The sequence below is a fragment of the Procambarus clarkii genome, chromosome 28 (assembly GCF_040958095.1).
Source record: "Procambarus clarkii isolate CNS0578487 chromosome 28, FALCON_Pclarkii_2.0, whole genome shotgun sequence".
In the NCBI taxonomy this organism is placed as follows: domain Eukaryota; kingdom Metazoa; phylum Arthropoda; class Malacostraca; order Decapoda; family Cambaridae; genus Procambarus; species Procambarus clarkii.
Window position 1 is genome coordinate 6,760,132 of NC_091177.1, and position 142,894 is coordinate 6,903,025.

At 40.2% G+C, this 142,894-nt stretch overlaps 15 protein-coding genes, 1 non-coding gene and 2 pseudogenes across 16 annotated transcripts; 10 read left to right on the plus strand and 8 right to left on the minus strand.

Moving 5' to 3' along the window:
* Nucleotides 1-33,817: 33,817 nt before the first annotated feature.
* On the minus strand, nucleotides 33,818-35,600 carry LOC138369368 (cuticle protein CP14.6-like; annotated as a pseudogene).
* A 7,278-nt stretch (nucleotides 35,601-42,878) lies between these two features.
* On the plus strand, nucleotides 42,879-43,875 carry LOC123755177 (cuticle protein AMP1A-like). The gene is made up of 3 exons (XM_045737655.2): nucleotides 42,879-42,903; nucleotides 43,184-43,416; nucleotides 43,535-43,875. The coding sequence occupies exons 1-3, from the start codon at nucleotides 42,895-42,897 to the stop codon at nucleotides 43,749-43,751; spliced, it is 459 nt and encodes a 152-aa protein (XP_045593611.1). The 5' UTR covers nucleotides 42,879-42,894; the 3' UTR covers nucleotides 43,752-43,875.
* A 4,934-nt stretch (nucleotides 43,876-48,809) lies between these two features.
* On the plus strand, nucleotides 48,810-49,859 carry LOC123755176 (cuticle protein CP14.6-like). The gene is made up of 3 exons (XM_045737654.1): nucleotides 48,810-48,828; nucleotides 49,174-49,406; nucleotides 49,525-49,859. Exons 1-3 carry the CDS (start codon nucleotides 48,820-48,822, stop codon nucleotides 49,739-49,741), a joined length of 459 nt encoding a protein of 152 aa, XP_045593610.1. The 5' UTR covers nucleotides 48,810-48,819; the 3' UTR covers nucleotides 49,742-49,859.
* Nucleotides 49,860-53,299: 3,440 nt separating this feature from the next.
* On the plus strand, nucleotides 53,300-54,352 carry LOC123754945 (cuticle protein CP14.6-like; annotated as a pseudogene).
* Nucleotides 54,353-54,363: 11 nt separating this feature from the next.
* On the minus strand, nucleotides 54,364-56,763 carry LOC138369521 (cuticle protein CP14.6-like). Its single transcript, XM_069332849.1, has 3 exons — nucleotides 56,731-56,763; nucleotides 56,295-56,530; nucleotides 54,364-56,191 (listed from the first exon to the last, which is right to left on the minus strand). The coding sequence occupies exons 1-3, from the start codon at nucleotides 56,737-56,739 to the stop codon at nucleotides 55,975-55,977; spliced, it is 462 nt and encodes a 153-aa protein (XP_069188950.1). The 5' UTR covers nucleotides 56,740-56,763; the 3' UTR covers nucleotides 54,364-55,974.
* Nucleotides 56,764-58,494: 1,731 nt separating this feature from the next.
* LOC138369369 (cuticle protein CP14.6-like) lies at nucleotides 58,495-61,105 on the plus strand. Its single transcript, XM_069332608.1, has 3 exons — nucleotides 58,495-58,515; nucleotides 60,424-60,659; nucleotides 60,764-61,105. Exons 1-3 carry the CDS (start codon nucleotides 58,507-58,509, stop codon nucleotides 60,975-60,977), a joined length of 459 nt encoding a protein of 152 aa, XP_069188709.1. The 5' UTR covers nucleotides 58,495-58,506; the 3' UTR covers nucleotides 60,978-61,105.
* A 3,227-nt stretch (nucleotides 61,106-64,332) lies between these two features.
* LOC123754944 (cuticle protein CP14.6-like) lies at nucleotides 64,333-65,342 on the minus strand. The gene is made up of 3 exons (XM_045737287.2): nucleotides 65,313-65,342; nucleotides 64,835-65,070; nucleotides 64,333-64,678 (listed from the first exon to the last, which is right to left on the minus strand). Exons 1-3 carry the CDS (start codon nucleotides 65,319-65,321, stop codon nucleotides 64,474-64,476), a joined length of 450 nt encoding a protein of 149 aa, XP_045593243.1. The 5' UTR covers nucleotides 65,322-65,342; the 3' UTR covers nucleotides 64,333-64,473.
* Nucleotides 65,343-70,240: 4,898 nt separating this feature from the next.
* LOC138369370 (cuticle protein CP14.6-like) lies at nucleotides 70,241-71,248 on the minus strand. Its single transcript, XM_069332609.1, has 3 exons — nucleotides 71,219-71,248; nucleotides 70,743-70,978; nucleotides 70,241-70,586 (listed from the first exon to the last, which is right to left on the minus strand). The coding sequence occupies exons 1-3, from the start codon at nucleotides 71,225-71,227 to the stop codon at nucleotides 70,382-70,384; spliced, it is 450 nt and encodes a 149-aa protein (XP_069188710.1). The 5' UTR covers nucleotides 71,228-71,248; the 3' UTR covers nucleotides 70,241-70,381.
* A 2,903-nt stretch (nucleotides 71,249-74,151) lies between these two features.
* On the minus strand, nucleotides 74,152-75,272 carry LOC123755174 (cuticle protein CP14.6-like). The gene is made up of 3 exons (XM_045737652.2): nucleotides 75,177-75,272; nucleotides 74,688-74,923; nucleotides 74,152-74,497 (listed from the first exon to the last, which is right to left on the minus strand). The coding sequence occupies exons 1-3, from the start codon at nucleotides 75,183-75,185 to the stop codon at nucleotides 74,293-74,295; spliced, it is 450 nt and encodes a 149-aa protein (XP_045593608.2). The 5' UTR covers nucleotides 75,186-75,272; the 3' UTR covers nucleotides 74,152-74,292.
* Nucleotides 75,273-79,071: 3,799 nt separating this feature from the next.
* On the minus strand, nucleotides 79,072-79,887 carry LOC123754933 (cuticle protein CP14.6-like). Its single transcript, XM_045737277.2, has 3 exons — nucleotides 79,859-79,887; nucleotides 79,527-79,762; nucleotides 79,072-79,420 (listed from the first exon to the last, which is right to left on the minus strand). Exons 1-3 carry the CDS (start codon nucleotides 79,865-79,867, stop codon nucleotides 79,204-79,206), a joined length of 462 nt encoding a protein of 153 aa, XP_045593233.2. The 5' UTR covers nucleotides 79,868-79,887; the 3' UTR covers nucleotides 79,072-79,203.
* A 4,386-nt stretch (nucleotides 79,888-84,273) lies between these two features.
* On the plus strand, nucleotides 84,274-85,702 carry LOC138369371 (cuticle protein CP14.6-like). The gene is made up of 3 exons (XM_069332611.1): nucleotides 84,274-84,294; nucleotides 85,011-85,246; nucleotides 85,370-85,702. The coding sequence occupies exons 1-3, from the start codon at nucleotides 84,286-84,288 to the stop codon at nucleotides 85,581-85,583; spliced, it is 459 nt and encodes a 152-aa protein (XP_069188712.1). The 5' UTR covers nucleotides 84,274-84,285; the 3' UTR covers nucleotides 85,584-85,702.
* A 6,931-nt stretch (nucleotides 85,703-92,633) lies between these two features.
* On the plus strand, nucleotides 92,634-93,840 carry LOC123754935 (cuticle protein CP14.6-like). Its single transcript, XM_045737278.2, has 3 exons — nucleotides 92,634-92,688; nucleotides 93,057-93,292; nucleotides 93,380-93,840. The coding sequence occupies exons 1-3, from the start codon at nucleotides 92,680-92,682 to the stop codon at nucleotides 93,594-93,596; spliced, it is 462 nt and encodes a 153-aa protein (XP_045593234.1). The 5' UTR covers nucleotides 92,634-92,679; the 3' UTR covers nucleotides 93,597-93,840.
* Nucleotides 93,841-94,099: 259 nt separating this feature from the next.
* On the minus strand, nucleotides 94,100-96,743 carry LOC138369355 (suprabasin-like). Its single transcript, XM_069332594.1, has 3 exons — nucleotides 96,720-96,743; nucleotides 95,964-96,251; nucleotides 94,100-94,219 (listed from the first exon to the last, which is right to left on the minus strand). Exons 1-3 carry the CDS (start codon nucleotides 96,741-96,743, stop codon nucleotides 94,100-94,102), a joined length of 432 nt encoding a protein of 143 aa, XP_069188695.1.
* A 9,492-nt stretch (nucleotides 96,744-106,235) lies between these two features.
* On the plus strand, nucleotides 106,236-108,435 carry LOC138369356 (cuticle protein AMP1A-like). Its single transcript, XM_069332595.1, has 3 exons — nucleotides 106,236-106,244; nucleotides 107,752-107,981; nucleotides 108,096-108,435. The coding sequence occupies exons 1-3, from the start codon at nucleotides 106,236-106,238 to the stop codon at nucleotides 108,307-108,309; spliced, it is 453 nt and encodes a 150-aa protein (XP_069188696.1). The 3' UTR covers nucleotides 108,310-108,435.
* Nucleotides 108,436-111,020: 2,585 nt separating this feature from the next.
* Nucleotides 111,021-111,139, plus strand: LOC123755193 (5S ribosomal RNA). Its single transcript, XR_006772488.2, has one exon. It is a non-coding gene; the product is annotated as a 5S ribosomal RNA (ribosomal RNA).
* A 5,971-nt stretch (nucleotides 111,140-117,110) lies between these two features.
* LOC138369357 (uncharacterized) lies at nucleotides 117,111-117,848 on the minus strand. The gene has a single exon (XM_069332596.1). It carries the CDS (start codon nucleotides 117,846-117,848, stop codon nucleotides 117,111-117,113), a length of 738 nt encoding a protein of 245 aa, XP_069188697.1.
* Nucleotides 117,849-118,607: 759 nt separating this feature from the next.
* Nucleotides 118,608-120,224, plus strand: LOC138369517 (cuticle protein AMP1A-like). The gene is made up of 3 exons (XM_069332843.1): nucleotides 118,608-118,643; nucleotides 119,513-119,754; nucleotides 119,865-120,224. Exons 1-3 carry the CDS (start codon nucleotides 118,635-118,637, stop codon nucleotides 120,070-120,072), a joined length of 459 nt encoding a protein of 152 aa, XP_069188944.1. The 5' UTR covers nucleotides 118,608-118,634; the 3' UTR covers nucleotides 120,073-120,224.
* Nucleotides 120,225-131,301: 11,077 nt separating this feature from the next.
* On the plus strand, nucleotides 131,302-132,431 carry LOC138369516 (cuticle protein AMP1A-like). Its single transcript, XM_069332842.1, has 3 exons — nucleotides 131,302-131,330; nucleotides 131,857-132,098; nucleotides 132,209-132,431. Exons 1-3 carry the CDS (start codon nucleotides 131,322-131,324, stop codon nucleotides 132,414-132,416), a joined length of 459 nt encoding a protein of 152 aa, XP_069188943.1. The 5' UTR covers nucleotides 131,302-131,321; the 3' UTR covers nucleotides 132,417-132,431.
* Nucleotides 132,432-142,894: the final 10,463 nt, after the last annotated feature.

Genomic DNA, 142,894 nt, shown 5'->3' on the forward strand with positions numbered 1-142,894 from the left:
GCCTGTAAGGGAAGATTTACCCTCACTGAACCCATGTTGGTGGTGAGTCACGAAGTCACTTCTCTTCAGATGTGGTACTAGGTTCTTTCTCACGATCTTCTCCATCACCTTGCATGGTATACACATTAAAGATCTGTAGTTCAGTGCCTCTTACCTGTCACCCCTTTTGTATATCAGGAATTACATTAGCCATCTTCCATATTTCTGGTAGATCTCCCGTCTCCAGTGACCTACTATACACCATGGAGAGTGGCAAGCAAAGTATCTCTGTGCACTCTTTCAATACCCATTGTGAGATTCCGTCCGGACCAACAGCCTTTCTCACGTCCTGATCCAACAGACGCCTCTTTGCCTCATCTCTGGTAATTTCGAACCCTTCAAAGGCCACCTGGTCCACTGCCACCTCTCTTAACTCAAGGACTTCATCTCGTTCTGTTGTGAAGACCTCATGGAATCTCTTGTTGAGTTCTTCACATACCTCTGTCATTCTCTGTGTATCCTGTCCTCACCCGTTTTAAGTTTCATCATCTGATCTTTCACTGTTGTTTTCTTCATGATACTGGCTGAGGAGCAGTTTTGGTTCGGTTTTGTCTTATTTGCTATATCATTTTCATACTGTCTCAGCTTCTTTTCTCACACTGACATACTCATTCCTGGCTCTCTGGTATCTCTCTCTTTGCTTTCTGCTGCTCTTTTATTTCGGAAGTTCCTCCACGCCCTTTTGTTCCGTCCCTGTGCTTCCATACATGCCCATTAAACCACGGGTTCTTCAATTGGTTCTCAGTTTTTCTTTTGGGCCTGAATAAACCTGTTTACTGCCTAATGACACGTGTGGATGACTGTAGTCCATCATATCTTGTACGGTCTTAGTTCCGAGTTCTGTGTCCCTCGGTATCTCTCTTAGGAATTCTTTCATCTCCTCATAATATCCCTTTCGATACCCCAACTTCTTGCTTTCTAGTTCTTTTTTTTGGAAGAATACTCTTAGCTCTACCAGGTACTCGAATATTCGTACATTGTGATTACTCATTCCAAAGGGGACTTCCAGCTTAACTTCCCTTATATCCGACTCATTCATGGTGAATATCAAAGCAAGCATTGCTGGAAGCATTAGCTTCTCTCTCATTCTTGCCGGTCCCATGATGTGTTGGCCTAGAAAGTTTCTTGTTGCCACGTCCAGCAGCTTAGCTCTCCATGTGTCTGGTCCTCTATAATGGTCTCTGTTTTTCCAATCTATCTTACCGTGTTTGAAGTCTTCCATAATTAGCATTCTGGATCTATTCCTGCTAGTAATAGAAACTGCCCTCTCTATTATATCAACTGTAGTAATGTTGATTCTGTCATATTCCTGTCTGGGTCTTCTGACATTTGGAGATGAGTTATATATGACTATTACTATAAGTTTTTGTCCCTAATTGCTATGGTACCTGTTATGCAGTCAATGAAACTTTCACGGCCCTGGATAACCATCTCTTCAAAACTCCATTCTCTTTTTATCAGCAGAACTATTCCATCCTCCACTTCTTCTTTCCCTCTCTTTCTTAACTACATAGTATTCCTGCGGAAACATTGCATTTGTTACGGTTTTCGTTAACTTTGTTTCTGCGAGTGCTATTATGTCTGGTTTTCATCTCGTGCTCATTCTCCAATTTCACTGGATTTATTTGTAATCCCATCTATATTTGTATACATTGCCTTGAAGCTCACTTTCTTCTGTCCATTCTTGTTTCCTCTGCTTGGTGGCCTTTCTGTTGATGGAGGCAGTCGTTCCATAGGTGTGGGGATTTGTAATTTGGCTGTGTACTGCCATCTATGCCATCCTGACCAATAGTGGAGACCCATGTCGCTGTGTACTGCCATCTGTGCCATCACAGGACGATATACATTTGCGAATGTATCTAAGTTCAAAACTCACTTAGAGCAGGTCTAAGGTATTTGAACACGAAACATCTCATATTAACTAGTCTTAGATTATTTTTGAGGTTCGCAATAATTCTTTAATACTGTAAATTTTCACAAATTAATTTCAAATATGATTTTGGACTGCTGTATTAAGTTCAACATTAAGCAAAGAAAATACACACAGACATATATAAGATTATGATGTCACATTGGTTTAGAATTTTGGTTTAATTTTCATATATTAATATAAAAACACTGTAACTAATGAGTTTGATTTGTAAAGGCAATTAAGGATGCATAAGTGGCAATAGCATGACCATTTAAATGATCTTAGTATCGCCACATAAATTGACACGGAAAGGCAGAATGAATTAAATTAATTCTAACAAAAACTTGCATTATCAGTGATTAGTCTAATGACTTTAATACTGACAGTGGTCACGGGCCGCTGCCGGGTGTCTGAAAGTTGACAAATAGACACAGTGCAATGGTGCAAGTAACACAACACTGCAGTGGTGAAGTAAAAAGCACTGCAGTGGTTCAAAAAACACTGCAATGCTGCAAGTATTAAGATCTACAACTATGTAGGTATTAAGATCTACAACTGTGTAAGTATTAAGATTTACAACTGTGTAAGTATTAAGATCTACAACTGTGTAAGTATTAAGATCTACAACTGTGTAAGTATTAAGATTTACAACTGTGTAAGTATTAAGATCTACAACTGTGTAAGTATTAAGATCTACAACTGTGTAAGTATAAAGCACTAAAATGTTGCTCATATTATACAGTTCTGCAATGGTTGAAGAAACAGGCACTACAATCTTGCTCGTCAAAAAACTATATAATTGTGCCAGTCAATAGAAACATTGTAATATTTCACGTAAAAAAAAACCAATGCAATGGTGCAAGTAACAACACTGCAATGGTAAAAATATGAAAAATGCAATGTTGCAGGAAAAGTGCATAGCAATAATGCAAATCCTTAACCCTTTATATTCAATGATGCAAATAAAACGCGTGCCAATTGCGCAGGTAAAAAGTATTGCACCGGTACAGGCAAAAGCATTGAACAGCGAGAATTTAGTCTGTCATAAAGTTCTGAACGGCCCATTAAACTTCCTGTACGTAAACAAACGTGGCGAAGGAGCCCAAACGCCTGTAATTAAACTTTCCGGACGTTACAAACGCGACGATGGAGTCTAAACGTCGGTAGTTAATATTACAGCTGGTGCTCCGGCCTCACATAAGCAACAGATAAGAGATAACATCGAAAAAACGCACTCTGAAAATTTTAAAGACAAAATAAAATCGTGATTTCAAGCTGCAATAATGGTTTATGTGTTGCATTCTTGCCCAGTTTGGGATTCCTGTGTTCAACGAAGGAACATAACTCCCTCTGATATATTTGCTCCTTCAACTATAGGTAAACCGCGTTAACGATGAGAAAGCTGTCACACTGTTTATGTAAACTAACACAACCATTAAATAAACCGTTCTAACAATTAAGTATACCGTCCCAACAATTAAATAAACCGTCCCAACAATTAAATAAACCGTCCTAACAATTAAATAAACCGTCCCAACAATTAAGTATTAAGTAAATCATCTCAACAATCAGGTAAACTGTCCCAACTATCAAGTAAATTGTCTAAAAGATTAACTAAACTCCGTCAGTGATCAAGTATCCCGCCTCAGCACTAATATACTTCATCAAATTGAAAAAATCAACTGCCTCAGCGAATAAGATTACTATATAGATCGCGTAAACTGCTTCAGTGATCAGGTTCACTTCCCTCAGCAAAGAAGTAAACTGTATGGCAGATGAAGTAGATGGCCTCACAGACGAAGCAAACTGCATTAGCCATGGTGAAAATTGCCTTGGCGAAGAAGTTTACATCCTCGTTTTATGGACCAAACATGCCAATCCCCCTAAAAAAAATGGCATTGCCAATTCGCTACATTTTTTTTATTATCAGGGGAAAGCGCCAAGTCATTACTAATTTTATAACTACAAACAGAAAATAATTTGTGGGTATCGCCATTCTACTACACACAGAAAACGGTGTGTGTGGGCTATTGCCATTACACAGAACGTAGAAAGCAATTTGTATATAATCTACAGCACACACACACACACACGCTAGATATTTCTGGCACTGAACACGTGCATGACAGGGTTTTTTTTCGCATTCCAGTGTACGTTCCTACAAATGATGAAACTGGCCGCATGGAAATAAAAATACAGTGGGGCTTCAGTTTGATGCCAATTCGTGAATGAATGGAGATCAAAGGTGCAGGGAAACGAAAGGTGGCTGGCTGTCCACGCCAAAATATGGCTGTGGAATAGTGAAAAACTTAAATTAAAATGTCACCTTTACAATAAATTCTTGGACTAGCTATAACGAAGAGAGATATCAGGAGAAAGCGCCAAGTCATTAAGGCTATAGAGCACTGGGAAGGGGTCAGGATAATGACTTGGGATGGGACGGGGGGGGGGGGGGGGGGAAGCAATGGTGCCCAATCACTTGGACGGTCGGGGATTGAACGCCGACCTACATGAAGCGAGACCGTCGCACAACCGTCCAGCCCAAGAGGACGGTAGAGCCCAAGTGAATTCAATTCATGAATTCAGATTTCCTTCGATTTTATCAAGAATTTTAGGCGGCAGGAGACCAGCATTCCAGTCTGTTGTGAAATAGACTTCTGTAAACACGAAGTATTAAAGTAAATATATATTTTTTTAATTTGAGGATAATACCTAGCTTCAGGGAGCACATTTGACGATAGTCGAGATATGAGGTTTCCAGACCAGGTCAAATGTGGTAGTAACGACAATGGAATTAATGAAGAACTGAAGTTGAAATTAAAGACCAGTCTTTGAAATAGAGCTGACAATCAACCGGAATTTGTTAATGTAATTAGTTAAAAAAAGATCCTTTAATGAATTTTGAGAGAGAGAGAGAGAGAGAGAGAGAGAGAGAGAGAGAGAGAGAGAGAGAGAGAGAGAGAGGAGAGAGAGAGAGAGAGAGAGAGAGAGGGGGGGGGTGATGGGGCATGAAAATAACCTCACAGACAGTTTTGGACAGGGTTGTGAGTTGACGTTAGAAGGGTGGGAGAGAAGAAGAGTTGACGTATTAAGAGAAATTGATGTTAGAGAGGTGGAAGAGTAGTTAGGATTAGGAGAGGGAAGGATGATCACTAGAGAGGTGGGATGATGCTATTGGGGAATGGAGCAAGGGGGCGGGGCCGGGCCTTGAAGGATAGGAGGAATGTTGATGGAGAGAAGCGAGTTTATTATTATGGGGACGGGAGGGGACTGGCATTGAGTATGTGTGCGTGTGTGTGTGTGTGTGTGTGTGTGTGTGTGTGTGTGTGTGTGTGTGTGTGTGTGTGTGTGTGTGTGTGTGTGTGTGTGTGTCTGTGTGTGCGTGTGTGTGTGCGTGTGTGTGTGTGTGTGTGTGTACTCACCTAGTTGTGCTTGTGGGAGTTGATCTCTGGCTCTTTGGTCCCACCTCTTAACCGTCAATCAACTGATGTACAGATTCTGGAGACTTGAGCGTTATCATATCTACATTTAAAACTGTGTATTGAGTCAGCCTCCACCACATCACTGCCTAATGCATTCCACTTGTTAACTACTCAGACACTGAAACAATTCTTTGTAATGTCTCTGTGGCTCATTTGGGTACTAGGTTTCCAACTGTGTCCCCTTGTTCGTGTTCCACCCGTGTTAAATAGAATGTCTGTGTCCACCCTGTCATTTCTCCTGAAAATTGTTTAGGTGGTGATCATGTCTCCCCTTACTCCTCTGTCTTTCATGGACGTGAGGTTTAGTTCCCGTAGCCTTTCCTCGTAGCTCAAACCTTTTAGTTCTTGGACTCATCTGGTGGTATATCTCTGACTCTTCTCTAACTTTATTTTCTGTTTAACTTGGTCTGGACTCCAGGCTGCAGCTGCATATTCCAGGATTGGTCTGACATAAATGGTATACAGGGTCCTGAACGATTCCTTAGACAAGTTTCTAAATGCAGTTCTTATGTTGGCCAGTCTAGCATATGCCGCTGATGATATCCTTTTAACGTGGGCTTCTGGGGACAGGTTTGGTGTGATATCAACCCTCAGATCTTTCTCTATTTGACTCTGCAGGTTTTCACCTCCCAGATGGTACCTTGTATTCACTCTCCTGGTTCCTTCGTCTAATTTCATTACTGTACACTTTCACAGGTATACTTTAGTAGCCATTTTCTAGATCATTCCTCCAGTTTGTCCTGTAGTTTCTGTCTATCTTTATCTGCTTTGATTCTTCTCATAATTTTTGTATCGTCAGTAAACATTGAGAGGAATGAGTTCATACCTTCAGGAAGATCACATATATCAGTTTACATATATCAGAAACAGGATGAGTCCAAGAACAGAGCCCTGTGGGACTCCGCTGGTGACATCTCGCCACTCTGATGTTTACCCCCCTCACAGTTACTCGCTGTTGTTGTTGTTGTTTTATATTTAATTACTCGGAACAAACGTTCCAAGTAGCACGGGCTATGGTGAGCCCGTAGTGGGCTTACAGCTCCGCTCCTGTGCCAGGTAACTATTAGGACAGTGTAGTTACTCGCTGTTTTCTGTTGCTTAGATACTCCCTTATCCACTGGAGTACCTTACCTCTTACTCCTTCCTGTTTCTCCTACGTTTGTAACAGCCTTTTATTGGGTACTGTCAAAGGCCTTCTGACAATCTAGGAAAATGCAGTCTGACCACCCTTCTCTTTCTTGCCTAATTTTTGTCGCCTGGTCATTGAATTTTTTTTAAGTGAGAGAATTTTTTTAAGCCAGTGAGGCACGGATTTACCATCCCTGAACCCATGCTGGTGGGGTGTTACAAATCTATTTCCCTCCAGATGTTTTACGAGCCTTTTCCTCGCGATCTTATCACCTTGCATGGTATACAAGTTAGGGAAACTGGCCTGTAATTCAGTGCCTCTTGCCCTTCATCCTTTTTGTATACTGGGACTACATTAGCTGTCCTCCACCTTTCCGGTAGGTCTTCTGTTTCCAGTGACCTGTTATACCCCATAGAAAGCGGCACACTTAGTGTTCCTGCACCCTCTTTTAGTATCCATCGTGAGATTCTGTCAGGCCCAACAGTCTTTGTCACATTCAGCTCCAACAGATTCCTTTTCACCTCATCACTGGTGAGTTCAAATTTCTCCAAGGATGGTTAGTTTGTCGCCTCCTCTCTCAGTACATGGGCCTCTCCTTGCTCTATCGTGAAGACCTCCTGGAATATCTTGTCGAGTTCTTCACACACCTCCTGTATGTATGTGTGTGTGTGTGTGTGTGTGTGTGTGTGTGTGTGTGTGTGTGTGTGTGTGTGTGTGTGTGTGTGTACTCACCTAGTTGTGCTTGCGGGGGTTGAGCTCTAGCTCTTTGGTCCCGCCTCTCAACCATCAATCAACAGGTGTACAGGTTCCTGAGCCTATTGGGCTCTATCATATCTACACTTGAAACTGTGTATGGAGTCAGCCTCCACCACATCACTTCCTAATGCATTCCATTTGTCAACCACTCTGACAACCACTCTATGTGTGCGCGCGTAGCTTCTAGATCCTAGATAGAGTGGTTTATAATCCAGCCTCCTAGTACTTCTCCTGTGGTGGAAACACCTGGAAGAGGAGGGCATCTGGATGAGGAACCTATTCACCTATTCCTCCTCAACACACACAAACACACACTGACACTGACAGGGTAGATAAAGACAGACTATTTAACTCGAGGGGCACACGCACTAGGGGACTCAGGTGGAAACTTGGTACCCAAATGAGTCACAGAGACGTTAGAAAGAACTTTTTCTGTGTCAGAGTAGTTAATTAACAATGGAATGCATTAGACAGTGATGTGGTGGAGGCTGACTCCATACTCAGTTTCAAATATAGATATGATAGAGGCAAGTAGGCTCAGGAATCTGTACACCAGTCTACAGTTGAGAGGCGGGACTAAAGAGCCAGAGCTCAACCCCCTCAAGCACAACTAGGTGAGTACACTACCCCCTTATCCTCACCCCCCCCCCTTCCACACCTCCTTTAACCAGTTTGCTCCACCCAGTTCACTCCTCTGCCACTGTTGTTCAGTCCGCTGTTACCCGTTGGCCTGCCCTGCGCGCCCCGTCTCCACCTCCTGCCTTCCACTTCGGTTCTCAGTTTTTCTTTCTTAGTTAATTTTTCATCCTTGACCCGTTTTATGTGCCATTTAACTGCCTTTCAGCTATTTTTTGTATTTATTTGTGTCTCCATTCAAGTTTCATCTCATTCATAAATAATTATCCTTTCATTTTAAAATGTCAAGATATTATTGCACCTGTGTTATTCCGTTCTCTTAGACGCATGCTTTAGCTAAACTCATTATGCATTAACGTGACCAATCATCCTAACTATCAATTTATGGCCATCACTTCTGCTTTTACAAGAAGAGTTTTGAACGTATTGCCTCGTACTGCTCTTTCAGGATGTTTTCTTTATCTTGTATAGCTTGCTGTTGCAATTTCAAATGTTTTTAGTAAAAGTTTTTTTTAAGAGCCTCTTACACGCTGTAATCTTCTTTCTGGTTACCAGCACGGGTTGAAAGACGGTCGTTCTGCACATACAGTCCCGTGCTTGTCCGGCCTCGCTTCATTTGCCCCGACACCGGTTATTTCCTAGGCTCGAGACGTGGCATTGCACAATTCTTTATGCTGCTGGCTACCATCCTTGGGTTTTCCCACTTTCTGTAAGCTCAATTCTAGCTTCCTCAGCGAGTGATTCATCTCAGCTGTTCTAGATGGTTCGTCATTTGCCTCTTCCTCAGTCAGCTGCGGCGCTGAGCAAGGCTGTGTACTCCCTCCCAAACTGTTTCCTTGTTTATTAACATCCCCGTCCTGCTCTAAAGTTTTGCTCATATAATAGTATCCTGTACTGTATTGATAATTCTATCTCGCGCTGTTCTTCATGCTTCAGATATAACCCTTCTGCATCTTTTACTGAATCTGGAAACTCTGCATTGCAATCTTATTAAGGAATCGCTCTTTAAAATTGCAATTAATACTTTCTCATTTTGTCCGGGAACAGGCAGCCTGTATACATGTTAGGCTGATGTCGAGGTCACTCCGCCACCTCCTGCTCCAACTACTGACCCTTCACACGATGCAACTCCACAACAGTTGAACAACTCCCGGATGCCTATTTACTGCTATACAAACAGAGGCATCAGATGAAAGGAAGCGTGCACAACGACTTATGCCCCTCCCGGGATTCGAATCCGGGATTCCCGATTGTGAGACGAGAACGAAGGCATCTGTAATATCTAGAACCATTATATTAAAACGAGACTTCAGATTTACATTTCCTTATATTTATATGTTCTAGCATAAATCTGGCGACTAGAAATATCACAAAAACAAACAAAACCTAAATACCAATATTTATATTTTTTATATTTGTTTAACCTGACTTGATACCAGTATTTTTGGATTAATATGTTATCGAAACATTATTTGTTTGGTATCATTGGGAAGAACAGACAAATTCCTATAAATGAGATGGATTTAAATCATTTTTTTCTTAATAACAAAAGCAAAATTCATGAATTTTGAGTTTAAATTTTGGGGGTAAAATTTTAAAATCTATACAAATTTTTGTTTAATGTTTTATTACGTTGTGTTAAAAATGAATGAAAATCGGTTCAAACTGCGGGAGGTAAGGAAGCAGAAGGTTAAAACTGGAGTCTGGAGATATATAAAAGTTTTCCCAACAAAAAAGGACAGCGTCATATATCTCGAACAATATTCCTTACATTTATATTACTTACTTTCCCATGACTCGTATTTGCTTCACCTGATTATGCTTATGTGTTTTATGTTTTCGATGTCAGGAAAATCGAACCAAAACAAGGAATACTAGTTGGCAACTGTCCTAGTAATACCCGCGTTTTTTGTCTTGTTGTCGGTATTTTGTAATGGAAAACAAAGTACTTATGGTTGTCTGATTTTTATAAAAAAAAAATATAAGCTCGAAATGTGTCTTGAGAAACGGGCTTTCTAATGGTTAAAAATCAAAGTAGGAAAAATCAATAAAGTTCGGTAGCTTCTAATGCCATATTTCTGGAATCGTCTTTGCAAATTACTCACATTTAATTCAAATAAACACATTATTGTTCTATTGCAGTAAAAATAATCCTACTCTTTATAATTATCAACATTACTCCTCTTTCAACGTCGTCGGGTTTGCAATAATTTCTGAATTGTCTTGAAAATATTGTATTCAACAATTATCAAGAATGCCTCATAAGCAAAAAATCGTTGGTTTTGTGAGGAATTTAGAAAATATGCAGAAACAATTATATTTCTCATTTGCAACAGACCAACAAAAGTATGTTGACGTTGCATCGTTGCCTGCAGCACCACTTTCACACCTGAGGAAGCATCCCACAACCAAATTATTGACGTAATTCAGATAGCTACTTTGTGTCTTTGCACTTCACCTGACCTTATAAGAGTCAGTAGCCTCTTATTGCCACACAGTTGCATATATTTCTTCTAACGTTTCTTGCAACTCCATTAGATTCAGTGATGTTAAGTTAGGCCAGGTTTGGTTATGTTTACTTACGTTCGGATAGGTATGGTTAGGTTTGCCAGCGTGTAGGCAGCTGATTTTTCGCAGTTTGTTGTTCTTTATATAGTCAAAATAAATAGTAACTGGGAACAAAAATTATGATGGCAATTTAGTTGGGAATTGAAGCCGGAGTGAAGGAACGATGCTCAAATATTGGACCACCTGGGATCGAACGACGACCCTTCAATATGCATGCCGTCGCAATACGACCAGGTCAAGTCGATGGCTCTCCATTATACGATAAACAATTCGAATTTCTGTGCCCAAGTATCACATCAGTTATATAATCGTCGGACGAAGATTCTCTCCATAACATGATCACTCATGTGATCATAATTTATGTGGTCATAAAATCAGTTATATCGTTTATCCAATTCTATAACATGTTCTCCGCCACCTTAAACCTCTCGTTTCTCAGGTATTGTTATTGTCCATGATCCCTTGATCCATACACACACTCACATCACACCTGCCTTCACGGAAAGTTTTCTTTAGTTATTTTCATGTTTTATTCCACATGCCTTCTTTTTTTTAATACATATATTACCGCACCTCCAGCCGAAGCACCTCCATCTATATATGCAAGAGAGAATATGTCTTTTTTTTGAGGAAAGCGGCCCGACGCTTGAAGGCCTCACACAACTTTGTAAGATGAATGATCTGGGGTAGAGAACGATCATAGGTTAGTTGGAGTCTGTCCTATAGGTTTTATTATGAGACAGTCGGGCCCTATAGTGACTGACCATCCCACCTCGTAATCGGCGAAAGGTGGCTGGTTAAGTTCGTAGAGTTCCTCGCTCGAAAACGATGAACTTTAATTCAATATTACATTTTCTGAGACAGATACAGCGGAGAGGAGAACGGAGGAGGGGGGAGAGGGGGAGAGAAGGAAGAGGAGGGAGAGGGGGGTAAATTTAAACAGAGAGAAGGAGAAGTGGGGAGAGGGGGGGGGGGATGTTTGACAATAGGAAAGGAGAGAGGGGGGGGGTGAAAGGGAGGAGAGGTGTGAGAGGGGAGTGGGAGTAAATGTAGAGAAAGGGTAGGACGAGGAGGAGGAGAGGTGTGAGAGGAGAGATGCTGGGAGAGATTAGGGCGTAAGAAAGGTGGATAGGGTGGGAGGTTGTGAAAGAGGGTAGAGATTGAAGAAAAGTGAGAGAGAGAGGGAGAGGAGATGTGGGATCATTGAGAGAAAGTTGGAGAGGGAAAAAAAGATGCGAGACGGAAAGAGAATGGGGAGGAACAGGGAAAAATAAATGCGGGGGAGTGTGGGAGAGAGAGTGAGGGGGGTAAGAGGGGAGACCCGGGCGCAACCGGCTACCCTCCTACTATTATTATTATATATTTATTGCCAATGTAATTACCTCTCTTATTACTCGTCATTCAACGTTGAATATAAGACTCCTGTTTACCAAAATCCCCGCTAATGTACGAGTTAGTCAGCCATTCATCTCTTCACCAAAATTGCCTTGCCACATGCATACAATATCTTCAGCATATCCTGTTCTGCTATCTTCCCGCTGACAGCTTCCATTACCATAATAAACAAGAGTGGGTTCAGTGCACTGTGGGAGATATCTACCACAACTACCACAACCCGTCCTCCTAATAGAACAGTCGTATTTTGACGTATACTCTACTTAAGGAAAAAAAATCGTCGTACTAGAAAATGGTAACGGCTCGCGAAATTGATATACTGTCCCGTTTTCTGTTTTGGATTATCTGGTAGGTTAGGATAAAGATACTCTAGTACGACAGTTTCTCGACGTTAGGAAAGTCTTATTGCCGCTGGCTCCACCACCTTCCATGCAAATGCACCACTTGAATGTATCCTTCATATGTTACATTTCTTCTCCAAATTCAGAGATTTAAAGACAATTTTTGTTCTATTATGTCAACCCGTTCTCGCACTTTCTTACAGTCAATATTGACTTATTAAATACGTGCATATGTGACATACTAAACATACTAGTTTACCTTGAAAAGCTTCATAGAAAACACCGACCTTACCTAACCTTCTTAGTATGTTAAGATAAGCATCTTATTGCTTCGTAACTACAATTATTACTTAACCTATTATAGGTATAGGTTAAGTAATAATTATTACTTAACCTATTATAGGTATAGGTTAAGTAATAATTGTAATTACGAAGCAATAAGATGTTTATCTTAACATACTAAGAAGGTTAGGTAAGGTCGGTGTTTTCTATGAAGCTTTTCAAGGTAAACTAGTATGTTTAGTATGTCACATATGCACGTATTTAATAAGTCAATATTGACTATACGAAAGTGCGAGAACGGGTTGATTATGTACATCGTCAGCCTACAATCTGCTTTACTACAAAACAGCCATTTGCCTTTTTTTTATCTTATTTCTAAATCTCTGTTGGTCTCTGATGGTCCCTGTTGGTCTCTGTTGGTCCCTGTTGGTCCCTGTTGCTGGTTCTCTAGAGTGATCTTAACGATATTATCTGTATAATTTATCAGTGATACACCGCTTGTCTACCTTTTCTCATGATAACATCCACGAGTTCCGTGCCTGCCTCTTGCACATGGCCGGCCCCAGGCCTGGCAGGCACAGGTCAGGCTCGTCACGGTGAGGCCATCACGGTGCGGCCATCACGGTGAGGCCATCACGGTGAGGCCATCACGGTGAGGCCATCACGGTGCGGCCATCACGGTGAGGCCATCACGGTGCGATCACGGTGGGGCCACACGGCGGGGCCATGACGGTGGGGCCACACGGTGCGGCCACACGGTGGGGCCACACGGTGGGGCCACACAGTGGGGCCACACAGTGGGGCCACACGGTGAGGCCACACGGTGCGACCATCACGGTGGGGCCACACGGTGGGGCCACACGGTGGGGCCACACGGTGGGGCCACATAGTGGGGCCATCACCGCTCGCGGAGGGACAAAAACTATTGCAGCGTCACCCTTGCTGGCAGGGAAGGTTGTCAGGTGGGAGCCACACTCTGACACTCCAAAACATCTCACCCCCAATAAAAACAATATTAGAACTTGTATGCCGCCACACCAATTACCACGAGGCGTATTATGAAGCCGCTAACATTGGCAGTGGAAAGGGAGGTACCGCCTCCTGGTCCTCCCTGAGTCAGGCCAGGGGCGTAGGACACACACACACACACACACACACACACACACACACACACACACATTTTTTTCCCTCCCTAATTTTCAGACCCATTATGGCCTTCCTTCCCCCCCCCCTCCCCTCCGAATGCCCAGACCCCATTCGCTCCCCAGGAACCTCCCCAGCCCCCATTCGTCCCCCAGACACCACCCAGACCCCCCAGACCCCCCAGACCCCCAGAGAAAAAGTGAACTCTGGAACCAGAATTTCCAAGAAGAGTCTCAAGGTGTGGTACACCAAAGCTGATGGGGTATCCGATAAAGCTGTAGAGGTAAAATAAAAAGTGAGACAGATCCAGACATAGTTGCAATAGTGGAAACTACAATAATTGGTATGAGCTCGGATGCTATTTTTCCAAAGGAGTACCAAGTGATAAGAAAAGAAAGGACACAGACACCAGGGAGCGGGCGTGACACTCATAATAAAGTGGAAATGGAAGTTAGAAAACCTAGAAAATCGGGGGACCAATGAAAGCACAAGCTCCATACATGGAACTTTGACAGCAGATGGGAAGAAGATTGTGCTCTTGATAATCTACAATCCCCCACCGAACAGTAGAAGGCCCAGGCAGGAATATGATAACAAAAACAAGGCATATATAGATGAAATGTAGAGGGCAGCAACAGTAGGTCATAGAATGAGAGCGAAACTGCTGGTCATGGGGGACCTAAATCTCGGAGAAATCAATTGGGAAGAAAGGAATCCCCATGGTGAGGAGGAAACGTGGGGAGCAAAGTTAGTAGATGGTATAGACAGGAATTTCCATACACAACATGTGAACGAAGACACAGGGGAAAAAGGAGGGGATACACCGAGCCTATTAGACATGATTTTCATCCAGAATGTAGAAGACATCGAGAATTTGGAAAATGAAATACCACTAGGAGCCAGTGACCAATATGTCCTAGTCTTTGACTACATGATGGAAATTAAAATTGTGACCAAAGGATAAGAGGTCTGGGAAAGGAGAGTTACATCATGTAGTAATGATGACTACAGGAAAAGGGACTACAGAAGGATAAGGGACTATCTGGGAGAAGTGTAGTGGGAGGAAGAAATTAGAGAAAAACAGTGCAAGATATGATGAGCCTAGTCATATGGAAATGCAAGGAGGCCGAAGAGAGATTTATACCAACAGTAAAGGATAAAAGTAAGAGGGAATATAATAAACCATGGTTTAATAGGCAGTGACAGAAAGCAAAAATGAGAAGTAGGATGGAATGGAGGAAGTACAGAAGACAACAGGATTAGATGTAACAGAGCTAGGAACGATTAAGGTGAGGTCACTGCGCTAGGAGAGGGGGCAGTAAACCAGGCGGCCTTGGAAGGGTTCGAAATTACGAGAGATGAGGTCAAGAGACACCTGTTGGATCTGGACGTGAGAAAGGCTGTTGGTCCAGACGGGATCTCACCATGGGTATTGAAAGAGTGTGCAGAGGCACTTTGCTTGCCACTCTCTATAATGTATAGTATGTCACTGGAAACGGGAGACCTACCAGAAATATGGAAGACGGCTTATGTGGTCCCAATATACAAAAAGGGTGACAGACAAGAGGCACTGAACAACAGGCCAGTGTCCTTGACTTGTATATGATGGTGAGAAGACCGATGGATATGCAAGGTGATGGAGAAGACCGTGAGAAAAAACCTAGTAACACATCTGGAGAGAAGGGGCTTCGTGACAAATCGCCAACATGGGTTCAGGGAGGGTAAATCTTGCCTTACAGGCTTAATAGAGTTCTACGACCAGGTGACAAAGATTAAGCAAGAAAGAGAAGGCTGGGCGGACTATATTTTCTTGGACTGTCGGAAAGCCTTTGACACAGTACCACCAAAGGAGACTGGTGCATAAGCTGGAGAGACAGGCAGGAGTGACTGGTGGAAGCACAGAGTTACAGTGAGAGGTGAGACCACTGATTGGTGTGAAGTCACCAGTGGAGTCCCACAGGGCTCTGTACTGATCCTATCCTGTTTCTGATATACGTAAATGATCTCCCGGACGGTATAGACTCACTCCTCTCAATGTTTGCTGACGATGCCAAAATTATGAGAAGGATTAAGAAAAAAGAGGACTGCTTGAGGCTCCAAGAAGACCTAGACAAACTGAGGGAATGGTTGAACAAGTGGTTAGAGTTTAACCAAAGCAAATGTAATGTAACGAAGATTGGTGTAGGGAGCAGGAGACTAGATACAAGGTATCATTTGGGAGATGAAATTCTTCAAGAGTCAGAGAGAAAGAAAGACTTGGGGGTTGATATCACGTCAGACCTGTCCCCTGAAACCCGTACCAAGAGGATAACATCAGCGGCATACGCCAGGTTGGCTAACATAAGATCGACATTTAGAAACTTGTGTAAGTAATCATTCAGAACATTGTATACCACATATGTCAGACCAATCCTGGAGTATGCAGCTCCAGCATGCAGTCCATATCTAGTCTAGCATAAGACCAAACTGGAGAAGGTTCAAAGGTTTGCCACCAGATTAGTACCCGAGCTGAGAGATATGAGCTACGAGGAGAGACTACGGGAGTTAAACTCTCACGTCACTGGAAGACAGAAGAGTTAGGGGGACATGATCACTATATACAAAATTCTCAAAGGAATTGATAGGGTAGATAAGGACATGCTATTTAACACAAGGAGCACACTCACTAGGGGACACAGGTGGAAACTGAGTGCCCAAATGAGCCACAGAGATATTAGAAAGAACTTTTTCTTAGTGTCAGAGTGGTTGATGTGGGAACCGACCTGTGAGATTTATATTTATTTAATTTATATGAATTTATATTTACGTTAATTTATATACTTCGATAGCAATTTGTATAATGATAAGTGGACTGTATTTCTGCAATAATCTCATAATCTCACAAATCGATCCTCTACACATTAGGGGGGTTTATATTACACATATGCAGCCAATCAAATTACAGTAATAGCTACATACATTGATGAGGTTCCTTATCTTATAGTACAGCAGGTTAGTCCACCAGGTATAACTAGAGTGTAGACACCAAATTATCCTCTTTGAGGTAGCTTCTATCACCCAGAAACTGGTGCACATAATCTTGCATCCTCGTCTTGACCTGTCAAAAGTGCGCTAGCTGTGAAGCCAGAATCCTATATATGACAAGTATATCAGAGAAAACACTATACAGTACATGGAACATTAAAGACCTGGCTTAATTACCTTTAGTTTGAGGCGATTTCGCGTTCTAACCGGCTAACCCTATATCCTGACATTAATGGCCATAAATGAATGATAAACGGGTTTCAGATAGACACTTAACTTGTATTTGTAGACAGCGTGTTGACAATGGTACACCTTTGGGTTCCATAACACTACGTCCAAGTAAATTTAACAGGAGCCGAATTTGCTCCCGTGTGAGCCTCTGGTCTCGTATCAACAATGGCTGCCCTCCTTCCCCCTCTGACGCCTGGCCTACATTGTCCAGATTTCAGAACGTGATAGAAGGGTCACATTTACTCTACTTTAATATTGATAATTAAGTTAATTTATATAAGATGTTTTTATGATGGTAAAGTCCAAAGACTAATGTATTTAAGAATAATTCCCAGCAAAATAGCTGGTGAATTATAATAGTATGTGGTGATGATATCCCGTTTTCTATAGACGGTAATTCCACTACAAGTTACGTTTTCTATGGGTAACTTGTTGGTAATACAGTTATTATCTGTATGATTATTAAATGGTGTCGGATTTTCCGACATAATTCCCCAGGGGGCTGCTCACGGGTCGAAGTCCTGTTTAGAACAGACGAACACCGATACTCCTCCTTCGAATTATTACATTAATTTGATGTTAGTAGTTAGTAATCACACATTTGTGTGTCTGTTCGTACAGGACGGATGTCCCGTACTAGAGTTGCAGGGGTTAGAAGTCTAATGCGATTTCAATTCCCTGTCAACTCTTGAAAGGCTAATATTCAAGCCTTATTACATATTATTTAACCCAGAAGACTGGATGTGATCAAGTACTACAGTCAAGTATGATTCAGGGACTGCAGTGAGATCAGTGACATCAGATATAACTTGAAGTTTCTTCAGGTAACTGGTCACTGATATATAAACACTGAGGCCCATGGAATACATCTTGATTAAATAATAAATGTATCAAATCAGTCATCAGATTTATTGGGGTTTAATTTAGTTAATTGATTCAGAAGATTGAATAGCTCATCATGAAAGTAAAGTATGGTTCTGAGACTGCAGTGGGTTCAGTGACATTGGTCGCAGTGACTTGTAGCTGTTTTAGGCTACTGTTCACTGATTTGCCACTGAGGCCTCATGAACTCATCTTCAGCTTTAAATGATGATACTAACATCAACTTCTGTTACTATAGTCAGCTGTAATCTCCTTAGTATAATGCTACTGGAGAAATATAATCAGCTGACAAATTTAGATTTCTACTGGTATTGTTTATCTGCAGGCATAGGTCTCCTCAGGCTTGATACTGGGCCTGAGAGTAATTTACCTCCTGCAGAGTTTAACATGGTTATACCCTGATATTTAGTAGGGCTACCGATGAATCGATGACAATAGTCTGTCCCAACAAGGAGACCGAAGTCAGTGAGGAGATCAGACTTAATATTATCTGCCAATTTTATTCCTCTATTTCTCAGGAATTTGGCTGTTGCTCGCAGACCTTGAACTTGTAGGTCTACTGGTATTTTGTCCACCACAATGGCTTGTACTCGACAGACGTACCTGCCTAAGCGTACTGATGGTTGTACCACCTGGTAGACTTGAGGTCCTGCATCTGTTACAAACCCTGAGATGTTGAATGACATCTGGGCTACAGGCCTTAATTGTAATTCATCTGCCAACTTTTTAGTAATATATGTTCTCTGGGATCCTTGGTCAAACAACCCACGGGTATGGACCTTGGCCCTCTTATTCAGGATGGTAATTTGGGCAGTAGGCAAAGTCGTATTACCTTTAGACTTTGCCGATTGGACACTCTTTGTTTGTTGCACCTTGCAGTACTGTACTGTGGTGGGAATGCTATCTTCCACCTTGGGTCTTGAATACGTTAATTTCGTATATTTGCACAGTGCTGCATGGTGTCTACCTCTTCTACACCTGTTGCAGGTGTTGAATTGGGTATCACAATAGTCTATGTTGTGTGACTTGAGACACCTTGCACATCTCCCTAATTCCTGGAGTCGCTCCATACGAGTGTCTCTGGTTGGATAATTAGCACAACAGTATGTTGAATGTTTCCTTTTGCAGAACATACATGTTCCCCAGCCTACTGCACGTTTGGAAGTTACCGGTTTGGGTGAACTAGTAACAGTAGGCTTGGAGGATGCTGCTGCATTGTCAGATTTTCTGCAACTTGATGTTAGAGTAATTGACTGATGTTTATTTGGGGTAGTTGTTTTACCCTTTAATTGACTCTTATTTTCTATTTCTGAAGGCTTGCAAGAGGCTTTAACTTCCTCATTTGCTCGTCGTTTGTTTATGATGGAATGTAAACCTTCAGTGATGTCCTGTACTGTCAGGATGGTGTTATGTTGATGTGCATATAATTCATCTAGTATATCGCTGGACAATTTTCGTTGAAGGACTACTTTGGTCATCCATTCACTAGTAGTTATATCAACCTTAAGACTGAATATTCTTAGTAGTGACTCAAACTCCATGCTGAAGGATTGTAATGAGTCAGCAGTCTGATCAGGTTGAGGTAAGTCCAGCAATTGTAGTACTAGATGTATGACAGTTCTCTCATTGCCAGCATTATCCATACTGGCTAGTTGGTGAAGCCTTGTGGGGCTTGTACTTGGGCTGCTCATAATACTGAACAAACACTAATGGTAGCCTAGGGTAAATTCTGAACTCACTAGGCAATAATCCTACCTCTACTAGAGGTTAGCACTTAAAATTAATACACATTATATATATACAATCATCCACACTAATGATTTGAGTGATAAACCAGTGTCACTGGAAGTACCTTTAGGTTAGCTCTTCTATATCACCCTAGGATGGTAGAGACACTAATTAATCACTCAAAGGTGTAATGATCATAAGTAAATTATTATATATACAACTCAATTCGAGTTGATAATAATTACACCCAAAATAGGGTCTGCACCATTCATTAATGGTGCTAAGTTGTTGAATATAGTACAACTGACTATGGTAATAATGGGACTAGGATGAACGATAATAGTTCAACTAGTCAGTAGTTAATATCCTACCCTGTTATGGGTTGGCAATTAGTAAATATTATACTGTGATCACTAGTGCAATATATATTAAATAATTCTCTATTTTGGAGAAATAATATACACAATTATTGTTAATAGCCTCTTAATTAGCCTCTATGAAACTTCTAATATTATCAAGAAGTATTAAATGTTATTAGTGACCTCGCGAAATAAAGTCCACAAAATTCGTGGATAATCTCTCGCGAAATGTAACACCACGAAATCCGTGAACAATCTCGCGAAGACACAGTCACTAATTTGGCTGGATTCTATATTAGCGCTGTCATTTCACGAAATAACACGCCACCAAATTTCTGTGGGTGTGCATGAAACCGCTGACTAAGGCTGATCTGGGCTGAGGGAGGCTCCTGAGCTCCCACGAGGCAACGCCGCTGTCTTGACTGGCTTTGTTTAAATAACACTGCACTAGTATATTTAATGAATCCACTGGTTTGGTTAACTGGTTCATCCGGTACTAAGATGACCAAATGTGGGTTCAAAGGATCAAATAATCCGTCATCCGGTTCGAAGATGACCAAATAATGTGGGAACCGACCTGTGAGATTTATATTTATTTAATTTATATGAATTTATATTTACGTTAATTTGTATACTTCGATAGCAATTTGTATAATGATAAGTGGACTGTATTTCTGCAATAATCTCATAATCTCACAAATCGATCCTCTACACATTAGGGGGGGTTTATATTACACATATGCAGCCAATCAAATTACAGTAATAGCTACATACATTGATGAGGTTCCTTATCTTATAGTACAGCAGGTTAGTCCACCAGGTATAACTAGAGTGTAGACACCAAATTATCCTCTTTGAGGTAGCTTCTATCACCCAGAAACTGGTGCACATAATCTTGCATCCTCGTCTTGACCTGTCAAAAGTGCGCTAGCTGTGAAGCCAGAATCCTATATATGACAAGTATATCAGAGAAAACACTATACAGTACATGGAACATTAAAGACCTGGCTTAATTACCTTTAGTTTGAGGCGATTTCGCGTTCTAACCGGCTAACCCTATATCCTGACATTAATGGCCATAAATGAATGATAAACGGGTTTCGGATAGACACTTAACTTGTATTTGTAGACAGCGTGTTGACAATGGTACACCTTTGGGTTCCATAACACTACGTCCAAGTAAATTTAACAGGAGCCGAATTTGCTCCCGTGTGAGCCTCTGGTCTCGTATCAACAATGGCTGCCCTCCTTCCCCCTCTGACGCCTGGCCTACATTGTCCAGATTTCAGAACGTGATAGAAGGGTCACATTTACTCTACTTTAATATTGATAATTAAGTTAATTTATATAAGATGTTTTTATGATGGTAAAGTCCAAAGACTAATGTATTTAAGAATAATTCCCAGCAAAATAGCTGGTGAATTATAATAGTATGTGGTGATGATATCCCGTTTTCTATAGACGGTAATTCCACTACAAGTTACGTTTTCTATGGGTAACTTGTTGGTAATACAGTTATTATCTGTATGATTATTAAATGGTGTCGGATTTTCCGACAGTTGACAAATGGAATGCATTAGGAAGTGATGTGGTGGAGGCTGACTCCATACACAAGTGCAAGTGTAGATATGATAGAGCCCAGTAGGCTTAGGAACCTGTACACCAGTTGATTATCAGTTGAGAGGCGGGACCAAAGAGACAGAGCTCAACCCCCGCAAGCACAAATAGGTGAGCACAAATAAGGTGAGTACACATACACTTGGCGCTGAATAACCTAACTGGTTTAAGTTCCTGGCAAATGATAATGTAGCAGGAGCATATCTTGAGGTTATCTTGAGATGATTTCGGGGCTTTAGTGTCCCCGCGGCCCGGTCCTCGACCAGGCCTCCACCCCCAGGAAGCAGCCCGGGACAGCTGACTAACACCCAGGTACCTATTTTACTGCTAGGTAACAGGGGCATAGGGTGAAAGAAACTCTGCCCATTGTTTCTCGCCGGCGCCTGGGATCGAACCCAGGACCACAGGATCACAAGTCCAGTGTGCTATCCGCTCGGCCGACCGGCTCCCTCACTAAGAACAAGAACAGGGACTAGGGAAAAACTGCAAGCAGAAAACGGCAAGAGAATTTGTGAATGTTGTCATCTAATAATGCCCTGGTAGAAAATATATCTATTTATAATTTTACAGATGAATAATATTAATGCTGGACTTATTTTTCCTATTTTTTCCAAGAATATGTTATAGTTTTTCTTTCAAGTTTAATCACTGCTAATATCCCAATGTCAAGGTTTAACACCAGTCAACTTATATTATAAGTTGAGGTAAGATTAATCTTTCTAAATTAGCCCTCATTTTAACAATAATTATTTTAACGTTCTTAATAATAATAATAATTGTTAAATAATAATTTTTTAATTATTATTTTCTAATATTTAAATTATTAATTTATATATTTTGTTAATAATTTTATATAATAATATTATTATTCTATAAGGGTCCGGGTAGTCAACCCGTCCTCAACTCAAGTCCATTACATCCAGCGGTCGACCCCACACACATCCATAAATTTGTACATTTATCAATAGGCGAAGGCAGCAAAACTCGCGTAAGTCATGTGGCTGGAGATTGCCTTCAATACACACCTAACCTAACCTACGCCTAACATTACAGAGGAATTTAATATTTATAATAATATTAACTTATAAACGAGAACAAACCAATTTTCAATACAATGTTAAAATTCATGAATCCAAAGAGCCTCGTCTGAGGACGGGTTGAATATAATTAACAGCCAACAGGACCAAAATACCTAAAATATCCTACGACCATTTTCAAAATAATAATATTTATATATTAAAATAAATATATTCGGGGAAACAAGATTTTGAATGAATTTGTTTTTGGAATCGTTCGGGGCTGGGATGAGCATAGCGTGATTGTGTATTGTTAAATATATGCAATCAGAATCAAAAGGAAAAAAAGTAACTTACACTACGCCTAACTATAGTCATCAAAAAACTGTACCATATTATAACATTAATTTATATATGAGAAATTGGAGGTTTTGACTGTACAGTGAGGAAAAAAGTTACGGATACAGCTTTGGAGACTGCCTCGACCCCTACCAGCGTAGCCTGAGGACGGCCTCGACCCCTACCAGCGTAGCCTGAGGACGGCCTCGACTCCTACCAGCGTAGCCTGAGGACGGCCTCGACCCCTACCAGCGTAGCCTGAGGACGACCTCGACCCCTACCAGCGTAGCCTGAGGACGACCTCGACCCCTACCAGCGTAACCTGAGGACGGCCTCGACCTCTACCGTCGTAGCCTGAGGACGGCTTCTGATTTATAGAATTATATGGGTGCAATTTTCAAAACATTTTACTCAACGATTTTTTTTCTAAAAAATAAAATAATAATAATGTGACTGAACATTGGTGCAATGAATGAAATAAAAACGTAATTATTCCCCAAGTGAAACCTGTCTGTATAATTAAATTATATATGGTATTCCTAAAGGCAATTAAAATTATTGCCATACCAACATAATTGTGAAAATGAATGTAAATAAATGAATGTGTGTGCCCGTAAAAGACGAAGTAACTCAATAATCCAATCTGTCCAGTAAAAAATTAATTACTCTTACGTGTTAGAAGCACTGAAGCATGACGAAGACTTCTTTATGTCCAGTGTCCGGCTTGTCCCAAAATGGCACTTCAGATTAATATCAACAGGCTCCTGCCAGAGGCGTTACTGGCCAGAACTGAGGACACAACCGGTCCTCATAAACAATAGCCAAATGCTCGTTAATGTTGCCGCCGAACCTCTAGTTTATGAATGAAAAACCCTTTACACACAACCCGTCCTCGACTCAAGTCCATTACATCCAGCGGTCGACCCCACAGACGCATTCATAAATTTTTACATGCTGTTCATTCAAAACAGGAATTTTCTCAAATGTAAATTAATATTATAAATATATTATCATATTGTGCATACATATGCATAAGTTAGGTTAGGTGTTTAGGCTCTGTTGGCGATTACTTGTATTTGTAGTACGTGGGTGAAGCATTTACAGCGTTGTGGTTCGAACAAAATTCGTCAGTGAAGCACTTGTTCCGGAACTGTTCGAATGTCATCAGTTGTGAGTTGTGTGTAAACCGCTTTACATTCATAAACAGAGGCTTTGGTGGGTGCATGGAATCACATTTGGGTCTTTGTTTGGAGGACGGGCAGTTACACACGACTCACAACTGAAGGCATCCGAACTTTCCTCGAACAATTACGATAAATATAACAATATTACAATATATAACAAAATTTATATATGTTAAAATTCCTATTTTGAATGAACAACATGTTAAAATTTAATAAATGCGTCTTTGGGGTCGACCGCTGGATGGAATAGACTTGGTCTGAGGACGGGTTGTTAACGCTGGCGTCTTTTGTTCGAACCACAGATCTGTAAATGCTTCACCCACGTACTTCAAATGCAAATAATCGCCAACAGAACCTAAACACCTAACCTACGCCTATTCATAGAACTTTAATATATAATAATTTTAAATTATGTATGAGAATAAACCCATTTTTAATTCACAGTATATTAAAATTGCTGATTGCGGCTGAGGATTGGGGAAAGGGGGGGGGAGGGGAGAAACCGCCGCTGCTTTGGCGACCCTGACCTGAGGACAGGCCGCACAGTGACTATGCTCGTTAGAGTGACGGCCAATGGTCACTTGGGCCGAATGTGTCGGCCCAAGACACATTCATCAGTTTTAACGTACTCTGTAATAAAACTACCCGTCCTCAGCAACAACAGCCGTGGTGGCTCATTAATCGTTGGTGGCTAATCGTTAACGAGGCGTGGTGGCTCGTTAATCGTTGCCGTGGTGGCTTGTTAATCCACCAGCCCCCATTTATTTTTGAACGAAAAATACTTTATACACAACCCGTCCTTAGACCAAGTCCATTCCATCCAGCGGCCGACCCCAAAGACGTATTCATCAATTTTAACATATCGTTCATTCAAATAAGGAATATGTTATTGCTTATTGTGAATATTTAGGCATTGATTAGGTTAGCTGTTTAGGTTCTATTGGCAATTATATGTATTTCATTCAAACCGTTTTCATTCATAGATAGGGGATGCGGGTGTATGGAATGGACTTTGGCCTTTGTTTATGAGGACGAGCTTTTATACACGACTCATAATTGATAACGTTCGAACATTTCTTGGACAGTGCTTCGCTGACGACCTCTGTTCAAATCAGAACGCCGTCAGCCCGTCCTCCAAACAAAGACCCAAAAGTGATTCCATGCACCCGCCAAACCCCTTCTCTATGAATGAAAAGCGGTTTACACACAACTCACAACTGATGACATTCGAACAGTTCCGGAACAAGTGCTCCACTGACGAATTTTGTTCGAACCCCAACGCTGTAAATGCTTCACTCACGTACTATAAATATAAATAATCGGCAACAGAACCTAAACACCTAACCTAACCTAACCTAACCTAACCTAACCTAACCTAACCTAACCTAACCTAACCTAACCTGCAGATGATGAATCACAATAACGTGGCTGAAATATGTTGGCCAGACCTCACACTAGAAAATGAAGGGACGACGACGTTTCGGTCCGTCCTGGACCATTCTCAAGTCGATTGTCACAATCGACATGAGAATGGTCCAGAACGGACCGAATCGTCGTTGTCACTTCATTTTCTAGTGTGTGGTCTGGTCAACAAAAACTAACCTAACCTATGCCTTTATATGCACAATATGCTAATATATTATAATATTAATTTATATATGAGAAAATTCCTGTCTGGAATGAACAGCATGTTAAAATTTATGAATGCGTCTGTGGGGTCGACCACTGGAGGTAATGAACTTGAGTCGAGGACGGGTTGAACGCTGTTGATGCTTCGCCCACGTACTGTAAATACCAATAATGACCAGCGAAACCTAACAACCTTAACTTAATCTAACCAAATTTAGACATAATTATTCAGTATTTCCTAATATGATATTATATTAGCATATATCAGAGAAAATATATTTTTTGAATACGCAGTGCGTTAATATCGACGAATACGTCTTTGGGTTCAGGGGCCAGATTCACGAAGCAGTTACGCAAGTACTTACGAACGTGTACATCTTTCCTGAATATTTGACGCCTTTGGTTACATTTATTAAATAGTTTACAATCATGAAAACTTCCCAATCAACTATTGTTATTGCTATAAACAGCCTCCTGGTGCTTCGGAGCTCATTAACTATTTAATAATTGCAAACAAAGCCGCCAAAGATTAAGAAAAGATGTACATGTTTGTAAGAGCTTGCGTAACTGCCGTGTGAATCTGGCCCCTGGCGCCGTCTTAACAAGCCTCGCCTGAGGACAGGCAGCAACACGCACCTTCCTAAACGCTTCACACATGTACTTCAAATTAAAATAATTGCCAACTGAGCCTAGACTCTAACGTAACCTAACATACGCCAAACTATACATGGAAATCTAATATATAATAATAATAATTTATACCTGAGAAAAAATCTAATTTTATTACACATTACGTAAAATTGACGACTGTGTCTTGAGGGTTCGACCTTCACTTTAACGACGCTGTCATGAGGACGGGTTGCAGCCACCTATTTCAAATATAAATAAATGCTAACACAACCTAATCACCTAACCTACTTTTAAAATATAATTTGCCCCATTCCAGCTATTGTGTTATTGAATTGATAAAACTGTGTTATTAACTTTAATTTTGCTTTAAATAATGACTTCTATGTTCAGAAATTTGGAATGGCTGTGGGTAACCCTGTTTCTCCGGTTTTAAGCAATATATATATATATATATATATATATATATAGATTATTAAATATGACCGAAAAAGTAAGATTAATAATTCTAACACGAATTTTCTCTATCTTTCGTACATTTCTTTTCACTGTTGGTGTTAATTCAAAAATCAATTCTCCAAAATTCATTTTTATTTCTAGTCTGACACGACACTTGAGCGCGTTTCGTAAAACTTATTACATTTTCAAAGACTTTAGTTTACACATACACAACTGAATAGAACTTACACATCTCCGATTTGTTTATATCTACATTTGAGTGAGGTGGCATTAATAGGGTAATAATTTCATCAACACAAGACAGAACACGAAACAATGGGTATTGAATGGAAGTGATTGTAGAAAGCCTATTGGTCCATATTTCTTGATGCTTCTATATTGAAGCAGAGTCTTGAGGTGGGTAGAATATAGTTGTGCATTAATTGGCTGTTGATTGCTGGTGTTGACTTTTTTAATGTGCAGTGCCTCGCAAACGTCAAGCTGCCTGCTATCGCTGTATCTATCGATGATTTCTGTGTTGTTTACTAGGATTTCTCTGGCGATGGTTTGGTTGTGGGAAGAGATTATATGTTCCTTAATGGAGCCCTGTTGCTTATGCATCGTTAAACGCCTAGAAAGAGATGTTGTTGTTTTGCCTATATACTGTTTTTTTTGGAGCTTACAGTCCCCAAGAGGGTATTTGAAGGCATAGACGACGTTGGTCTCTTTTAAAGCGTTCTGCTTTGTGTCTGGAGAGTTTCTCATGAGTAGGCTGGCCGTTTTTCTGGTTTTATAGTAAATCGTCAGTTGTATCCTCTGATTTTTGTCTGTAGGGATAACGTTTCTATTAACAATATCTTTCAGGACCTCTTTCCTCCGTTTTATGAGCTGTGGAAAAGAAGTTCCTGTAAAATAGTCTAATAGGGGGTATAGGTGTTGTGTTAGTTGTCTCTTCAGAGGTTGCATGGCGTTTCACTTTCCTTCTTATGATGTCTTCGACGAAACCATTGGAGAAGCCGTTGTTGACTAGGACCTGCCTTACCCTACAGAGTTCTTCGTCGACTTGCTTCCATTCTGAGCTGTGGCTGAGAGCACGGTCGACATATGCGTTAACAACACTCCTTTTGTACCTGTCTGGGCAGTCGCTGTTGGCATTTAGGCACATTCCTATGTTCGTTTCCTTAGTGTAGACTGCAGTGTGGAAACCTCCGCTCTTTTCCATGACTGTTACATCTAGAAAGGGCAGCTTCCCATCCCATCCCAAAGGGTAACGAAGGACACTACAGCCGAATTAAAAGCAAAGGTCAACAAACTGATCGAAACTGTGAACGCCAAGAAATCCGGACTCCACCTGCCAAAGATTATTGGGGAATATAAACCTGGATATGCGTATGGAAATGTCAAGACACACAAGCCTGGAAACCCACTTCGGCCAATCATTAGCCAGATACCCACACCCACGTACAGACTGGCGAAGCGACTCAACGGCCTGCTGGCTCCTTATGTCCCTTGCACCTTCAGCCTGAAGTCTCCAAAGGAATTTGTTGACTTACTGCGGGACACACGGGCCACAGGGATAAGAGCCTCGTTGGACGTAGAATCACTGTTCACCAACGTACCTGTGGACGAGACAATCGGGATGATAGCCGACAGAGTGTATCGTGATCCAGCCTGTACTCCTCTTGACATACCAGAAAATATTCTAAGGAAACTACTCCAAGCTTGTACTAAAGAGGCACCCTTCTTGAGCCCGGATGGGCACATGTATAAGCAAGTAGATGGGGTCGCCATGGCTTCTCCCCTAGGTGTCCTGTTTGCAAACTTCTACATGGGTACCATCGAGCAAAAAGTCTTAGTCGACATGAACTTGAAACCGTCTATATACTGCAGGTATGTTGACATTTTTACACAGGTACCTGATGTCAGACATCTGCAGGAGCTGAAGGAGGCGTTTGAGCAGAGTTCCGTGCTGCGTTTCACTTACGAGATGGAAAAGGATGGGAAGCTGCCCTTTCTAGATGTAACAGTCATGGAAAAGAGCGGAGGTTTCCACAATGCAGTCTACACTAAGGAAACGAACATAGGAATGTGCCTAAATGCCAACAGCGACTGCCCAGACAGGTACAAAAGGAGTGTTGTTAACGCATATGTCGACCGTGCTCTCAGCCACAGCTCAGAATGGAAGCAAGTCGACGAAGAACTCTGTAGGGTAAGGCAGGTCCTAGTCAACAACGGCTTCTCCAATGGTTTCGTCGAAGACATCATAAGAAGGAAAGTGAAACGCCATGCAACCTCTGAAGAGACAACTAACACAACACCTATACCCCCTATTAGACTATTTTACAGGAACTTCTTTTCCACAGCTCATAAAACGGAGGAAAGGGTCCTGAAAGATATTGTTAATAGAAACGTTATCCCTACAGACAAAAATCAGAGGATACAACTGACGATTTACTATAAAACCAGAAAAACGGCCAGCCTACTCATGAGAAACTCTCCAGACACAAAGCAGAACGCTTTAAAAGAGACCAACGTCGTCTATGCCTTCAAATGCCCTCTTGGGGACTGTAAGCTCCAAAAAACCCAGTATATAGGCAAGACAACAACATCTCTTTCTAGGCGTTTAACGATGCATAAGCAACAGGGCTCCATTAAGGAACATATAATCTCTTCCCACAACCAAACCATCGCCAGAGAAGTCCTAGTAAACAACACAGAAATCATCGATAGATACAGCGATAGCAGGCGGCTTGACGTTTGCGAGGCACTGCACATTAAAAAGTCAACACCAGCAATCAACAGCCAATTAATGCACAACTATATTCTACCCACCTCAAGACTCCGCTCCAATATAGAAGCATCAAGAAATATGGACCAATAGGCTTTCTACAATCACTTCCATTCAATACCCATTGTTTCGTGTTCTGTCTTGTGTTGATGAAATTAATACCCTATTAATGCCACCTCACCCCATCCACCTCACTCAAATGTAGATATAAACAAATCGGAGATGTGTAAGTTCTATTCAGTTGTGTATGTGTAAACTAAAGTCTTTGAAAATGTAATAAGTTTTACGAAACGCGCTCAAGTGTCGTGTCAGACTAGAAATAAAAATGAATTTTGGAGAATTGATTTTTGAATTAACACCAACAGTGAAAAGAAATGTACGAAAGATAGAGAAAATTCGTGTTAGAATTATTAATCTTACTTTTTCGGTCATATTTAATAATATATGTCTACAGGAAAGACTGCTACCAAAATATACTAATATATATATATTATATATATATATATATATATATATATATATATATATATATATATATATATATATATATATATATATATATATATATATATATATATATATATGCGAACAAGCCTGAATGGTCCCCAGGACAATATGCAACTGAAAACTCACACCCCAGAAGTGACTCGAACCCATACTCCCAGGAGCCACGCAACTGGTATGTACAAGACGCCTTAATCCACTTGACCATCACGACCGGACAAAATGAGGTGATAGCCGAGGCTATTTGAACCACCCCACCGCCGGCACTCGGATAGTAATCTTGGGCATAGCATTTTACCAAATCACCTCATTCTTTGGGGCACACGTGAGGAACACAAATGCGAACAAGCCTGAATGGTCCCCAGGACAATATGCAACTGAAAACTCACACCCCAGAAGTGACTCGAACCCATACTCCCAGGAGCCACGCAACTGGTATGTACAAGACGCCTTAATCCACTTGACCATCACGACCGGACAAAATGAGGTGATAGCCGAGGCTATTTGAACCACCCCACCGCCGGCACTCGGATAGTAATCTTGGGCATAGCATTTTACCAAATCACCTCATTCTTTGGGGCACACGTGAGGAACACAAATGCGAACAAGCCTGAATGGTCCCCAGGACAATATGCAACTGAAAACTCACACCCCAGAAGTGACTCGAACCCATACTCCCAGGAGCCACGCAACTGGTATGTACAAGACGCCTTAATCCACTTGACCATCACGACCGGACAAAATGAGGTGATAGCCGAGGCTATTTGAACCACCCCACCGCCGGCACTCGGATAGTAATCTTGGGCATAGCATTTTACCAAATCACCTCATTCTTTGGGGCACACGTGAGGAACACAAATGCGAACAAGCCTGAATGGTCCCCAGGACAATATGCAACTGAAAACTCACACGAAATAGCCGATAGCCTCGGCTATCACCTCATTTTGTCCGGTCGTGATGGTCAAGTGGATTAAGGCGTCTTGTACATACCAGTTGCGTGGCTCCTGGGAGTATGGGTTCGAGTCACTTCTGGGGTGTGAGTTTTCAGTTATATATATATATATATATATATATATATATATATATATATATATATATATATATATATATATATATATATATATATATATATATATATATATATATATATATATGGATATATGGAGTTCTGTGAAATATATCTTTTAAGTTGAATTTTTTTCCTAAAGACACAAGGTTTCGTCATGTTTATGATGTATTTTGCTTATGGCCTAAGAACAGAAACCTGTAAGCATTCTTATTAGAAGTTCCCTATCCATTATTTTTGCAGTGAGAACTGAACATTGCAATTCATAGATATGTACTTAGGTATGTTAATGTATAAATGTGAAATTAATTTCGAGTTTTGTCTAGTGTATATAGAAAACCAACAAATGTTTGTCTTCTGTCTACTTTTACTCATCTCATCATCAAAGATTAAAACAAGCTGTATCTTATTGTATGTATCTGAGGACTAGGGATACGTAGTACTGAGTTCATAGATAATGAAATTAGTGCCCTATATATATTCAAGTGTTCAATTTAAAATACCCTAAATCATTTATTGATGAAGGTAGCCAATTTGCTCGTAATACTTTCTTTAGTTTGAAAAAGAAACAAGAATGTAATATTAAGTATACAATAATTCCGTAATTTCCTAATATTTTCAATGAAATTCCTCAATAAACCAAATTGAAAAGATATATTTTAAAATAACTAAAATCATTCTGCCTGTTAGGCAAATCGGGCCTTGCATACTGAGCCAGGAAGTGCGTTCTCGTGTATTATCTCGTGATTATTAAGTCGTGTATCAGAAGGGAGATTGAGTGATAGAGATTAAGCCACCCAAGAGGTGGCACGAGCATGAATAGCCCGTAACTAAGAAGGGAGGATGTTGTTGTTGTTATTTTAGATTTAGGCTACTCAGAACGAAATGTCCATGTAGCAGGGCTATAGTGAGCCAGTAAATGAGTTTGATCGCGATACAACCTGTCCTCTTAAAAAGAACGTCGCTTTTGGCCGTTTGCCCGTATGGCCGAATATGGACGTAATTTGAAAATGAAAAAAAAAAGAAAATAAAATTGGGATTTTTTTTTCAACAACAGTAAGTTAAGGGTCCTCTGATAGGTTAGGTGGGCAGGAAATTCTCATAAAGTTTCAAAACGTTATGAAAAAGTCAATGGAAAGTTTCCTTTTCTAAGCTGGCCGAGTAAGACGGACGGCTCAAACAGAAAACGGAACAGTACGTCACTTTTGTGAGTCGATTTCATTTCAAGTTACGTCCAAATTTGGCCATAGCGCGCATACGAGCGAAAAGTGACGTTATTTTTAAGAGGATGGGTTGCGCGATAACCTTATTGCTGTTGGTCAAAGTTTTAAATGGAGGTGGGGGTTTCCTCCTTTTCTTCCGTTTCATTTCCGCTAGTTTTAGCACACTGGTGCTAGCACACTGGTGACTTGCACACTGGTGACTAGCACACTGGTGACTTGCACACTGGTGACTAGCACATTAGTCTTGCTTTAATAACATTATCTTGGTGGCGAATATAGATGCACAGTGTTCACTAGTGTGTCCCATTCTTCAACTGCTTTTCTAACCATTGTTGTCGCTGGGGATTTTGCATCTTAATGCAGCTGCAGTTATTGGTTGAATGTTGAGTTTGATGCGCAAGGCTTCAGTTGTTTCACATTCCAGTAAGTAATGTAATAGTGGCGCCTCTGCTTCTGTTCCACACATATGACACTCTTTAACTATTGGGATTATTACCTCCCAGCAGCACTTGTAACCAAGTCTGAGTCTGTGTATGGCTACTGCAATGCCTCTGGATATCTTTTTGTCAGGCTTGAGAGAGGAGTACCCAGAGGCTTGTTTGTTCCACATCGCAGTGGGTCTGTCTTCCGCTACTTTGGCTCTGTGGCGACATTTAGTAGTTGGGAGTATTTTCTTCTTGATTTACTCCTTAACCCGTGAAAAACTTTGAGGTATTTTAACCTGTACAACAGGTAAAACAGTGGCAGTTTTTGCTAGTGAGTCTGCCTTTTTATTACCATCTATGCCAATGTAACCTGGTGTCCAATTTAGGGCGATTGGCAGCCCTAGATCGTGTGCTTCTTTTCCTTTATGTAGGATTTCTGTAATGGGTTGTATATTATATCTGCGCCTGCTGGATAACAATGCCTGGAGCGAAGATTTAGCGTCGGTATGAATGATGACATCATGTATATTATTCTCAAATGCATAATTTATGGCAACTTTCAGGGCATATAGTTATGTTTGCAATGTTGATCACCCACTGAAGAAATCCACAAGGGCCGTGACGAGGATTCGAACCTGCGTCCGAAAGCATCCCAGACGCTGCCTTAATCGACTCATCACGCAATTGTGATTTCTGTGTGTAATAATTAAGTAAATTTGGAGCTAAAATATCTGTAGCGTGTCTGTTACTGTAAAATGTTTATTATTGACTGGGGGGGCTTGACGGCTGAATGGACAGCTTTTGGGGTTCGTAGTCCTAAAGTTCCGGGTTCGACCCCCGGTGGAGGCGGAAACAAATAGGCAGAATTTCTTTCAACCTGATGCACCTGTTCAGCTAGAAGTAAATATATACCTGGGAGATAGACAGCTGCTACGGACTGCTTCCTGGGGATGTGTAACAAAAAGGTGGCCTGGTCGAACCGGGTCGCGGGGACGCTCCCGAAATCATCTCAAGATAACCTCATGATTGCATAGAACCAAGAAATAGACATCAATAGAGTTCAAAACATATTTATTTAACTTACAAAATTACCATTAACGGTCATAAATAGTTCACGGAGCGTTTCCAAAGATGTCTTAACTGTTAACTTTACGGACGAGCGTCTCATTAATTAGCAAGTTACTGGGGAGGACCATAGCTGGCGGAGGGACCAGAGGTCTTGCCGCGGGCGGCAGCAGCGTCTTCAGCAGCAGCGAAGGCGATCTGGTCCAGCACGAACTGGGGGATTGGGTGGGGGAAGGCAGGAGCCACTGGCAGCAGGTCAGACTGGGGCTGGTAGCCGTTCTCGTCGGCGACGAACTTAACGAGGACGGGAGTGCCGTCAGGAGCAGTGTAGCTGAGGGGAAGATAACATTCCTGAGCATAAAGCTGTTTTTGTATATTATTTTAGAAAGTCTTCCACATATGGACAACACTGTAAACTCTCATTTAATAAAACTCAATCATAAACTTACGAGTAAGAGCCAGAGCTGGCGATGGCGACCAGAGGCTCCTGGAGCGCCAGCTTCTGACACCACGATGCCGTTGCCAGTCTCCACGTCAAGTTTGTAGCCGCCGTAATCCCCCTGCACAAAATCGTGCCTGATAATGGGCACCTCCTCGCTGGAGCCACCGTAGCGGGTAGGAGCCTGAGGGGCGCCGTACTGGGGGGCGGCGGCGGCCACGGCCACAACGACGGCGAAAATAACCTGTAGGATCGATAACATGAATTTACTGAAAACTGCAAAGTCAGGCTTGAGGTCAGCATTTAATTTTTAAGACTATTGTCAACCGGGGTCTGCTATCGTCCCTCTAGATAAACTAGAAGCTGGAGTCAGGTATCAATCAACCCGATCCTTCGGAACTCCCTTCCATTAAGGTGATTAGATGAATCGTAGGGCGAGGTGAACCCCACACTTATATATATGTATGTTTCTGCATGTAAGCTTTAACTTGATAATAAAGTGTCTAGTGCATTCCTCAAGATATCACATGGCTGACTTAATGCTTAGAAATATAGTTACACGATTAAATGGTTTAGTGTTTCTTTACCCTCTAAATAGTAAAAGGTATTTTACGTAAAATATCTATAAAAAAATCAACTTCAATCACAATGCTGTTGTGTTTAAACTTTTTCCCAATATATATATATATATATATATATATATATATATATATATATATATATATATATATATATATATATATGTCGTACCTAGTAGCCAGAACGCACTTCTCAGCCTACTATTCAAGGCCAGATTTGCCTAATAAGCCAAGTTTTCATGAATTAATTGTTTTTCGACTACCTAACCTACCTAACCTAACCTAACCTAACTTTTTCGGCCACCTAACCTAACCTGACCTATAAAGACAGGTTAGGTTAGGTTAGGTAGGGTTGGTTAGGTTCGGTCATATATCTTCGTTAATTTTAACTCCAATAAAAAAAAATTGACCTCATACATAATGAAATGGGTAGCTTTATCATTTCATAAGAAAAAAATTTGAGAAAATATATTAATTCAGGAAAACTTGGCTTATTAGGCAAATCGGGCCTTGCATAGTAGGCTGAAAAGTGAGTTCTGGCTACTAGGTACGACATATATATATATATATATGTGTATATATAATTTGGTTAGCATTATCTATGTACGTATTTTTCACAGAAATTAAGAGACATTATGACCTCGCGTCTTAAAGCTTTATCTCTCTCAATATCCAGAGTTAAGATATCACCATCATACACTTACAGTCTTCATGTTGGTTGACTGTGAAGGTGTGGTTCAGTAGCAGCAGTGAACATCCCATTTATAGCGGCAGCAGGAGACACAGTTGCCAGATTTGCTTCACTTACGGTTAAGATCAGGTTTTTCCACGACCTTGTGTATAACGTCGGTAATGACTTCACATCTTCCCAGTTATAGTTTTTGTATATAACGAGAGGAATGCCCTTCCCTCGAGAACGTCCAATAGGTGACACTGACCTTCAACTGAGCGGACTTTCTCCAATACCAAGCAATGATAAAAACTGTACAAAAAAATTATTTAATTACAAGAAACGTTATGTTTATACAATCAGAAGCTTTTCTGACTAGACTCTGTTATAAATTGATATTATGTTAGTGTAAGCTGTGGACATTTATAAAATGAAGATTATATATGCTTAAATTTTACATTTGCACAGTGTTTTGCAATGAAATACAGTCATGTCACAGGTCTGGGTCCCTCTCGTAGGTTCATGGCTTCATTTACCTCAATGACACATTCAAATATAGGTGACAAGTAGATTTAACATAGGTGTACGTTTTTCATTCTCATTATCTTAAAGAATTCATGGAAGATTCGGATGTATTATGCAGTTGACATTGATTTTCAGTAATTGTGCTAATTCAATCCACAATTTAGTGTTCATGCAGCCCTGCTGCTAGTGACGTCGTTGTGAAGTTAGTCGCCGACGAGAACGGCTACCAGCCCCAGTCTGACCTGCTGCCAGTGGCTCCTGAGTTCCCCCACCCAATCCCCGACTTCTTCGTGGAGCAGATCGCCTTCGCTGCTGCGGAAGACGCTGGTCTCTCCGATAGCTAAGGCAAGGTCAACAGTCAAGTTATCTTTCAGAAGCTTTCAGTTAACTATTTATCGACGTTCGTGATATTTTGTGCTGACGATACATTTGTGTTGTCTTTTCATTGTCTTTTTATTATCTGGTTATAATCCTTACAGATGTCAGTAAAACACATTGTATTCTACTGTCGTAGTGGTTTCTTGCTAATTATACAATGGACTACGTTACTTACACTAGTAAAGCCAATGAATTTGCAAATCTTTAAACTGTTCATTTCAATGTATAATCACATTAGCTTAGTACTTTCTCCGCCTTACTTCATTTGAGTATTAAAGCCAGCCTGTTGTCGTTAAAAGTGTTCATGAAAAGGCAGATTCACTTGCAAAAATTGCCACTGCTTTAACTGTTGTAGAGGTAAAAATACCTCCAAGTTTCTCACAGATTAAGGAGAAAATCAAGAAGAAAATACTCCCAACTATCAAAAGTTGCTACAGAGCCAAAGTAGCGGAAGGCAGATCGACTGCGATGTGGTACCAACAAACCACTGGATACTACTCTCTCAAGCCTGGCAAAAACCTATCCAGAGACATTGCAGTAGCCATACACAGACTCAGACTTGGCTACAAGAGCTGCTGGAAGGTAATAAACTCAATACATAAAGAGTGTCATATCTGTGGAACGGATGCAGAAATGCCTCTATTACATTACGTAATGAAATATGAAACAACTGACGCCCTGTGCATCAAACTTAACATTCAACAAACAAGAGCAGCTGCATTAAATGCAAAATCCCCAGCGACTACAATGGTTTAAAAAGCAGTTGAAGAATGAGACTCACTAGTGATCACTGTGCATTTATATCCGCCACCAAGATAATGTTATTTAAAACAAAAGACTAAAAACAGTTCGAAAAGAAGGAAACTCTACCTTCATTTGAAACTTTGACCCACATATCAGAGTAACAAGGTTATCGTGAATACCCGAACTCAATTACGGGCTCACTATAGACAGTGCTACATGAAAAACATTTAACAGTCTCCGTGGTGTAGTGGTAAGACACTCGCCTGGCGTTCCGCGAGCGCTATGTCATGGGTTCGTATCCTGGCCGGGGAGGATTTACTGGGCGCAATTCCTTAACTGTAGCCTCTGTTTAACGCAACAGTAAAATGTGTACTTGGATGAAAAAACGATTCTTCGCGGCAGGGGATCGTATTCCAGGGACCATAGGATTAAGGACTTGCCCGAAACGCTACGCGTACTAGTGGCTGTACAAGAATGTAACAACTCTTGTATATATCTCAAAAAAAAAAAAAAAAAAAAAAAAAAAAAAAAAAAAAAAAAAAAAAAAAAATTCCGGGTAGCTGAATCTAAAACAACAAGATCCTTCAATGTTACGGGCTCACCAAAGCCCTGTGCTATATGCAAATTTTAGTCCCGAGTTTCAAAAAACTCGGGACTGAAATTTAAAACAACAACATCCTTACACGACAGGCCCAGAGACACTGTAAGATGTTACACGACCAAACACCACATTCACTCCAAACATCTACCTCCTACGGGCTACTCATGTCCGTGTCACTTCTTGTGGTGGCTTATTCTTCACCAATCAATCAATCTTTAAATAATGTACGGACAACTCATGCCCGTGCCACTTCTTGGGTGGCTTAATCTTCATCAATCATCACTTTATATTAAAATCATTAAAGATTGACGCATTTACAGTTGCAGCCTCGCTCCTGTGCCAGGTAAGTCCACAACGGGCTCACCGTAGCCCGTGCTACCTGGAACTTTTGTTCCCAGTAGCTGAATCTAAAACATCAACAACATGACGCATTTACCGTTTTGTGTCAAAACCTACACTGATTCACTTAACCCATCGAGAGCGATACACATGAATCCTAGAAGCATGCAGTATCCACACATACCTGCTGCCTGAAGCTTCCTATTTGAATGCCTCTAAATATTACATCCATGCATGACTCACTTGACCGTGAAGAAGCTACGCTAATTAAGCGGCTGCACATTACTGAGCAGAATATAGGAGGATATATAATAACCCTGAACAACGGATATACTTGTCCTCTTGATATTTACCCTTACTGTTTACTTGGGCTTTGTTGACTTATTATTGTGACGATATTTACACTTTTGGTTATTCAAATTATGCGGCTATAGGCGTCGGTAAAATAATTGGGGGAAGCAATTATTTAGTAAGGTATATTTAGCGATATTATGTATGTATTTTTAAATGAAACGAAGAAAACATGATATGGGCGTGTTGTTGTTGCTGGAGTTAGAGCCAAGTTTCGTATATATATATTCACTGAGAACGACTCGACCAAATAGTGTGCACGGGCAAGTGAATGTTGCTTTTATATATGGAGATATTATAAATATTTACATTTCTGTCAATATTGAATATAGGAAAAATATAAGCATGTTTCCTACTATTTTTTAATTTTAAGTATATGGTGTATTTTTATGTTTAGAATTCAAAGAATATTAAAACAACAGAACACTGTTGGTGGATCTAATTACTAAAAATATTTTATGAACAAATGTTCCATTAAATGAAGTTGCAAAGTCCAAGTCTAACGGGTCTAACCAGTGGACCTCATGGTAAATTAAATAAACATTATTGGACAATGGCTCTAAAGGAGAAAGTATTGTCATGCTACTAAACAATAAACTGTTGTTATGTGCATATAGTGATATATAGTGTTAGGCGAGAACAGACATGCTACAGCAGCTAGCAAACTTAACGGCAAACTTGCTCTAACACCCAGATTGGACAGAAAGTCGGGAATAGCCGCCGACCCCCAGACAACTAGGAGACCTGCAGCACTATCGGACACAACTCCTCCAAGCTAGTGAAGGATGCTGGCCTCACAGTCCGAGCAGCCGTAGCCAACAAGAGCACCAACACAATTCTAGAATAAGAATTTTCGTAAATTTCAATCTCCATTAAATAAATTAATAAAAAAGAAGGAATTGCCACGAAATTGATAAACTTGTAAAAAGGTAAAATGAATCCAAGAGAATTGTTCTCGCCTTCTAACAACAACCAGATTTCTCAATATGCGAAAACAACTGTGTGTGTGTTCTCTCGCAATAGAGATGATTTTTTTGTAATAAATCAACAACTTGTGTTTGGGGTAATGAAAATAACATCGGATCAATATAATTATTAAAACACATTCGCAATGAAACTAGCGATTCTTTGTTTGTTCTTTGTATGAATTCAAAGAACAGCTGCTCACATTAAAATGATTGGATTGCACTTGTTGTACAGAGTTAAAGGAACTGTAGCAGTTTCCCTCAACAGGCCGATACCCCGCCAATAAACTTATCATACAGATCTTATCATAGACTAGAGACACTGACGACTCTATCAGTTTGGGAACGTGCAGGATGAGAAGTGAAGTAATTTTATTTAGACCAAATCGCAATAAAATTTAGAGAACTGTTAATCAATAATCAGGCATCAACCTTACGAGTTGCAATGTTAGCTCTACTCGAAGCGTTCAAGGTTATTGCAAACACTGCTCTAAATACCTTCATCTCCAACTTGATATCTTTTTTACCAGCTCAAACAGTTTATAATCAAACTGTAACATTCTTATCATTGAAGACAGACATTGCGAAGAGGTCAGCGCAGTGGGCTCACAACTGAAAAAAACCCAGGTTCGATTCCCAAATATGACGGAGACGTCTGGTCACCTTTCCCTACACCTGATGCAACTTTACTGAAGCAACCATCAGTAAATATAAGCAGTAAACGAGCACCTGGGAGATAAGATGCATACTGAGGTTTGTCGTGGGCCTAGGAAAGAATCTCGGTAAGCCTAACAAACCTCTTGTTTCCGACAATGAAAAACAAAACAAAGAAACATAAGCATAATTAATAAAAATAATTATGTAAACCGCATAAAGACTCCGGATCTTCCAAGATTTCTTTAACATAAAAAGAATGATAAACGTACACTTATATTATCTGTACTTGTCCTCATCTATGTTTTAAGGTGTCACTGAGGTCAATGAAACCAAGAACTTAGGAGAGGGACCCAGACCTATGAACCGTCTGTATTTCATTGTCTAACACTGTGAAAATTTAAAATTTAAGCATATATAATCTCAATTTTATTAAGTATTTTTGTTAAGTAGAGTCAAACACCTTTGTATCCCATCACATATGGATTCTCCAGAACATTTTTAAGTCAAAACTCTTGCCATGCTTTCAGCAAATAAAGAAAACAATAAATATAATCTTCAGCTACTACAACAACGCTAATAAGTGTTACAGGGCGAGAGATCGCAGAAGAGTTTAACACAGTCAAATATATCAAACACTATATGGGACAAATAACAAAATCAGTTGACTAACAAATTTTGTTCCATCTGGAATTAGACTATACTGCATGTATATCTAACAGTTCAACTTGAATGGTGAACTAGATCATATGAAATGTAAAGAGCGTTAATAACGTTAGGGAGTCACACATTTCAGAATTGCAACTTGGACTATGTAAGATGTAATTCAATCTAAGCTTACGTTGCAGTAAATCGCAGGTTCACTTCATTGTAAAGAATAAAATTCCAGAAATTATTAAACGTATCAATTTTTTGTCTTAGAAAACAAAAGGAAATATACAGCGCAAAGCACAGCTAACGTTGTGTGACTCTGCCAATACACTGCAATATGATCTAGTTACGACGTTGAAGAAAACATGTAACTATTATAATAAATTATTAACTCCCATATGCAATATTAAATTATTATACATAATAAGTACAGTGAACACAGTAGTTCGTTATCAACAATGTTACTATACCTATATATATATATATATATATATATATATATATATATATATATATATATATATATATATATATATATATATATATATATATATATATATATATATATATATATAATCTGCATGTTAATTGCAAGTGGTAAATAACTTACCCTGGGGTACTGATTAAGAGCTTCTGTGCATAGTGTACTCATTTCTTTTTCAACAGCTCACAATACTAAGTCATGTAGGAATAAGAAGGATAACATTGCAGATGAAGCTGCGATTAACATGGGCAGCAATAATCCATGAAATCTATAAAAATTATTATACAGATTCAAACAACTTCCAGCACTCATTAAGCAACACCCTCTACAAGTCCAACTGTCAAATACCAACACGAGGAAAATACAGTGTTTGTGTGTGTTCAACACAGGTCTTTTCGTTTTGCTGCGAATTTTCCGTTAAACGATGGAATTAGAACTTATCAGCTTCACATGACCTTTGAAAACCAGCCATCGAACAGAAGACTCAACTTTCTCTCCCAATGACATCTGTACAGAAGGGCCGTAAAGTACATACCAGAACGACTTGTGACTGCGAGAACCAGGAACCACCTCACGGAACCCGAAGGGTGTTAGACAACAATACGTAAGAAGACATCAAAGGCCGCCGACCAAAGTAACCTTTCTTAAAATATAGAAGAATGAGACCTTCTGACCCAATCTAGATGCTGAAAGAATTATAAGCTGCAAGTGATGTAAACATGTTTTCTCTCAGTCCAACAAAACCCAGACTGGATGCATCTCGGACAGACCAGCAACTTCCGCAAGGGTAAGGTAAGATAATTATAAGGAGAAAGTACTAAGCCATTTGTTAACATTTGGAGAGATATGATTATAGGTTTACAGTTTCCAGAAACATTTCATGTGTAAGAACCTTAGATTTAGTAAAATAATGGAAGACTTCTGAAAAAGTATGAAAGTATGACAAGGTGAAAGTTAAATGTCACCAATTAGTTACATAAGAAAACTGTTCATAAATAATTATACAAATCACTAGTAGAGAGGTTTTTATAGTATTGAAATGGAGTTTAAGTAAGGAGGATTCATTACAAGTGTTAATTATCTTGATCATTAAGGAGCTTGTCTGTCTGGGTACTCACCGCAGATGTTGATGTATTTTGTTACGCCATATCCTTAATGTTCAAGGTGATACACAACTGCTCACCCAATTTGCATTCCAAAGCAAATAGCAACAGTAGTTCAAGAATGTTCAAATTTGATGCATCTAATGCAAAACGAACAATTTCTCATTATGATATTATCTGATGGAGAAAATTATCAGATATTATCTAGTGTAGCCCAGGAAAGAAAGTAAAAAAAAATTCGTGAACATGTATTAAAATAAACTGTACTTAAATCAAAATCGCGCCCAATAAAGTAAGATTATGGAAGAAATAATGTTATTGTTCATAGGCTAACATCAGAGAAAGTTACCATAGTTCAAGGTTAGTGCTAACTCTAGACCTCTCTTAGTAGAAATGCATTTCATTCATAGCTTATAAAAAGAACTGTAATGGCGAGGCTGTGAACCCCTAACAGCCGTACAAATGGTCGCGGAAAAACTTGATCCATACCGTAAGTAAAGCATAATTGGCACCTGTGCCACCTGCTGGCACTATAAATACGGCCGCTCAAGTTCTCCGGCATCAGACGCTCAGAGTCAAGCAACATGAAATTTGTAAGTGTATGGATAACAGCTTGAGTGTTACGTGTCTTAAGACAAAACTTCAAGATGTAAGGTCAAAATATATATAAATTCAACTAGACTTTTTAAAATATAATACAGGTAATGCAGATGTAATATACAATTATACAGATCAGAGCTTATAATGCTCTCTCATCGTATCACATACATATGAATTGTCAGCTTAATTTTCTTTTATAGTGTAATTAAGAATAATTCGTGTCAATAAAGGTTCACTACAGTCGTCAGTCAATTCATATTATGGGTCTTACAGGTAATTCTCGCCGTCGTTGTGGCCGTGGCCGCCGCCGCCCCCCAGTACGGCGCCCCTCAGGCTCCTACCCGCTACGGTGGCTCCAGCGAGGAGGTGCCCATTATCAGGCACAATTTTGTGCAGGGGGATTATGGCGGCTACAAACTTGACGTGGAGACTGGCAACGGCATCGTGGTGTCAGAAGCTGGCGCTCCAGGAGCCTCTGGTGCCATCGCCAGCTCTGGCTCTTACTCGTAAGTTCGTGATTTATTTTAATTAAATGAGAGTTTACAGTGTTGTCCGTGTTTGGACGACTTTCTAAAATAATATATAAAAACAGCTTTATGCTCAGGAATGTTATCTTTCCCTCAGCTACACTGCTCCTGACGGCACTCCCGTCCACGTTAAGTTCGTCGCCGATGAGAACGGCTACCAGCCCCAGTCTGACCTGCTGCCAGTGGCTCCTGCCTTCCCCCACCCAATCCCCCAGTTCGTTCTGGACCAGATCGCCTTCGCCGCTGAGGAAGACGCTGCTGCCGCCCGCGGCAAGTCCTCTGGTCCCTCCGCCAGCTACGGTCCTCCTCAGTAACGTGATGAATAAGACGTCTACGATTTTAGTCAACAGTTAAATATTTGATTGGAGAGATTCACTGAACTATTTATATACACTAGAGTTATTTTGTTGATGTAAATAAATTTAGTTTTGAATTTAATATCGATTTGTTTCATTTACTTTCTATGCCTGCTGACAATAGCAAAATGCGCTGAGTTGAAATGTTTATTTGAGTTCATCATTGAAGTATTTCAAGAGACGTTCTGATAGCAACATATACACCAATAGTATTTATTTATTGACATTTTGACCTCAATTTGTATTTGTTATTTTAAAGAGCAGGAGTTTAAAAGTATAATATATTAGCAGTAAAATATTGCTGCATTGTTAATAGCTGATTTAACAAAATCGGTTAACAGCCGATTTTTTTTTAAGATTTAACAAACAAAAAATATACTAATTACTGAAAATTTTCAGGTCCATATTACTGTAATAAACATACTTTATGAATATTCGGTCATTGAACATATTTATATATATCTATTGAATACCTAATGTATCCTGATTCGTTCTCTTACTTATCACAAAAGATCTTCACTTCACTTTGCACTCGTCTTCACACTTAATTTAGATCTTTATTTTAAGCCCTCGCTGATTTCCCTATTTTGCAGTTTTGATTTCCAGTAGTTTCAGTTTCATCAATCCTTGAGGTACTTACAATTTTGTACAATGAATTTCATAAAATTTAAGTTTTTGATATTTATGTTAAAGAACACTCCAGCTGATAATCGGATCCATTTTGAAAACTCTTATCTCAAGCCTCTGGATTCTGTCATTAAATTATGCAACCGTGTCACATCCGTTTTGTCCTGGAAACCTCACTTTCCTGTGATTAAGTATTTTATAAATGGTGGGCATTTTCTTCAAGTTCAAATGATATTTAATTTCCGAATTATTTCACCTCTTCAAGTTTCGTTCATTAGTCATTTTTAAGTTACTCCTACTTGCACGGTTTCTGTTTTCCCCAGCATGAGAGTTGTGGAGTCCCTTAAGTTCGGTTACCCTATACATGCACTCGCAGCTTCTTACAGTTAAAGTGCCAAGTTATATTGCACATAATTTAACGATACGCTGTTTCACTTCTGTATTCACGTTATCTTGTAAAATAAACAGCAGGTCGATTTTAGAATTCCCTAAGACACGATATTTGGATCCCAGACATATATGTTTTCCTCGCCAAAACTATGTATTTTTGAGCCGACAGCTTTGCCCTTGCTATAACTATTTAAAATAATAACCAATGAGTTACAGGTTTGTGCCTTTCACTAACCTTTATCTCGTAGAGTTTTTTTTTTTTTTGTGGGTCAAAGTGTATGAGGCGGCTGGAGGATGTAGCAATACTGTAGGCTACTCGACACTCACTCTCATAGTGGTACATGTTCAACGTTAGTATACTTTAATAATTATAATTCATTTTGTCGAGGGCAGGCAGTCTGAGTATGATTATACGTTAAGCTTGTATCGAGGTCCCTCCAAGGTCGAACTACTGACCCTACCCAGGACGCGACTCCACAACAGTTGATTAACTCCCGAGTACCTATTTAGTGCTAGGTGAACAGGAGCATTTGGTAATAGGCATTCCCGATTGTGAGTCGTGAACGAACCTTACTGTACTACTTAGCCTCCACTGACTAAAGGTCTTTGTCAAACTTGCTTCTGGCTAAAAGTACGAATTAGATTTGTTATTGGCTAAAATTCCATGTCAGACTTGCTTATTGATAAAAGTCAATGTCAGCTTAGCTCTTAACTAACAGTCATGTCAGACTTGTTATAGGTAAAATGTCCACGTCAGTCTTACTACTGGTTGAAGGTCCATGTCAGCCTTGTTACTGACTAAATGATTGTCAGTGAAGTTTTCCTAAATTGTAGGTTACAGTGGTTTAGTAATTACATATGTACGAACTGAATAGTCAAAGGCTTAACGAAACGAGTCCAATGAGAGGTTTTGTACTAACAAAATGTTTGTGATTGCTGCATTGTCCGTTATATAAATAGTTAATTAATGACTTCATTTTTTTCGTACATCATATTCGAAGCTTTGCATCGTGGCATAACTGCGCCTCACATCCCTATCATCTCTGGTTCAACTGTTTGTGTATATTAATGAATCGAGACGAGATTTGTAAGCTAACTTTAAGGTTAAATTAATATTTATTTTGTACAGTGTTAATGACATCATTTCGAAGCCAGATAAACTTCATAATAAACTTCATTCGTCAATCATGAAGTTTTGAAAGGCCTTCGTTTGAGTATACATATGATATACTATTTTTATTAGCACTGAAGGGAACACGGCCGGGAACGGTTTCAAACAGCAGAGAACGTTTAAACAAAAGCACATATCTCTTTAAAGTCATATTCTACTTGTTTACAGTAGAACACCATACGCAAATCTATATATAAGTCCTGCTTCACAATTACTGTTGGGTGGTTGAAAGTTACATGTCATAGCCACCGGCAGCTTGCCGGAGAGCCGCCAAGACAATCGCTGACTGTATACTGTTCCTCACTCAAATCTTATAGTGTGAGGCTCTCGGTAATGTGAAATTAACATTCATTCCTCAGTACACTAAGTGGGGTTCGACCATACGCATGCAAAGATGCACACACCAACACCCACGCAGGCCTCAACGTCCACGGACACACCAACAACCACGCATACATGAACAACCACGTGCACACACCAAGACGGACAGAGAGAAAGATCTAGGAGTTGATATCACGCTAAACCTGTTTCCTGAAGTCCAGATCAAAAGAATAACATCAGTGGCATATACGAGGCTGGCTAACATTAGAACTGCCTTCAGGAACCTGTACACGGAATATTTCAGAACTTTGTATACCACATATGTAAGACCAATCCTGGAGTATGCGGCCCCAGCATGGAGCCCGTAACTTGTCAAGCTCAAGACGAAGCTGGAAAAAGTTCAGAGATATGCCACTAGGTACAGGTGGAAGCTGAGTACTCAAATGAGCCACAGAGACATTAGAAATAACTTTTTCAGTGTCAGAGTAGTTAGTAAATGGAATACACTAGGAAGTGATGTGGTTGAGACTAACTTCATACACAGTTTCAAAAGTAGATATTATAGAGCTCGAGAAGCTCAGGAATTTGTACACCAGTAGATTGACGGTTGAGAGGCGGGACCAAAGAGCAGAACGTCCACACACACACATCAACACCTACGCTTACATCTACTAACAACATATTACAGAACCAACAAAAGTAAGGGAAGTTGATCCACCTTGGTGTCCACCCAAAATGAGGCGAATGTGAAGAAGATAGAGTCTGAGGTGCCCCTGGGGGCAAGTGACTACTACATTATCGTACTTCAAAGAAATGTATACATTTATCACTTAGAATGTCCCGAAATATGTTCATTGTTTGTGATATGTCTATATATGTCTATGAACACGTTGAGAATAGCTTTTGCTACCTCATCCCTTCGTGTGTATTTATACCTCAATAAACTTATTTAAATTTGAATTTGAATTGAATCATGCTTCAGTACATCATGAAGTTAAAGGAACTGGATAGACCAAGAAACAAGCTAAGGAATATGAGAGGCTGCAGACGTGGAGACTTCAAATCGTGAGGGATTTTCTGAATGAAGTCCAGTGGGAGAGGGAACTGCAAGGGATGACAAAAGATGAAATGATGGAAGTTATTGCTCAGAAATGTGCAGATGCAACAGAGCTTGGGGGACTCCACACTAATGGGGTCCCCCTAGGATCGATCCTGGGACCACCACTACTCCTAATTTATATTAATGATCTACCCGAGGAAGTGAGCTCCTACATGTCAATATTTGCGGACGATGCCAAAATAACGAGGAATGTGAAAACAGAGGAGGACTGCAAAATGTTATAGAATGACAATAACAAACTCCAGGAGTGGACAAACAAATGGTTGCTGGAGTTCAATCCTAATAAGTGTAAGGCAGTGAAGATGGGGAAGGGAAAATAAAGACTAGAAGGTCTCTACATCATTAATGTAAGGCAAATACGGCAATCTGAGAGAGAAAGGGATTTAGGAGTGGATATAATTCCAACCATAACACCAGAGGCACACGTAGGCAGGCTGACATCGGCTGCATATGGGACGCTGGCAAACATTAGAACATCGTTTAGAAACCTAAATTAGGATGCGTTCAAAGAAATATAGACAAATTTTATTAGATCATTACTGGAATATGCAGCACCTGCTTGGAATCCATACCATGTGAAACATAAAACTAAAATCGAAAACGTGCAAAGGATTGCGACTAGATTAGTGCCAGAGCTTAGAGGGTTAAGTTATGAGGATAGACTGATTGAAATGGATCTCACAACCATGGAGGGAAGAAGAAAAAAAATTAGACATGGTAACAACGTACAAGATACTAATGGGAATAGACAAGGTGGACAAGAACAGCCTCGTTAAGGTGAGAGACAGCAGGACAAGAGGACACAAGTGGAACCTGGAATCGCAAATGAGTCGAAGAAATGTAAGGAAATACTGGTACCCTGTATGGGTGATCAACATGTGGAATGCACTTAGAGAAGAAGTTGTGGAAGCCGCCTCCAGCCACAACTTTAAGGAAAGGTTCGACAAAGATAGTGATTGTTAGACTTGGGAAGCTTTAACGCAACGAGTACAACAAGGCTGGTAGGCGGGGTATAGAGAGCTAGACCTCAATTCCATATAGTCACAGATAGGTAAGTACCCACGTACTCTCCGACATCCACGCACACAAATATTGATAGTGACAAATAAAACATTGGATTGATATAAAAATTTGAGAAAAAATATTAAAACTCAACAACTACTCTTTGTGACAGACTAATTTCACTTGAGCGTCGAGTACTGAGCTACCTTTCCCAGAAGTACATTCTACTATCGTATAAAAAACTAATGACTTGGTTGGAAAATCATTACAGACGATATACAAGGTCACTGAAAAACCTGGTCTGAGATGTAGGTGAAGCACAACTGGCAACTGCTTGACCGGGTTCTGCTATATAAACTGATGGTCAGGGTTCCCCTGCACAGTCAGCAGCCAACATGAAGTCTGTAAGTGTTCCTTGATAGTAATGAAATTGTTCATGGAGCGGATATGAAGTGAAAGAGTTCATAAAACACAAGTCATATATTGATGTGCGTGTGTGTGTTGGTTATTAAACATCCTAATATTAACTCACAAAAACATATATTAATATTTTGTAAAAAATTAATAAAAAATACTGGAGGTCAATCAATTGTTATTGATTAATCCCTGGTACTTTTAACATACTTTTAAGTATTGAAAATCATAAATCTAGTTCCAATTCTTCAAATAAAGTAAGAAAACAGACATGTTGATGCAAAGGAAGGAATCTTCTGTGATGATTGCTCTTGATTGTTCAACTCAACACACAGGTAATTCTCGCCGTCGTTGTGGCCGTGGCCGCCGCCGCCCCCCAGTACGGCGCCCCTCAGGCTCCTACCCGCTACGGTGGCTCCAGCGAGGAGGTGCCCATTATCAGACACGATTTTGTGCAGGGGGATTACGGCGGCTACAAACTTGACGTGGAGACTGGCAACGGCATCGTGGTGTCAGAAGCTGGCGCTCCAGGAGCCTCTGGTGCCATCGCCAGCTCTGGCTCTTACTCGTAAGTTCATGATTGAGTTTTATTAAATGAGAGTTTACAGTGTTGTCCATGTGTGGAAGACTTTCTAAAATAATATACAAAAACAGTTTTATACTCAGGAATGTTATCTTCCCCTCAGCTACACTGCTCCTGACGGCACTCCCGTCCTCGTTAAGTTCGTCGCCGACGAGAACGGCTACCAGCCCCAGTCTGACCTGCTGCCAGTGGCTCCTGCCTTCCCCCATCCAATCCCCCAGTTCGTGCTGGACCAGATCGCCTTCGCTGCTGCAGAAGACGCTGCCGCCGCCCGCGGCAAGTCCTCTGGTCCCTCCGCCAGCTATGGTCCTCCCCAGTAACATGTCAATAGCCGTTTTTCCGGAAAAGTTATAGATCTTTCTATGTTTGAAAGTAATTTTTGATTATTTATTATTTTGTATATATTATATATAATCAAAATAAAATTGCAAAACATTATACAGCATAATTTTACTTGTGTATCCAATCTCTAAGATTGTCCAATATTCTTTAAGGTAAACAAAAGACACAGATGGTCGAGTCAGACGTCTGGAATATAGGATGGACTACTTACCGCACACTCATTAAATATTACACAAACACGGACATGATTTATCAGTGTAACTAAAAAGTGTCGCAGAAAAGTCTCTCTTCATCAGAAAGGATATATCCAAATCTTTCGTTACTATTTTTACATTTCATATCATTTCTTTATTATGCACCCCATACCCATACTGTGGGAGGTAGTCGAAAGGGCGTCAGAGGCTCTTTTTCGACTCGTGATCCTGACGCTTCACCAAACAGCATTTACTTAATTTTCAGATTTATTTATTAGTGACGTCAACTGAGTTTCTTGGAAACAATCTGTGGAAACCGTAGATGACACACAGAAGGACAGTGGTACCTACACTCATGTAGTGATATGAAGAAATAAACCACCAAGATGATCTATATTGAAACCTTGTACATGTTGTCCCAATTAAATAATACTCAACAACCACATCTAAATTACAATATAATTTAATTTACCAATTATTAAGTTGTAGCTATTATTTATTGAGAAAATCATTTGAGGTAATGAGGTGACTTCAACCAGAGTTCTGGTCATTCACAAATGCTCGCCTCAACCCACTCGGTCACAATAGAAAAAAAATAATCAATCAACTCAGAATTCTTCTGAATTCCCTGGGAAGCTTTGGAAGCCACAGCCAGGGTTTTACAATTGGCCCGCCTGCACTATGGCCTGTGGGTAATAGTGCTCACAGCCTTATGCAACTCCTTCACAAGACAAAGAAATCAAAATGACACCACATATAAATAAGGAAAACAGCCCATGCTCCTGTTTTGGTAGTACTTATAGTAACGATGAGGAACATAGTATATATACCGACGAACAACGAAATTAGAACGTAGAAATTGGCACTATTGATCTGGACAAACCTAAAAAAATGTATTACTTGTGTTGCTTTGACAAACTAAACTAATCTAACGTAACCTTCTTAAGCCTAATAAACGATATCTGAGGCCTAATGTAGTACGTATTTGTGCTAGACTAGGCCTAAAAATATTTATGTTTGTTTTAGCTTCATTTTTTTTTAATTCCTTACTAGTCAGTATACTACTATCTAAAAGCTAAGTTCATACGAATGCGTGACTATTGACAATCGTGACAACAAGTATTATCTAAACAGGAGGAAGAGTTGGAGAAATTGCTTTGACACAATAAGGTAACTTGAACTAGCGTGATTTCATTGTGTTCCTCTGGATGGCGTAAGGTTGTGAACACCCTTACACAGGCCAGAATGTAGGCGGATCAATCATAAAACACCGGTTGTGGCACGAGTTGGTGGCTCCAGACTTTCTCAATGAGTTCAGTAGAGTTCCGGGTTGTCTGGCTTGTCATATCGTGGCTGAGTGGGTTAAGTCGAGCGTCTGGGAATCACAAAAACGCTGGTTCAAGTCACCTCATTATATCAAATAATTTTATCATTGATATATCACGGTTTTATGATTTATTTGTGATATAATTTATTGCTATTGGTTAAAGAATTTACTGTAATAAAGTAATGCATATATACTCACATAATTGTACTCTCCTAGTTGTGCTTGCGGGGTTGAGATCTGGCTCTTTGGGCCCGCCTTTCAACTGCCAATTAATCAACTGATTATTTTTTTCTAGACACACACACACCCAGGAAGCAGCCCACAGCAGCTGTTTAACTCTTATTAATTGTTAGGTAAACAGGAGCATCAGAGTGAAAGAAACTCTGCCCATTTGTCTCCGCCGGGAATCGAACCCGGACTCTTAGGACTACGAATTCCGAGCGCTGTCAATTCAGCCCTCAGGCCCCATATATATTTATATACTAAGCAATGAGCAAAGAAAAGAAAATAGTTTAAACATATATAAACAAACAAATGACTTTTTCACAAGCACTTTGTTACATATCTGAAATTATATAAATATCGCACTAATATAATTATCACATCCCAAAAAAGAATACGGTAACATACTCGCTAACTTACCATGTGTAATAGTGAAGGAATCGTGTAAATGGATCATCACGAGACAATCCCTCACACCTCTAGCCCGTTAACTAATACCACACTCGGTGTTTACAAGACTCACAACTCAGCCCAAACTCCGCAACATATTTTAAAACGTTCCAATATTATGTCTGGGGAATGTTTCTCTATTTTATTATGGTTAAATCTATGTCTCAGCTCTTTTATATAAACACATGTTCATTAACAGTATTTAATACTATTTATACATTCATAATACACCATTTCCTGCATTTCATTCACTTATATTCATCGTTTAAAATTCATTTGTATCAATTTATTAACATTTATTAATTGTAGACATTAAGCTATTTTCACTCATGGAAATATAATTCTCGAATGTTTTCTACTCACTTCTTTTCATTAATCGTTAAACTTTACTAATGATCATAGAGACTTGATGTGAAAACTGAAAATGGCATCGATGTGATCTTACCGACGTCCACGCGCGTGCACACACGCACGAAACGTTTATCAACCTTTCAGTTGTCAGTATGACATAATGAGCAGCTGCACTCTGCCAAAGGATGATTGCACTTCCCTCCCCCGCCCCTCCCCAGAAGACCACAGTTACCGAGGTAAAGCCTAGTTGTCTAAAAGTTTATGGATAGCTGGGAGGGAGCAGGGAGCCGGTGGCTGAGCGGACAGAATACTGGATGAGTGATCCTGTGGTCCCGGGTCCAATCCCGGGCGCCGGCGAGAAACAATGGGCAGAGTTTTTTTCACACTATGCCCCTTTTACCTAGCAGTAAAATAGGTACCTGGGTGTTAGTCAGCTGTCACGGGCTGCTTCCTAGGGGTGGAGGCCTGGTCGAGGACCGGGCAGCGGGGACACTAAAAGCCCCGAAATCATCTCAAGATAAGCCACCTCCATTCACAACTTTAAGGAAAGGTTCGACAAAGATAGTGATTGTTAGACTACTGAAGCTTTGACACAACAGGTACAACAAGGCTGGTAGGCGGGGTATAGAGAGCTAGACCTCAATTCCATATAGTCACACATAGGTAAGTACCCACGTACTCTCCGACATCACGCACACAAATATTGATAGTGACAAATAAAAATTGTATTGATATAACAATTTGAAAAAAAGTATTCAAACTGAACAACTACTCTTTGTGACAGACTAACTTCACTTGAGCGTCGAGTACTGAGCTACCTTTCCCAGAAGTACATTCTACTATCGTATAAAAAACTAATGACTAGGCTGGAAAATCATTACAGACGATATACAAGGTCACTGAAAAACCTGGTCTGAGATGTAGGTGAAGCACAACTGGCAACTGCTTGACCGGGTTCTGCTATATAAACTGATGGTCAGGGTTCCTCTGCACAGTCAGCAGCCAACATGAAGTCTGTAAGTGTTCCTTGATATAAATGAAATTGTTCATGGAGCGGATATGAAGTGAAAGAGTTCATAAAACACAAGTCATATATTGATGTGCGTGTGTGTGTTGGTTATTAAACATCCTAATATTAACTCACAAAACATATATTAATATTTTGTTAAAATTTAATAAAAATACTAGAGGTCAATCAATTGTTATTGATTAATCCCTGGTACTTTTAACATACTTTTAAGTATTGAAAATCATAAATCTAGATCCAATTCTTCAAATAAAGTAAGAAAACAGACATGTTGATGCAAAGGAAGGAATCTTCTGTGATGATTGCTCTTGATTGTTCAACTCAACACACAGGTAATTCTCGCCGTCGTTGTGGCCGTGGCCGCCGCCGCCCCCCAGTACGGCGCCCCTCAGGCTCCTACCCGCTACGGTGGCTCCAGCGAGGAGGTGCCCATTATCAGACACGATTTTGTGCAGGGGATTATGGCGGCTACAAACTTGACGTGGAGACTGGCAACGGCATCGTGGTGTCAGAAGCTGGCGCTCCAGGAGCCTCTGGTGCTATCGCCAGCTCTGGCTCTTACTCGTAAGTTCATGATTGATTATAATTAAATGAGAGTATACTGTGTTGTCCATGTGTGGAAGACTTTCTAAAATAATATAAAAAAACAGTTTTATACTCAGGAATGTTATCTTCCCCTCAGCTACACTGCTCCTGACGGCACTCCCGTCCTCGTTAAGTTCGTCGCCGACGAGAACGGCTACCAGCCCCAGTCTGACCTGCTGCCAGTGGCTCCTGCCTTCCCCCACCCAATCCCCCAGTTCGTGCTGGACCAGATCGCCTTCGCTGCTGCAGAAGACGCTGCCGCCGCCCGCGGCAAGTCCTCTGGTCCCTCCGCCAGCTATGGTCCTCCCCAGTAACATGTCAATAGCCGTTTTTTCCGGAAAAGTTATAGATCTTTCTATGTTTGAAAGTAATTTTTGATTATTTATTATTTTGTATATATTATATATAATCAAAATAAAATTGCAAAACATTATACAGCATAATTTTACTTGTGTATCCTTTAGAGATTGTCCAATATTCTTTAAGGTAAACAAAAGACACAGATGGTCGAGTCAGACGTCTGGAATATAGGATGGACTACTTACCGCACGCTCATTAAATATTACACAAACACGGACATGATTTATCAGTGTAACTAAAAAGTATCGCAGAAAAGTGTTCATCAGAAAGTATATCTCCATATCTTTCGTTTCTATTGTTATATTACATATCATTTCTTTATTATGCACCCCATACCAATACTGTGGGAGGGATAGGTGGAAAGGGCTTCAGAGGCTCTTTTCGACTCGTGATCCTGACGCTTCACCAAACAGCATTTACTTAATTTTCAGATTTAAATATTAGTGATGTTAACAGAGTTTCATGGAAACAATTTGTGAAAACCGTAGATGATACAGAGGACAGTGGTACCGGCACTCATGTAGTGATGTAAGGACCTAAACCACCAAGATTATCTTTATGAAACCTTGTAAATCTTGCCCCAATTAAATAATATTCAACAACCACATCTCTTGCTGACCATACCTAAATTATAATTTCATTTACCAATTATTAAGTTGTGGATATTATTTATTGAGAAAATCCTTTGAAGTAATGAGGTGACTTCTGCCACCGTTCTGGTGACTCACAGATGCTCACCTTAACCCACTCAGTCACGCCAGGAAAAATAGTCAATCATCCCGGAACTCTACTGAATTCCCTAGGAAGCTCTGAAGGCCACAATCAGGGTTTTACAATTGGCCCGCCTGTAATATGGCCTCTGGGTAATAGTGCTCACAACCTTCGTGACTATGGACGATCGTCGCAACAGGTACTATCTAAACAGGTTGGAGAAAATACTTGGCACAATAAGGTAACTTGCACTAAAGTGATTTCATTGTGTTCCAATGGCTGGGCGTAAGGTTGTGAACACCATAACACAGGCCAGAATGTAGGCTGATCAATCATAAAACCTCTGTTGTGGCACCAATTTTCGACTTCAGACTTTCTCACCCCAAAAGGATTTGAACCCAGACAGCCAGGAGCACTATGCACCTTGGGGTACCTGGTACTTTAAGCACTCGACCCAATGACTGCTCAAAAGTCATTGGTAGCCGAGGGTATATCCCCAACGTCCCGACAGCACTATAGTCATTGGTAATCCAAGCTATTCAACGTGTGCTGTCGGGTCGTTCAGGATGTAGCTTCGGCTACCAATGACTTTTGTACAGTCACGGTGGTCGAGTGGTTTAAGGAACCACGTACGCCATGGATTCGAATCCTTCTGGGGCGTGGATATATATATAGAGTAAAATCCTTAACCCCACCCGAATTGGTATGGGGAGCAAGATGACAAACAAAATAACTGGTGGCAAGGCATATTATAGACGTCCCAGTTATTGTTTGAATTATTCAACCACCGGCTGCACGGGTTGCAATTTTAGCCATAATCAGTCATTGATAATTACCCATGGAAATATTAAATATTATCGTATATATTTATAACACGAGTTTAATTTAAAAAGAGTAAAGATAATAAATAATGAGATGACACTATGGTGCATTGGGACCATGAGCATACTTGCAGTCATATGGAATATCATTGCACGCAGCTGTTTAGTTTGGAGCACCGTAGCTGGCGGAGGGAGCAGAAGACTTCCCGCGAGCGGCGGCAGCGTCTTCCTCAGCAGCTTTAGTGATCTGGTCCAGCACGAACTGGGGGATTGGGTGGGGGAACTCAGGAGCCACTGGCAGCAGGTCAGACTGGGGCTGGTAGCCGTTCTCGTCGGCGACGAACTTTACAACGACGGGAGTGCCGTCAGGAGCAGTGTAGCTGGGAACAAAATTGGGTTTTATATTCATGTATAGGGCATATTTATTATCAAGGAAAAAATATAACAAAAACAAATTCTTAAAATTAGCATTGAGATACTAACGAATACTGCCCAGCCTTGACAACAGCGCCCTCTGGACCGTCAGGAGAGCCAGCCTGGGATAAAACGATGCCGTTGGCAGTCTCCACGTCAAGCTTGTAGGCGCCGGCGTCCCCAGGTACAAAGTCGTGCCTCAGAATGGCCACCTCTTCACTTGACTCTGCATAGCGGGTAGGTGCCTGAGGGGCTGCGTACTGGGGGGCGGCGCTGGCCACGGCCACAACGACGGCGAAGATGATCTGTGTGTTGAAAACCATAATTGGCTAAAGATGTTCAATATGAACTTTAGAAGAATGATTTAATTCATTAAATAATTGAATCGAATGTATACAAAGTTTTAAAAATAATCACCAAAATAATGTAGTTTTATTGTCTTTATTATGTTTTTGTTTATATATCAAATTTGCTTTGTCTGGAACAAATCCAGCAAACTACTCACAAACTTCATGTTGTCTGACACTGCAGCACTGTGTTGCTGGCACCTCTCTGGAGCTTTCTATATATACAGTCATTTGAGTAAACAGTTGCCGACGTCAGGTTTATGCTCTCAGTTTCTCTGGCATTGATACTAAGTATCTGATTATAGCTTTAGCTCTAGTGACAGAATGGAGTTTAATAAATCAAGAAGGTGCTGACCTTCAAAGGTCATATTTCCGCCACTAAGTGTCGATACTCTGGGAGTGAAGGCTGTTTACACTATTTCGCTGTACTTCCTTGTCATGGACACAAGAAGGTATTCGCAAGCTGCCTTTCTACAATAGTCCACCAACCAGGAATATTTATGATAACACTTTGAAAGCGGAATTGAGTAATTTAAAACGTAAAGGAATCCCTGGATTTGATGGTTCTCATAATCCATACTATCACTTTTTTGACAATGCTATATTTGCTTTGTTAAATTACTAAACATTACGGTCATCTGATATCGTTTTTCTCCTATGCGGAGATCTGATTCTGTCTCGTACTCTGTATTTCGTTTTAGTTCTTAAATTTGTCCATCCCTAAGTATCTGGAATTCATCATTGTTAAATATCATGTTATTTTCCGTTGCCCAATTTAATGCTTTACTGATATCGGCTTGAAGTGTTTCAGTGTCTTGTGCAGAAGCAAGTGTCATGCCTGTCATGCCTACTTTTGATTCATCCTTAAAGGATGGCATGAAACTGTGACTTGGTATTTCTGCCTGTATATAATATGAGAATGAAAAATGGCAGTGGTACTAGGATAATACCCTAGAACAGCTTTTCACTGTGTTTGAATTTAATTTTGTTTGTTTAACTGTTACTCTTTGCGTTCTGTTTGACAGGAATTCTAATATCCATCGCTCTACCTAACTTGTTATTCCCATTAATCTCATTTTACGGGCTATCACTCCATGTTCACATTTGTCAAATGCCTTTGCAAAGTAGTACGTGTAGGCAACACCTCTGTTAATTTTTTCTTGTAATATTTCCGTGATTTTGGTTGAGTATTTGTGAACAAGTAGTATTTTCACAACACGGTCGATAGACCAATAACCAGAACCTCTCCACCATCTGCACAAGCCAAACAGATACTGTTACTATTCTACAATGAAGTGATAATATTATAAACTAGACATGCTAGATGATCTGTTTCGCAAGGTTTGAGTTCAGGTTTGGTTTGTTGTTGGGCTTGAAACATACTTACCGCGAGAAGGTTTTTAATGCCAACATAATTGCTCACTGACCCAAAAGCAAGTATACATTAAACCTGAACATAATTTAGACAAAAACAAAAACCCTCTGTGTATATACACCGTGTCTAACTCCCACAAATCTAGTGCATGTCACACAGCAGATTCAGTTTAAAGCACAAATATACATTGAAAGGTATATTGCACTTCTCAGAGAATACACAGTGAAAGTTTCCTCAAGTCCTAAAACTATTTAGGACTGTTTGTTCCTAAAATATCTCCAGGACTACAGACTACAGCATGCCTGCTGGTTGGTCACTAGGCTAACAAAGCGGCATCAACTCTCCCGTGGCACACAGCCTTGATGCTCAACATCAAGACAAATCTAAAGACCGACGAGGACGACTAGTTTTGACCTCAGACGCCAAATGACAGACCCGCTGTGATTACCAAGGAGTTACAAGGTCATTGAAAACTGGATAGTAAATCTAATGAGCGAGCGGCAGCTGCTTGGTGCTCGAGGCAGGTATATATAGGTCGATCCTTACAGCACTCTGCAACATGAAGTTTGTACGTGCCCATCGCATAATTACTGTAGAAACATTCATAAATGTTTATAACACATATAGATTTGGCACTTATATATAATATACCAGAAGCATTAAAATGCAAATATGTAATACATTTCCGCATATATATGTATATATATGCGGAAAATCCACAGAGAAATATGAAATGAGGTGAACGTTTCGGCTTGCTAAAGCCTTTGTCAACACCAGACTGACAGTCTTGGTCAGTCTGGTGTTGACAAAGGCTTTAACAAGCCGAAACGTTCACCTCATTTCATATTTCTCTGGATTTTCCGCATATATATACATATATATATATATATATATATATATATATATATATATATATATATATATATATATATATATATATATATATATATATATATATATATATATATAACAGTTATGAGTTTTCAGTTGCATATTGTCCTGGGGACCATTCAGGCTTGTTCGCATATATATATATATATATATATATATATATATATATATATATATATATATATATATATATATATATATATATATATATATATATATATATATATATATGACAATGTCAGACCACGAAGGAAAAATGAAACAGGAAATTTCCTTAAGTACTTTCGTATATTAAATACATCTTCAGAAGGTCATTTTACAGATCGAGTGATGGGTATAAATAGGCAGGAGAGAGTGGTGAAGTAAGGTGAGGTACAATACTTGGACAACGCAGAAGGCCCATTGGCCCATCAGATGCACCCAATTGGCCCATCCGATGTAGCCCAATGGCCCATTTGATACAGCAGACATACAAGCATAATACATAGGTAATTATAACATAAAGAGGTAAATATATACAATAAATTAGTGAGACAAATGTTTTTCAATGATTCTACTTAAATCGCCCTTTAGCTGATCTATTAGAAATGGATCTAAGTTATATAGACCACTGCTAATAAAATGTAGAATATCGCAACATAAATACTCTGTAAGACATGGCCAATTATCTAATGCTTTGTTTGTGCATTTGTCAGAAAAAGCTCACCAAATTGATTGGGAGAGTGCGTCTTCAATAACAAATTGTAAAAGCACCTATAACAGAAACATAATTGAATCCGCTTTGATACAGATCACCAAAGAATGTAATTTGAATATTAGCAGTGGTCTATATAACTTAGATCCATTTCTAATAGATCAGCTAAAGGGCGATTTAGTAGAATCATTGAAAAACATTTGTCTCACTAATTTATTGTATATATTTACCTCTTTATGTTATAATTACCTATGTATTATGCTTGTATGTCTGCTGTATCAGATGGGCCATTGGGCTACATCGGATGGGCCAATTGGGTGCATCTGATGGGCCAATGGGCCTTCTGCGTTGTCCAAGTATTGTACCTCACCTTACTTCACCACTCTCTCCTGCCTATTTATACCCATCACTCGATCTGTAAAATGACCTTCTGAAGATGTATTTAATATACGAAAGTACTTAAGGAAATTTCCTGTTTCATTTTTCCTTCGTGGTCTGACATTGTCACATTCTTAATCACGTGTTTATTTTCGTGATATACTCACACATATATATATATATATATATATATATATATATATATATATATATATATATATATATATATATATATATATATATATATATATATATATATATATATATATATATATATATTTACAATTGACGATCACGAAACACTGACCATTTGTGTATGCGGAAAATCCACAGAGAAATGGAAAAGAAAGATGAACGTTTCGGCCGATCAGGGCCGTTGTCAACACCAGAATGTTTGGTATTGACAACGGCCTTGATCGGCCGATACGTTCATCTTTCTTTTCCATCAAATTCTCAAATAAGCTATCAAATATACAATCAATAACGCATACTCAAAGTTCCCTTTCAACACAGATGGTTCTCGCCGTCGTTGTGGCCGTGGCCAGCGCCGCCCCCCAGTACGCCGCCCCTCAGGCACCTACCCGCTATTCAGAGTCAAGTGAAGAGGTGGCCATTCTGAGGCACGATTTTGTACCTGGGGACGCCGGCGCCTACAAGCTTGATGTGGAGACTGCCAACGGCATCGTTGTATCCCAAGCTGGCGCTCCCAGTGGCCCTGAGGGCGCTGTGGTCAAGACCGGACAGTATTCGTGAGTATTATTACGCAAACATTTGACAATTTCTAGTAAAATCATCGTCCTTGATCATACAAACGTGTGATGCTGGTGAGTGAAAAATTAATTCCTCTCCACAGCTACACTGCACCTGACGGCACTCCCGTCGTTGTGAAGTTCGTCGCCGACGAGAACGGCTACCAGCCCCAATCTGACCTGCTGCCAGTGGCTCCTGAGTTCCCCCACCCAATCCCCCAGTTCGTGCTGGACCAGATCGCCTTCGCCGCTCAGGAGGACGCTGCCGCCGCTCGCGGCAAGTCGGGTCCTTCTGCTAGCTACGGTCCTCCACTGTAAACACTTACACTCAACGAATGTTTTCGTATAAATTGACCACGTAACGTCTGCATTACTGATATTTCTCGTTATTTATTCTTTATGCTGTACATACTAGCTCATATATAAATACATTTATAAAAACAATATTTACAGTTTTGATTCTGTGGATTCCTTAAAATCTGATTCAACACTGATTCGTAACAAATGGATTAGATCGAGTAATAAATAACAATGACCCCTAGTGGATAACCATGGGTCTAAAGATCTCGATATGCAAAAAGAAAGCTTTGTGTAATAGTATTAAGAATGTGGAAGTCAATCTAGAACACCAATAGACGAGTACTATTTTAAATAAATATTGTGTTCCTGTATTTACTAAACAAAATAACAGTATGCCTTCAGCTAAACAAGTATATATTGGTGGTGAAGAGAACAGGTTACCCTGTCGTAGCTCAGTCGATTAAGGCAGTGTCTGGGATGCCAACCCGTCCTCAACTCAAGTCCATTACATCCAGTGGTCGACCCCACAGACGCATTCATAAATTTTAACATGCTGTTCATTCAAAACGGGAATTTTCTCAAGTATAAATTAATATTATAATATATTGCCATATTGTGTATATATAGGCATAGGTTAGGTTAGGTCAGGTGTTTAGGTTCTGTTGGCGATTATTTGTATTTGTAGTACGTGGGTGAAGCATTTATAGCGTTGCGATTCGAACAAAATTCGTCAGTGAAGTACTTGTTCCGGATATGTTCGAACGTCAGCAGTTGTGAGTCGTGTGTAAACCGCTTTTCATTCATAAACAGGGGGTTTGGCGGATGCATGGAATCACTTTTGGATCTTTGTTTGGAGGACGGGCTGGGGATGCTCCCGGACGCAGGTTCGAATCCTCGTCACGGCCCTTGTGGATTTGTTCAACAGGTTGACTAGTTTAGTGATTGCACTGGTGGTAGTTATTAATCAAAATGAATCATAAGAGCCAAAAAAAAGGGCAGTACAAGGTGTTTGCCAGGGTGCTTAAAGAATGTGAAGAAGACCCTTGTTAACTCTTGTCTAGCATATTCAATTGGTCATTAGTCATACGGAGTTAAACATCTTGAAAAAATAGAATAATAAATGATTCACAACATGGTAGGAAGACAAAGTTAATCCTGCAAATTAAAAACCTTCGATATGAAGAGAGAATTAAAAAAAAAAACAAGTTTTACATTCTATTTCTGTAGGCGAAAAGTTAGAGGTACGTGATCGAAGTGTACAAGTGGGTGAATGGGCATTACATAGGGGATATTGCACAGTGCAATCACATTAAGGTGATGTATCAATTAGAAAATCAGTAGGAGGCCTGAGGAGGATTTGAACCCGCTCACTTGATATTCCCAAGCTAGCGTCCTAGACCACCACCCAATGACATGGTAAAAAGAAATGGAACTGGGGATTCCACTGAATCCTCTAGGATTCATGAGGCTTTCAACTTAAGCCCAATCAAGGTTTTAAGCATTGCTTCCCACGCACTCTGTCTAATGGTCCTGTACTTCTCCTCTAACGCTTCTCATCAAATGCACAATTAATTCACAATAATTCCTCTCGGTTTTGTCCGCTAAGTGAAGGTCTCGAAGCATCTTGTAAAAGGTGAATATATCTCCTTTGTCTCGTCTTAAAAAAAAATCATAGAAAGGGGGTCAAGATCGCTCTGCTTTGTTTCATAGTTCTTTCCTCTATGTACAGGGACCTAACATGTTCAGGGACCAGCCTTGATCAGGGATCTGGCTTGTTCAGGGACCAGTTTTGTTTAAAGACCAACTTTATTCAGAGACCAGCCTTGTTTAGGAACCATGTTTGTTCAGGGCCCGACATGATTCACAGAGACGTTTTGCTGCACAATTATTACTTTCACCAGATTCTGTTTTTCTTTAATTAAGAAATTGATAATTGATCATTATGGAATCTAATTAGCCCTTACAGCATTACATCACATAAAAAATTAATCAGATCTGTCAGAGCTCAAAATAAAGGTTAAGAGACGGTCTTCAAATATTACCGGCCACTTATATTATGAATAAATGTAATGATAATTCTATAGTCAAAATGTTTTAGGACATTAAGAAAAAGATGGCGCTGTTTTTATCTTGAATAATACATGGTATTTTAACGTATCAAGCCCAAACGTCGGAATATGCCGTACTGTGAATCAAAGCGCGTCGAAACATTCTGGGGGAGTCGTTAGTTAGGTTATGTTCGGGCAATTTAGTAGTTCAATTTTGTGACGTTGTGGCAGTAGCACTGTGTGACCGGGCCAACACATTTCTACCCACCGTTGAGAGGTAGAAATAGCCTAAGCTACTCTATCCCTTTGAGATGTATTTTTTTCTTGTTTCAAGAAACATGCTTGAACTTGATGTGTCGCGTGCACTGTCCGACAGCATGCACTGGTCGGCACTGTCCGTGCACTGTTCGACTCCATGCACTGTTCGGCACTGTCCGTACACTGTCCGACAGCGTGCACTGTCCGAAAGCGTGCACTGTCCTGATGGTTTTCCTTGCCAATAACTCATTCAATTGGTAAATAGTACCTTTTTGTTTCGTTTAGTAATTGATTTCCGAAGATTAGTAGTACATGAATACTCGCATCATAATAACAATAAAATGCAAAGCTGAGTGAAAAAAACATTTTTAATATGACTGGGAATTATCATGACAATGATAATTGTTATGACCCATTTGGTCAGTCACCTTAACACCATCTCTGGATGGGTGACCCAGCTGACATCCTCGACTTTGGCTTCGGGAAACATGAATCGCAGCGTGAAGACTTTCATTCCCCGGGCTTGTATAGTTTATCACAACATACACTACAATGGAATGTTCAAGGGGGGAAAAAGATCTGTTTGCTGGTCTCCAATATGCAGCAAAATGGATAATTAAGTAGAAACAACGACATTTTGAAGCATCCTGAAAGTGAAATTATCGCGGCAGAGAAAATGAGTAAATTGTCAGTGTGGTCTTTGTGACTAGTAGTGAGGGCGCTGTGCTCGCTCTTGTGACCTGTATTGAGGGCGCTGTGATCCCCTCTTGTGACCTATAGTGAGGGCGCTGTGATCGCTCTTGGGACCTGTAGTGAGGACACTGTGTTTGCTCTTGTGACCTGTGGTAAAAAAAACGACGCTCGGTCTTTTCTTGAAGCCCAGTTGGTACAAAACCTCTTAGGATGATTAATGATCGTAAGGCAGTATTGAGTTTACAATGGTTGTGAGTAACCTCTGTAAACTTACAACCTGACAGGTTGTGATAAGTATTTACATTTTCTGCTATAATAATAAGATAATAAACAAGGTAATATAGAAAACTCTTCTTTGGTTAAAAAACAAAATGTTAGAACTATATCAGTTTTATTCACATACCCAAGACATAAATAATATTTAAGTAATAAATTACTCTTGGTGATCAGAAGGAGTTATCGTGCAACGTTTGATATTTGGTTGTCTGATCGACAGGTTTCCCTTGTTGCTACTTTTACTGAGGGGCGCCATAGCTGGCAGAAGGAGCACGGGCGCGGGCAGCGTCCTCCTGAGCGGCGAAGGCGATCTGGTCCAGCACGAACTGGGGGATTGGGTGGGGGAACTCAGGAGCCACTGGCAGCAGGTCAGACTGGGGCTGGTAGCCGTTCTCGTCGGCAACGAACTTCACAACAACGGGAGTGCCGTCAGGAGCAGTGTAGCTGAGGGGAAATTATTTTATTTTTGTGTTTCAAATTGCATTTGATTACACACTTTAAATTTGCTAAAGATTTAGCAAATTTCAAGTGTAAAGTATTATCGAAAGCAATACCATCACATATAGTCCTCAAATTTTATAATTACATTCGAATACTCACGAATACTGTCCGGTCTTGACCACAGCGCCTTCTGGGCCACTGGGAGCGCCAGCTTGGGATACAACGATGCCGTTGGCAGTCTCCACATCAAGCTTGTAGGCGCCGGCGTCCCCAGGTACAAAATCGTGCCTCAAAATGGCCACTTCTTCACTTGACTCTGAATAGCGGGTAGGTGCTTGAGGGGCGGCGTACTGGGGGGCGGCGCAGGCCACGGCCACAACGACGGAGAGGATAACCTGTGTTGAAAGATAATATTTATGGTATTTGCTACTTCACTATGTGACTTTATTAGAATTCTGACATACTATTTGATACCTTCGATGTCAATCTATTTTTCATATAATTTTTATATCTCGTTAAGTTAATTATTTAACAAAGAATTTCTTTTGAGTGATTTATAAACTCTACAACAATTTTCATATCCATTATGTTAAATACATATTCTATACAAGTAAGGCTATAAGAGGTCAATACGTACAAACTTCATGTCGTTGGGCGTAGTGATGAATGTAGTGCAGACACCAGCGTCGACTTGCCTATATATACTCTGCTAGACCGCCAAGCAGTTGCCGAGTGTGCTTTACCTACAAAATTTACAATCCAGTTCTACATGACCTTATAAATCCTTGGAAATGACTTCAAGTACATCATTAGGCTTCTGTTGTCGCCACGTGTGGATCATGATGATGTTTACATAGTAGTATCCAAAACCGTCTCATTGGTACAAACGCTTAGTCATGTTTTTTTTTATCATATAATATTTATACTTATATTTAGAGTATCTGTACTTGAATGACCTGTAAACATGAGTTTAAATTTGGCTACGAAACTAAAGCTTATTAACACGCCGAGGACTGCTTTTCAGTGTTGAACACTTGCACTCGATGTTACATTGAAAAAATACCAGTATTGCTCAATTATATATAATTTGGGTTTTGTCTACATGGTATACTGACATTTATGAAACGTCTCGTTTTAGGTGTAATCGCAGTTTATTGTAATAATTATATATCATATATATTTATATGTGTTTATATAAAACATACCCAAGTGGTAATGTGAAGGCATAGACGACCTTCACATGCCCACTTGGGGACTGTCAGCCTCATAGATCTCAGTACATACACATGACAACAATGTCTCTTTCTAGGCGATTAACAATGTATAAACAATAGGGATTCCATCAAGGAGCATATAATCTCTTCACACAACCAGACCATCACCAGAGAAATCTTAACAAGCAACACAGATATTATCGACAGATACAACGATAACAGGAGGTTCGACATCAGCGAGGCCCTACACATCAAAAAGTCAAAACCAGAAATAAACAGCCAATTAACGCAAAATTACATTCTACCCACTTCAAGACCCCATACCAGCACAGAAGCAAGAAGATAAAATGTTTACCTCATTTATACCTATTGTTTCGCGTTCTGTCTTTTCCACTTGATTACACACACACTTGATACACTGTGTATGTATCACACACTTGATACACTGTGTATGAAACATTTGACATAACTCTTGCTTCCTATTGGTTTTGGGTAAGGTGGGTATTGGGTGAGGTGGGTACTTGAGAATGGAAGTAACTGGAGAGGGCCTACTGGCCCATACGGTGCCTTCAAGTGGGTAGAATATTGTTGTGCATTATTTGGCTGTTGGCTGCTGGTGTTGAATTTTTTATGTGTAGTGCCTCGCTGATGTCGAGCCGTCTGCTATCGCTGTACTTATCGATGATTTTTGTGTTGTTTGTTCAGATTTCTCTGGTGATGGTCTAGTTGTGAGAGGAGATTACATGTTCCTTGATGGAACCCTGTTGTTTATGCATTGTTAGTAGCCTGGAAAGAGACGTTGTTGTCTTGCCTATAAACTGAGTTCTTTGGGGCTTACAGTCCTCAAGTGGGCATTTAAAGGCATAGACGACGTTGGTTTCCTTCAAAGCGTTCTACTTGGTGTCAGCGGAGTTTTTCATGAGTAGACTGGCCGTTTTTTGGTTTTATAATAAATCATCAATTGTATTTTTTTTTGTCTGTAGGGATAACATTCCTGTCAACAATATCTTTCAGGACCCTTTCCTCCGTTTTTTGAGCCGTCAAAAAGAAGTTCCTGTAAAATAGTCTAGTTGGGGGTACAAGTATTGTGTTGGTTGACTCTTCAGAGGTTGCATGACATTTCACCTTTCTTATTATGATGTCTTCAATGAAACCGTTAGAGAAGCCGTTGTTGACTACGACCTGCCTTACCCTACAGAGTTCTTCATCGACTTCCTTCCATCCTGAGCTATGGCTGAGAGCACGGTCGACGTAAGCGTTGACAACACTCCTCTTGTACCTGTCTGGGCAGTCACTATTAGCATTGAGGCACATTCGTATGTTTGTTTCCTTAGTGTAGACTGCAGTGTGAAAACCTCCGCTCCTTTCTGTGACTGTTATATCCAGAAAGTGCAGCTTCCCATTATTCTCCAAGGGAGAACAATGCCAGGGTGCTTAAAGAATGTGAGAAAGATATTTGTTAACCCTTGTTTAGCATATTCAATTGATCGTTAGTCAGGTAGAGTTAAACATCTTGAAAAAAAATAGAATAATAAATGATTCACAACATGGTAGGAGGACAACGTCAATCCTGCAAATTAAAAACCTTCGATACGAAGAGAGATTGAACAAACTAGTTTTACTTTCTATTTCTGTAGGCGAAGAGGTAGAGGTCCGTGATCGAAGTGTATAAGTGGGTGAATGGGCATTATATAGATGATATTGCACAATTAAATCACATTAACGTGATGTATCAATGAGAAAATCAGTAGGAGGCCTAAGGAGGATTTGAACCTGCTCACTTGATACTCCCAAGCTAGCATCCTAGACCACCGCCCAGCGACATGGTAAAAAGCAATGCAACTGGGGATCCCACTGAATCCTTTAAAATTCCCAAGGCTTACAACTCAAGCCCAATCAGGGTTTCAAGCATGCTCCCCACGCACTCTGCTTCTCTGTACTTCTCCTCTAACACTTCTCATTAAATGCACAATGAAACCACAATAAGGTGACTGTGTCAGAGATAAAATCACTATGATCCATGAGGAGGATTCGAACCCGCTCATTTAGTATTCCTAAGCTAGAGCCCTACACCAGGTTGCATTGATTTTACCTTGCCGTGGCGTTGAGGTCTAGAGCGCTAGTTAGGCTAGTTAACTTAAAATATGCCACTCTGTGGCGTGCGATTTCTTCAGATTATGAAGAATGATATGTATGTAGTATGTCTTAAGATTATGTGTTGAAGCATGTGTAGCGAGTGTCTTCAACATGAGCCATGTGGCAAGAAAGTTTAATAATATTCTCTCCCAAATGAACTCGAATGTGCTTGAAGGGTGAACGTTAGTTTCCGTATCTTGCCTTCAATCACGGGGTCCCCTATTGCAATGTCTGACACTATTGCCTTCTTATAATAATAATAAGTGCTTTCTTGCATCACAATACCTCACCGGAATGCCATGAATATTACGGTTTCCTCTTGGTTTTGTCCGCTAAGTGAAGGTCTCGAAGTATCTTGTATATGGTGAAGGGAAGGGAATTTTCGGGAAAGCGCCAAACCATTACGACTATCTATATAGCACTGGGAAGGAGGTCAGGCTAAGGATTTGGGATGGGACAGGGAGGGAAGGAATGGTGCCCAACTACTTGGACGGTCGGGGATTGAACGCCGACCTGCATGAAGCGAGGCCGTCGCTCTACCGTTGAGCCCAAGTATTTGGACTTGTATATGGTGAATGTATCTCATTTGTTTCGTCTTTTATTTTTTCATGGAAAGGTGGTCTAGATCGCTCTGCTTTGTTTCATAGTTCTTTCTTCTATGTTCAGGGACCTTGCATGACCAGGGACCTAATATGTTCAGGAACCAGCCTTGATCAGGGATCTGACTTGTTCAGGGACCAGTTTTGTTTAGGGACCATCTTTATTCAGAGACCAGCCTTGTTTAGGAATCATGTTTGTTCAGGGCCCGACTTGATTCACAGAAAAGTTTTGCTGCACAATTCTTTTCACCATATTCTGTTTTTTTTTTTTTTTAATTAAACAAATTGATAATTGATCATTACAGAATCTAATCAGCCCTTTCAACATTACATCACATCAAAAATCAGGCAGCTTTGTCAGAGCTCAAAATAAACGTTAAGAAACGGTCTTCAAAATATTAAAGGTCACATGAATTGTGGAAAAATATAGTAATAATCCTATCGCTAAAATGTTTTAGGACTTTAAGAAAAAGATTGCGCTATAATTACCTCTTGTATTAGTGATGATGTACACTCGATTGTTTGGATAGAAGTCACTCTCTCCGACCTGTCCTCTCGAATAATACATAGTATTTTAACGTATCAAACCCCAACGTCAAAATATGCCGTACTGTAAATCACAGCGCGTCGCAACATTCTCGGGGAGTCGTCAGTTAGGTTAGGTTCGGGCAATTTAGTAAATCAATTTTGTGACGTTGTGACAGGTAGAGAAGGCGAGGTGCTGGCGAGCACTGTGTGACCGGACCGACATATCCCAGTACTCGTCGAGCATGTGTCGCGTGCACTGTCCGGCACTGTTCGAATGCGTGCACTGTCCGGCACTGTCCGAAAGCGTGCACTGTCCGACAGCGTGCACTGTCCTGAAGGTTGTCCTTGCCAATAACTCATTCAATTGGTAAATAGTACCTGCTTGTTTCTTTTAGTAATTGATTTCCGAAGATTAGTAGTACATGAATACTCGCATCATAATAACAATAAAATACAAAGCTGAGTGAAAAAATTTTTTTTTAATATGACTGGGAATTATCATGACAATGATAATTGTTATGACCCATTTGGTCAGTCACCTTAACACCATCTCTGGATGGGTGACCCAGCTGACATCCTCGACTTTGGCTTCGGGAAACATGAATCGCAGCGAGAAGACTTTCATTCCCCGGGCTTGTATAGTTTATCACACTATACACTACAATGGAATGTTCAAGGGGGGGGGGGGAGGAAAGAGGTGTTTGCTGGTCTCCAATATGCAGCAAAATGGATACTTAAGTAGAAACAACGACATTTTTAAGCATCCTAAACGTGAAATTGTCGCGGCAGAGAAAATGAGTAAATTGTCAGTGTGGTCTTTGTGACCTGTAGTGAGGGCGCTGTGCTTGCTCTTGTGACCTGTGGTAAAAAAACGACGCTCGGTTTTTCTTGAAGACCAGTTGGTACAAAACCTTTTAGGATGATTAATGAAAATGTTCGTAAGGCAGTATTGAGTTTACAATGGTTGCGAGTAACAACTGTAAACTCACTACCTGACAGGTTGTAATAAGTATTTATATTTCCGCTATAATAATGAGATAATAAACAAGGTAATATAGAGAGCTCTTCTTTGGTCATAAAACAAAATGTCAGAACTATATCAGTTTTATTCACATACCCAAGACATAAATATTGTTTAAGTAATAAATTACTCTAGGTGATCAGAAGAAAAAATCGTGTAACGTTTCATATTTGGTTGTCTGATCGACAGGTTTCCCTTGTTGCTACTTCTACTGCGGGGCGCCATAGCTGGCAGAAGGAGCACGGGCGCGGGCAGCGTCCTCCTGAGCGGCGAAGGCGATCTGGTCCAGCACGAACTGAGGGATTGGGTGGGGGAACTCAGGAGCCACTGGCAGCAGGTCAGACTGGGGCTGGTAGCCGTTCTCGTCGGCAACGAACTTCACAACGACGGGAGTGCCGTCAGGAGCAGTGTAGCTGTGGGGAAATTATTTTATTTTTGTATTTCAAATTACATTTGATTACACACTTTAAATTTGCTAAAGATTTAGCAAATTTAACGTGTAAACTTTTATCGAAAGCAATACCATCTCATATAGTCCTCAAATTTTACAATTACATTCGAATACTCACGAATACTGTCCGGTCTTGACCACAGCGCCTTCTGGGCCACTGGGAGCGCCAGCTTGGGATACAACGATGCCGTTGGCAGTCTCCACATCAAGCTTGTAGGCGCCGGCGTCCCCAGGTACAAAATCGTGCCTCAGAATGGCCACCTCTTCACTTGACTCTGAATAGCGGGTAGGTGCCTGAGGGGCGGCGTACTGGGGGGCGGCGCTGGCCACGGCCACAACGACGGAGAGGATAACCTGTGTTGAAAGATAATATTTTTGGTATTTGCTCCTTCACTATGTGACTTTTATTAGAATTCTGACATACTATTTGATGCCTTCAATGTCAATTTTTTTCATATTTTTTAATACCTCGTTAAGTTAATTATTTAACAATGAATTTCTGTAAGGTGGTTTGTAAACTCAAGAACAATTTACATATCCATTATGTTAAAGACATAATCTATACAACTAAGGCTACAAGAGGTCAGTACGTACAAACTTCATGTTGTTGGGCGTAGTGATGAATGTAGTGCAGACACCAGCGTCGACTTGCCTATATATACTCTGCCAGACCGCCAAGCAGTTGCCGAGTGTGCTTTACCTTCAAAATATAAAATCCAGTTCTACATGACCTTATAAATCCTTGGTAATGACATCAAGTACATAATAGGCTTCTGTTGCTTCCACTTGTGGATCATGATGATGTTTACATAGTAGTACCCAAAACCGTCTCATTGGTACAAACGCTTAGTCATGGTTTGTTTATCATATAATATTTATATTAAATTTAGAGTATCTGTACTTGAATGACCTGTAAACATGTGTTTAAATTTGGCTACGAAACTAAAGATCATTAACATGCCGAGGACTGCTATTCAGTGTTGAACACTTGCACTCGATGTTACATTGAAAAAATACCAGTATTGCTCAATTATATATAATTTGGGTTTTGTCTACATGGTGTACTGACATTTATAAAACATTTCGTTTTAGGTGTAATCGCAGTTTATTGTAATACTTATATATCATATATATTTATATGTGTTTATATAAAACATACCCAAGTGGGCATGTGAAGGTATAGACGACTTTCACATGCCCACTTGGGGACTGTCAGCCCCAAAGATCTCAGTAAATACGCAAGACAACAATGTGTCTTTCTAGGCGATTAACAATGCATAAACAATAGTGGTTTCATCAAGGAGCATATAATGTCTTCACATAACCAGACCATCTCCAGAGAAATCTTACAAACAACACAGATATTATCGACAGATACAACGCGAACAGGAGGCTCGACATCAGCGAGGCCCTACACATCAAAAAGTCAAAACTAGCAATAAACATCCAAGTAACGCAAAATTACATTCTACCCTCTTCAAGACCCCAAACCAGCACAGAAGCAAGCAGATAAATTGTATACCTTATTTATATCCATTGTTTCGTGTTCTGTCTTTTCCCATTGATTTGTTTCCTGTCATCTCACCCAAATCATTTGAATCCTATCACCTCACCCAAAATCAAATATTATCATGAATTTGAGTACATAAAAATGTCTTTGAAAATGTGAGAATCAGGCGAAATGCTTCTAGGCATCAGACCTTAAATAAAAATGTAAAAAATGAACTATGGAGAGTTAATTTTTCAATTACACACGACAGTGAAGAAAAACGTAAGAAATATTGAGATGATTCTTGTTAGAATTATTAATCTTACCCTTTCGGGACTTTCTTTCGGGAAAAAGATGGCGCTTTATTTTACTCCTGCATTAGTGATGATGTAGACTCAATAGTTGGGATATAAGTCGCTCTCTCCAACCTGTCCTCTCGAATAATACATCGTATATTAACGCATCAAACGCCAACGTCAAAATATGCCGTACTGTGAATCACAGAGCGTCGCAACATTCTCGGGGAGTCGTCAGTTAGGTTAGGTTCGGATAATTTAGTAAATCAATTTTGTGACGTTGTGACAGGTAGAGAAGGCGAGGTGCTGGAGAGCACTGTGTGACCGTACCGACATATCCCAGTACTCGTCGAGCATGTGTCGCGTGCACTGTCCGGCACTGTCCGTGCACTGTTCGAAAGCGTGCACTGTAATGAAGGTTATCCTTGCCAATAACTCATTCATATGGTAAATAGTACCCTTTTTTACACTTAGTAATTGATTTCCGAAGATTTTATTACGTGAATGCTCTTTACATCATAACAGTAAAATACAAAGCTGAGTGAAAAAAACATTTTTAATATGACTGGGAATTATCATGACAATGATAATTGTTATAACCCATTTGGTCAGTCACCTTAACACCATCTCTGGATGGGTGACCCAGCTGACATCCTCGACTTTGGCTTTGGGAAACATGAATCGCAGCGTGAAGACTTTCATTCCCCGGGCTTGTATAGTTTATCACAACATACACTACAATGGAATGTTCAAGGGGGAAAAAAAGAGGTGTTTGCTGGTCTCCAATATGAAAGTAAAATGGACAGTTAAGTAGAAACAACGACATTTTGAAGCATACAAGACGTGAAATTGTTGGGGCAGAGAAAAAGAGTAAATTGTCAGTGTGATCTTTGTGACCTTTGGTGAGGGCGCTGTGATCGCTCTTGTGACCTGTAGTGAGGGCGCTGTGCTCGCTCTTGTGACCTGTTATGAGGGCGCTGTGCTCGCTTTTGTGACCTTAGTGAGGGCGCTGTGCTCGCTCTTGTGACCTTGGTGAGGGCGCTGTGATCGCTTTTGTGACCTGTAGTGAGGGCGCTGTGCTCGCTCTTGTGACCTGTAGTGAGGGCGCTGTGATCGCTCATGTGACCTGTAGTGAGGGCGCTGTGCTCGCTCATGTGACCTGTAGTGAGGGCGCTGTGATCGCTTTTGTGACCTGTAGTGAGGGCGCTGTGATCGCTCTTGTGACCTGTAGTGAGGGCGCTGTGATCGCTCATGTGACCTGTAGTGAGGGCGCTGTGCTCGCTCTTGTGACCTGTAGTGAGGGCGCTGTGATCGCTCTTGTGACCTGTATTGAGGGCGCTGTGATCGCTCATGTGACCTGTAGTGAGGGCGCTGTGATCGCTCATATGACCAGTGAGACTCGAGATAAACCGCGGTAACTAAATTAGTGTGCAGACTTCAGGAGTCATCGGTAGGAGATGTTAGCCTTCAGAATTTTGACAGAACTTAGACAGGACATAAAATATATTTAAATGAAAAAAAAATGAAGCTCGGTCTTTTCATGAAGACCAGGTGGTACAAAACCTTTTTTGGATAGTTAATGAAAATGGTCGTAAGGTAGTATTAAGTTTACAGTGGGTGTGAGTAACAACTGTAAACTCACAACCTGACAGGTTGTGGTAAGTATTTATATTTTTTGCTATAATAATACAATAATAAAAACGGTAATATAGAAAACTCTTCTATGGTCATAAAACAAAATGTCATAATTGTATCAGTTTTATTTACATACCCAAGACATAAATAATATTTAAGTAATAAATTACTCTTGGTGATCAGAAGGAATTATCGTGTAACGTTTGATATTTGGTTGTCTGATCGACAGGTTTCCTTTGTTGCTACTTTTACTGAGGGGCGCCATAGCTGGCAGAAGGAGCACGGGCGCGGGCAGCGTCCTCCTGAGCGGCGAAGGCGATCTGGTCCAGCACGAACTGGGGGATTGGGTGGGGGAACTCAGGAGCCACTGGCAGCAGGTCAGACTGGGGCTGGTAGCCGTTCTCGTCGGCGACGAACTTCACAACGACAGGAGTGCCGTCAGGAGCAGTGTAGCTGTGGGGAAAAGCTTTTATTTTGTGTTTCAAATTGCATTTGATTACACACTTTAAATTTGCTAAAGATTTAGCAAATTTAGAGTGCTTAATCTATATAAAGATTTAGCAAATTTTAAGTGTAAACAATTATCGAAATCAATAACATCTCATATAGTCCACAAATATTACAATATCATTGGAATACTCACGAATACTGTCCGGTCTTGACCACAGCGCCCTCTGGGCCACTGGGAGCGCCAGCTTGGGATACAACGATGCCGTTGGCAGTCTCCACATCAAGCTTGTAGGCGCCGGCGTCCCCAGGTACAAAATCGTGCCTCAGAATGGCCACTTCTTCACTTGACTCTGAATAGCGGGTAGGTGCCTGAGGGGCGGCGTACTGGGGGGCGGCGCTGGCCACGGCCACAACGACGGCGAGGATAACCTGTGTTGAAAGATAATATTTAGGGTATTTACTCCTTCACTATGTGACTTTTATTAGAATTCTGACATACTATTTGATGCCTTCGATGTCAATCTTTTTTTTCATATTTTTTTAATACCTCGTTAAGTTAATTATTTAACAAAGAATTTCTATAAAGTGGTTTGTAAACTCAAGAACAATTTACATATGTTATGTATCCATTATGTTAAAGACATAATCTATACAACTAAGGCTACAAGAGGTCAGTACGTACAAACTTCATGTTGTTGGGCGTAGTGATGAATGTAGTGCAGACACCAGCGTCGACTTGCCTATATATACTCTGCCAGACCGCCAAGCAGTTGCCGAATGTGCTTTACCTTCAAAATATAAAATCCAGTTCTACATGACCTTATAAATCCTTGGTAATAACTTCAAGTATATCATTAGGCTTCTGTTGCTACCATATGCGGAGCTTGATGATGTTTACATTGTAGGGTCAGAAACTGTCTAACTGGTACAAATGCTTAGAGTCATGATTTGTTTATCGTATAGCAGTTATACTTCTATTTAGAATATCTGCATTTGAATGACCTGTAAACATGCGTTTAAATTTGGTTACGAAACTAAAGATCATTAACACGCCGAGGACTGCTATTCAGTGATAAACACTTGTAGTTGATGTTACATTGAAAAAATACCAGTATTGCTCAATTATATATAATTTGGGTTTAGCCTAATTTACATGGTATACTGACATTTATAAAACGTCTTGTTTTAGGCGTAATCGCAGTTTATTGTAATACTTATATATCATATATATTTATATGTTTTTACAAATATATAAGTATATTTTTCGTCTGTAAAGCCTAGCCAAGGATTTATTGTCAACCCGACCACACTCTGGCCTACAGTAATGGCGTTCACATATTACGTCCCACATCAGATCGCAATGAAATCACAAAGAGTGATATGTCAATGACAATAATTTTGAGGCATTCGAGGGACTTGAACTTGCGTTATGGTGATTCCCAGACACCTGCCTCAATCGACTAGGTCACAGTGGTTCAAAATTCGACGCTCCCAGAACTCTCCTGAATTCACTGGGAAGTTCTGGAGGGCACGAACTGGTGCCCAACCAGGGGATTGGGCTCCGGTTTGGGCTTAAGCCCCGCATTAAATAAAGAGCGTAAGAATGTGAACGCAAGTACCTAATGCCAGAGTGTGGTCGGGTCGACTGTAAAACCAATGATATTGCTCCGGTTCGAGGCTTCCGGAATCTCCCAGTAAATTCAGTAGAGTTCTGAGTTGGTCGACTTTATATATATTTATATATAAATTCCTGTTTTAATTCTTCCCTCGTGAGCTGACATTGTCATACTGTATATATATATATATATATATATATATATATATATATATATATATATATATATATATATATATATATATATATATATATATATATATATATATATATATATGAAACATGTGTGTTGACATAATACGTCAATTAAAGATATAATTAAACCCTTCTTCTTAGGAGCATTCTTCTTTCAACCAGGTAAAAAGAGAGGTAGTACTGGAAGCTGTTCGAACAAACTTCCCTTCGTTTCAGCAGGTTACAGTAGGGAATCGATATTGTTGTTTGGGAAACATGAAATTGCTTACGCAGATGGTGTCCAGTATTGAGACCCGCATGCCCCTTGCCTTTTTTGCATGGCTGCTAAAGAGGTCACAAGCAGATTGACCAGGGAACTCAACATCGGATTCCTAGACGATGGCACCCTGGCAGGGGCACAGGAATCCCTTTTAAGGGATCTACAGCTAGTGAAATCTAAGGGAGAGGAGTGAGGACTCACCCGAAATCAGAGTGAAATTATCTCATCTAGCCAACCAGTCATAGATGCAGTAAGAATCGTTTTGCCAAGATTCCCAGTGATTACTCTTTCCAATAGTGTGCTGCTAGGCTCGAGTGCCATTGATATAATCCTCGAAGAAAGGCTAAACGACCTGAGGAGGATGTAAAATAGAATAGGGGGCTTTGAGAGCCCACGATGCTTTGTACCTCCTCACAAGGTGCCTGGCTTTGCCCAGGCTTACCTATTTTGTAAAGTGTGTTCGCTCCTTTGACAGTCTATAATTAACAGAATATGAAAAACTCCTAAAATCAATAGCCATATAATGTTAAACCTCTTCCTAAGAGATGACCAATGAGACAATGCAACGATCCCAGTTAGACTCTGGGGTATAGGGGTACCCAAAGCAACTCAGATAGCATTGCCTGTATTCTTATCCTCTATCAGTGCTACCGGAGAATTAGTGGATGGTATCTTATCAGAGTACCTAAGAGACTCCATTGGGATTCATGATCCCAAATTCACTGAAGGACCTGTCCAGTGGGACACTCTTGTCAACACTCAACTGCGAATAACTTTTCCAAACGACTGCAAACAGGCAAAATGGGATATCCCCATCGTGGAGAACATTGTCAGAGCCATGTTGGAGGCAGCTTCAGGGAAGGACAAAGCACGACCCCTAGCTGTGCATGATCCTCCATGCTGGGGACTTCCTGTTGGCTATCTATAATTCCGCTCGGGTCCTAAGTATTGGTGATGCCCAACGCCTTGCCTCCACTATCTCCACCCAACACCGGTGTATATGCAGCTATGCGTCGGCAGATCAATACGGCGCCACGGTTTCATCTGTCGTAAATCACAGGGAAAGATTGCTAAACATGAAGCAGTCAGTGACATCATCAAGAGAAGTTTAGTTACAACTGGGTATTCAGCACAAAGGGAACCTCAGTTGTGCAGACCTGACAACAGTCACAAACGCCCAGATTGTGAGGGACTACACATATGCATCTACATTACCTATCTACCTCACAGTACAGCTGAGAGAGGCGGGGTGGCCATTTTTAGGGAGAACCAGAATAATTGATAATTAGAAAAATAATAAACATCCAAGAACGTTGTTACATAGTTTGTGTAACAACTTAGCTTCACGACTTATCAACCCCCGACGACACTCTTGGATCAGTTTCGGTACAGTTTATCATCAAATTACGACACATGCACGGGCCGCGCTCAGTCTACAAATGTAACAAAGGCTGCAGGAACGCGGAAGCCATACAAAGAACTCTAAATGACTCAACCAGGATTCAAGACGATCAGTGATACTGTGGTCACGTACTGTGAACGTTCGGGTGTGATCCTGGACGTCATGGGTTCGAATCCTGGTTGGGTCATTTATAGTTCTTAGTGATCTATGCTTCTGGGTTCCTGCAACCTTTATCACATTTGAGAACCCAGCAAGCCTCGTGCATGTGCCAGAATTTGATGAAAAACTGTACCCAAATGGATACTCTAAAGGAATTGACAGGGCACACAATTACAAACTTTTTTGCATGGGTTGTAAGCGAACAAGGAGACACAGGCTTAAATAATTTACCCATTAGTACAACAAACACATACAAAGAATTCTTCTTGTGTTAGTATATTGACCAAATGAAATACAAGAAATGAATTGAGAAAGGCAGACGCCGTCTCTTCTTCGAATCTAGATATGACCGAGCACAATTATATTTGGAACCTGAACACAAGATTCTTGAAGGTTGCCAGACTGACGTATATAGCATGTACAACTGAGTACAAATAGTTACAAGGGAGGTAAGGCTTAGCGTTTCTTCCCGATAATTATACTGATCTCAGTAAATGCTTCATCCAGTAATTGTAAACAGAACCTATCTACCTAATCTAAGTTAAGTCTTACTATTCAGTATATTCTATTATGTATAAATGGCTTCTAATAATTAAGAAAATTCAAAATATAAATACGATAGTTAAAATTGATGAATGCGTCAGTAGAAGTGACCGAGCCTGGCCTGAAGACAGGTTGCAAAATTTATGTACAAATATATCAAAATTAAAAGTTTAGAAACTATTAAAATCTGTACATCAATAATCTAGTTATCGAAATTAAAGTATACTTCTTTGTAATTTTCACTGGTAAAATATCACATTAACTTTCCATAAACAACTAATAACAGATCATACTATATATTCACGAAATGTTATACTCAAAAGAAACAATCCTGTCTTAGACCTATTTCTTCCCTTTCAGGCATGATTTCACAATCTCTCAGGGGGATTCTTAATACGAAAACATATTATTTGATATTTTTATTGTGATATGTTTATGTATATATAAAACAAACATAATAAATAATGATGAAATCACTGGATTGCAGCAGATATAAGATAAATGATGCAAGACGATGCATCAATGCTTGCAGTTGTTTACTGTGGAACACCGTAGCTGGCGGAGGGACCAGAGGACTTGCCGCGGGCGGCGGCAGCGTCTTCTGCAGCAGCGAAGGCGATCTGGTCCAGCACGAACTGGGGGATTGGGTGGGGGAACTCAGGAGCCACTGGCAGCAGGTCAGACTGAGGCTGGTAGCCGTTCTCGTCGGCGACGAACTTCACAAGGACGGGAGTGCCGTCAGGAGCAGTGTAGCTGTGGAGAGGAAGTAATTTTTCACTCTCCAGCATCACACGTTTGTATTATCAAGGACAATGACTTTATATTTTATTTTTCCAAATGTCTGCGTTATAATACTTACGAATATTGTCCGCTCTTGACCACAGCACCCTCTGGGCCACTGGGAGCGCCAGCTTGGGATACAACGATGCCGTTGGCAGTCTCCACATCAAGCTTGTAGGCGCCGGCGTCCCCAGGTACAAAATCGTGCCTCAGAATGGCCACCTCTTCACTTGACTCTGCATAGCGGGTAGGTGCCTGAGGGGCGGCGTACTGGGGGGCGGCGCTGGCCACGGCCACAACGACGGCGAAAATAATCTGTACGTGAAAACCAGAATTGTTCAAAGATGTTCAAAATCTACATACTATAGATTTAATTATGAAATTATTGAAAATAGTCCAGCAGACACTCACAAACTTCATGTTGTCTGACACTGCCGAACTGTGATGCTGGCACCTCCCTGGACCTCCGTATATATACAGTCATTTGAGTAAACAGTTGCCGGCCGCCAATATGTGCTCCAGTTTCTCAGGCAGTGATGCCAAGTGTGTGATTATGTTTTTGCCCCAGCGATGAGAGTCAGGTCCATTAAATCATGAAGGTGGTGACCTTCAGAGGTCATATTCTTGTATCAGGTGTTGATAATTGATAAATCTTTGAATATGTGTTTGTGTATTTGTGTTATTGAATTTGATCGAATCTATATAGTCTTTGAATTAATCCTTTTGGTCATGAAAACTGGTTTCAAAATTTGCTATATATATATATATATATATATATATATATATATATATATATATATATATATATATATATATATATATATATATATATACATATATATATATATATATATATATATATATATATATATATATATATATATATATATATATATATATATATATATATATATATATATATACATATATATATATATATATATATATATATATATATATATATATATATATATATATATATATATATATATATATATATATATATATATATATATATATATATGTATGTATATACACGTACTCACCTAGTTGTGTTTGCGGGGGTTGAGCTCTGGATCTTTGGTCCCGCCTTTCAACTGTCAATCAACTGGTGTAAAGATTCCTAAGCCTACTGGACTCTATCATATCTACATTTGAAACTGTCTATGGAGTCAGCCTCCACCACATCACTGCCTAATGCATTCCATCTGTTAGCGCCGCTTCTCAACTGTCAATCAGTCAACTGTTACTAACTACTAACTATTTTTTTTCTTCACACACACACACACATACACACACCTAGGAAGCAGCCCGTAGCAGCTGTCTAACTCCCAGGTACATATTTACTGCTAGGTAACAGGAGCATCAGGCGAAGGAAACTGCCCATTTGTTTTTCCGCCGGCTCAAGCCGGCGGAAAAAGCACTGACCAGAGGATCCAAACTGAGCACTGACCAGAGGATCCAAACTGAGCACTGACCAGAGGATCCAAACTGAGCACTGACCAGAGGATCCAAAACAAAATCTAAAGAATATGTCAATTTCACGAGCCGTTACCATTTTCTAGTACAATTTTTGGCCTTAGGTAGAGTATACGTCAAAAGGCGAAATTCTATTAGGAGGACAATTCATTAGTGTATAAATCACTAAGAAATAAACATATATTTCACGCGTATATACATACGCGTGTGTGTATATGAGTGATCAGTTATATATTTATGCAAGTGTGTATGAACAATGTGAGCATTTTCTTATAGACTCATCCCCACATAAGCTCAAATATGTCTCTGGTCGTACAGGGACTAGATAATATTAATGAAGCTCACGCTCTTGGTTCTGCCACTCTTTCTAAGACCGACATAAAAAGATGAAAGTTGTAACAAAAGCATTTACATGATGCATGTATAATTATAAAACCTAAAATATACGTAGACAGTCTTCAAGACAAGGTCATTTTCATATGGATTGGAGGTATTTAATCGAATATTTAACGTATATGAAACAACATTAAAAGGGAAAAATTTAACTGCCAAGACTTAGTGATGTTTCAAAATTTTCCTCGTCTTAAAATAAGAGCAAAATGAACAAGGGCACTAAGGGTTTTACATTTATTGTTGAGTACCATCCACGAAAAGGAAAGAAAAATTAACTTACCAAGTTTTTGTGCGTGAAAAGCTATTTTTATTATTTTGTACACGAACCCACACGAGGATCCAATGCAGCCGCAAGGCCAAACTAATCACAAGACTGCACAAGGTTGGCCTAGTGGGCCAATATTTAACACCTTCAAATCCACTTGACCCTCTTCTTCACACTCTCTTCAGAGGACTTCAACACCAATACAAGACAAGTCAGAATAGTACACAGAACTCATACGCAAAGATAAATGTCTAAGAGACCCACAGCTGGTAAGAGACCCAACCAGCAGCTTTAAGGAAGCGTGAGAATATAAACAACAGACTTAGGATGCGAGAAGGAGCGCAAGATGTCTCAAGATGTCTGCTCGAACTAGAGCAGACACACCTTCACCGAGCCGCCGATCATGGCGACCTTCCCCAGGGGGGATACGGTCACTCTTGAGCAACAACGACCACCTTGTTCAACAGGTGTGTGGCTTACATTTGCCCCACTAAATAGAGCAGGTTTATACTACCCTTCAATTATAATGGGTACTGGCTTCAATGTGATAACTCACATGCTATGACAGTTTTTTTTATTTAACACATGTATTTAATTTTTTTACGCCTGCGTACGCATGCTGGCATTGCATTTATCTATCTACCATCTCTCTCTCTCTCTCTCTCTCTCTCTCTCTCTCTCTCTCTCTCTCTCTCTCTCTCTCTCTCTCTCTCTCTCTCTCTCTCTCTCTCTCTCTCTCTCTCTCTCTCCTTCCCTCTCTCTCTCACTCTCTCTCTCTCTCGCTCTCTCTCTCTCTCTCTCTCTCTCTCTCTCTCTCTCTCTCTCTCTCTCTCTCTCTCTCTCTCTCTCTCTCTCTCTCTCTCTCTCTCTCTCTCTCTCTCTCTCTCTCTCTCTCTCTCTCTCTCTCTCTCTCTCTCAATTTGTGTAGTAGTGTGAATCTTACCATCAAGAACCTGTCTGTTATTTGGGAAGGCTTGGTTAAGTTCTTGCCACTTTTTAAATACTATTGTAAGCATCAGTAATTTTCTAACAAATTTAAGTTATAATAATACTTGTTATTCTTGTATAATTATTATCATTATTTACAGTACTTTTTCTAGCACTAACATCTTTTCAATATTAAAATTAATATAAATAACAGTTTAACATACACCATTCAAACGAATAATAATAATATTAAATTAATATTAATAATATAAATGCACAAGGAAATCACATTAACATGATGCATTAATGAGGAAATCAGTTGGAGCCATGAGGGAGGATTCGAACCTGCACCCTGGATACACCCAAGCACACACCTAAAACCACTGGACCACGATACGCGCTAAGTAACCTAACCTGGGATTCAACTGATTCCTCTAAGGATCCTAAGGCATCGACATGTCTCCAAATCAAGGTTTCACACATTACCCGCGTTCACTCTGGTGTGGTATTGGAGCTCCACCCCCTACCCCCCCCCCTACGCTCGTTTCAAATAAGCAAATAAATCATATTAACGTGATGTATCAGTGTAAAAATCAGTTGAAACCATGAGGAGGATTCGAACCTGCACCTAGGATTTGTTATCAGGTTAATTCCTCGAAGACCCTACCTGAGGATTCAGTTGAATCCCTGGTTACATTACTTATACCGTATCGTGGTTCAGTGGTTTAAGGCGTGTGGTTGGGAGTACCCGGGGTGCAGGTTCGAATTCTTTTTATGGTTCCAACTGAATTTCTGAATTATAACAATACTAATAATACTGAAGTCACACATATTTTTAGTCCTTATAAAATTAGCTTTTATGAATATCGTTATATGTTCAGTGAAATACAAGTGCCAAGCTGTAATTACTTTTACTTACTAAATTAAATAGCCTCTTCTACTTTTCATTACAGATGGATAAAACGTTTTCCTGCAATTTTGATATAGTTAAACATTGTTTAACCTGACGTGAGAGATAAATATTGCAGACATTTTCTACTACAATAAGATGTTGCTTATTTTGATGACGGGTTAACTGTTTCCATGTGTGTGACCAAGTAGTTATGATCACAGGCTGGCAAATATCTCAGTTGTATGTATGGAAAATAACTTCAACACTCGTGTGTTAACGACGTCTATAAACTCCACCCTAATAATAACGCTCAGTCTGCAAAAAAAATTACATTTTAATTGTTGCTAATCTCAAACTTGAATATATGATTTGCAAATTTATTTTCAAAAATTGTCTGAAAAATTACCTCTTGCTAGGTTTTATCATTGCCAAAAAAGGAGCAACATGAAATCGTCCAAATAAACAAAGATATATTGACAAATAGCACTAAGCACATGGTTCTTGGGAAATGTATTTCCTTGGTTTGTGTATATCTTGGCCAAAATAATATTCACTGGTATCATCCGGTTGAAGAATATGGCGTTTAGAGAATGTCAACTTCTAAACGAGTCCTGGCTCACTTGGACATGCACCATGTTACTACAGAAAAAAAACTCTAACAGTAATAAATGTTAAAGATATTCGTTTAGCTTAAATTCTACTGCAATTATGTGTAATAAAAAGCTGAGTAATAATCACAGCCAGATAATTATGGGTCAAGTAGAAACTGGACTACAAATTGACAGAATAATCCTATCCGGCAACTGAGTGACCAAATGGTGGTATATATATAGGCAGCAGAGGACGTCGGCATCACATTCAGGTCTAACATCATCAGGCAACATGAAGATTGTGAGTGTTCAGATGGTTTGGTGTTGGGCTTGAGGCCTATCAACCGCGGGAAGGTCATTCAGGTCACCCCAATACCTCATTGACTAACCAGCAAGTGTACTTTAGTGTTGAACATAGTTCAGGACTAAAATATATTATCAATGTATATACACCAGGAAGCGGGAAATATATCAGGATAAATGTTTATTTTTCCTCCAGAAATAATTCAATTATATATTTATATTTTAAATAATTACATGCACTATCACAAATCATCCTCCTAAAATGAGAGTATTAATAATAGTTATTTAGTGAAAATAAAAATATATAATGATGGACCACCAGAAAGTTGACTTTTGAATTATTGAATTTGGACAAACCGAAACTTTTAAACATAACATACACATAAGACCTAATCTAACAATCCTTGTCTCCTAGCAATCCTTATCCAAATACATGATATCATAGGCCTAATTAATAACACAAAAAGTGGTTTACCGGTGGTCCATCACTTCATGCCATTTTCAACATATATAGTTAGTTACTATAAGTATTAATAGTTACTATAAGTACTATCATTTCAGAAGGATGGGTTGCAATATTATATGCACTCTTAATTGTTTACAAGAGTAATTTTGAAAAGTCAAAATTAAACAAAGATGAAATATATATATTTTGATCTGTTTGGTTGGTACCGGCATTTTCAAGTATATTAAATATATTATCCTCGCACACAGGTTATCCTCGCCGTCGTTGTGGTCGTGGCCAGCGCCGCCCCCCAGTACGCCGCCCCTCAGGCACCTACCCGCTATTCAGAGTCAAGTGAAGAGGTGGCCATTCTGAGGCACGATTTTGTACCTGGGGACGCCGGCGCCTACAAGCTTGATGTGGAGACTGCCAACGGCATCGTTGTATCCCAAGCTGGCGCTCCCAGTGGCCCAGAGGGCGCTGTGGTCAAGACCGGACAGTATTCGTGAGTATTATATGTATACATATCTACATACATGTTGGCATTTTCCTGTCATATTCTTCTTTAGATGAAATAGAAGTATTTATTTATTTACCTTGTTGCGGCAATATATTTTCTTTCCCACAGCTACACTGCTCCTGACGGCACTCCCGTCGTTGTTAAGTTCGTCGCCGACGAGAACGGCTACCAGCCCCAATCTGACCTGCTGCCAGTGGCTCCTGAGTTCCCCCACCCAATCCCTCAGTTCGTGCTGGACCAGATCGCTTTCGCCGCTCAGGAAGACGCTGCCGCCGCTCGCGGCAAGTCGGGTCCCTCTGCCAGCTACGGTGTTCCACAGTAAACATAACTCTTAAATTATGAAGCGTCATCCACCTAATGTGTCATCTGTTAAAGTTGTATTTATTAAAACAAAGATGTTTAATCATTTCCATTTCAAAAATTAAACTGTATGCACGTAAATGCAATTCTGTTTTATTTACTAAAAGCAAAATCGTATGTATCAGCGGTACATGAATATACAGATATATTTAAAACTGCTGCTTGTAATAGTGATGTTTCCCCCATTCATTATTCTGATGCGGACTTTTTAGTTCTACATTTTCTTTAAGCCGTCTTTGTTTTCATTTTTTTCCATCCTAAGACAGTTTCTAACAAACATCACCTCTAAAAGGGAAATTAATATTTTAAAGGTTAATGTGTTGTTTGCTTTTTTATATGTTGGCTTTTGAAAAGCGCTTGTGGTCAAATATATATATATATGTATATATATATATATATATATATATATATATATATATATATATATATATATATATATATATATATATATATATATATATATATATATATATATATATATATATATATATATATATATATATATATATATATATATATATATATATTTATATATTGGAACGGAGAGCGTGCGGCTGCGCTCACCTCAGTTCCCACAGCCTCAACCTTTGCCGAGTCATATTGCCTCTCACAGCCCCAGGAGAAGACGTGATAACCTTACAAGTTCAACCAATTCTTCTACGTAAGAGACTGAGTTAATAAAACTATTATAATTTTAAATCATGTAAGTTTTCAAAACGTTTTCAAAACTAAAAAAAAATGCAAAATTTTCAAAACTTACAACTTAAAAAGTTAACTTTTCAAATCTGATTTTTTAACGTAAGAAATTCCATACACTTGTCAGCCAACCTTTAACGTGATAACTTTTTCCCATGTTTTGGGAATGTGGAAAATACACCACTAATGCTTCACACTGACCTTTCCATGAACTGTTTTCAAAAATATAACAAATTATTTAGTGAAAATAAAAATATATAATGATGGACCACCAGAAAGGTGGTCCATCATTATATATTTTTATTAACAACACATGCAACACATGCAGGCCAAGGTAGCAACACATGCAGACCAAGGTAGCAACACATGCAGGTCAAGGTAGCAACACATGCAGGCCAAGGTAGCAACACATGCAGGCCAAGGTAGCAACACATAGAGGCCAAGGTAGCAACACATGCAGGCCAAGGTAGCAACACATGCAGGCCAAGGTAGCAACACATGCAGGCCAAGGTAGCAACACATGCAGGCCAAGGTAGCAACACATGCAGGCCAAGGTAGCAACACATGCAGGCCAAGGTAGCAACACATAGAGGCCAAGGTAGCAACACATAGAGGCCAAGGTAGCAACACTTGGATGCCAAGGTAGCAACACATGCAGGCCAAGGTAGCAACACATGGAGACCAAGGTAGCAACACATGCAGGCCAAGGTAGCAACACATGCAGGCCAAGGTAGCAACACATGCAGGCCAAGGTAGCAACACATGCAGGCCAAGGTAGCAACACATGCAGGCCAAGGTAGCAACACATGCAGGCCAAGGTAGCAACACATAGAGGCCAAGGTAGCAACACATGCAGGCCAAGGTAGCAACACATGCAGGCCAAGGTAGCAACACATAGAGGCCAAGGTAGCAACACTTGGATGCCAAGGTAGCAACACATGCAGGCCAAGGTAGCAACACATGCAGGCCAAGGTAGCAACACATGCAGGCCAAGGTAGCAACACATGCAGGCCAAGGTAGCAACACATGCAGGCCAAGGTAGCAACACATAGAGGCCAAGGTAGCAACACTTGGATGCCAAGGTAGCAACACATGCAGGCCAAGGTAGCAACACATGGAGACCAAGGTAGTGACACATGGAGGCCAAGGTAGCAACACATAGAGGCCAAAGTAGCGACACATGCAGGCCAAGGTAGCAACACATGGAGACCAAGGTAGCAACACATGCAGGCCAAGGTAGCAACACATGCAGGCCAAGGTAGCAACACATGCAGGCCAAGGTAGCAACACATAGAGGCCAAGGTAGCAACACTTGGATGCCAAGGTAGCGACACATGCAGGCCAAGGTAGCAACACATGGAGACCAAGGTAGTGACACATGGAGGCCAAGGTAGCAACACATGGAGGCTAAGGTAACAACACATGGAGGCCAAGGCAGCAACACAGGGAGTGCAAGATGTCAATAAGATAAGGATATTAAACTACCGTTGAACAGCAAAGTCGTGAATACAGACACATTAGCCTGGAACGCAAACACACTGCATAATTATACATATTGCACGATAACAAATTAGACACAATAATACATATAAAATGATGATACATAGTGCACGAAAGTATATAAATATGGCACGTCAACAAGTTATTCATAAGGCATTGGGCTGAGAATGTCAACAAATCACACTATTTCGACACCTGTATGCGTCATGCTAATGCTGTTGTTATTGTGTGTGCTGCCAGCACTCTGGGGTGTTTATATGTCATGAATAAGTACGTGTGATTTGTTACTCGAGATAGGGCAAGTTATGATAGTAATGCTTGGTCAGCTTAGAATGGCTAATGCTGTATGAATTAAGGTTTAGTGGTTGCTTGGTGGTCAGATTATCTGGATATTATGTTTATATATATATATATATATATATATATATATATATATATATATATATATATATATATATATATATATATATATATATATATATATATATATATATATATATCTATATATATATATATATATATATATATATATATATATATATATATATATATATATATATATATATATATATATCTCGAGGTCACCCACCTTCCTTAGGTAGAACTACTGACCTTCCCCAGGAAGCAGCCCAACAGAAGTTGTCTACCTCTAGAGTACCTATTTACACCTGTTTGAAACAACGAGTCGTAAAAGGAAAGGAAACGTGCCTAACTATTTCAATTTCACCAGGAGATTGAACTCGTGATCCTCTTTTGTGAGTTATGAAAGTAGCCACCCTCAGAAAGTAAATATATCACTGGAGAGAAAGAGAAAGAGAGAGAGAGAGAGAGAGAGAGAGAGAGAGAGAGAGAGAGAGAGAGAGAGAGAGAGAGAGAGAGAGAGAGAGAGAGAGAGAGAGAGAGAGAGAGAGAGAGAGAGAGAGAGAGAGAGAGAGAGAGAGAGAGACAGACAGACAGACAGACAGACAGACAGACAGACAGACAGACAGACAGACAGACAGACAGACAGACAGACAGACAGACAGACAGACAGACAGACAGACAGACAGACAGACAGACAGACAGACAGACAGACAGACAGACAGACAGGCAGATTCTACAAACAGGCAACAAGCATCAGGCAAAAAAGAGAGAGGTGGGCAGACTGCATATTTTTGGATTGCCAGAAAACCTTTGACACAGTTTCACACCAGAGATTAGTGCGAAAGCTGGAGATGCAGGCAGGAGTGAAAGGGAAAGTACTCCATTGGATAAGGAAGTACCTAAGTATCAGAAGACAGCGAGTCACTGTGAGGGGCGAGGTCTCAGATTAGCGAGATGTCACCAGGGGGTCAGTCCTTGAACCCATACTGTTTCTTATATATGTACATGATCTTCCAGATGGTATAGAATCATTCCTCTCATTGTTTGCTGATGATGCAAAAATTATGAGGAGGATTAAGACGGAGGAAGATAGTATGAGGCTACAAGATGACCTAGACAGACTAAATGAATGGTCCAACAAATGGCTATTAAGGTTCAACCCGAGTAAATGTAAGGTAATGAAACTAGGCAATGGAAACAGGAGGCCAGACACAGGATACCGAATGGGGGAGATAGGCCTTCATGAAACGGACTGAGAGAAAGATCTGGGAGTTGATATCACACCAAACCTGTCTCCTGAAGCTCACATCAAAAGAATAACATCTGCAGCGTATGCGACGCTGGCGAACATCAGAACTGCCGTAAGGAACCTGTGTAAGGAATCATTCAGAACCTTATATACCACATATGTAAGACCAATTCTGGACCAATCCTCCCCAGCATGGAGCCCATACCTTATCAAGCACAAGGCGACGCTTGAAAAAGTTCAGAGGTATGCCACTAGGCTAGTCCCAGAACTAAGAGGCATGAGTTACGAGGAAAGACTGTGGGAAATGCACCTCTCGACACTGGAAGACAGAAGAGAAAGGGGAGACATGATCACTACCTACAAAATTCTCAGAGGAATTTACATGGTAGACAAAGGAAAACTGTTTAACACGGGTGATACGTGAACAAGGGGACACAGGTGGAAACTGAGTACCCAAATGAGCCACAGGGGCGTTAGAAAGAACTTTTTCAATGTCAGAGTAGTTAGCAGATGGAATGCATTAGGCAGTGATGTGGTAGAGGCTGACTCTATGCACAGTTTCAAATGTAGATATGATAGAGCCCAGTATGCTCAGGAATCTGTACAGCAGTTGATTGACAGTACCAAAGAGCCAGAGCTCAACCCCCGCAAGCACAACTAGGTGAGTACAACTAGGTGAGTAGAGACAGACAGACGTACCTAAGGCGTGGCATATTGCACGACGACCCACCCACCACCGGAGACTGAACATACGGAAGAACGACCTTGCCGGGGGGTGAGACAATCACTCTTAGGCAACAATACCCTCTCCTTTGCTGGGCCACTGGCCTGCTGACAACGTTTTTCTCCTCTACATTTGGAGTGCGGTAATGGCACCTCCCGTAGTGCCACAGACTCTGGCACGGCCTGGCTACTCACAGTCCTCCCCGTAAACACAGGGTCAGACCCGTACACGGTGGTACGTAGTACACACAAACATACATGTACACACATATGCACTTGCGCATATATACATACGTATAGAGACAAAGATGTAAACATCTATTAATACATAACTACTCGAAAAATGTTATGTTTAAAATGATGCATAGAAAAATTAGTGGAAACGTGAAAACAAGAGTCCGAAATGAGCAGGAGACATGCAGTAAGAATGTTATGGGCGTAAGAGGTGAATGACTTGATTGTTGAGGTAAATTCAATAAACAGAATGAAAATAAAATATGACCACCAGAAAAATAATTATTACATTAATCGATCAGTGGTTGGAAAGGTGGGGCTAATGACCACGTCTAAGTGAGTACATGTACATAGTTTCACGCACACATGTACACACAAACACAAAACCTAGATTGGAAATTGTTTCCTGAATGTCAATATGGGCTGAGGAGCCAAAACTAACGAGGAAGAATAATTAAACGAAGAGAAAAATTTCATTCTATGGAAAAACTGAACTTGGCACTCTAAAACTGTTCAGAATAATTGCTATTGGATTTTAATCTAGATCAATACAGAACAGGGCCGACAGACGCCAGTGTGAAAATCCGCACATTAGTACAGAAAGTAGCGGAAAAAGATTCACGTATCAGTAAAGGAGAAATACCTGTGAGTAGACATATCTTCATCTTTATTGCCAGAGTTCATAAAATATAATAGTATAATAAGTTTAACTTCATTGGCCTTATCAAGAATTTTTTTAATTGATGTCACCAATTGACACGCCAACCCAATTTTTAGACGTGTAATCAAGAATTTTTCCTGGTACCATGTACAACTGTTGTGCGATTCACTCTTGGGTGCGCAGCCCCCGCATGGAAACCCTATCTATAACAGCTCAAATTAAAATTAAAAAGGATCAATACTATAAAGTAACTCTCATTCCTGAGCTGAGAGGATTGAGCAATGAGGAAAATGTGATTGAACCGGAGCTCATCACACAGTTCATAAGACTTCCTCGTAGATATATCACATTTTGTGATTTAATTATGTAATCTAACAATTTTTATGATTTCAAAAAAGTAGATAAAGAACATCAGAACGAGGGGCATTGATGATAACTGACAAGAGTCAGCGAGTTAGCAAACAAGAACTTCTCCAATGTAAGAACTGTAAATAATTTGAAAGGATTTGGGAAAAAAGGGGGTAGAATCCAACACAGTACTATACTGACTATGTCTATTAGAAAGGAACTTAATATTTATTATTAATTCATACTGCCAGAATGATACCTGAGTTGACCTCCTCAGAGACCTCGACACCTTTGATGTCTCACTAATTTGTCTGTTGCAAGTAAGTTATTAGGATTAAATGATCTTTTATATTGATATAATATATACTCAATAATATATACTCAATGTTTATATATCTTAGTAGATTAATGCGATTAAAGACTGTACTTCTTTCGTCCACTTTAAAAGAGAAACCAAGAGCTACCTAAATTAACTCTACTTACTTCCTCTCATCCTCCAAGTCAGCTTGTGTTTAATGCTGTTATGAATATTATTTACTGGATTTGCACTGTTACTAAAAAGAACAATGTCTAAATAAAAAAATAATAATATCTATTGAATCCCCTTTTCAATTATACAAATACTTACTATTTTTGTACTCTTGTAAGAACCTTAGTCTCCAAATACCATGTGAAAATTTGTCAATCATTTTTCTGAATTTTCTTCACAATTCAAAAGGTTTTCTTTTCTCAGTTAGGTGTAATTGTTACCCCATTTAGCTTGTAAATTATTATCCCTATTTATTTTACATTATGTCCGAGATGCTCTGCATGTTAGTGGCGTTATGCATTGTACTTAACTTACCTATTACCTCCACTGTTCATGTATCATAAGAATGTACACTTGTACAAGATGACTAAACTACACATCAGAAAACGAAGAAACGACAACGTTTCGGTCCGTCCTGGACCATCATCAAGTCGTGTGATAATGGTCCAGGGAGGCCTGAAAGATCATTTCTTCATTTTCTGATATGTTGTGGTTTGGTCATTATATCTTCAGCCACGTTATTGTGACTCATCGTCTATGAACGAATCCAAACATTCGCTCACATGCTAAAAAAAAAAAAAAAGAGAAATATAGAAACTCTTTTGCGAACTTGAAATATGATGTAATTAATTGCATCTGACGCAGAAGGTTGGCCTGTGAAGTGCATGTGGCAACAGTGTCTGCAGGTTGCATGACTGCTATAAATACAGCGGCTGGGAGAGGCAGTGCATCAGTGGCCTGCAGCACACACCAACATGAACACCGTGAGTACTGACGAGGGGGGAAGTGGCTATGTCGATGGGAATTAATAAATGTAGAAATGAGTGATAAGTGAAATATGAAAAATATTTATTGGAACTCATATACAAATAAGAAATTATGTTTTGTTCGAAGCAATAATTCGGTTTTGATATGTAAACTTCATGAATAAAATATTTTCTTTGCTGGTACTTTTATACAAATAACGTACGTCACTACCTGAATGTTTAATAAAAGAGGCAAAGTTTGCTAATATTATAAAAAAATTATGTTACATAGTGTAGTATATTTAGCAGAACACGTCAAACAATATTTGTTCAAAAATTAAAGTTTGGTTTCAGACATATTCCAATGACCGATATTGAACACACAGGTAATTCTCGCCGTCGTTGTGGCCGTGGCCGCCGCCGCCCCCCAGTACGCAGCCCCTCAGGCTCCTACCCGCTACGGTGGCTCCAGCGAGGAGGTGCCCATTATCAGGCACGATTTTGTACCTGGGAATGAAGGCTCCTACAAACTGGACGTGGAGACAGGCAACGGCATCGTGGTATCCCAGTCTGGCTCCCCCAGCGGCCCCGGAGGAGCCGTAGCCAAGGCTGGTCAATATTCGTGAGTATTAAACAAACTGATTCCATTGTTATCGTCTTATGTAGGAAAGCTGTTATTTTTACTGGATGCATGTTATCTTTCCCACAGCTACACTGCTCCTGATGGCACTGACGTCGTTGTGAAGTTCGTCGCCGACGAGAACGGCTATCAGCCCCAGTCTGACCTGCTGCCAGTGGCTCCTGCCTTCCCCCACCCAATCCCCCAGTTCGTGCTGGACCAGATCGCTAAGGCTGCCGAAGAGGACGCCGCCGCCGCCCGCGGCAAGTCCTCTGGACTCTCCGGCAGTTATGGTACTCCTCAGTAAATATAACCGCAAGAATGATCGGAAAATATCTCCACGAATACAAGTTATGAGTGAACTTTGTGCAGATATTCGAGTGTGACTGAATATTTATTTACGTGTGATATATTATCACTGTTTAGTTAAATAAATATATGAGACAAATTTGATTTTCATTTTAATTTTGTCACTAGATTTATATAAATTTAAAGATACATTCAAACAACATGCAAATATGCGGAAGAGACTAATTAAACTTAAATATTAATCGTCCTTATTTCCACCTAGATAAGAATAGTTGCCATTTTTCTTATTGAAAAAACAAAAATATTTCTTGCTATATAAATTTAAGAAACTCTGAGCACTGAGACGCCCTCCCACTGGGTCCCGGGAGACGTCTGGAGCTGACTGCGAAAAAAAATAAGGCAGTCAACTGCTGCTTACCTCGCCACTTGAACCTATGGGGAGCACTTCTTAAGTGGTTATGTGGCTATTCTCCTTCACATCCACATCACCTAAATTATACTTTACACCACTATAAGTAATGTGTATACATTTCCTGCTTCGTCTACATCTGAATCAGTAGCATCTTCTTGCAAATCTTCTCGTAGATCAATAAAACTTTTTGTCTTAAGTCCTATTAACCTCTGGAGGATAATTAAGACCATCAAAAGAGTTAATTGATCAACCAGTAGGTATGCTTTAGTTTTGAAAAAAATTGAACTAAAGTAAACTTTTTTGTATATATACACCGAGAAGCTCTTGGTGTATATTCCTCATGATAACACTTTTTCCACCAGCATCAATTAAGAAGAAAATAGACCATAAAGTTGGTTCGTGAGGGATTCCTGTGTTGCATTGTTTAGTGATGGAGTTCTCGTGGCTGAAGAATACAAAGTGTCTTGTCTTCTTTACTGAGCTCTCAAACCAGTTCATAATAATATGTTTGATGCCACACCAATTGTTACTTGTCCAGCTGAGCGATCTCTCGCGTGCACAGCTATTTTTACCTAAAAATGGCAAATTTAGCAGAAATATTGAATTTCAAAATTAAACTATTATTAATAATTGATCACATATTTTGGCTAGTCCCGTTTACTTTAAAATCAAAGGGCAGGTAGACCTACGAGATATTCACAATTTTGTAAAAGTCTTTGAACCTCATACTCCCGGAAGTTATACTTCCGAGAGTAACCATAAAACTTGACGCCTTCCAGCATTACGTTCTTTACACACGTGAGGCTTAAAGTGTGTTGCTTACTAAATAATAACACCCTTCAAGTCTCCCTAAATAAATAACACTACATTACTCAATGAAGGCCAATTTAAGTAAGTTATCATCATAGCAAAGCGATAAGCCAGTATGGCAATATAGCAAATACAAAGTAAGTTCAGATAACAGAGTTCCAGATTAAGTATTGACACGCATTATAGATATCTAAGATATCAAAGAAAAGGAACCACATGCCACCCATGATTAGACGGCCAACGCTACAAAATCTGAAAATCTGCCCCTCCTGTTAATCTGTTCCCAAGGAACCACCCGGAGTGAGACCCGGAGTTATACCGGGCTGATGTGTATATATTATAGACCGTGGCAACAGTCAATCCGAAAGCACCGCTTTTGTGCCAGGTAAGTCCACTACGGGCTCACCATAGCCCGTGCTACTTGCCCCGCTCCTGCGCAAGGTACGTTACGGGCTCACCACAGCCTGTGCTACTTTTAACTTGTTCCGAGTAGCTGAATCTATAACAACAACAAACAGTCAATCGATGCACGGGGGAGACATCTCCCGTCACGCAGGATGCAGTCGCACCTCCACAGATCTCCAGTATCAGCTAATGATACTGGTAATGGCTTAAAAGGGCCACCACTTACGGGCTATTCATGCCCGTGCCACCTTTTAAGTGGCTTAATCGTCATCAATCAATCTTAGTCAATCGATGGAGTTCTAGGCCTATCGGGGACCAGCACCAGAACCTGGCCTCCCTCAGAAAGGCACGAGGAGCAATGGTTTATAGGAACCCCTTGTAGTTGGAAGCTGTCTATATCTGCCATCTACCAGGTCTGGCAACCAGAAAGGTAGGAATCACAAAACAAACTACAGCGGGTGAAAAATTGCTAACCGAAAGCCGAACGAGTAAAACAGAACTCCCCAATCAGTAAACAAGCATGACGTCATCACAGCCGCTGCGCCGCTGTCTGTGCAACTCCCCCCCCCTCCTTGGGACAGACAGTCCCAGGGGTGGAGGGGGAGTTGCACAGACATGGGACAGACTGTCCCATGTCTGTCATCTCATGGCCCAGACATGGGACAGACTGTCCCAGGTACCAACAGGTGTTCCTCCTTCTCTTTGTCTACATGAGAAAACGCAGAGTGTGTCTTTTGCCTCATGGCCCAGTCCACCTGCCTCATGGCCCAGTCCACCTGCCTCATGGCCCAGTCCGTCTGCCTCACGACCCAGTCCGCCGGCCTCATGGCCCAGTCCGCCGGCCTCATGACCCAGTCCACCTGCCTCATGGCCCAGTCCGCCGGCCTCATGACCCAGTCCACCTGCCTCATGGCCCAGTCCGCCGGCCTCATGGCCCAGTCCGTCTGCCTCATGGCCCAGTCCGTCTGCCTCATGGCCCAGTCCGCCGGTCTCATGGCCCAGTCCACCTGCCGAATATGACCTTGCCTGAGGGGCAGACAATCACTTTTGAGCAAGAAGGCTTCTGCTTCACCCTAATATTCACATCATATTTTCTTTATTTAATAGAATAGGTTACTAGTGCGAGCCTTCAGTATGGCCATATTGGCACATAAAGGATAGCTATATTGCACATAAAGGCTACCACAAGTTACGTGAGGGCAATAGGTGCCCAGAAATCTTCTAAGATTTTTTTTAAAGAAATAAAAAAAATTATCAGGCAAGTATAATCTATTATTAATATTTTTGTAGTACTTTAGTGATTTGTATCAAATCAGATAAAAAAATTATTTATAACGCTCTTACAATTATAAATTAAAGACTACTTGCTAAAATATCTACATGCACATAGATACATAAAGCATGAGATAGTGGTCCAACTCTATCATAATATTTATTTTGAGAAATTCTATATTATGAATTTTGTGAAGTTTGACTATAATATATGCATCATACTGAGACAACATTGAGGGCGTACATTGGGATCGACCTCACTCCCTTGCACTCTTCAGGCACTCTCCCTGGGGTGTCCAGGGATGCGGGTTCGATCCCGTTGCATGGCCTCAGTATTTTCTCATAGGTGTTTTCGAATCATGGACAAAAATATTGTAAACGATACATTTTTTGGTAAATTTTCTCAGTGTATATTTTCTTGTAGTATGTACGTTGTGCTTAGCTACGGTAAGTCTCAAAAACGACCTGGGTAGCAAAGTTCGAATACAATGGAATCAAGATTTTCTTACTCTTCATTCAAAAAATTAGGAATAACAATGCGAGGAGCTCTTCGGTATATATAGGAGCAGACAGATTATTAACTAGTATACCAGTGCTTAGAGAAACAATGCACATATGAAAGATTGTTAGTAAATTTATATTATAATTATATATATATATATATATATATATATATATATATATATATATATATATATATATATATATATATATATATGTCGTACCTAATAGCCAGAACGCACTTCTCAGCCTACTATTCAAGGCCCGCTTTGCCTAATAAGCCAAGTTTTCATGAATTAATGTTTTTTCGTCTACCTAACCTACCTAACCTAACCTAACCTAGCTTTTTTTGGCTACCTAACCTAACCTTACCTATAAATATAGGTTAGGTTAGGTTAGGTAGGGTTGGTTAGGTTCGGTCATATATCTACGTTAATTTTAACTCCAATAAAAAAAAATTGACCTCATACATAGAGAAAAGGGTTGCTTTATCATTTCATAAGAAAAAAATTATAGTAAATATATTAATTCAGGAAAACTTGGCTTATTAGGCAAATCGGGCCTTGAATAGTAGGCTGAGAAGTGAGTTCTGGCTACTAGGTACGACATATATATATATATATATATATATATATATATATATATATATATATATATATATATATATATATATATATATATATATATATATATATATGACTGAAAACTCACACACCAGAAGTGACTCGAAAAACAGAAGTGACTCTGGTCGTGATGGTCAAGCGGATTAAGAAGGCGTCCTGTAGTTACCAGTTGCATTGCTCCTGGGAGTATGGGTTCGAGTCACTTCTGGGGTGTGAGTTTTCAGTCGCATATAGTCCTGGGGACCATTCAGGCTTGTTCGCATTTGTGTTCCTCATGTGTGCCCCAAAGAATGAGGTGATTTGATAAAATGCTATGCTCAAGATTACCATCCGAGTGCCGGCGGGGAAGTGGTTCAAGTAGCTTCGGCTATCACTTCCTTATGTCCGGTCGTGATGGTCAAGCGGATTAAGGCATCCTGTAGTTACCAGTTGCGTTGCTCCTGGGAGTGTGGGTTCGAGTCACTTCTGGGGTGTGAGTTTTCAGTCGCATATAGTCCTGGGGACCATTCAGGCTTGTTCGCATTTGTGTTCCTCATGTGTGCCCCAAAGAATGAGGTGATTTGATAAAATGCTATGCTCAAGATTACCATCCGAGTGCCGGCGGGGAAGTGGTTCAAGTAGCTTCGGCTATCACTTCCTTATGTCCGGTCGTGATGGTCAAGCGGATTAAGGCATCCTGTAGTTACCAGTTGCGTTGCTCCTGGGAGTGTGGGTTCGAGTCACTTCTGGGGTGTGAGTTTTCAGTCGCATATAGTCCTGGGGACCATTCAGGCTTGTTCGCATATATATATATATATATATATATATATATATATATATATATATATATATATATATATATATATATATATATATATATATGCGAACAAGCCTGAATGGTCCCCAGGACTATATATATATATATATATATATATATATATATATATTGTATATATTGTTACGGCCCTACTGGGTCGCAATCGGGTTCTTTTCTGGTGTTATTAGAATTCGGGAATCCGGCCCCAAGTTAGTAGTGGCTTTCAAGGGGTGTGTTCCGTAACGCAAGTTAAATTAAAGGGGAAGGGATACAAATGCTCTGATTTATATATATAATCACCACCACCATAAATAAATATATGAACAGTCACACGGGGGTTATAAATACACAAATGTACAATGACTTGTCTTCCTCCGAAGACTCAAGATGCTCCACGGTGCTCACGATGAGTAGCCCTGGTTCTCTTCTTTGGCCCACGATGAATCCTCTTTGATTCTCTCGGCGAATCTACCCTGGCCACAGGCCAGCCAAATCACAGTCCCACTGGGTGCTCCGTCGTGGAGGACTTCAACCACAATCTAGCCTGTAGCTGGCAGGTTCCGATCAGCTCCGCTGTGAAGGCCACTCCACGACCGATACTAGGGTTGCGAGCCCTAGGCAGGAGCCTCGTGTGATTCCGCTGATCACTCTCCTCTCTTAGCACCACAGTGGCTAGTCTCTTCCACCAGCCAGCCCCGGATAAGGCGATTCCTAATACTGCCACGTCACAGGCAGGCTAACACTCTCAGCAGTGTTCGTCCGGGGGAGGCTCACAGCTTCTTCAGCAAATTCGTGGAGAGACCTTGTACTCTTGGCTACCCTTGGCTGCCTTGGGTAGACTGATCCATCATCCAATACAGCAGTCCCAGGTCGACTCTGTAATCAGACACGTCATTAATACTGGGACTAGGGAACCTCACTTACAGGTTTAGACACAAACGTCCACCTATCCACTCCATAGATGGCGTTGCTGTCTAAGCACCACCTCACCAGAGGTCAGCAGGGGCTATGTTACGAGCTGATTGAGACGGGAATCCAGCACCTGTGGCCGGTATATCCCGTCCTCACTAGATGGCGTTGTCCATTTGGAGTGGGTTTCGGGAGCTAACTCACAGAGGGCGTTGTCGTCACTGCCCCGTGCTCGGACGCTGGACTCGGGTCCGTAACATATATATATATATATATATATATATATATATATATATATATATATATATATATATATATATATATATATATATATATATATATATATATATATATATATATATATATATATATATATATATATATATTATATTATATCTAGGAGTACAATTTTCTCAATGAAAGTTGGCCTTATGTGCTTCTTAGCTGTGTTAATATAGGTTCAGCTGGAATATTGTGACGGATCACCATGAAAATATGTCCTCGAGGTAGCCTTAAGACAGAAAATAGATGTTACTTAAGACGGATAGTGAATTACCCTCAGACACCACTTGTGACCACCTCAGGTCATCTGCGCTCATCTTAGTTAATACTTTTGGGTGTTACAAGCCAAGGTTTCATATAACTGACATGTCATCGTCGAGCAAGTATTCTGTGCAACTGTAAAATATAAACCTGTATGCCATGAACTTGAATATTAAAGGTTATTAGCAGGAATGTTACAGATTGCTACTCTTGAATTGGAGATGGAGTACGAATGAATCGCGGGAGGCTGTGACTGGTCGTGAGGAGACTTCCAAGCACTTGACTGACTTCCATGTCTGATGAACGTTGTGTTTTGCTTACTGAAGCATTGTGTGCGTCAGGCGCTCCAGTTTTGTCGCACTTTTTACGGGATGTGAAATATCTTTTGGCTCGTGCGCGTGTTTGCACTCACCTAATAACTCTTAGATCCACCATTCCAGTATTGTGTGTCGTCGACTCAATGTTCAGTAACTCTATAATTGTTTGTTGTATCCACTCTTCAAGATTTTGATGTCGCATGTTTGTGCACTCAGTCTATGTTCTTGCATCTTATCAAATCTGTTGTAAAAAAAAATGAGTTGGGTGCGGTGTTAACCTATACTGTCTCCACCTAATGCTAATTATACGTGTTCACTACTCTTAACACTGAAGAATTATTTCTTACTTTCTTGCATCTCATCTAGTTGTATATTTTTGCCAAGTTTTTAATACCTCTTCTCTCTCCAACCTGTAAATCTCCTAACAATCATGTGCCTCATTCGCGTCTCTTCCTTCCTTTCTCCAGAGTTATGAGAACAGGTTCTCAAAACCTTTAATCATAACAAACCTTTACATTTTCTACAGTTTGGCCGCGTGTGTCTGCGAGTTAGGGATCCATGGCGGAGGTGGCAGATTAAACACTTCCCGTGTGATTGATGTATAACGCTGAAGGCCAACATATCCAGGTTCATATTGTGACGTCAGGTTCAATACAATATCTACTAATTGGTCTATTTAATCTCTCCAAGTTCTTGAGGTTCGATCCTCTCATTTTGTACTTTCCAAGCAAAATCCTGTCGCTTACCGCTACTTGATGTAGTATCGCAGGGGCCTTCTGTCATTTTCCCAAGCTGTTTCTGTCATCGCTTCTTAATTGTGTACTATTCGAGAGGTCTCTTACCACCTCCTCTGTTAGTGAGTACTATACATACGGTTTGAAGTCACCTGCCTCTATTCTCGTTACTTTAGGCAATTTTTAGGTTATATTCCTGGATTCATCACTTTGCTCTTCTCATAAAATAGGTCAGGTCCATCTGGAAACGTCTGCTGTCATTTTGTCACACACCTTCAATAAAATTGACAGTAATGATCCCACCTTCCATGAGGCAAAGCTGGTACTTCTTCAAAACCCAATATTCTCTCGTCTAGGTGAGCCGCGAATATTTGTTGTATTATCCTCTCTAGTGCTGCGACGGTCTCGTTTCATGCAGGACGGTGTTCAATTCCCAGACCGTCCAACTGGTTAGGCACCATTCATTTCCCTCCGTCCCATCCCAAATAATAATTCTGACCCCTTCAAATTATCCCCTGATAATTCCCTCCGTCCCCTCTCTAGAACCTTGCGGTAGTACAGTTGGGTTCGTTCTTGACTTATATATATATATATATATATATATATATATATATATATATATATATATATATATATATATATATATATATATATATATATATATATATATATATATATATATATATATATATATATATATATATATATATATATATATATATATATATATATGTCGTACCTAGTAGCCAGAACGCACTTGTCAGCCTACTATGCAAGGCCCGATTTGCCTAATAAGCCAAGTTTTCATGAATAAATATATTTTCTCCAATTATTTTATTATGAAATGATAAAGCTACTTATTTCATTATGTATGAGGTCAAATTTTTTTTATTGGATTTAAAATTAACGTAGATATATGACCGAACCTAACCAACCCTATCTATCTTGAGGTTATCTTGAGGTGTTTTCGGGGCTTTAGTGTCCCCGCGGCCCGGTCCTCGACCAGGCCTCCACCCCCAGGAAGCAGCCCGTGACAGCTGACTAACTCCCAGGTACCTATTTACTGCTAGGTAACAGGGGCATTTAGGGTGAAAGAAACTTTGCCCATTTGCTTCTGCCTCGTGCGGGAATCGAACCCGCTCCACAGAATTGCGAATCCTGCGCGCTATCCACCAGGCTACGAGGCCCCTCCTATCTAGTGGGGGCCTCCTACCTAACTACCCCTCCTACCTAACCTAACCTAACCTATCTTTATACGTTAGGTTAGGTTAGGTAGCCGAAAAAGTTAGGTTAGGTTAGGTTAGGTAGGTTAAGTAGTCGAAAAACAATTATTTCAACAAAACTTGGCTTATTAGGCAAATCAGGCCTTGCATAGTAGGCTGAGAAGTGCGTTCTGGCTACTAGGTACGACATATATATATATATATATATATATATATATATATATATATATATATATATATATATATATATATATGTCGTACCTAGTAGCCAGAACGCACTTCTCAGCCTACTATGCAAGGCCCGATTTGCCTAATAAGCCAAGTTTTCATGAATTAATTGTTTTTCGACTACCTAACCTACCTAACCTAACCTAACCTAACTTTTTCGGCTACCTAACCAAACCTAACCTATAAAGATAGGTTAGGTTAGGTTAGGTAGGGTTGGTTAGGTTCGGTCATATATCTACGTTAATTTTAACTCCAATAAAAAAAATTGACCTCATACATAATGAAATGGGTAGCTTTATCATTTCATAAGAAAAAAGTTAGAAAAAATATATTAATTCAGGAAAACTTGGCTTATTAGGCATATCGGGCCTTGCATAGTAGGGCAAAAAGTGAGTTCTGGCTACTAGGTACGACATATATATATATATATATATATATATATATATATATATATATATATATATATATATATATATATATATATATAATATATATAATATATAATATATATATGTATATATATATATATATATAAATATATATATATATATAAATATATATATATATATATACAATATATATAATATATATATGTATATATATATATAAATATATATATATATATAAATATATATATATATATACAATATATATAATATATATATGTATATATATATATATATATATATATATATATATATATATATATAAATATATATATATATATAAATATATATATATATATATATATATATATATATATATATATATATATATATATATATATATATATATATATATATATATATATATATATATATATACCACCTCAGGTTGTTTGTAGGGACACTCAAGCCTCGAAGATGATATGCAGCACCCGGAGGAGCCTTATCAGGCTCCCACGTGCGCTGGCACATATTGTCTTCTCCTACCATCCCATTATATATGTAAGTATTTATTTAATTTAAACTTTATTACAACAAAATGAGTTATATGAAGGTACAAAGATGATTATCATAAGTTGTGGAGTTCCTCCAGCTCCTCAGATGGCGGGCAGGAACCTTGAATGCAGTGTGCATTTCCCCTCTGTATCGCCACGCTGAGGCGCTGGAAAAGGAAGCTAAAAGGTCTAGGGTCTCTTGTTGTTTCAATTAGCCTAGAACCCAGTTCCTTCAAAAAACTGGTGCACTCTTACCCCAGGCGACGAGTGTCTCAGAAGCAATGGGGACAAAATTGTAGTGGTGATCCAGTTCTTTGTACTTACGGGATTTGGCTTATTTCCTGGGAGTGGCAGCGCCACCCGGTTGTGCAGCACTGAAGTCAATGTAGGTATTAGCCAGGGTTGATATGCACGTGTAGTCCATACCAACTGCTTTCCATTCTTCTAAGAGTTCACTGAGATACCATCTGAGCGATGGTATAAGAGCAGCAGAGGTATGGGGCGTTAGGTAACAGGGCTTTCTCTCAGCTGGGCATCCAGCTGTGGTGAGGCTCCTCTTGATGATGTCGTTAACTTCACTGTGCCTGTGTGTTTGTGTGTATGTGTGTGTGTGTACTCACCTAGTTGTGCCTGTGGGGGTTGAGCTTTGTCTCTTTGGTCCTGCCTCTCAACCCTCAATCAACTGGTGTACAGATTCCTAAGCCTACTGGGCTCTTTCATACATACATTTGAAACTGTGTATGGAGTCACCCTCCACCACGTCACTTCCTAGTGCATTCCATTTGTTAACTACTCTAACACTGAAAAAATTCTTTCTAATGTCTCTGTGGTTCACTTGGGTACTAAGTTTCCCCTATGCACTCTTTTTCGTGTTCCACCCGTGCTGTAGAGTTTATCTTTGTCCACTCTGTAAATTCCCCTAAGAATTTTGTAGGTGGTGATCATGTCTCCCTTACTCTTCTGTTTTCCAAAGACGTGAGGTTCAGCTCCTTCAGCTTTTCCTCGTAGCTCATACCTCTCAGTTCCGGGACGAGTCTGGCATACCGCTGAATCTTCTCTAACTTTGTCTTGTGTTTAACTAGGTATGAAGTACAGGCTGGAGCTGCATAGTCAAGTATTGATCTGACATAAGTGGTATACAGGGTCCTGAACGATTCCTTACACAAGTTTCTAAAGGCAGTTCTTATGTTGGCCAACCTAGCATATGCCGCTGATGATATCCTTTTGATATGGGAATTTGGGGACATGTTTGGTTGTGTACTCACCTAATTGTACTCACCTAATTGTACTCACCTAATTGTACTCACCTAATTGTGCTTGCGGGGGTTGAGCTCTGGCTCTTTGGTCCCGCCTCTCAACCGTCAATCAACTGGTGTACAGATTCCTGAGCCTACTGGGTTCTATCATATCTACATTTGAAACTGTGTATGGAGTCAGCCTCTACCACATCACTTCCTAGTGCATTCCATTTACTAACTACTCTGACACTGAAAAAGTTCTTTCTAACGTCTCTGTGGCTCATTTGGGTACTCAGCTTCCACCTGTGTCCCCTTGTTCGCGTCCCACCAGTGTTAAATAGTTCATCCTTGTTTACCCGGTCGATTCCCCTGAGGATTTTGTAGGTTGTGATCATGCCCCCCCTTACTCTTCTATCTTCCAGTGTCGTAAGGTGCATTTCCCGCAGCCTTTCCTCATAACTCATGCCTCTTAGTTCTGGGACTTGTCTAGTAGCATACCTTTGGACTTTTTCCAGCTTCGTCTTGTGCTTGACAAGGTACGGGCTCCATGCTGGGGCCGCATACTCCAGGATTGGTCTTACATATGTGGTGTACAAGATTCTGAATGATTCCTTACACAGGTTCCTGAACGCCGTTCTGATGTTAGCCAGCCTCGCATATGCCGCAGACGTTATTCTCTTTATGTGGGCTTCAGTAGACAGGTTTGGTGTGATATCAACTCCTAGATCTTTCTCTGTCTGTTTCATTAAGTACTTCATCTCCTATTCTGTATCCTGTGCCTGGCCTCAGGCACAGGATATTCTGTATCTATTCTGTTTTCTCCTATTCTGTATCGTGTGTGTGTGTGTGTGTGTGTGTGTGTGTGTGTGTGTGTGTATTCACCTAGTTGTGCTTGCGGGGGTTGAGCTTTGCTCTTTCGGCCCGCCTCTCAACTGTCAATCAACTGTTTACTAACTACTCTACTAACTAACCCCCCCCCCCGGGAAGCAACCCGTAACAGCCGACTAACTCCCAGGTACCTACTTACTGATAGGTAACAGGGGCATTCAGAATGAAAGAAACTTTGCCAATTTGTTTCTGCCTCGTGCGGGAATCGAACACGCGCCACAGAATTACGAGTCCTGCGCGCTGTCCACCAGGCTACGAGGCCTCCGTGTGTGTGTGTGTGTGTGTGTGTGTGTGTGTGTGTGTGTGTGTGTGTGTGTGGGCGTGGAATTTATTACAAAATATAAACCTATATATTGAAGCAGTAAGCATTTTATCTCCAATATAATACGTTTAATTTGAGCTCCAAAACTACTGAGAATTAACACAAAGACATACAATGGACTGCAATAGAGGTGGTAGGGATAGTTTCATAATATGAGTGCGCTAATTTGCCTGAAGCCACAAAAACAGCGATACAGGAGTTGCTCCAACTAGTGACATTTTCTGATCACGGGGAGGCATAGTGTTGCAATAGAAATATTATTCAAAATGGAAGGGAAGATAATATGTGTTGGCGAGGCTTGCACAAGACCTTGAAAAATCAAAGGTCGATAGGAAATGTAGAGCAAAAGTTTACCTAAAGGGGGAAGGGGGGAAACTGAGGAATGAGAGTGGGTGGGTAAGCTGGGGGAGGCTCTATATATATATATATCCGCTGCCAGGTCCTGCACCCATCAGTTTCCTCTTGCAGAAGCCGTCATGAAGCTTGTGAGTTATCGCTGTACTGTGGCGGGGAGTATATGGCTTGGAAGGGAATTATCTCAGCTGGAAAATAACAATATTTTCCCACTGTGTATTAACTCTTGTTTGCCCACTTCTCTGTGTCTTAACATATGTTTGCTGCCTCTCTGTGTCATAACTGTTTGCTGCCTCCATGTGTCTTAACTGTTTGTTGTGTCCATGTGTCTTAACTGTTTGCTGTGTCCATGTATCTTAACTGTTTGCTGTGTCCATGTGTCTTAACTGTTTGCTGCCTCCATGTGTCTTAACTGTTTGCTGTGTCCATGTGTCTTAACTGTTTGCTGTGTCCATGTGTCTTAACTGTTTGCTACCTCCATGTGTCTTAACTGTTTGCTGTGTCCATGTGTCTTAACTGTTTGCTGCCTCCATGTGTCTTAACTGTTTGCTGTGTCCATGTGTCTTAACTGTTTGCTGCCTCCATGTGTCTTAACTGTTTGCTGTGTCCATGTGTCTTAACTGTTTGCTGTGTCCATGTGTCTTAACTGTTTGCTGCCTCCATGTGTCTTAACTGTTTGCTGTGTCCATGTGTCTTAACTGTTTGCTGTGTCTATGTGTCTTAACTGTTTGCTGCCTCCATGTATCTTAACTGTTTGCTGTGTCTATGTGTCTTAACTGTTTGCTGCCTCCATGTGTGTGTTAACTGTTTGCTGTGTCTATGTGTCTTAACTGTTTTCTGCCTCTATGTATCTTAACTGTTTTCTGCCTCCATGTATCTTAACTGTTTGCTGCCTCTATATATCTTAACTGTTTGCTGCCTCCATGTGTCTTAACTGTTTGCTGCCTCCATGTGTGTTAACTGTTTGCTGCCTCCATGTGTCTTAACTGTTTGCTGCCTCTTTGTGACTATTTATTTGTTTTCTGGCGCTTGCATTGTTTTGTTTACAAGGATACATATTAAACTATCATGTTTATAATATCTCTCTGAAATTCCTTTCTATCTCATAAGATAGAAATATAAACATAAATACTCCCGTAATGTCCCTTTCATCTTGTTAATTGAAATTTTCATTCCGAACTGAAATATCAAGCCAAGACAAAATATAATTTAGTAATATAATGATCCAATCCATTCACATCAATCCTTATCCTAAAGCTAAATTTTTTCAAGTCTGTGATCAGATTCCAAAAGTGGTTCTGAATCTATGAATAAATTTGGTTAAATTGACAATTTTTCGTATAAAACAGCAATGGAAAATTTCGCCTGTCAAATTTATTTATCAACTGAAGAGGAATGTAACTTTTAAGTGCATAAAGGTTGTCAAACCAGTGACTGTCTCAAGGTGACTAATTCTTGTCTTCAAGTTCGCGTTTTTACATTCTTTATGTAGTAAAGTTAAAGTTTATGTAGTAATAGTTCTTTGAAACTATTTTCAAAAAATTAAAAACGGCTATGGCTTTGGTTGTTAATTAATGGTGCTTTTTGATTTTAAACATTGTAAATCTTTGTTGAAAACTATCTATTAATTCCACGTAGTTTATTCTCGCCGTGCTGGCCACTGTGGCCGCCGCCGCCCCCCAGGGGTACGCCGCCCCCCAGGCACGCTACGCGGGCTCAAGCGAAGAGGTCCCTATTCTGAAGGACGATCGTATCCAGGAGGACGATGGGAGATACAATTTCGACGTGGAGACTGGTAACGGCATTATCCTGTCCCAGTCTGGTTCTCCGGGTTCCGAGGGCGCAATCATCAAGGCTGGACAATACTCGTGAGTATTGCCTGCCGTTTGGGTGTCTTTATGTTTGAATGAATATCTGTATTAGTTTTAATTTTCAACATAACTAAATTTATACTGTACTTTCATGTAACACGTCTTCCACAGCTACACTGCTCCTGACGGCACTCCCGTCGTTGTGAAGTTCGTCGCCGACGAGAACGGCTTCCAGCCAGAGTCTAACCTTCTGCCAGTGGCTCCTGAGTTCCCCCACCCAATCCCCCAGTTCGTGCTGGACCAAATCGCCTTCGCCGCGCAGGAGGACGCTGCCGCCGCTCGCGGCAAGTCGGGTCCCTCTGCCAGCTACGGTCCTCCTAATTAATCACCAGCCTGAATATCAGCAGTAAAACTCTGTATCATTCGGTTTCGCTTGTATAGATTATCTGGAGATATTCCTTGCTGCTTAGTGTGAATATGTATTAAGAGTTTTCTTTAATCTTGAAGTATGCTCAAGGCAAAAAGATACATGTTGGTTTATGAGTCAGCTCTTGTGGTGGCTTTGATAAGCCGTTCGCGGTTAATAGGCCTCAAGTCAAACATTAAACTAATGTTAGCGTATTAGGATGAATGTATATTTATTTATTTGTGTTTGTGTGAAATATGAGTTACAAAATAAAGTCGCAATTTTCATTCTGTTGTATATTTTTAACTAGGTCTATGTCCCTATATTCTCCAACAAAAAATAATGAGTTATGCTTGAATCAGTAGCATTTAATATATTATAATGTATATTACCGCTAAGAAAACTCTCACACTGTATAAATCACTTCTGTATTACTGATTAAGGAGAGGCGTACTAGAGAGTAGCTAGAGTGCCAGTGGTGTGACCAGTGGCAAAATATGCGGTGAGGTATAACTATTGCTAGTTAGGCTGAGGCGGTGAGTTATAACTATGGCTAGAGCTTGAGAGAGAGGCGGCACCACTTACACAACATGAAGAATACAGGACATTGCAGACTGCCTGTTGGTCCGCGCAAGACCGCTCCTGCTCTCACTCAACTAAACATATTCAATGTGTCTGTCCTTCGTATGAATCAATCCAGCGATCCCATTATGATACATAATAATTTGTTCCATAAATCATGATTCCTATTTCCAATCCAATATTTACCCATTTTTTTCTGAATTTAAACTTATCCAATTTGTATCCATTGTTTCTTGTTCTGTTTTGTGTTAATATGTTTAACACTTTATCATTATCTCCTGTGTCATGCCTTCTCATACTTGATCTGCATTCATAATGAGACGGACATTGAGTGCATTGGCGACGAAATAATGGCCAGCAACCATTGCATTTTAGTCTTTCAATATATCTATATATTGGAAATTAATGATATTAGAGAGACAGAAAGGGAGAGTAAGGTTAGCATACTGTTTAGGTGAAGGCAAAATAATTAGATAATTCATGGGGAGAATAACATGGGAATGAAAACTCAAATGGAAATTAACGCAAAACATCATTTACTACACAACGAGAAAGCTAAATGAAGATTCACAACATCACTGAGGCGTAAAGAAACCAAGACAAACATTGACCGTGGACAATGGGGTGTTTTTGTGAGTGAAACTCCAATTGTTACGTTCATCGTGATCATAAATTACATAAATAACAGGACAGCTTAATTTGTAGACAATTAAAAGAAATGATACAAATATGTGGATAACACCTAACAGAAGGTGATGGTGAAGTATGACCTTGAACTGAAAGGGTCTGTGAGGATCAAGGCCAAGAGAATGGTTGAGTGATGGGGAAAAGGTGAGGCCACGCCGGGTGGGGCAAGGTGTGCTTGCTCAAGCACTCGTCTCAAAAGAAAACTTGACCCATATGTCTATTCTGAGAAAGTAAATAATCATGCAAGAATTATATATGATATTCTAATCATATCTTGTCACATTTCATATCCTATCATATCATACCTTGTCACGTTACAAGGATATTATATTTTCTTTCTGCTTTGTTTTTTCATTGTAACTATACTCATCTAATCAAACAGCTGATTAGTAGTGGGGAGAAAGCATCTTACTCATCTGATCAAACAGTTGTACCGTAGCGAGGAAGTATCTTAGTCAAACATTTACTGACATACTCTGAAGTTTTCTCTGAGACAATTTTTTATATGAAGTGCAAGAATTTTTCAAGATATCAAGAAAATTTTAATTTTCTGCATTTAGCGTAAAATTTAATTTAATTGCACACACACACACACACACACACACACACACACACACACGCACACACACACACACACACACACACACACACACACACACACACACACACACACACACACACACACACACACACACACACACACACACACACACACACACACAGTGGAGGCTGACTCCATACACAGTTTCAAGTGTAGATATGATAGAGCCCAATAGGCTCAGGAACCTGTACACCTGTTGATTGACGGTTGAGAGGCGGGACCAAAGAGCCAGAGCTCAACCCCCGCAAGCACAACTAGGTGAGTACAACTAGGTGAGTACACACAGGGTCTGGTAGCTGAGTGGACAGCGTGCAGGACTCGTAGTTCTGTGGCCCGAGTTCGATTCCCTGACCAGGCAGAAACAAATGGGCAAAGTTTCTTTCACCCTGAGTGCCCCTATTATTTAATAGTAAATAGGTACCTGGGAGTTAGACAGATGTTACGGATCTGCTTCTTGGGTGTGTGTGTGTGTGTGTGTGTGTGTGGAAAAAAAATAGTTAGCAGTTATTAACAGTTGAGAGGCGGGCCGAAAGAGCAAAGCTCAACTACCGCAAGCAAAACTAGGTGAATACAAACACACACACACACACAATTAGGTGAGTACAATTAGGTGAGTACACACACACACACACACACACACACACACACACACACACACACACACACACACACACACACACACACACACACACACACACACACACACACACACACACACACACACACACACACACACACACACATACACACACACGAAAGGCGTGATCCTTGGGTCAATGCTCGATCCTGCAAGTACAAATAGGTGAGAACACACACACACGCCAACGGCCATACCACGTTGAGAACACCGCTTCTCGTCCGATCAGCGAAGTTAAGCAACGTTGGGTTGGGTTAGTACTTGGATGGGTGACCGCCTGGGAACACCAAATGCTGTTGGCGATAATGTTTTTCCTCCCTCCCCTTTCACTCCATACCCTCCCTGTCCCTCCCCCTTCACTAGATCCCCCGCCCCTCATCCCAGTATCCTCTGAGACCCTGTTATCCACCTCACAGGTCCTCACATCCATGGAACAGCCTCCCCCACCAGAAGAACACTCACCAAGGAGGCGATTTGAGAAGGGACAGAAGAAAGTGAGCCTCAAAGCGATGTACACTAACATAGATGGAATTACAAATAAAGCAAATGAGCTTGGAGAACGGGTACTAGAGGAAAACCCAGACATAATAGCCCTCACAGAAACAAAGCTCTCGAAAACGATAACAAACGCAGTGTTCCCACAGGACTATTATGTTATGAGGAAAGAGAGGGAAGGAAGAGGTGGGGGTGGTGTAGCTCTGCTGGTAAGAAAAGGCTGGGACTTTGAGGAGATGGATATTCAGGGCTGTGAAGGTTTCAGTGACTACATAGCAGGTACCGTAACAAATGGAGGGAAAAAAATTATAGTCGTAGTCATATATAACCCACCACCAAATGACAGAAGACATAGACAGGAATATGATAGAAACAACATGGCCACCATTAACATAATAGAAAGAGCAGCTTCTGTTGCTAGCAGGAATGGATCTGGACTACTAATTATGAGAGACTTCAGCCACGGGAAGATAGATTGGAAGAACAGAGACCCGCATGGAGGACCAGAAACATGGAGAGCTAAGCTGCTGGACGTGGCAACAAGAAACTTCCTAAGCCAGCACATCAAAGAACCAACAAGAATGAGAGGAGAAGATGAACCAGCAATGCTTGATTTGATATTTACCCTAAATGAGTGTGATATAAGGGAAGTTAAGATGGAAGCGCCCTTGGGAATGAGTGACCACAGTGTATTGAACTTTGAGTACCTGGTAGAGCTAGGACTTATCTCCCCCAAAAAAGAACTAGGAATCAAAAGGCTGGCATACCGAAAGGGGAATTATGAACAGATGTGAAGTTTCCTAAGTGAAATACCTTGGGACACAGACCTTAGAGATAAGTCTGTACAGGGAATGATGGACTATGTTACCCAAAAGTGTCAGGAGGCAGTAAACAGGTTCATCCCGGCCCAAAGGGAAAAATCCGAGAAGCAACAGAAGAATCCATGGTATAATAGGGCATGTATGGAAGCGAAGAAACTGAACAAAAGGGCGTGGAGGAACTTCCGGAATAACAGAACACCAGAAAGCAGAGAGAGATACCAGAGAACCAGGAATGCGTACATCAGGGTGAGAAGAGAAGCAGAGAAAAGTTTTGAAAATGATATAGCAAACAAAGCCAAGACCGAACCAAAGCTACTCCACAGTCACATCAGAAGGAAAACAACAGTGAAAGAACTGGTATTGAAACTTCGAACAGGCGAGGACGGGTATACTGAGAATGACAGAGAGGTGTGTGAAGAACTCAACAAGAGGTTCCAGGAGGTCTTCACAATAGAACAAGGTGAGGTCACTGTGCTAGGAGAAAGGGAGGTAAACCAGGTGGCCTTGGAAGAGTTCGAAATTACGAGAGAGGAGGTCAAGAGACACCTGCTGGATCTGGATGTTAGAAAGGCTGTTGGTCCAGATGGGATCTCACCATGGATTCTGAAAGAGTGTGCAGAGGCACTTTGCATCCTTCTCTTTCTTGCTTAATCTTTGTCACCTAATCATAGAATCCTATTAAGCCTGTAGGGCAAGATTTACCCTCCCTGAACCCATGTTGATGGGTTGTCACGAAGTCTCTTCTCTCCAGATGTGTTACTAGGTTTTTCTCACGATCTTCTCCATCACCTTGCATGGTATACAAGTCAAGGACACTGGCCTGTAGTTCAGTGCATCTTGTCTGTCACCCTTTTTATATATTGGGACCACATAAGCCGTCTTCCATATTTCTGGTAGGTCTCCCGTGTCCAGTGACCAACTATACACGATGGTGAGTGGCAAGCAAAGTGCTTCTGCACACTCATTCAATACCCATGGTGAGAAAGAGTGTGCAGAAGCACTTTGCTTGCCACTCTCCATAGTGTATAGTAGGTCACTGGAGCAGTAGGTGTTTTTTTTTGTGTGTGGGGGGGGGGGGGGGGGAACTGTAGTTAGTAACAGTTAGTTGATTGACAGTTGAGAAACGGGCCGAAAGAGCAGAGCTCAACCCCCGCAAGCACAGCTAGGTGTATACACACACACACACACACATACACACACACACACACACACACACACACACACACACACACACACACACACACACACACACACACACACACACACACACACACACACACACACACACACACACACACACACACACACACACACACACACACACACACACACATACACACACACAGGGGGGGGGGGGGGTCCTCGCGACCGAGTGGACAGCGCTCGGGGCTCATAATCCTAAGAGCTCGGGTTCGATTTCCGGCGGAGGCGGAAAAAATGGGCAGAGGAAGAATTGAAAAAAGTTTCTTTCTTACTAATGCACTCGTTCACTTAGTAGTAAATAGGTACGTAGGAGTTAGACAGCTGCTACTGGCTGCTTCCTGGGGATGTGTGTGTGTGTGTATGTTAGAGAGTAATGTATGTAGTAGACATAATAGAGGAAAAATAAATTGGTTAGAAAGGCGGAGTTCAAGAGCTAATAGCTCGATTCTGCAGATATAAATAGTAAATACATGGAGCCCAAGCTAACGCCACCATAAATAGCACCACTACATGCTAGAAATATATACAAAAGACAGATATAGGAAATTATTCTGAGAACAATCACTCAGAAAATTTAAGACATAAAGCAGCCAATTTAGAGAAAAGCATCATAGAAAATCTAATGATGAGAATCCAATTTTGCAATGTACGTATTTTGATCGGAGCGAACAACACAAAAGGAATATCTATGCACTGTCTACAATGGCTTACAATAAATCACATGAAGTGAAGGCGACAATTCAAGCATGCGTCTACCGGCGTCCTACACACTGGTCGACACACACAAACCACCCCATAAGTGTGTTTGTCCTGCTCTAGGTGGGCTAAACCCAGACGAACCCGACATTATATGTTGAACAAGGATTGCGGGTATCGCAGGTGTAGTGTAAACAAAATTTGATGGGTATGTGGTAAATAAAGCGGTATTTCAATAATTGGTTTAGTTTGAAGAAGCGACAAAATTGACCGCAAAGATAGAATTTATAATTATCGAGAAAAAACCCTCAGTGATATTCATAACTAAACTTAATACTGTATATGAATTCTTGCTGTTCATATCGACGTCTGTCAATCCACCGTTAGTAACACTTACGGCCAAAGGGGAGTACATAGGGATAATAAAAAAGAGACTATAAAGGAATTTAACATTCTTGTAACAGAATTTAACAACGGAATTTATCTGCTTGTAAAATAGATCAATTTTATATGCAAATATAGGACTACTCAAGAAAAAAAAGTCATAAGAAAAACCTACAAAAGACACAGAAAAATAATAATTGTGAGAAATTTCATCTGTAAAGAAAAACACTGGAGGGCTTATAAGACTGAATCCAAATCAAATTACAATAAATTACATTTTTTTCGTTAGAATATTTCTGAGTCAAAATGTAATGGAATTAACAAAAAATATGAACATAAATGTATCATCTCTTCTGTATCTAATTTTGACAAAAGAGAACAAATAATCAGTATGAATTATATAAATTCCCTCGAAAAATACAATCATCTTCTAATTGAGATGATGTATATAATTATCAACTGTGACAGATGAAGACAAAATAATACTTAAAATATATTTAACTATCAGAGAGTTATGCTGAACTAATGTAGAATTAAGAGTTACAAAGTAATGATATATGGAATTAATTATCTTTAATATATACGACAGAAGAACTTTGTACAATAAAAAGTGGTTGACAAAAGGCACTGTAAAGTTACGAAAAAGAAAGAGAAAGCTTGGAATCAGTTCAGGAAACACCCAGGCTTTCATGAAAGTTTACAAGAGAGAGCATTTATTTTCTTTTATTTTTAGACAGGAATAAAAATACAAAGAAAGAGAAGAGATCGTAAGAACATACGAATTAAGGAAACTGCAGAAGGCCTATTAACACCATACAAATCCGCTCATAATTATATCCATTCAATCTCATTCATATGTATTTCTAAACTACATGTGTAATACTCAAGTTACCCCCACAATTATTCTGTTGCCAGACTTGTTCTATATTATATCAACCACCCACATTCCAAACCTGAATCCACATTTAAACAATTTATATGTATTGTTTCGTGTTTTCTGTTCAACGAGGTTTCCCCACTATGACTTAACTTCATTATACTGATTGTTTTCCATTGAAATAACAATACCCTTATCCAAATGAGGATACTAATTTTACTGATTAGTCTTTCGCGAGGCATTGTATCAAATGATTTGCTGAAGTCAAGGCACACAACATCAAAAATCCTTTCCACTATTAGCTGCCAAAAATATGCTGATATAGAATGAAAGCAAATTCCTAAAAAAAAAAAAAATACGGGCTCACCATAGCTCGTGCTACATGAACACTTCGTACTGAGTAGCAAAATCTGGAACAACAACAACATCCTACAAAAAAGAGCGGCCATTTGTAAAACCGTGTTGTGAATCCCATATTAATCAATATTTTTCAAACTGCAGACGAATGGTTTTTGCGATAATCAATTCAAGGAATTTTCCCACAATAGACATTAAGCTAATTGGTTGTTAAACAATTTGGCTGATCAGATTTCAGGGAAAATTAAGATTAAAGACCTCCCCGAAACGCTATGCTTGCTAGTGGATTTTCAAGAACGCGAAAACTCTTGCATGTAAAAAAATAAATAAATAAATAAATAAGAAATTGGCGGATAGTTTGACTCACGTGATATATTTTCCTTCTTAAAGAGTGACACAACATTTGCAACTCTCGACGATTCAGGTACATTGTTCGACTGTAGGGAATCATTATATATATACAAAACAAAGGCTCTCATAATGTCGTGCTTACGACCCTGTTAAAGACGTCGTCTGGTCTTTGGGACTTTGTTTAACATATATCTTTCTGTTTGATAACTTCCTCCTGGTAACGACAATTAATGCACTTAACAAGAGTAGAGACGGTTAGTGTGAGGTGTATAGTGGTTAGGACAATCACGTGACAAGCTAGACGAACCGTCAGACAAAGGCGGAGAGGGTTGGGCAGGGAAAGAGAAGGGAGGAAAAGTGAGAGAGGGGGAGAGAGGCGGGAAGTTGGGGAAAGGAGAAGGGTGGAGGAGGGAGAAAGGGGGAGATGAGTAGAAGGGTGGAAAGGGGAGAAGGGAGGAGAAGGGTGGAGGGGGAGAAGGGTAATGATGGGTGAGAAACTGGAGAGGGAGGAGAACAGAAAAATGGAAGAGAGGGGAGACTGGAGAAGAGAGAGAGATGAAAGAGAGTGGGTAAATTAAGAGAGAGTGGCGATTGGGGAAGAGAGAGGGCGGAGGGGAAAGACCCGGACGCTGTACCCAAACCTAGTATAAACTACAGAATATATTTTTGAAAAATAAAATACATATACTTATAATTATTATTTGACAGTATGCAACGTCAAGACAACAATTGTTTTATAGAACAAGTGGCCCTATTGGCTCGCAACAAGAAATATATTTACCGAGCAACCAAAACCTTATATATTCTTATCTTTTTCACAAACTTATCTATTACTTTTATCGCATATTACACACTCTGGCGACATTTCATCTACTTATGAAAGTAATATAATATAATTATTGAGTAATTATAAATGGTAATGTTGAGTCGCTTCGTCTCCATTTGTAACTTATTTTTTCCTATCATTAGTGTGGTAGGCCACTGGTGTTGTGGTCCACTGGTGTTGTGGTCCACTGGTGTTGTGGTCCACTGGTGTGGTAGGCCACTGGTGTTGTGGTCCACTGGTGTGGTAAGCCACTGGTGTTGTGGTCAACTGGTGTGGTAGGCCACTGGTGTGGTAGGCCACTGGTGTGGTAGGCTACTGGTGTGGTAGGCTACTGGTGTGGTAGGCCACTGGTGTTGTGGTCCACTGGTGTGGTAGGCTACTGGTGTGGTAGGCCACTGGTGTTGTGGTCCACTGGTGTGGTAGGCTACTGGTGTGGTAGGCCACTGGTGTTGTGGTCCACTGGTGTGGTAGGCTACTGGTGTGGTAGGCCACTGGTGTTGTGGTCCACTGGTGTGGTAGGCCACTGGTGTTGTGGTCCACTGGTGTGGTAGGCTACTGGTGTGGTAGGCCACTGGTGTTGTGGTCAACTGGTGTGGTAGGCCACTGGTGTGGTAGGCCACTGGTGTGGTAGGCCACTGGTGTTGTGGTCCACTCGTGTGGTAGGCCACTGGTGTTGTGGTCCACTCGTGTGGTAGGCCACTGGTGTTGTGGTCCACTCGTGTGGTAGGCCACTGGTGTTGTGGTCCACTCGTGTGGTAGGCCACTGGTGTTGTGGTCCACTCGTGTGGTAGGCCACTGGTGTTGTGGTCCACTCGTGTGGTAGGCCACTGGTGTTGTGGTCCACTCGTGTGGTAGGCCACTGGTGTTGTGGTCCACTCGTGTGGTAGGCCACTGGTGTTGTGGTCCACTCGTGTGGTAGGCCACTGGTGTTGTGGGGCACTGATGTTGTGGGCCACTGGTCTTCTGGTCCATTTGTGTTCTTGCCCCAGTGCTGTTCCCATACATTGGTGCTCTGGTCCAATGGTGTTCTGGTTCACTGATGTTATGGATCAGTGTATTCTAGTTAAATGATGTTTCTAAGCCACTGGTGTTCTGGTCCAGTACTTCTGTTCTGGTCAACCTGTGTTCTGGGCAACTGGTGTTTTAATCTGCATGGAATTTCTTTTCATATCTCTTTCGTATTTAATTTTTATCAAGTGCTTCACAAGTTTTCCTTATGTTAATTTCCTGATTCCAAAAATTCCAGGAACAATGAAATACTCTTAAAAAAGAGAGAGCAAAATGTAATTAATTTTATTTTGATAACTTCCGTCGAGGTCATTATTATTTTGTTATTTTGACAGAAACTTTTATTGAAGCACCGGTTTCCCTGCATCTTCTCTTCAGTATAGGTCGCAGATCGAACATATCTAAAGCAATACGAACACAAGAACGTTTAACAAATAAAATTGGTTATGAAGAATTAATAATTGTTTGCATGGAATTCAATTATGATTTATATCAGCAAATCAATATATTATATTGATATTTAATATTACAGTGTGAGCGTCGCTGTAACGAACGTACGAAGAGAAATAGAAAGGATAAAGAGGGTGGGGCTCTTCGGAGGTCGAGGATCGTAAGTTCAGCTTAAGACACTGGCCTTGAAAATCAAAGGTAGTGAGAAATATAGGGCGAAGATTGCCTCAGAGAGTGAAGCTGGCAACTGTGTAGGAGTAGGCGTCTGGGGACTATATATACGTGGCCTCGGACAGTGTAGACATCAGTGTTTGAACACCTCAGCCAACATGAAGTTTGTGAGTACCTGAAATCTCTCATATATATATATATATATATGTCGTACCTAGTAGCCAGAACTCACTTCTGAGCCTACTATGCAAGGCCCGATTTGCCTAATAAGCCAAGTTTTCATGAATTAATTGCTTTTCGACTACCTAACCTACCTAACCTAACCTAACCTAACTTTTTCGGCTACCTAACCGAACCTAACCTATAGAGATAGGTTAGGTTAGGTTAGGTAGGGTTGGTTAGGTTTGGTCATATTTCTACGTTAATTTTAACTCCAATTAAAAAAAATTGACCTCTTACATAATGAAATGGGTTGCTTTATCATTTCATAAGAAAAAAATTAGAGAAAATATATTAATTCATGAAAACTTGGCTTATTAGGCAAATCGGGCCTTGCATTGTAGGCTGAAAAGTGAGTTCTGGCTACTAGGTACGACATATATATATATATATATATATATATATATATATATATATATATATATATATATATATATATATATATATATATATATATATATATATGTATATATATATATATATATCATTAATGTCATTAATTTTTTAAATTTTGAAAATTTTGATCAATGGTAATCATATATATTATAGTTAATAAATTTTAACATTTTCTTTATAATTTAAACTATTTAGACATTGCATTACACACCCCTAATATATGTGTCCTGTATAAAGTACCGCTAAAATAGTTACAATAAGTATAAGAAAAAATGCATATGCATGATTCATCATGCATATACATTTCGTTTAAAAAATAAATGAGCAATGCAACGAAGCTAAATGTAGTAAGGATTAGTGTTATATACAGAATTCATTTTAATTATTTCCTGTGACTAATTTCGGTGTGTTTGTTGTGCAGGTGATTCTCGCCGCTCTTGCCGCCGTGGCCACCGCTGCCCCCCAGGGGGGTTACGCCGCCCCAGCCGCTCCTTCTCGCTACAGTGAGTCTAGCGAGGAAATCCCCATCCTGAGGGACGACCGTATCCACGAAGAGGATGGCAGATACAACTTCGATGTCGAGACTGGCAATGGCATCAAGTTGTCCCAGTCTGGCTCTCCCGACGGTCCCGAAGGCGCTGTAGTCAAGTCCGGAAGCTATTCGTGAGTGCAATTACAAGATAATGATGGTGTGAGCTATTCTCAAATATCATATTAATCTAACAGAACACAGCGATGTATTCCACAGTTCTCAAGAGTATACTATATTACAGCTACACTGCTCCTGACGGCACACCCGTTCATGTGAAATTCGTCGCTGACGAGAACGGCTACCAGCCCGAGTCTGACCTGCTGCCAGTGGCTCCTGAGTTCCCCCACCCAATCCCCCAGTTCGTGCTGGACCAGATCGCCAAGGCTGCTGTGGAAGACGCTGCCGCTGCACGCTCTGGTCCCTCTGCCAGCTACGGTGCTCCTCAGTAATGTTTTTATTTTTGTTCTGGGAAAATAGCATAAAAGCTTCTTTTCTTTTAAATTAAAGAAGATTCAAAACTTATGCTGTACAAATATATGTATTTATGTACCAATATGTATTTATTATGCAAATCATAATAAATTTGCAAGATAAATTATAATGTTTAACATATCATCCAACATTTATTACTGGTTGTGAGTGGTGAAGAAAAATATTCAACGTTAAACGCCATATTTAACCATCAGCATCAGGTATCTTGCTTACGAAGGTACATTAAGAACACTGACTCTACTGATCTTTAATTTGTAAACGAAGGCGACGATGCTGATGGACAGAATGAAAAAAAAACACAAACAAAGAGTATATAAACAACTTGCAAAACAATTAAATCAAGCGAGAACTCGAAACAACGGGTGATAATATGAATAATTTAGATTTAAAAAGGCTACAAGTAAACTTTGGTCCAGGAATAGAGTCGTAAACTAGTGAAACAAACTCATTTATCGCAAATGATTTAATTTTGTTTTAAATATTATTAATATTATTATGCTCTATGGGTGTTTAAATATATATATATATATATATATATATATATATATATATATATATATATATATATATATATATAAATAACCTAAAAGGGTTACCACTTCTGGTGCAAGTGTAGGGACCCATAGCCTCGGAGAAGAAAATAATGAGTACTCAGAGAAGACCTTGTGCATCCTCACTGAACACTTTGATATTTTCTTCCCCTACCACTCCTATTCTTTTAGTGTGTGTGTGTATATATATATCTAACTTTATTTAAAATTTCATTACACAAAAAGGGTTACAACATTGGTTACATGCAAGGTACAAGACTACTTGTCACAAGACACTTATATATATATATATATATATATATATATATATATATATATATATATATATATATATATATATATATATATATATATATATATATATATTTATATATTATATATATATATATATATATATATATATATATATATATATATATATATATATATGTATATATATATATATATATATATATATATATATATATATATATATATGTATGTATATATATATATATATATATATATATATATATATATATATATATATATATATATATATATATATATATATATAATTTGCAATGTAAATATCTGAGTAACTACATAATCTAGGCAAATGCAACTAAACAGGAGTAAAATCTTGGTTTACAGCGTTGTGATTCGAACAGAAGTCGTCAGTGAAGCACTTGCTCCGGAAGTGTTCGAACGTCATGAGTTGTGAGTGATGTGTAAACCATTTTTTCATTCATCAACATGGGGTTAGGCGGGTGCATGGAATCACGTTTGGGTCTTTGTTTAGAGGACGGGTTGAAAATCTGCAAATTTAACCTTTAACCTTAAAGGACGGGTTGGGAAACAGTAGTAATACTGTTTCCCAGTAGGTAGAGCGGCAAGTACCAGTTTATGTGGTCGGCGGTTCGAGGTTCCGATTGTCTAAGTGAAGAGGAATAGGAGAGGAGCTATCAGAGAAAAGCGCCAAGCCCTTACGACTATATCGCACTTGGAAGGGATCAGGATAAGGATTTGGGATGGGTCGGGGGGAAGGAATAGTGCCCAACCACTTGCACGGTCGGGGATTGAACGTCGACCTGCATGAAGCGAGACCGTCGCCCTACCGTCCAGCCTAAGTGATTGGGTTGAAATGTTATTATGTTCGATAATAATGCAGAAGCATTTGATCAGCAGCTTTGGATGCATTATTGTATCTCAGCAGAAGACTGCAAAACTCCAGGTACCTAATAATAGCTGGATATATGTAACCTCTATCATTAGATACGGGACTTTTACATTAGTGTTTAAGGGAAATTCGAAGGCAATTAATACAGCTGATGCCATCTATTGGCAGAAAACAACACTATCAACAGGCCAAGTCGATAGCAGCCGTAAGATACATCTTATGTCATCCATCGCCATAAAATTACACTAACAACTAGCCACCCTATAAGATACAGCTGGTGCCATCTGTTGGCATAACATTGCACTATCAACAGGCCAACAGCAGCCCATAAGGCGGGTTGTTGTGCTGAAGGAAGAATTCCCGTGCTTGTATTTCATTGGTAGAAACTCGTTGTTGACATTCTCCACGACAGCCAATCACAGGAAAGGATTGGTAAAATGCTCAACTCTCTTAATAATATTTTCAACTTTAAGAACACTTGCGCCGTTTATTACATCCTGTTTCAATTCTAATCTTCCAAAAAAGTTAAGTTTTCAACCATTTGAAATGGTTAATTAAGTTAAATGAAATATTGCAGGATAATTTTTCTCATAAAAAAATGGCTTGGCTACCTAACCTGTGACGTCATCAGTTTGTGGGCTTTAGGCAAAATTCTGCCAATAGATGACACTTCTTGTCAAGTACACACATAATCATTTTCAAATTATTTACATCAGTCTGTTATATGTATACCAGCAGGAGTAGCAAGCAGTGCCTGCGATAGTCTGTCTCTCCCCCTCTCCCCATTCTCCCGTCTCCCCTACACCCTCCCCCATCTTACCCACTCCCCCGTCTCCCCTACACCCTCCCCCATCTTACCCCCCACTCCCCCGTCTCCCCTACACCCTCCCCCATCATACCCACTCCCCCGTCTCCCCTACACCCTCCCCCATCTTACCCACTCCCCCGTCTCCCCTACACCCTCCCCCATCTTACCCACTCCCCCGTCTCCCCTACACCCTCCCCCATCTTACCCCCCACTCCCCCGTCTCCCCTACACCCTCCCCCATCACACCATCCCCACACCCTTCCTGCCATTCCTCCTACTCCCTCTCTTCCCTGCCCGCCTTCCAACACGAACTGAGAGGCATTTCCTTTCATATAATTATAATTCATTATGTCGGGGGACAGGCAGTGTATACAGGTACTGTATACAGGTACTGTATACAGGCAGTGTATACAGGCAGTGTATACAGGTACTGTATACAGGTACTGTATACAGGCAGTGTATACAGGTACTGTATACAGGTACTGTATACAGGCAGTGTATACAGGTACTGTATACAGGCAGGGTATACAGGTACTGTATACAGGTACTGTATATAGGCAGTATATACAGGTACTGTATACAGGTACTGTATACAGGCAGTGTATACAGGTACTGTATACAGGCAGTGTATACAGGTACTGTATACAGGCAGTGTATACAGGTACAGTATACAGGCAGTGTATACAGGTACCGTATACAGGCAGTGTATACAGGTACTAAATACAGGCAGGTGTATACAGGTACTGTATACAGGCAGGTGTATGCAGGTACTGTATACAGGCAGTGTATACAGGCAGTGTATACAGACAGTGTATACAGGTACTGTATACAGGCAGTGTATACAGACAGTGTATACAGGTACTGTATACAGGCAGTGTATACAGACAGTGTATTCAGGTACTGTATACAGGCAGTGTATACAGTGTATACAGGTACTGTATACAGGCAGTGTATACAGGTACTGTATACAGGCAGTGTATACAGGTACTGTATACAGGTACTGTATACAAGCAGTGTTTACAGGTACTGTATACAGGCAGTGTATACAGGCAGTGTATACAGGTACTGTATACAGGTACTGTATACAGGCAGTGTATACAGGTACTGTATACAGGTACTATATACAGGCAGTGTATACAGGCAGTGTATACAGGTACTGTATACAAGCAGTGTATACAGGTACTGTATACAGGCAGTGTATACAGGCAGTGTATACATGTACCGTATACAGGTACTGTATACAGGCAGGTGTATACAGGTACTGTATACAGGCAGTGTATACAGGCAGTGTATACAGGCAGTGTATACAGGCCTGTATACACTGTATATATATATACAGGTACTGTATATATATATACAGTACATGTTAGGCTGCTATCGAGGTCCTCCCTCTCCCCTTCCCCAGGGTCGACTTACTGACCGTCCTCACCATGTAGCCACACAACATGCTGACTAGTCTCTTAGTACCTATTTATTGCTAGGTGGACAGGGGTATAAGGTGACAGAAAACACGCCCAACCCTCTCTGTCCCAATGGGAGATCCGAACCCGGAATTCTTGATTGTAGATCGAAAACGAACCAGGCTGTACTACTGGGCCCTCCAGGATATATAATAGGAGGGCATTCGGGTAGTGTCCGGGATACTCTCTCTCTCACTTCTTCCCTGTTCTTTACCCTCTATCCTAACTTCCCCTCTCTTACCTTCCCCCTCCCTTCTTTCCCTCTTTCCTTTCCTTTCTCCTCTCTACCCTCACTCCTCATATCCTTATCTTTTCCCCACTCCAACCTCGAAAATTTCCTCCCCTCAAAAATGGATTTTTTTCCATTTATATATATATATCTGTGTGAAAAGTGTACTCGGCTGACCGCGTTCTCTTCCTCACTATTCTCCCTATCACCCTTATATTTCCCTCGTCCCCATCCCATTGGTCCAACTCTCCCCTTTCTCTCAGAAAATGTATTAATATGAAATATCCTCTCCCCCGATCTTCCCTCCCTTTCTCCACCTTCTCTTCCCTTTCTCCTCTTCTCTACCTTTCTCGGCCCCCTTTCCTCCCCTCTTCCCCTCTGAAGAGGGGAAGTCAGTGAGGCCCGGCGCCTCACTGGAGTTAGCCTCACTCAGCTGAGCATAGTGATTTGTGTATTTAGGAGATCGGTGTCTACCCCTGTTGCCTCCTTAAGAACAATTGGCTCCTATTGCGACACTCATGCAGGAAATCCTGTAAAGTATGAAATTTTGGTTTTGTTTTTCAGATCGTTTTTCGACAGTTTCCATCTGTTCGTAACATGTTCCGAGAGCGAAAGGAGATTGAGAAGAGAGAGAGAGAGAGAGAGAGAGAGAGAGAGAGAGAGAGAGAGAGAGAGAGAGAGAGAGAGAGAGAGAGAGAGAGAGAGAGAGAGAGAGAGAGAGAGAGAGAGAGAGACAGACAGACAGACAGACGGACAAACGGACAGACGGACAGATGGACAGACAGACAGACGGACAGATGGACAGACAGACAGACAGACGGACAGACAGACAGACAGACAGACAGACAGACAGACAGACAGACAGACAGACAGACAGACAGACAGACAGACAGACAGACAGACAGACGGACAAATGGACAGACGGACAGATGGACAGACAGGCAGACGGACAGACAGACAGACAGACAGACAGACAGACAGACAGACAGACAGACAGACAGACAGACAGACAGACAGACAGACAGACAGACAGACAGACAGACAGAGAGGAATGGGAGATGGATTGGGAAGGAGGTAAGGGAATAGGGAGATGGAAAGAAGGGGGTGGCAGAGAGAGGGAGGGTCAAGTGGGAAGTGGTGAGAGAAGTGTAGCTGGAAAGGGGGGAGGGAGTGGTGAGGGGAGAGGAGAAAGTAGAAGGGAAGAGGAGAGAGTGCGCAGAGCGGGAGAGGGGGGAGGGGGAACCATTGGAGGAAAGGGAAAAAGGATGATGTAGGGGAGAGGAAGAGGCGAGGTGAGGGGTGAGGGAAGGAGAGGGGAGAATGGTGAGGGAAAAGAGGAGAGAGATGGAGGCGAGAAGAGAAATAGGAAGAGAGACCTGAACACCTCGTGGTATCCTCTTGTGTACAGCTATAGGAAGGGAACTATCAGGAGAGAGCGCCAAGCTATTATGACTATATAGCACTGAATGGGATGGGGTCAGGATAAGGGTTTGCGATGGGACGGGGGGAAGGAATGGTGCCCAACACTTGGACGGTCGGGGATTGAACGCCGACCTGTATGAAGCGAGACCGTCGCTCTACCCTCTAGTCCAAGTGGTTTGACATACAGCTATAGGAAAGAATGCATTTTTGTATATCCTTATGTCCGGGGTTTTGTGTATGATGAATTGGTGGCAGGTGGCTGTCAGAGACAGGTTGGGGTCAGACTCATTTCTTTCCTCTAATTGGATTGGTTCCTATTGCGACACCCAGCGAAAACCTTAACGTGAAATAGAGGTTCGGTTTACCATACAGTTTATCTGCAGATTTCAACTGTTCATCACAAAGTCAGTTTGCAAGTCCCGGTGACGGATCACATGCTCCTGTTTGATAAACCATCCTGCGAGATGAGAATTTATACTATCATATAGCTAGCTCTTAATACAACTATTCTTTTGTTTTACACTGGCGGGTACAGGAACAGACAGCTTCTGACTCCTCTAGCAAGACGAGAGCTTCCCCATCCCATAGTTCACGTTAAGCCATAACCAATCTTTTATCCTGGAACACAACCCGCCAGTCAGTAAACAAATTGATACCAATTACTGTTGGGTGCAGTCAATCCTTTCTATCCAGGACTCGATCCAATACACATCGCTTACAAGGCTCGGGGTGAATGTGTTACCACAGCGCCACCATATAGTCCTTGGTAGCTGCTGCATAAATGTAGATGTATGTACATGTGTTTAAAAAAAATCCGTGACCCACAGCAATTTTACAGTCTTACATTTAAATAACAATAGTAAAAATAACGTTCCGGTTAATGTGTTTGCTTGGGCGTATATTGCATGTATTTACCTAGTTGTACTCACCTATTTGTGCTTGCGAGGGCTGAGCTCTGGCTCTTTGGTCCCGCCTCTCTACCGTCAATCAACAGTGTACAGGTTCCTGAGCCTATTGGGCTCTATCATATCTGCACTTGAAACTGTGTATGGAGTCAGGCTCCACCACATCACTTCCTAATGCATTCCATTTGTCAACCACTTTGATACTAAGGGAAGTGTGTGTGTGTGTGTGTGTGTGTGTGTGTGTGTGTGTGTGTGTGTGTGTGTGTGTGTGTGTGTGTGTGTGTGTGTGTGTGTGTATGTGTGTGTGTGTTTGTGTATTCACCTAGTTGTATTCACCTAGTTGTGTTTGCGGAGGTTGAGCTTTGCTCTTTCGGGCCGCCTCTCAACTGTCAATCAACTGTTTACTAATTACTTTTTTTTTTCTCCACACCACACACACACACACACACACACATACACACACACACACACATACACACACACACACACACACCAGAAAGCAGCCCGCGACAGCTGACTAACTCCCAGGTACCTATTTACTGCTAGGTAACAGGGGCATTCAGGGTGAAAGAAACTTTGCAAATTTGTTTCTGCTTGGTGTGGGAATCGAACCCGCACCACAGAGTTGCGAGTCCTGCGCGCTATCCACCATGCTACCAGGCCCCCTAGGGGGGGGGGGCCTGGTTTGTGTGTGTGTGTGTGTGTGTGTGAGGGAGAGAGAGAGAGAGAGAGAGAGAGAGAGAGAGAGAGAGAGAGAGAGAGAGAGAGAGAGAGAGAGAGAGAGAGAGAGAGAGAGAGAGAGAGAGAGAGAGGTGCCGTTGGTGGTCTTACTGTAATGTACAAGACTAACATTCTCAAAGCTCCGGACCTGGCCCTACTCCGTGGACAACCAGAAGTTGGCAACAGTAGCACTAGGCTCTCAACCTTCTACAGTCTCATACTGGATCTGCCTTTCTCAAGAACATCAGCGATAATTCATTCCTAGGCTGACTCGCATCTATAATTTGTTCGCTCAACAGGTTGATACACGGGAGATCAGGTCAACTGATAACATGAAGGCTCTGGCCCACAGTTGGCTTTAAGCTCATTCTGTTCCTTATATGTTTGTTACCTAATGCTGTTAATGAATAAAGTTTATCCCTATTGATGCTTATAATAGGCTCCTGAAATGAATGGGTCTTTAGGATTAGGTTTCAAATGAGCTGAGGCAGGATTACAGCTCTTGCTTGCAGTTTCACCAGGTGCTTTATATAATAGGTCACTATGTGGTAGTTAGCTTCAAAGTACAATTTCATGAAATAAATGAGTCTTCAGGAACAGGCTTCAGATGAGTTGAGGCTGGATAACAGCTCTTGCTTGCAGTTTCACTAGGTACACCACCAAATGACAGCCCTACTGAACCCTAGTCTTAGTTGAAAAAAGAGTGAGAGAGAGAGAGAGAGAGAGAGAGAGAGAGAGAGAGAGAGAGAGAGAGAGAGAGAGAGAGGGAGAGAGAGAGAGAGAGAGAGAGAGAGAGAATGAGAGAGAGACAGACAGACAGAGACAGACAAAGACAAACAGACAGATAAACAGTCAGACAGACAGACAGACAGACAGACAGACAGACAGACAGACAGACAGACAGACAGACAGACAGACAGACAGACAGACAGAATAAGTACAAAGTGGGAGTGAGGAAGAAAGTGTGAAAGAGAAAGAGAAGGAAAGATTAGATAGGGGGAATTAGACGGGTATTTACTAAATGGGGAAGTACTCCAAATAATTAATTCAGTATGAAGAAGAGACATAATTGATAGAGAAGAAAGTATTTGTAATTATCAAGAAACAATCCACAGTGCGATATTGATGACAAAAACTAGACAATGTAGACGGTCTTCAACTTACTCTCGATGTCCTTCAACCCACCGTTAATATCACCTAGGGCCAAAATGAATTACATAGGGAAAAGATATAACAGGTTACTTTAAGAGGTATATATCAATTATCTGCTTGTAAATAAAAGATAACGTTAATATGATACTGCAGGAATACTCAAGAAGAAAAAATTACTATTAAAAACCTAACAAATGAAAAGAAAAATAATTATAGTGGAAAATTTCAACTGTAAAGAAAAAGACTGGAGGGCTTATAAGGCTGGAACTACAAACAAATGAAAAATTAAATTCGGAAGTTTGGTGATGAGCTCATTTCTATGCCAAAATGCAATTGAAATAACAAAAACAAAGACAGGAATGTGCATTTTCTTCTATAACTATTTTTGACAAAAGTTGAACAAATCATCAATTATTGCAGATGAAGACACAATAATACTGCAAAGAAACCTAACTATTAAAGAGTAAAGCATGTTGAACTAATGCAGAGTTAAGAGTTACAAAGTAATGATATATGCCATAAATTATCTTCACTGTATACGCCCGGAGAACCAGGAGGAATAAAAAGTGGTTGGCTTGGAACAGGTATTGAAAAGCTGTGAAAATTTGAGAGAAAGCTTGGAATCAGTTCAGGAAACATTCAGACTTATCAAAGAGTTTAAAAGCAGAGAATTTTTTTTTATTCTTGCAGAAACAAATAAAAAAAACAATATGCGAAGATAACAAAAGAGTTAAAGACACGGCAGGTGGCATACTGGCTCTCATACGAGGCAGTTCCTATTATATCCGCTCAGACTTACTAATATAGTTTAAGGTACGCCAGAAACACTTAAGATATGCCATCTATTATGTTACATGGAAACTTGTTCCATAGATAATCCACCCGAATATCAACCAGTATTTACCCATGTCTTTCTTGAACGTAAAATTATGCTATTTATATCCATTGTTTCATGTTCTATTTTGAATGGGTATATCACCTTGTTAATATTCCTGTTGTTATACTTTTATTAATTTGCATATTTCAGTCATGTCATCCATAAGTCCCGCTCGTCTAGAAAACGCATATTAGTTTTTTTTTCATCTGTATTCATATGAAAGGTTTCTAATTCTAAGGATTAACTTTGTCATCCTTCTCTGAACACGTTCAAGTGCGTTCATATACATTCTATAGTTTGTAGACCAAAAGTGAACGGTATAATCAAAATGGTGACGAACAAAAGCTGAAGAATAACATTAGATGTTTTTCTGCTAACGTTTCTGGAAATATATCCCGGTATTTCTTTTGCCTTATTCCTAACATTTATGCATTGATTTTTTGGCTTTAGATAATCATTTAGATTATTATCATTTAGTATAATTATTTAGATAATTTAGATTAATCAAGATTAATCATTTAGATTAATCATTTAAGATAATCATTTAGATAATTTAGATTAATCATCATGTTTTTGTTCACTGGTCCTATGGTCGGTTGGGGTTCTGGTCCACTAAAATTCTGTGGCCAGATTCACGAAAGCACTTACGCAAGTACTTAGGAACGTGTACATCTTTCCTCAATCTTTGACGGCTTTGGTTACATTTATTAAACAATTTACAAGCATGAAAACTTGCCAATCAACTGTTGTTATTGTTATAAACAGCCTCTTGGTGCTTCGGAGCTCATTAACTGTTTGATAATTGGAAACAAAGCCGCCAAAGATTGAGAAAAGATGTACAGGTTCGTAAGTGCTTTCGTGAATCTGGCCCCTGGTCCATTGGTGCTCTATTCGACTGGGGTTCTTGTCCAATGATGTTCTGCTCAACTGGAAATCTTGTTCACCAGGATTCTGGTCCAATGATGTTCAGATCCACTGCTGCTCTGGTACACTAGCATTCTGGTACATTTGTATTTTGGTCCATTTTGTTTTCTGGTTCACTGGTGCTCTGGTCCATTGGTGTTCGGACCCAATGGTTTTCTGGCCAAGTGCTGCTCCGTTCCAGTAGTATTCTAGTGAAGTAGTATTCTGGTCAAATGATGCTCTGATCCACTTGTATTCTGATCCTAGAGTGCGCTGACCCACTTATGTTCTAGTCTACCTGTGTTCAGGCCCACTGGTGTTCTGGTTCCCCTCGTACGTTAGTCTGCAATGGATTCTTTTTCTCAGTTCCTTTGTTTATGTCAAATTTTTGCCAAGCGCTTCACAAACTTTTCCTTATATTAATTTCCTCATTCCAAAAATTACAAGAACTACGAATAACTCTTAAGAATGAGAGCATGTTATTTTATAATAAAATAAAATATTGGAATGGATTGTAATTTTTTTATATTAATAACTTCTGTCGAGGTCAAATTCATTATGTTATTTAGACTGGAACTATTACTGAAGTGTCTATCTGTCACCCTCCAACCACTCGTTAGTATGGGTCGCTGATCCAAGTTAATTAAAGAAACACGAACCTCAAAACATTTACTATTAAATTTTTGTTGTGAAGTATTAATAATTGTTTGCAGGGAATTCATTGATGATTTGTATCAGCAAAACAATATATTACAAAAATGTTTTATTATCATGTGAGCGTCGCTGTAACGAAAGTACGAAGAGAAGTAGAAAGGATAAAGAGGGTGGGGCTCGTCGGAGGTCGAGGATCGTAAGTTCAGCTTAAGACACTGGCCTTGAAAAATCAAAGGTAGTGAGAAATATAGGGCGAAGATTGCCTCAGAAAGTGAAGCTGGCAACTGCGTAGGTGTAGGCGTCTGGGGACTATATATACGTGGCCTCGGACAGTGTAGACATCAGTGTTTGAACACCTCAGTCAACATGAAGTTTGTGAGTACCTGAATACATACATACATATATATATATATATATATATATATATATATATATATATATATATATATATATATATATATATATATACATATATATATATATATATATATATATATATACATATATATATATATATATATATATATATATATATATATATATATATATATATATATATATATATATATATATATATATACATATATCATAAATTATTTAAAATTTCAAACATTTTGATCAATGGTAATCATATAAATTTTTAGTATATAAATATTATAAGCAAACAATTTTCTTTACAACTTAAACTATTTTGACATTGCATTACTCACCCTAATATATGTCTCCTATGAAAAGTGATGCTAAAATAGTTACAATATTCATAAGAAAGCTTTATCATTCATATGCATTTAGTTTAAAAGAAAAAATGAGCAATGCAACGAAGCTAAATGGAGCAAGAGTTTTATAGAGAAATTCTTGTTAATTATTTCTAGTAATTAATTTCGGTGTGTTTGTTGTGCAGGTGATTCTCGCCGCTCTGGCCGCCGTGGCCACCGCTGCCCCCCAGGGGGGTTACGCCGCCCCAGCCGCTCCTTCTCGCTACAGTGAGTCTAGCGAGGAAATCCCCATCCTGAGGGACGACCGTATCCACGAAGAGGATGGCAGGTACAACTTCGATGTCGAGACTGGCAATGGCATCAAGTTGTCCCAGTCTGGCTCTCCCGACGGTCCCGAAGGCGCTGTAGTCAAGTCCGGAAGCTATTCGTGAGTGCAATTACAAGATAATGATGGTGTGAGCTATTCTCAAATATCATATTAATCTAACAGAACACAGATATGTATTCTACAGTTCTCAAGAGTATTCTATATTACAGCTACACTGCTCCTGACGGCACACCCGTTCATGTGAAGTTCGTCGCTGACGAGAACGGCTACCAGCCCGAGTCTGACCTGCTGCCAGTGGCTCCTGAGTTCCCCCACCCAATCCCCCAGTTCGTGCTGGACCAGATTGCCAAGGCGGCCGCAGAAGACGCTGCTGCTGCACGCTCTGGTCCCTCTGCCAGCTATGGTGCTCCTCAGTAATGTTTTTATTTTTGTTCTGGGAAAATAGCATAAAAGTTTCTTTTTTAACTTAAAGAAGATTCAAAACTTATGTTGTACAAATATATGTATTTATGAACCAATATGTATTTATTATGCAAATCATAATAAATTTGCAAGATAAATTATAATGTTTATCATCCAACATTTATTAGTGGTTGTGAGTGATGAAGGAAAATATTCAACGTTAAACGCCAAATTGAACCTTCAGCATCAGGTATCTTGCTTACGAAGGTACATTAAGAACACTGACTCTACTGACCTTGAATTTGAAAAGGAAGGCGACGTTGCTGATGGACAGAATGAAAGAAAAGCACATACAAGGAGGATATTAAGAACGTGTAAAACAATTAAATGAAGCGAGAACTCGAAACTACGGACTAAAATATGAATAATTTATACATGAAAGGGCTACAAGTAAACTTTGGTTCAGCAAAGAAGTCTGTAATATATATATATACTGTATATATATATATATATATATATATATATATATATATATATATATATATATATATATATATATATATATATATATGTATAAATATATATATATATATATATATATATATATATATATATATATATATATATATATATATATATATATATATATATTTATATTTTATATGTTTTACCTAGTAGCCAGAACGCACTTCTCGGCCTACTACTATGCAAGGCCCGATTTGCCTAATAAGCCGAGTTATTTTCTTTTTTTCTTCAAAAAATTGTTTCCAATTGGTTTACTTGAAATATTATTAATATATTATATTAAGTGCTTTATTATGCATTTGATGGTTACAAGATATACATGGGTTGATACAAAAATAATAATGCAAAAAGGTGCTTAAAAGTTATGGATCTCTTGAAAAACACAACAATGGGAAACATTGATGAATGTCACAGACGGGTTCGATCATTGTTGCAAGTCAAACACTTCTTCGAATTCCTCTGAAGTTGGACTAGTGCCCAAGACGCAACAGGCATTTCCCCTCTGAATCGCAACACTGAGGCGCTGGAACAAGAAACTTTTTGCTCTCTGGTCTTTTGTAGCGCTGATCAATTTGTCCCCCAATTCCTTCAGGAACTTCAATGCATATTTTCCCCACGAACCGAGGGTCTCCGAGCTGATCGGAACAAAGCTGTAGCAGTGTGCTAGACCTCTGTATTTAATAATTTTCTGCGATTCCCTGAAAGAAGCAGCACCACCGCTTTCACGTGTGCTGTAGTGGAGGTAGGTACTGGCCAGTGTGGCAGCGCACGTGTAGTCCCATACCACTTGCTTACCATCCTTCCAAGGTAGCAAGGTGACCCCATCAGGGCGCTTCTGAGGGTCGTTAGGTCTGGATAAGTGTGGTTCTCTTTGTGCCGGGCAGCGGGCTGTGGCGAGGCTCCTCTTGATGATGTCGTTGACTTCTTCATGTCTTGCAATTTTACCCTGTGATTTACGACATACCAGACCATGACGACCATATAGGTCTGCCATCGCAGTTCCGCAGATGCACCTATGTTCGGTGAGGATGGGGGCGGCAAGGCGAAGGGCAACTCCAATGCGGAGAGCGTCATGACTGAGGCGAGTTCCCAGGGCTGCATTGGGCACAGCAAATAAAAAATCCCCGGCGTGGGGTGCTGTTACCGCTAGGAGTAATTCTAGTAATACTTAATAATACTACTTAATAACTTAATAAGTAATACTTACTTATATTAAGAACATAAATTATTGACTTAGTTATGTTAGCTTACGTTAGGTTAAGATAGGTTAAGTTGGGTTAAGTAGGGTTGGTTAGATTCGGTCATATATCTACATTAGTTTTAACTCAAAAAAGAACTTTATCCCTTAAAAAAATTAACTCATACATAGTGAAACGGATAGCTTTATCATTTCATAATAAAAAAAATAAAAATATATATAAATTCTGATAAACTTGGCTTATTAGGCAAATCGGGCCTTGCATAGTAGGCCGAGTATTGCATTCTGGTTACTAGGTTCAACATTATATATATATATATATATATATATATATATATATATATATATATATATATATATATATATATATATATATATATTATTATATTTTGGTAGCAGTCTTTCCTGTAGACATATATTATTGAATATGACCGAAAATTTTTCGGTCATATTCAATAATATATATATATATATATATATATATATATATATATATATATATATATATATATATATATATATATATATACAGAGAGAGAGAATATTTTGCTATATGTAATTATTTTTTAAACATTTTTTAATTAACATTAAGGATAAATAAGGGATTAAACGGTTTGAACCATGACCTAACATGATCTTTTAATGCATGAGAGGCATTATTGAAAGTTCCGCTCCCTCCCCTTCCCCCCCCCCCCGATGGAATTACTGACTGTTCCTGTGATGCAACCCCATAGTAAGCTAACTCCTGGGAACCTATTTACTTCTAGGTGGACAGGGGCATAAGACGACAGGAATAAGATAATGAAAGTGTTTATCTCACAGGTAATAATGCAGAAGCATTTGATCAGCAGCTTTGGATGCATTATGATATCTCATCATCAGAGGATAAAGGAACTGCAAAGATCTAGGTTCATATGCAAGTTTATTGAGACAATAAAATATATCTCAAAGGGATAGAATAGCTTGGGCTATTTCTACCCTCCTCTATTTCAAGTTCCTCAAGCGGGCACAAATCACATTACAAAATATCACATTTTACATTGCAGGTTAAAATAGTAAACAAAGCAGATAAGTGTTACACTCTTGGAGAAAAGTGCTTGTAACTCCTAAGTATTCTGTCAATCACACCATTGTCACACATTGAAACAATTTGATGTGGTACACTACTTATTTCCTTATTTCTATAGTTATCAATCAGTTGTCACTGTAATACATAATGTTCTAAGTTGTGGGCGTGCGGCATACTACATAATTTACACTCCTTATGTCAACAACTGACAACAACACCGTATTGCCAGGTATATTTGAATCCTACTCTTAAAATCATGTAAATTGATTTTTCCAAGTAAACATTCATCTACCATAAGTGAAGGACGAATTTGCATTTATTATTGCATAATACTTACGTGTGTTACTGCTGTCCACCAGTGCGGTTCTTTCAACTATTTTTTCAACCTCGTGGATCACCTTTATTCTTGTCTTTATTTGTTTCAAAGTTTTCTGACCCGAAGCTCCAGGTACCTAATAATAGAAGGATATATAACCTCTATCATTAGGTACGGGACTTATACATCAGCGTTCAAGGGAAATTCGAAGGAAATAATACAGCTGAGGCCATCTATTGGTAGGAAAGTACACTATCAACGAGGCCAGGTTGATAGCAGCCGTAAGATACAGCTGATGCCATCTATCGCCCTAAAATTACACTAACAACTAGCCACCCTATAAGATACAGCTGGTGCCATCTGTTGGCATAACATTGCACTATCAACAGGCCAACAGCAGCCCATAAGGCGGGTTGTTGTGCTGAAGGAAGAATTCCCGTGCTTGTATTTGATTGGTAGAAACTCTTTGTTGACATCCTTCCTGACGGCCAATCACAGGAAGGAATCGGTAAAATGCTTCACCCACTTAATAACATCTTCAACTTTTGGACTCCTGGTTACACCTTGACGCCGAGTGGACGTCAGGACTCCTCCGATTGGAAGCCGCCTGATCACGTCTTGTTTTCTCGTTTTGGCTTTGCTACTGCCGTTTGGCATACCTATTCAACGGTCCGGTTGTTCGACGCCTGGCGCACATATCGCCTTGGGTCACGGGATTGTTGATAGTTTTTTTGACGTGTACTGGCTGGTTCTCCAGGCGGGGTAACGGTGTTCGGGGGCCGGCTTGGCCGAGAAGTGCCGGGGGTTGGCAGGTCTTTGTGGGCTCCTGGTGTGCCCTCAGCCGTGGTGGGCGGCCGGCTTTTGCTCTGTCGGAGGACACTGGATGACTTTTTGCGTTTAAGTTGAGAGCCGAGTTTTGCTTTTGCTACCAGGTGTTCTCTGTGTGGAGCGGGGCCGGTGCTTGTCACCCTGAGGGACTCCTGGGGCTCCCCAATCATCTGCTCGTCTGTGCGTTTATTTGCCGTATGGTATGTCAGTTTCTAGTGATTGGCGTCACTTGTTTCGCGTTTTGGCGTTTCACCTTTCCTGGCTTCGCGATTCATCCTTAACGGGTACGCCGGGGCGCATCCGATCCCACGATCGTCGTCGCCCCTAAATCAACAACAACAACAACAACATCTTCAACTTTAAGCACACAAGCGCCGTTTATTATATGCTGTTTCAACTCTTATCTTCCAAAAAGTTAATTTTTCAACAATTTGAAATGGTTATTTAAGCGATAATGAAATATTGCCAGATATTACAGGTGTTATAAAAAATGACTTGGCTGGTCGGCCGAGTGGACAGCACGCTGGACTTGAGATCCAGTGGTCCTGGGTTCGATCCCAGGCGCCGGCGAGAAACAATGGGCAGAGTTTCTTTCACCCTATGCCCCTGTTACCTAGCAGTAAAATAGGTACATGGGTGTTAGTCAGCTGTCTCCTGGGGGTGCAGGCCTGGTCGAGGACCGGGCCGCGGGGACACTAAAAAAAAAAAAGCCCCGAAATCATCAATCATCTCAAGATATACCTAACCTGTAACGTCATCAGTTTGTAGACTTTATGCTAATTTCTACCAAAAGATGAAACTTCTTGTTAAGTGCACTCGCAATCAATTTCAAATTATTTACATCAGTCTATTATATGTATACCAGCAGGAGTACCGAGCAGTGCCTGCGATAGTCTGTGTCTCCCCCTCTCCCCACATCCCCCCTCTTCCCTTCCCCTGTCTGCTTTTCCTTCTCGTCTCTTCCCTCACCTTTTCTCTCTACCACCCCCCACCTCTTTCCAGCTTCGTACACAGACCTTTTCATACATATATATATATATATATATATATATATATATATATATATATATATATATATATATTATATATATATATATATATATATATATATATATATATATATATATATATATTATATATATATATATATATACATATATATATATATATATATATATATATATATATATATATATATATATATATATATATATATATATATATATATATATATATATATATATATTTATATATATGTCGTACCTAGTAGCCAGAACGCACTTTTATGCCTACTATGCAAGGCCCGATTTGCCTAATATGCCAAGTTTTCCTGAATTATTTGTTTTTCGACAACCTAACCTACCTAACCTAACCTAACCTAACTTTTTCGGCTACCTCACCTAACCTAACCTCTAAAGATAGGTTAGGTTAGGTTAGGTAGGGTTGGTTAGGTTTGGTCATATATCTACGTTAATTTTAACTCCAATAAAAAAAGTTAATTTTAACTCCAATAAAAAACCCATACTCCCAGGAGCAACTGGTATGTACAAGACGCCTTAATCCACTTGACCATCACGACCGTGATGTATGGGTTCGAGTCACTTCTGGGGTGTGAGTTTTCAGTTGCATATTGTCCTGGGGACCATTCAGGCTTGTTCGCATTTGTGTTCCTCACGTGTGCCCCAAAGAATGAGGTGATTTGGTAAAATGCTATGCCCAAGATTACTATCCGAGTGCCGGCGGTGGGGTGGTTCAAATAGCCTCGGCTATCACCTCATTTTGTCCGGTCGTGATGGTCAAGTGGATTAAGGCGTCTTGTACATACCAGTTGCTCCTGGGAGTATGGGTTCGAGTCACTTCTGGGGTGTGAGTTTTCAGTTGCATATTGTCCTGGGGACCATTCAGGCTTGTTCGCATTTGTGTTCCTCACGTGTGCCCCAAAGAATGAGGTGATTTGGTAAAATGCTATGCCCAAGATTACTATCCGAGTGCCGGCGGTGGGGTGGTTCAAATAGCCTCGGCTATCACCTCATTTTGTCCGGTCGTGATGGTCAAGTGGATTAAGGCGTCTTGTACATACCAGTTGCTCCTGGGAGTATGGGTTCGAGTCACTTCTGGGGTGTGAGTTTTCAGTTGCATATTGTCCAGGGGACCATTCAGGCATGTTCGCATATATATATATATATATATATATATATATATATATATATATATATATATATATATATATATATATATATATATATATATATATATAAACTGCAAACTCCACACCCCAGAAGTGACTCGAACCCATACAATGACGACCGTACAATAGATGATGATAGCCGAGGCTATTTGCCCATCATCATCATGCCTTGGGACCATTCAGGTTTGTTCGCATATATATATATATATATATATATATATATATATATATATATATATATATATATATATATATATATATATATATATATATATATGTCGTACCTAGTAGCCAGAACGCACTTCTCAGCCTACTATGCAAGGCCCGATTTGCCTAATAAGCCAAGTTTTCATGAATTAATTGTTTTTCGACTACCTAACCTAACCTACCTTTTCGGCTACCTAACCTAACCTAACCTATAAAGATAGGTTAGGTTAGGTTAGGTAGGGTTGGTTAGGTTCGGTCATATATCTACGTTAATTTTAACTCCAATAAAAAAAATTGACCACATACATAATGAAATGGGTAGCTTTATCATTTCATAAGAAAAAAAAATTGAAAAAATATATTAATTCAGGAAAACTGGGCTTATTAGGCAAATCGGGCCTTGCATTGTAGGCCGAGAAGTGCGTTCTGGCTACTAGGTACGACATATATATATATATATATATATATATATATATATATATATATATATATATATATATATATATATATATATATATATATGTATATATATATATATATATATATATATATATATATATATATATATATATATATATATATATATATATATATATATATATATATATGTTAATGTAATCGTTCCTAGCTCTGCTACTTCTAATCCTTGATTGTTGCCGCCGAAGGCGGCTAGTTTATTGTGCACCCCATACTCATCCTGTTGTCCTCTGTCCTTTGTCTTCTGTACTTCCTCCACTCCCTCCTACTTCTCATATTTGCTTCCCGACACTGTCTATTAAACCATGGGATATTATTTTCCCTCCAACTTTTTTCCTTTACTGTTGGTATAAATCTCCCCTCGGCCTCCTTTCATTTCCATACGAAATCATATTTCCATATGTTCATCATATTTTGCACTGTTTTTCCCCTAATTTCTTCCTCCCACTGCACTTCTCCCAGATAGTCCCTTATTCTTCTGTAGTCCCCTTTCCTGTAGTCATCATTACTACATGATGTAACTCTCCTTTCCCAGACCTCTTGTCCTTTGGTCACAATTTTAAGTTCCATCATGTAGACAATGACTAGGACACAATGGTCACTGGCTCCTAGTGGTATTTCATGTTCCAAATTCTCGATGTCTTCTACATTCTGGGTAAAAATCAGGTCTAATAGGCTCAGTATATCCCCTCCTCTTTCCCCTGTGTCTTCCTTCACATGTTGTGTTAGGAAAGTCCAGTCTATAACGTCTATTAACTTTGCTCCCCACATTTCCTCCCTGCCATGGGGATTCCTTGCTTCCCAATTGATCTTTCCGTGTGTCCCCCATGACCAGCAGTTTCTCTCTCATTCTATGAGCAATTGTTGCTGCCCTCTGCAGTTCATCTATACATGCCTTGTTTTTGTCATCATACTCCTGCCTGGGCCTTATTCTGTTTGATGGGGGATTGAAGATTATCAAGATCACAATCTTCTTCCCATCTGCTTTCAAAGTTCCATGTATGGAGCTTGTGCTTTCATTGGTCCCCCGATTTTCCAGGTCTTCAAACTTCCCTTTCCGCTTTATTAGGAATGCCACTCCCCCTCCCTGTCTCTGTGTACTTTCTTTTCTTATTACTTGGTACCCATCTGGAAAGATTGCATCCGATATCATGCCATTTATTTTAGTCTCCACTATTGCGCTCCACTATTTCCACTATTGTACTTACCTAATTGTGCTTGTGGGGGTTGAGCTCTGGCTCTTTGGTCCGGCCTCTCAACTGTCAATCAACTAATATACAGGTTACTGAGCTTACTGGGCTCTATCATATCTACACTTGCAGCTGTGTATAGAGTTAGCCTCCACCACATCACTTCCTAATGCATTCCATTTGTCTACTACTCTGACACTGAACAAATTCTTTCTAACGTCTCTATGGTTCATTTGGGCACTCAATTTCCACCTGTGTTCCCTAGTGCGTGTGCCCCTTGTGGTAAAAAGCCTGTCTTTATCTACCCTATCAATTATTCTGGGAATCATGTATGTGGTGATCATGTCCCCTCTAGCTCTTCTGTCTCCCAGTGACGTGAGGTTTAATTCCCGTAGTCTCTCCTCGTAGCTCATACCCCTCAGTTCGGGTACTAGTCTGGTGGCAAACCTTTGAACCTTTTCCAGTTTAGTCTTATGCTTGACTAGATATGGACTCCATGCTGGAGCCGCATACTCCAGGATTGGTCTGACATATGTGGTATACAAAGTTCTGAATGATTCCATACACAAGTTTCTAAAGGCCTTTCTTATGTTAGCTATCCTGGTCTATGCCGCTGATGTTATCCTCTTGATATGAACTTCAGGGGACAGGTCTGGCGTGATATCAATCCCCAGGTCTTTCTCTCTCTCAGACTCCTAAAGTATTTCATCTCCCAAATGATACCTTGTATCTAGTTTCTTACTCCCCTTCACCTGTCTTCATTACATTGCATTTGCTTAGGTTAAACTCTAACAACCATTTGTTCGACCATTCCTGCAGCTTGTCCAGGTCTTCTTGAAGCCTCAAGCTGTCCTCCTCTGTCTTAATCCTTCTCATAATTTTTGGATCGTCAGCAAACATTGAGAAGAATGCGTCTATATCGTCTGGGAGATCATTTACGTATACCAGAAACAGGATAGGTCCGAGTACAGAGCCCTGTGGGACTCCACTGGTGACTTCATGCTAATCTGAGGTCTCACCCCTCACTGTAACTCTCTGCTTCCTATTGCTTAGGTACTCCCTTATCCACTGGAGCGCCCTACCAATTACTCCTGCCTGTTTATCCAGCAAATATATAAGCCTTTTATGGGGTAGTGTGTCAAAGGCTTTCCGACAATCCAAAAGAATGCAGTCCGCCCATCCTTCTCTTTCTTGCTTAATCTTTGTAACCTGATCGTAGAACTCTATTAAGCCTATGAGACAAGATTTACCCTCCCTGAACCCATGTTGATGGGTTGTCACGAAGTTCCTTCTCTCCAGAAGTGTTATTAGGTTCTTTCTCACGATCTTCTCCATCACCTTGCAAGGTATACAAGTTAAGGACACCAGCCTGTAGTTCAGTATGTGTGTGTGTGTGTATGTACTCACCTAATAGTACTCACCTAATTGTGTTTGCAGGTGTTGAGCTCTGGCTCTTTGGTCCCGCCTCTCAACTGTCAATCAACTGATGTACAGATTCCTGAGCCTACTGGGCTCTATCATATGTATATTTGAAACTGTGGAGTCAGCCTCCACCACATCACTGCCTAATGCATTCCATCTGTTAACTACTCTGACACTGAAAAAGTTCTTTCAAACGTCCTTGTGGCTCATTTCGGTACTTAGTTTCCACCTGTGTCCCCTTGTTCGCGTACCACCCGTGTTAAACAGTTTATCTTTATCTACCCTATCAATTCCTCTAAGAATTTTGTAGGTAGTGATCATGTCTCCCCTTACACTTCTGTCTTCTAGTGTCGTGAGGTGCATTTCTCGCAGCCTTTCTTCGTAACTCATGCCTCTTCGTTCTGGGACTAGCCTAGTGGCATATCTATGAACTTTTTCAAGTTTCGTTCTTTGCTTGACAAAGTACGGGCTCTATGCTGGGGCCGCATACTCCAGGATTGGTCTTACATATGTGGTATACAAGGTTCTGAATGATTCCTTACACAGGTTCCTGAAGGCAGTTATGATGTTAGCCAGCCTCGCATACGCCGCAGATGTTATTATTTTGATGTGGGCTTCAGGAGACAGGGTTGGTGTGATATCAACTCCTAGAACCTTCTCTCTGTCCGTTTCATGAAGGACTTCATCTCCCATTCTGTATCCTGTGTCTGGCCTCCTGTTTTCACTGCCTAGTTTCATTACCTTACATTTGCTCGGGTTGAACTTCAGTAGCCATTTATTGGACCATTCATGCAGTCTGTCTAGGTCATCTTGTAGTCTCATACTGTCTTCTTCCGTAGGAATTATCCTCCTCATAATTCTTGCATCATCAGCAAACAATGAGAGGAAAAATTAAAAAAAAAAGGAATGTGTGTGTGTACTCACCTAATTGTGTTTGCAGGTGTTGAGCTCTGGCTCTTTGGTTCCGCCTCTCAACCGTCAATCAACAAACTAGTGCGTGTTCCCTTTTGTTAAATAAACTGTTTGACTGTGCTATTCCCGTCGTCTCTCCTCATAGTTCATGCCCGTCAGTT

Coding starts and splice junctions, on each gene's coding strand:
- LOC123755177 (XM_045737655.2), top strand. Junction 43,417..43,534: donor GCCAGCTCTGGCTCTTACTC/GTAAGTTCGTGA, acceptor TCTTTCCCTCAG/CTACACTGCTCCTGACGGCA.
- LOC123755176 (XM_045737654.1), top strand. Junction 49,407..49,524: donor GCCAGCTCTGGCTCTTACTC/GTAAGTTCATGA, acceptor TCTTCCCCTCAG/CTACACTGCTCCTGACGGCA.
- LOC138369521 (XM_069332849.1), bottom strand. Junction 56,192..56,294: donor GTCAAGGCTGGGCAGTATTC/GTTAGTATCTCA, acceptor TTTTGTTCCCAG/CTACACTGCTCCTGACGGCA.
- LOC138369369 (XM_069332608.1), top strand. Junction 60,660..60,763: donor GTCAAGACCGGACAGTATTC/GTGAGTATTATT, acceptor TCCTCTCCACAG/CTACACTGCACCTGACGGCA.
- LOC123754944 (XM_045737287.2), bottom strand. Junction 64,679..64,834: donor GTCAAGACCGGACAGTATTC/GTGAGTATTCGA, acceptor ATTTCCCCTCAG/CTACACTGCTCCTGACGGCA.
- LOC138369370 (XM_069332609.1), bottom strand. Junction 70,587..70,742: donor GTCAAGACCGGACAGTATTC/GTGAGTATTCGA, acceptor ATTTCCCCACAG/CTACACTGCTCCTGACGGCA.
- LOC123755174 (XM_045737652.2), bottom strand. Junction 74,498..74,687: donor GTCAAGACCGGACAGTATTC/GTGAGTATTCCA, acceptor TTTTCCCCACAG/CTACACTGCTCCTGACGGCA.
- LOC123754933 (XM_045737277.2), bottom strand. Junction 79,421..79,526: donor GTCAAGAGCGGACAATATTC/GTAAGTATTATA, acceptor TCCTCTCCACAG/CTACACTGCTCCTGACGGCA.
- LOC138369371 (XM_069332611.1), top strand. Junction 85,247..85,369: donor GTCAAGACCGGACAGTATTC/GTGAGTATTATA, acceptor TCTTTCCCACAG/CTACACTGCTCCTGACGGCA.
- LOC123754935 (XM_045737278.2), top strand. Junction 93,293..93,379: donor GCCAAGGCTGGTCAATATTC/GTGAGTATTAAA, acceptor TCTTTCCCACAG/CTACACTGCTCCTGATGGCA.
- LOC138369355 (XM_069332594.1), bottom strand. CDS start 96,743: ATGTACGCCCTCAATGTTGTCTCA. Junction 96,252..96,719: donor ACGCCCTCAATGTTGTCTCA/GTATGATGCATA, acceptor TCTGCCCCTCAG/GCAAGGTCATATTCGGCAGG. Junction 94,220..95,963: donor CAGGTGGACTGGGCCATGAG/GCAAAAGACACA, acceptor ATTATCCTCCAG/AGGTTAATAGGACTTAAGAC.
- LOC138369356 (XM_069332595.1), top strand. Junction 107,982..108,095: donor ATCAAGGCTGGACAATACTC/GTGAGTATTGCC, acceptor CGTCTTCCACAG/CTACACTGCTCCTGACGGCA.
- LOC138369357 (XM_069332596.1), bottom strand. CDS start 117,848: ATGGGAACAGCACTGGGGCAAGAACACAAATGGACCAGAAGACCAGTG.
- LOC138369517 (XM_069332843.1), top strand. Junction 119,755..119,864: donor GTCAAGTCCGGAAGCTATTC/GTGAGTGCAATT, acceptor ACTATATTACAG/CTACACTGCTCCTGACGGCA.
- LOC138369516 (XM_069332842.1), top strand. Junction 132,099..132,208: donor GTCAAGTCCGGAAGCTATTC/GTGAGTGCAATT, acceptor TCTATATTACAG/CTACACTGCTCCTGACGGCA.